Genomic DNA, 135,510 nt, shown 5'->3' with positions numbered 1-135,510 from the left:
AACAAAGTATCTGTGTAAGAGAAAGTTATCCTTTAATACAAAAAGAAATGCAGATATCGTTAACGATACGCAAATATTAATACACCAGTTAGTATTGATCTTCAACAAAACTAATAAAGACACACATATATCTGAAGCAATCACAAAAAATAACAAACTCTTGTATGTAACCTATGACGTATGACAAACAATTAATAAAGTAATTGCAAACGATCTAACTGAATGGAAAATAACTCATAATATTTATACCATTGATACCAAAACATTACAAAGGCAGGTACAGATAAAGAAAACTGTTATGAGCATTTTTTAATTTGTTGCTTAAAGGTATGTTTTCTTATCTGGGTGTTTTCGACATTGTATAGCTTTTATTAAACAACAACAAATGTGTCCAATTGAATCTTTATCCAATATATATATTGCTGAAAAATACTTATCTTCGATGTATATAATATGCTTTTTTGTATGAGTATTCGCAAACCTTAGTTCATGAATATACCAGTGAATATATAGAGAGTTATATTGCTTATATCAACATGATCAAAGATTTACTCCAGAAAATAAATCTACCATTTTAAAAAGTGTAAGATTATTTACAAAGGATATTGCTTGTACCGTGTTTGCAGTTGTGTTAATAATTTAAAAGTCAGATAAAAAATCTCCTTACTCTATTTTTTTAACTGCGAAAAATCTTGCACTGCTGTTGATCCCAATACTCTTTACTTTTGTTTTCAAATACACCTTCAACTCAAGAACAGACAAACTTATTCCAGTTACTTAAATCTTTGTTTTAAATATTGATATGTTACAATAGATGATGTTGAAATATTAGTAAAAATTTAAGTGTCAATACGATACCAGCAAACACATCGTGTGCAGTGAAGTGCGAATCATAAAATCGTAACGCAGTCGTTATAACAAAATGTTTTTTTTAAATGAATGAATATAAGTTTCATATGAGTTGAAGTAAAGGATCAAATTAATTTGTAAACAAAAGATACATCTCACGATAAGTCAATTAGAACATGTAGAAGGCATAACAACATTAGTACATGTAACATCATAACCAAAGCAAAATGGAAAGCGATACTTAAAAAGAGACTGCAATAAAAGTAATGATTTGTTCATTAGAAACCTATATAAACATCCTACAATTGTATGTAATTCTTTAATGTTTATTGTGCTTGACTAATCTGTTTGCTTCAGACACGGGCTAAACCCGCTGATGATAATTATAAACTGACGACAAATATATAAACATAAGAAAAGTATGATCATATTAATACATGTAATACAAATGAAGAAGAGATGATCCCATCTTTACATTCATTGAAAATATTTGGTTATGAAGCTACCCTTTTCTCGTCAACCGTTAATTAATATCGTTATTTACAGGAAAAAAATACTATGTATGTAGTGGATGCTAGTAGTTTGTTTTATAAAAGTACAAAGCTCACCAAATACAATTCAGATTTACATGATTTAGTGTATCTATCAAATTGATTGAATTAAATGAATAAAAGAAAAAAAAAATAAGAAAACCTTAGACAATGTTAGAGAACAAAAGAAGTCTTATAACTTACAATTTGACATTAACTGACAAAAACGAGAAATGCAGAATCTGATACACACTTCTTACTTTAAGATCATGAGCATCTATTTAAAAAAAAAACAATATTCATTCCCGCAACAAATATCCGATTATTAAATAAATGATATTACCAATGTTAACCTTTTTTTAACTTCTAGTATCTTTGAAGAGATTTTATTTTTGATATATTAATGTCTGTTTCATTAACTAATAGTGTAATTATACATGTTGTGTTAAAGTGTGAAATTTTATACGAATGTTCTGGAATCAAAAGTGTCGGATATATTTTATTTCATTGAATAAAAGTAAAAACTATCTTGACTATTGCAGATTCAGGAAAAAAATGACAATTAATAAAATTGAGAATGGAAATGGGCAATGTGTCAAAGAGACAACAACCCGACCATAGAACAGAAAACAGCCGAAGGCCACCAATGGGTCTTCAATGCAGCGATAGTACGTTTAAGATGTAAGATATTGATGTGTAACACAGCTGGTTGATTATTGAAGACGAAACGAGTTAGAATCACGAAGCCAACAGTTTTGCCCCTATAACTTTGTACTGAACAAATTTAGTCAATTCATGTACCAAATCCTCGTATAACGTATATATGTAACAATTCCAAGTTTACCACTCCTTCATTTATATTTGTCAGGGACGTTCGTGACTTGAGCTTTTCAAGCAAACACATGACGTTCAGATAATCTCATTGTTCATGATTCTTTCAAATTAAGTATTCTTATATCAGATTAATCAAAACATACTATTTCTCATATGAGCCTGATCATGCTGATGTTCAGTGGTTATCGTTTGCTGATGTGGTTCATACATGTAGATGTATCTTGTTATTCGTTTTTTATATAGATGAGATCGTTAGTTTTCCCGTTTGAATGGTTTTACACTAGTCATTTTGGGGGGTCTTTTATAGCTTGCTGTTCAGTGTGAGCCAATGGTCCGTGTTGAAGACCGTACTTTGATCTATAATGGTTCACTTTTACAAATTGTGACTCGAATGGAGAGTTGTCTCATTGTCATTCATACCACACCTTTTTATATCTATGTACACAAAAAAAAATACTTTCCATTTAACAGATTTAAAAATACTAGCAGCATGCCGAGATTCAATAACGTTGATGGATATAAACGGAACAAACGATGAAGTAATTGCCCAAGTAAATCTTCACGAAGTGAGAAATATTGCTGTTCATAAGATAAAGAACTACATATATTGGACAGATTGGCATGGTGCAGTTACAAGGTGGGTGATAATTTAAATGTTTTAGCAATGTGTTAAAATTAATGCTTATTTACTGAAATTACTAGTTACTATAGTATTAGCTTAGAAGTCGTCAATACTCTGATATTGGCATGATTAATAGCTCTACTGTTTATTACATCCTCTGTTAATAAATTTTAATAAATATTGATAAATAAAGGTATAACATTTCTCAAATTTGACTTGTCGCGGATATATGGCTGAACTTTTACGTTGACTTTGGTCATATACATCTCAAGTATTTTCATGTTTATTTACTTATTTATGCGTTGAAATACACAAATTTATTCAAAAACCAGTAATTGGCATATTACGGGTTATGTCATTCTTATATACTGTATGATGGTATGATACCAAACCCCGAACGAGAGGGATTGTACTTGATTTTCATATGATGAAGATATAATCTTTCACTCAGTTTAATTGAAGTCTGTCAGTAATTGCTAGTAGTCCTTTGTTCATTTATGTATCATTGTCATTTTGCTTAGTTTCTTTTGTGACCTTTTCTGACACCAGACTCGGACTTCTTTTAAAGTGAGCTTTACTGTGCGTATTGCTATGTGTTTGTTTATTCTACATTGACTAGAGATAAAAGGAGGGTTGAGATCTCACAAAATTTGTTGAACCCCGCCGCATTTTTGCGCCTTTCTCAAGTCTTGCCTTTGTGAGTCTTGTATGTTTTTTAATTTTAGTTCATTTATATGTTTGGAGTTTAGTGTGACGTCCAATGTTACTGAACTAGTACACAATTTTATTTAGGGACCAGCTGACGACCACGTCCGGGTGCGGGATTTTACTCGCTGCGTTGAAGACCCATTGGTGGCCTTCGATTATTTTCTGCTCTCTGGTCGGGTTGTTGTCTCTTCGACATTTTCATTCTCAATTTCATGTTGAAAACCCATTGATGGCTATCGGCTGTTCAGTGCTCTTGAGTCGGATTGTTGCCTCTTTTATCATGTTTACATATTCCACATTTCCATCCTCAATTTTATGTTTCACATTTGAAGGTTTGAGTGTTTCTGAAGTGGTGATTAAAAAAAAAAATATCGCACGCACAACTTATATTCAGTTTTAGTTTCCTGTATAATTATTGTCAGAAGCGCGTTTCGTCTACAAAAGGTAGTCAGTGTTGTTAAAACGAAATAAGTAAATGCTATATAAAGAACGAAATTATAAAGAATGGAGGAAAATAGTTCCGAAGCGTTTGTCAAAAAGGCTAAGTTAATCTATTCATATCATTTATATCATTTATATCAACAATATCTGTAATTATTGGGTATACAAGGAATGCAGAATACCTCTTAAATATATGTAACATATATAACATTTTCATTTATTATGAAATCGTAGTGATGCAAATATTAAATAAAAAATGATTTTATTATTTTATTAGGGTTTGTTTATATCTTTTACTTTCAGGTTAAATTATCCATCGAATATTACCAATGACACAGAAGTAACTGTTCAACAACCTACTAGAAGTGGAGCTTGTGGTATTGCTGTTGATTCTGTCAATGATTATTTATACTGGTCGAACCTAGACGATTGCAAAATAATTAGAACAACCCTTAACGGTTCCATAACAACTATTCTTGATTACAATGGTTATGGTTCTGTTGGATTCCTAGAACTAGATTCAGAAGAAGGGTAATGATAATCAGCTATTTTTTTTATATGTATCCAAATTAAAATAACAAAAACACGTTCTTATTTAACACTAAATAGCGATATCTAATTATGTATATGCGAATAAAAACGGTCTTACTGGTTAATAAAGTTGATCCTCGGCATACATGTCTAGCGTACATGCATGTGTCCTTTCCCTCATTAGTTTTTATGCCCAAACAATGCCAAGTTCGTATAGGACGCGTGAAGAATAATGTTCATAACTTCTAATGTTTCATATAAAAAAAAAACCCAAAGGGGTTGAACAGTTATGTAACATGTGTAAGGTGATTCTTTATCTGTCGTCACATGATCTGATTCGGCTACCGGTATCGTCAATTTAACTTTTATTTTATCGTCCTTCGCCAAAATATTTAGTAGTTATATACAATACATTAATTAAATGACGTTACAGGAAACGCAAACGATATGTATATCATAATCCTAAAATTAATAGCAAGTTACTTATGTTACTGTAGTTGAAAACAGATTATTTATGTTTAGAATTTATTTTTATATGAAACAAAAGTTTACTTTTCCGGAGTAGGGCAATTATGGTGAAGGTAAGTCACTATTGAATAGAAGTATTTTGCAGCCATGACAGATTTTTAAAACTGCTTGTTTAAAACTATTTTTAAAAGATCAAAAAAGACAAATTCCAAATTAAAAAGACAAAATATAGAAAGAAAATATTAGAAAACAAGTTATTGAACATGTTGAACTTACGTTCTAGTTTTCTAACATGAACCAGATACTTTAAATTCAAGCAATCAAATACTGTTCAGTATATTAATTTGCGCTTACCTTTATGTATATCTTGTTTATATGAATAATACCTGGAAATTCGGCAATTGATCAGTTTATTAAGAGTTGAATTTAAGAGGATTACATTTGAATTCAGTCTAAATTCAAACCAAATTGACTTATACAGTGCGACTGATATGTCACATATATGAGTTGCACAATACGATGTTACACCTTTCACGTTTACCTGAGGAACTATTTGAAATGTTCAATACTTAATTTTCTAAATACCTTTCAGAATTATCTTTTTTATGAATGACACGGATCAATATTAAGATGCATGGTTGATGGATCTGACCTACAATTAGTGTTTACAAGTTGGGAAATACATGATATTGCTATAGGTACGGAAATAAACACATTTAATCTAAACACGTTGTTGGCATATACGGGTTAGTTCCTTCTAATATATTTTATGATGATATGATACTAAACCATTACCGGGAGGGATTGTGCTTGATTTTCATATGATGAGGACATAATATTTTTATCAGTTTAATTTAGGTCTTGAACTGGCATGTCAGTAACTGATAAAAGTCCTTTGTTAATTTACGTACCATTGTTATTTTGCTTATTTATTTTGACTTATTCTGAGATCGCATTATGAGATCGCATTAAACATGATGAACCCCACCGCATTGTTGCATCAGTCCCTATTCAGGAGCAATTATTGTTTGTTTGTATGAGTTTTAGTTTCAGTTCATTAATATGTTTTAAAGTTTAGTTTGACGTCCATGTGCACTGATTTAGTATAGATTTTTGTTGAGAGGTAAAATGTAGATGGCCTCTGGAAGGGGGCTCTCTCGCTGTTTTGAAGACCCACTAGTTGCCTTTGGATGTTTTCTGCTGTTTGGTCGGGTTGGACTCTTTGATACATTCCAGTAGTGTGAAAAGGGGGATTCTACACCCCCCCCCCCAATTTCAAAGGCAAAACCTGCATACGACCCCCAACCCCGAGGCTAAGATGCAATCCGACAGCGTCCCTTCATAGCGTATAATAAATCATGACTTTTGTGCACAATGGTTTCGTCGACACAGATGACTTCACCAGCGAAGACACCTTTCAGGAAAAGGTGCAGGACCAGAATCAGGAAGCCATCAAATGGAAGGACTTACCCACCGGGGTGATCTATAAGATCTTGGAGGTGGTGGAAGTCGAAGGTAAGTTTGGCAAAAGCAGAATCCTCACCCTGAAGGACCGTCAAGAAGAGACCAGTAGAGTATGGGCTTGCCCCACGCTCAATAAAGAGAAAGATCCCTTGCAAGGAGCCTTCGTACGAAGCACTTGGTTCAAGCTCAGCAAAAAGTCCAAGCAGGAGTATCTCTCATACGTTCTGGTGAGGAATTAAAAAAAAAAAAATAACCGAGGGCTAGGAGTAAGGACGAAAAATTTCCCAATCCAAAGCGGATTGGGAATTTTTTTTGGTCACTTAACACTTTGATCTGGAGGGTTCGGGAATGAGTGGCGAGCGAGGCGTAGACGAGCGAGGCGCGATTGGAAGAACCCTCCCCACGGCGCATGCGCTTTTAATTCTTCACTAATTGGGGTAGAAGGTTGACGAAGCTGATCCTTCTCATCGTAGTAGTTCTTCAGGCAGACTGCAGGAGCACCGTCTTCACCTGCCAGCTGGGACTTGTAGGTTTTGGCTAATCGCACGGTGTCTCGATGCTTCTTTTTCTTCTTGGCGACTCGGCGTGAGATTAAGGATAGGATTATTATCCCCGTGGCACATACACAGGTGAGGGAACCTAGGGAAATGGATGACACAGCACCCACACCGGTCAGAGCAGACCCCATGGTACCACTGGTCAGCAATAGACTGCCTACGCAGCACCCAACCAGGGTAATGGAGATGACCTTATCCAATCGGTTGTAGATCTTCAACGCATGCTCATATTTCCGGATTTCTGCGGTGAGCTCCTCTTCCATGCATGCGATATGACTGGCATCTACTTGATCCATTTATTTATAGGAGCATACCGAGAAGGGGAATATTTTTGAAGGAGCTGTAAGCACCTAAGATCAGACCGGCTCCGTCGTGGAAATGCTGACCACGCTACAAGTAGAGTCCATCACCATAGGTGATCCGGGCGTTTGAGGGTTTGAGGTAGAGACCGTTGCCACTAGTTTTCACTGTGCAAACGCATCCACCACGTTTCAGGTACAATCCAGACCCTAAGGCCTTGTTGACGGCTACACCACCCAGACCACTCAAGGCTCCAACACCCAAGGCGGGTAGAATGGTTTTTGCAAACATGGGAAGTGCCCTATTTGCCAGCCCCGCCAGCATGGGTAGGAAGCCACCCACCTTCTGCATGTTTTTCTTCAATTGGGTCGCACTCAACTCTAGGACCATTCCACCAGTACCCTTCTGTAGGAGCTTGACGATCTTTTGAACCTGGCGGGTGGTGAGCCACATCTTGTGTTCGCCTTGCAGGTTTGCGTGGGACAAACGAATGGAGACCGGACAACCTTTCTTGGTAGCCCGTTATAGTTTATCAGCTGGACCTTTTGTCAAGTTCAAACCATATTTCGTGATAAGTCATTTATTTATACTTCACGAAGATGAAAGCGAATGGTGAGATGTTCACCCCTGAAATCGATGGGCCTACCGTCTTGATCGGTGAGATACGTTTGCATGCGATTGATGGTTCGCAAGGTCACTGGCAAGTATACTAGATTCTTAGGGGTTTGAATGATCTTCATACCAGGACCGTCTGCGGGAAAGAAGCTGTAGATGGTAGACTGCTGGGTACCATTCACATAACTTCCATGGATGATATCACTATTCACCAGAATGCTGTTGATGCTGATAATATTTACAATGTGTTCCCCTTCCGTATAGCCGTTTGTGATCATATCGAACGTGTAAATTTGCCGCTCGAATCCCAAGACTGTGTTGATGCTATTGACAACGTTGAAGTCTACTTGATAGTGTCTGGCGAGGGTGAGCGTTGCTCTTAGGGTCGCCCGATTGTCATCGATGATGATCTTCGTTTTGTGTTTGTTGAGCCGTAGACGCCGCTGGATCTCATTGTTGATGTCTTCGATGTCATAGGAACCTGTGCTCAGTGCGATGGGAAACCAGTTGGCACCATCGTTTGGGGAGTAGTGGAAGGAATTGTTACCTGTATGAATGTTGGGGATTGAGTTATAGGTTTCCAGGTTCACCAATGCCATCTCGTAGGTCTTGGATTCCTTGAGATGCAGTGGGGGGTTGAACCGGGTAAGGATTTGGCTATCGTTTCCAGAGACGATGAAGGAAAACCCATGCTTGGGGTCGGTGTTATTAGCAATTTGCTTCAACAATGTGTTCTCCATTTATTTATGGTAAACCATTGTCACATATTTTTGCTTCCACTTATCGATACCGTCATACTGCTCCTTGAGCTGTTTTACGGCCTTTACCACGATTGCATAGACTTCGGCGGGGCGACTGGCAAAGATGAGTTGTAGGTGAATTTTATCCATTTACTTTTAGTACACGATGTTCATCTTCTGACCATCGGATTCAAACTGTAGGATTCTGTCGGAAATGACAAGTGCAAAAGCTTTGGTGTTGGCTGGAACATTACGGGCGAATTCGGCTCGGATCTGAATAGCCACCGTGGATTCTTTGAGACGCTCAACTGATGACTCACATCAATCACAAACAAGGGGTACAAGTCGATGTAATCGGAGGGATTAATACCACCATTACTGAGGAGACTGTCCATGTTGTGGAATTTCTTTCTGAAGTCGGAGGCCTCTTTGAACACTCTGGCGATCCTATTTTCGTTGAAAGCTGCATTAAAGTCGACTGCCGGATAACGTTCAGCGTTGAGGGTGACAAGGATATTTCGCAATCGACAGTGATCGAACACGGAAGCATTATGGGTTTGGTCACCGCTTTTGTTGGTTTGGAAGGCAACAATGATATATCTAGGCTTTTCGCGACCACTCTTGGCAGCTAGGCGCCAGATAAACTGTGAGGCTTGGGGAACGGCTATGGAATCACACTGTCTCATGCGAAATCCACAGTGGATCTTGGATTTACTTTGGATGGTTTTGTACAGTTGCATCTTATTTTCGTCTGAGGGGGTGACGTGAGGGACGAACCACGATAGTTTACTTAGGACGATCTTTGCCGGATCGTTGACGGCAGCTGCTCTCAGAATGGCATTAGCATTTGAATCGCGAACGAGTGAGAGTTCGTGCCTGAACCCGTACACTATTTTGTTGTAATCATCTGCGAATCCAAAAATATGTTTTAGGGGGATTGCTAACGAAAACGATCCTTTGTTGGTGGGCTTGGTGATAATGTATCTATGACGGGCTGCAAATCCAGTGTCCTCAGCCTCAACATCGGTGGAAGAATCCTTATACCACAGTTGGTTGAGACCCTGCGATTTGGAGAAATCGTCGGGGTAGGTTAACATTCCAGTCATAGTGGTGGCAATGCCGGGGTCGTTAATATGTTCGATCTGCTGACCGGAAAGCCTGTAACTGATGCTCTTGAAGAGATACATGATACCATTATTGGTGAGCGACACAAGATCGCCATCTGCATATGCTGTGTCATCATTCTTGAGAAGTCGACCTTCCACCACGAGATAACTTTCGGCGGGGTGTAGGAACAAATCCTGGGTTTCGATGTTGATTTGGATTTCAGCACCGGCATTGTTCAGCTGGGCACTGGCTTGTGGTTCGTATTCTCGAACCTGATATTTCTGGAGACTTTCGTCGAAGGTCAACCCTTCGGTGATTGTTAGGATGTCAGACATAATGTATTTATTTATAGCGTTGGACGAAGTCGTGGATGGTTTTGATAGCAGAGCCGGAGATTAGATTGTTCAACCGAACTTGCTCTGGCTTCTTGCGTTGCACACTAGGCTGTTGAGGGGTTTTACTGCGTTTTCTGGGGCGGGTCACTTTATCAACCACATGGTCGACGGCTTTGGAGGCTCCTTTTTCAACACCTTTCAAGGTTGCATTGGTGGCAGCACTCATGGCCTTACTTCCTAAGTTTTTGACGGCAGAGGAAGTAAACATGCGTCCAGCAAAACTGGCGATTGTGTCAAACAGTCCTTTACCACCGTAGGCGTACTTTCGAGCGTAACCTTTCTTGATTTGCAACATTTATTTATAGGATGCTACGATGAAGCGTCTTATATTCATCGATGCTGATATGTCTACCCTTCTTCATAACATCGATAATCGACACAATTTCGTTGCGCACACCATTATTTCCTGCTCGGTATGCTGCGGCACACAGTTCCAAGCGATCAAGAAGCTGCTTGAAGTTGGAAGGAAGAAATATGGTTATCCTTCCACTTGTAACCCTTATTCGCCTTCGGGGTTCTCGAGAGGATGGAATTGCCTTGATACAAGGCACCGGAACTTTTCAGGATCTGTGCATAGTCCTCTCGGTCTTCAGACTCGAACGATTCTAAATTCTGTTTTACCATGAGTTCTCAGAGGCCAAGGGTTCCTTTGTACCTCACACCATCTACGAAAATATCATCACCGTCAAAGGTAACTGGTGAGCTTCCGATGAAGAGACCATCGTTTTCAGATCGCAATCCAAAGGTGTGGTCGGCGAAAGGAGTCATACTGAGCTTCAAATACTGCTGTGCTCGAGGTCCGAGGACGGTGTCTTTAGGTGGTGCGATGGGTAGTGGATCGGTTAACTCGGGCGGTGGAGGAGGGAGGGCTGGCACTGCTGCAGGAAGGTCTGCGATCGTTTTGGTGATTTTTGAAGCTGCGTCCCGCTGAGCCTCAACCACAGGCTTGAACACCTTGGAAAGGTCTCGGCTGAGTCCAATATTATCAAGGCGGTGTTGCATGTTGCTGGCTTGAATGCTCCGCTTAGTTTCATGCAACTCCTTTACAAGTGCCTCACGTTGCTAAGGGTCGGTAATCTTGATAAACGTCATTTATTTATAGGATCGAACGCTGTTGAACGCCCCTAAGCGTTGGTGTGAACGTCCCATAGCGTTGGTGTGAACGCTTCATAGCGTTGGTGTGAACGCCCCTAAGCGTTAGGTGAAACGCTCCCAAGCGCCTGGGGGAAGGTTCAAACGCCTTTCCCAATCGCTAGGGGTATCGTCCGTATCCGCTGCGGCCCCTTTTTTCTTTGCAATATTAAAGTGTCTGCGGCATAGGTCTTTACCAAATGGGTGTGTGCACTGGTGGCCTCGAATCGTCTTGGTAGGGCATTTGGGTTGAGGAAAGTGCTCCACCTGACCATACTGACGGTCAGAGTTCCATGCGTCGAAATCACCTCTACTGCTATCGATCGGCGGGTGATCGTGCGACCGCATTTCCAACACATACTTATCATATCTACTGGGTTCCACTCAAATTTACATTTGCAGGGCTTGGGTTCCTCTGTGTCCAAATCTTCCTCATTCTCCAAGAAGAAGAAATCTGCGTACTGATCCAAATCTTCCTCATTCTCCAAGAAGAAATCTGCGTACTGATCCATTCTTTATCTTATACCTCATAGAACTCATCTAATTTGTATCGGTATTTTCCTGCTGACTTGGGGCTCGTGAGATCGATGGTTACAAATCCATAGGGTTGGGACCAGCAATGCTTACACAGAGCGTCAGATTGTTCCTTGGTAAGATCGTTGCAGTGGTCACGCCGAATATGATCGAGATTCTTAGCATCTTGCTGAAAGAGACAGATAAAGTTTGCATTTTCTCGAATCGAAGTTTGAAGTAGTTCTGGCACAGGTAGAAACAATCGACGTTGTTGTGGCGACCGCGCACGTAGTAGTCTTCACATGTGTTCTGTTTGCTCAGCATCAAGTCGTCGAACACCATGAGGTTTTGGCGGCTGGGATCGAGTTCCCGGGGGTCTGGTACATCGCTCCCTTGCTCGAAGAAAAAAGTGTCGACACCACTCGGGTGTCGTGGTGGTGGTAAGGCGTCGACCACATCGATCAATGAGTAGGTTGACTTACCCTTGCACTGTAGGAGGTCTCGGATATCTTCCTTAGGGAAGCCTTTTCCCAGCGCTTGCTGCAACAACTGGTAAATGGGTTGGTGAAACGATTTTCCGAAGACGCACAATCGATCGTAGTCGAGCCATCCATCGCGCAGGAGTAGGTTGTTCAACAGCGTTGTCTTACCACAGTCCGACTGCCCAATGATCAACCCTCTGATCGACCGCTGCGGTAGGAGGTAGTGATTGCTCCTCTTGGGGGCGTTGGCACTGTAGGAAATGTCTTCGACGTTCATTTATTTAAATAAAATAACGATGATCTTCTGCGTGAAATGACGTAGGAAGACGGATACAGTTAACCCTGGGGAAACAATTACCAGCAACGGGCGACGGAGGAAGTTTGGCAACTGTTAGGTGTGCCTGCCAAGAAGTCTCAGTTTGTTGATACAACCGGTGCAGGGTTCATGAACAAGCTAATCAACCAATTACCCGTGGAAATGCACCTCCCCGGACACAACTTCATCGGGCCAGGGACTAAACTTAGCAAGCGACTACTTCCCTGGTCCAAACCCATTAATCGAGTGGACCAGGCTGCATATCACCACGATCTTTGTTATGCCCAGCACAAGAATACAACCGCACGCAACTCCATCTGTGACAAAGCTATGCTAGCCTCGCTTAACACCATTCCAAACCCTACCACACGCGAACGCATGGACCGCAGCATCGTCGGACCCATCATCGGTACAAAAGCTCGATTCGGTCTGGGTGTTAAAAAAAAGTTCGCTGGACCGATGATTTAGCTGAGAAGTTGCACAAACCAGTTCGACGTAAGTTTAAAAAACGCCGTGTGGTAGTGGGTGGTGTGGATAAAACCTGGGCGGCCGACCTTGTTGATATGAGTGCCTTTTCTAGGGATAACAAGGGAAATAAGTTTATCCTGAGCATCATCGATGTCTTCTCCAAATATGGCTGGTTGATACCGCTCAAAAACAAGAAGGGGGTGACGGTGCGGGATGCCTTTCAAGCGGTGTTCAAGGAGCGTATGCCCAAGAAGCTTTGGACAGACAAAGGCACTGAGTTTTACAACAAGGATGTAAAAAAGTTGCTCCAAAAGCATTATATTGAGCTCTACTCCACCGAGAACGAGGAGAAGTCGAGTGTGGTTGAACGCTGGAATCGCACCATGAAAGAGAAGATGATAAAATACTTTTCAGCCAACTCCAGGCACACCTATATCGATGTCCTGGACGATCTTGTTCGCCAGTACAATACCACCAAGCACCGCTCCATCAAGATGACCCCTGTCGCCGCAAGTCACAAGGAGCATGAAAACAAGGTGTATTGGAACCTTTACGGCAGCATACCTCCCATGAAACCACCGCGATTTCATGCTGGCGACAAAGTCCGAATCACCAAGAAGAAAGGTACATTCGAGAAGGGATACACACCCCGCTGGACCGAGGAAGTATTCATCATTTCCCTAGTGTTGAACACTCAGCCGCACACCTATCGCCTCAAGGATTTCAGCTGCCAGGAAATTCAGGGATCCTTCTATGAGCTCGAACTTCAAAAGACCGATCAAAACATCTACTGCATCGAGAAGGTCTTGCGCCGGAGAACCCGGGGAGGGGTGAAAGAGCTTTACGTTAAGTGGAGGGGGTATCCCACGGAATTCAACTCTTGGGTCAAAGCCACAGATGTGCAATAGACTAGTCAAGTTTTCTTGTCCTAATTCATAGGACAGGAAAACTCTGCTGTGTTATCTTATAATTTCATGAGTTCCGCCTTGATTCTGTCGATGCGCTGGTCCTCCTCAGATGTGGAATCCAATTCGCGCCGGCTCCTGTCCGTCGTGTGATAAGACTTCACCTTCTGTTCGATGGTGTTTATTTTCTTTTGAATCGCCATGCTTAGATCTACATAGTTCTTCGCATACCATCCTTTGGTCACCGGTTCATGTGCCGCCACCTCCTCTGGAACATTGACGATTGAGTGTCCCTGCATATCCAGGGCACAACTCATCTTACCGCCGGCCATAGGCAAACACTTCGCCACATCTTTCTCGAGACCGTTCAGGTGTTTTTTTATCGCCTCGAGCTCTTTTGAGATTGCTCAAAGCGCAGCCTCTAGGTCATTGATGTCTTTTATACCATCTTTCATTTGTTGGGTTACCCACCGTTTTGTCACAGCATCCGAGCTGTCCTGGGGATGTCCTAGACTAGAAATGCGATTGTCGTTCATATCCAAATCCTGTAGCATTCGCCGAAGGGATGCACGCTTTCTTGCATGAGATCCAAACTTATCCATTTATTTATAGAGTGAGAAGATTGTATCTCCCAGCGATTTTCCAGTCGCCAATACTTTCAACACGAATAGGCAAAAGTGACCACACACCACCGAGCCTCGCTGCTGTAATTCATCGGTGCTATGTCAAATTTCAGGCTGTAAGTAGTTTACCATCTCTTCAGGCGGTGGCAATCCATAGGAGTCAAAGTAATACCAGCAAGTCCAATGCGTTCCAGGACCTTCCCAGCTATCGTGATTCAAGATTCCACATTCAATGCGGCGCGGGCTGGGTGGTAGGGCATCGCGCATGAATACTCCTCTGAATCGAGGGATGCCTAGGGCCTTGGCAGCTTCGTCGAGCTCTACGTTGGAGAGGGGCTTGTGGGGGAGGAGGATGCCGTGCATGCGTATGCTGCTCATTTATCTAGGTATGGACATTCGCACCCGTCAGAGACTGCCAAGTGCAGAAGAGGAGAGATGTGCATCCGCACCCGTCAGAGCCTGCTATGTGCAGAAGAGGAGAGATGGGCATCCGCACCCGTCAGAGCCTGCTAATTGCAGAGGGGTGGTGAGAGGGAAGGTCCCACCTCAATCGCGGGCGTCAGCGATGCGACAGTGTCCGTGGGCGAGGGTGCTGATGCTGTCAGGTAGGATGTGGCGCTTGGTATCCTTGGCAGAGAGGGCGACCTTGTTGATCTCCTAAGTGTAGATCTGGTGGAGGTGGCTGCGGATAATATTCATGGACTTGTAGACCTCCTGCTGCGTGTCGAGGCATCTCTTGTAGTCGTCAAAGGTGATGTTGCGCTTGATGGTGGTCTTCACGACTCCTTTGGCTCTCTTGGTGGTGTCGCCGTCATCCATCTTGTAGGCCCACAGTTTCGGCCGGAGTCCCACAAAGTCGGTCATGCTCTTGCCGCCGCACTCGTCCTTGAACATGCCTATAATCTTCTTATTTGCGCCGACCGGAATTCCGGAGGGGTGGTCGGCCGGATAGTTCGACGTGTCGAATTTCTCCTGGACGTGGGGAGCGATATCCTTGTAAAAATCCTCGGTTCGGATCTCGTAGGCCAAGCTGTTGGTGTCGGTGAAGAGCAGCCGGGCGTCGTCGCCATACATCTTCCGCACGAATCCGTAGTGGAAGTCATACATCAGGATCTTCGAAATATCCAGGATGCATGCTCCCAGGTAGACGGGCTTATCGAACTTAAGCTTCGTCTTCTTTATATGGACGGCTGCCAGGTTCTCGGTGAAGACGACCCGACGATCGAAGTTGGGCTTGGCCACGAGCTTCAGCGCCTGCTTCTCGTTGGTGACCAGCCGGACATCGACCCTCTTGCGGATATTTTCCATGGTCTTGCCGAAAACCGAATTATTCATGAGCTTAAAGAAATCTTTCTCGGCGTCGGACTTGGCCACGGCTCTAAGCTCGGTGTTTTTGTCGATGTACGGCTTAAGCCATGGGGATTGCCTAAATCCACTGATGCGAAGGACCATGGCAAGCTTCATCCCCCTTCCAATATACATTTTGAGGTTTCGATAGTGGAGGATGTACTTTGTGCGCTTACCTAGGTGAGGCACCAGCTTACGCACCTCGTCAATCTCCACATTCTCCGGCGCGAGAGGATAGTCGTTATGATCGTCGTGGAGATCTTGGGGGTATTCCAGGTCGCATTCCACCATGGTGCCATATTCGTGGTCGTCCGGATAGCTCAAGATGTCCTCGATTTCTGACAGCTCCATCCATTCAAATCCCCCGTGGGAAGTGGTTGCGCCATGGCCCACCCGTAAAGATTGTTGGCGTCCAAGTAGGTCAGATACGACGCATCGTAGTCGGTCATGTAGGGATTGTTGGCCTTGCCATATCGATGGGAGATCATGGCCACACCAACCCCTAGTCCCACCCTCGAACATCATCAGCATGTTCGGATCTGAGAGAAGCTCCAGTCGGACCCCAGTGAATTTCAGCGCCGCGTCGTAGGATAGCCCCGGGGCTGTGAAGTAGTGTGCGGGATCGAGCTCGTAGTTCACCATTCACGTATCCCTGAAATCCTCGAAGACATCCTCCAGTATTGCTACGTCGCTCTCCAGGTAGAGATTGTGATAGTCCTGAATCGTCCGACAGCTGAATTTCTCGAAGACCTGCTGCGCGTGCTCGTACTCCTCATCGCTGATGTGCGTGCCATAGAGTCTGCTGAAAAATTCCTCCTTGGGCGGTAGCTGCGTTTCCTCCAGCTTTGCGGACCCATCCATATAATCGTAGGGATATACCTTCTTCCTAAGCATCAGTTCGGAGCGGTCGCCGAAGCACTTCTGCGTCGCGTTGAATTTGTCCTTTGTAAGATTCCCTGCCAAGGCTTCGAGAGAGCTGAGCAGGAATTGCATGGAGTCGATGAACCTCATCTCAAGGTCTCCCACCTTCTTATAGAAGCTGATGTACTTCTCGTCGGTGTTGGAGATGCATGTGATCTTCCTTTCCCCGACTCCTAATTCCTTCACGAAAAGGTGGGCGTCGTACCCACTCAGGTTGTGGAAGACAATGGGCACGTATTTGGGGAGCTGGAAGTCAAGATTGCACTGATTTTGTGCGGCGCCGCGATACCTACCCGTGAGGTGATCGTGATCCCGTACCTTATCCTCAACCAATGCACCACCGCAAATGCGGCAGAGTGTGCTCGCCGCGAAGCTCTCCCTATCTTTGTCCGTCATCGTCATGGGTTTGTTGTCCCGATAGATTTTGTCGATCTCCCCAACTTCCTTCTCCATGCACTCCATGAATTTCTTGGCCGCATCCTCCCCACAGTAGACGACCGATTTCTTGTAGTCGCCTTGGGCATACTTCACGCGGTAGCAGAACCCGATGGTCGATGTAGCTGGTATGCCCTCGTGTAGGCTCGCGATGGGTCGGGTTTGCAGGTATCCATCTTTCCCGTGAAGCACTCGAAATCCGCGTAGATGGTGAATGGAACCCTCATCTGACGCTTGTGATGTTGGAAGCTGATGAAGAATCCTTCTTCCGGCATCTCGATTCTGACCGCCTCCTTCTGACCGCAGTACTCCATATGCTCGTCGAGGATGTCCTGCCTGGAAAAGTGGCACAGGCACCTGCGGCAGAAGTATACCGACTCTTTGTGACTTGTCACTTGAGACGTCAAGAGTCGCGATAGGCTTTTGATCCAGCAGTAGTGCTGCTTGCTATCGCTGGTCAGGAAGAAAAGATCTACGTGCTGCGTGCCGGTGTTCTTGGATATCCTGAGGGAATATACCTGAAGGTCCTTTTCCCCATCCTCACCTTTCTTCAGACCGTCGTAGCCATAGACGTTGATGTTGAGGTCTGCATTCCGCCTTTCGAATTTATCGATCGCCTTTAGGGACACTGGGAAGTCGATATCGTCACATTTCAGCTCACCCTCCCATTTCTTGTACTGGTTAAGGCGATAATCATGAATCCCATCCACCTCATCATGATGCAGGGCCGCCAACACTGCCCACTGGAAGCAACGATCATCCTCATTTCTCACGTTGACGATTGCCTTCTTTTTGGCAAGTGCTGATGGGGTTGGTATGTACGAGCTGCCCCTAAGTGGCTTGAATTCGTTCAAGTGGATCTCTAGCTGCTCGATGTGGGCAAAGGTCCATCCACTACCCTCGCGCATATACCTTGACATGCTTTCCTTGATCTTCCCTACCATGACCGCAATCTCGAAGTCAAGGTCTGCTAATTCGGTGATGACTGTCTGGACTGATCTGAAGTAAGGGATAACGTAGGTGTTCCCCCCAGTCGCGGGATTCGTTTTTACCAGCTCCACTTTCAGCACTAGCTGTACCTTCAAGCCCTTCTTTCGGGTGAGGGCATCTTCAATCGTCCTGGAGATGGTGCTGCGACTTACCTGGAAAAACGTTTCCAAATCATGCTGCTGGAGCGGTTCGATTCTGACTGTGCCAAAGACTCCGTTCAATGCATTGCGCCGGTCGACTACCCTAATCTCCTCTTCCACGGGAGCATTTTCGATATCCTTCTTCACCAGGTCGGTTAGGGCGGCTAAAGTTTCCTATAGAACACTATTTATTTATAAGTTTACAATCATTATGCTTTCATTTGAGATTTTCCGATGGTGCTAGCCCTATTTGACATATTTCACATATACTTAGACAATATACGTATAGTGTCTTGAAATATGAAATTTATTTGTATGAGGCTAAGAAACTGGGGGAAATGCGAGGTTCTACCGAGCATTTCCCCCTGTTTCGTGCCGAATACAAATAAATTTCATATTTCAAGACACTATACGTTTATTGTCTTTATACTGAAATCGATAAAAATATCAAAAATAAAATACGTAACAAATTTATTGTTAAAAAGAAAAAAAAAGTGTTCAGAATTTCCCTCTTGGGGTACCATTGTTGGGTATTTCCCTTTATAGCGTAGTAATTCATAAAGTCCAGGCGATAAGACATTGATATTTTTAGGAAATAGAAAGAGAAAATGAACTAGATTAATAACAGAGTGACATTTAATAAATATGTGGTAAATCAACAACTTGAAGACATAAAAAGTTTGACAAATGTTACTACACGTTGTGATCTAACGGAATTTGGCGCGCGGCCATTACTGTTGAGGCGGTTTGTCCATGTAAACATTGAGGGAGTTGATGTGGAGAGTAGCGCCATAAAACATGGAATTGATACGGCTGGACATATTGGTTTGCGAGCTAATGAAAGGTGCCATCATATCAAGGTTGTTTTGTTGGTTGACAGGCTGAGACAAAGATGAGAGGACTGTTGAAGTTGTTGTGCACGGTAAGTTTGGCCCGGTGGAAGTGTGACAAGTTTCCTCGCTGCTTGTATTACTTAACAAATTTGAAATTTTTCTCTGTTTGTTTTCTGAAATTGAACTGTAACTGTTTATGGAATTAACATTTTTGTGACCCGAAATTTGCATAATGTCCGTGTAAGGAATTTCATTTGATCTTAGTTTCTGAACAAGATACTTTCGGGCACTATGGTTTGTTAAACGCTTGTTTTCATCTAACCCTCCTTCAATCTTCATGGTTTTAACTATTGAACCCATTTTTCTCTCTCCTATTTTCTGTCGAAGAAACCATATTTGGGAACGTGTGTCGGCCAATGAAATGGTGCGTGGCGCCAAGTAGAATGGGTCATCTGCATCATTGAAATTTTGTGGCCTCTTTGATTTATATACTTCATAGTACGTTATTGGATCATGATCCCCTTTTGTTTCATATATTTTAGGCGACACTTCTCTAACGTCTGCAACATTTGCCCCTGTTCGAGTTTTTGTCTGCCTTTCATTTAATTCTAGATATTTTGTGCCATCAGATGCCGTGTTTAAAGTTACATCTCCCCAACTGAAAAAAAAACAACATCGTTATCATATTTTTCACAATTTGAGAATAATAGTTTTATTTATTTATTTATGAACGAGTTACACCAGTGGACTTGGTCAATCGCAGTTAACAATGTCATGATATCAGACAATCCGTTCTTACTTTGCGGTAGATTGCCAATGAGACAACGATCAACCAGAGACCAAATTATGTGTATGAAAGCCTTCTACAATGTATAAAAATCTATAAAAGGCCAAAATGTCATATTTGGACGAGAAAACCAAATGTCTTATTTAAATGTAGACTTTATTTCATGTTTGTTGTGTATGTATTCTTACATGTATGCATTATACTCCCTTCACTTTAGTTAAGTGACTAGTCTCATTTTTGTATTTATTTTATTTTCAGAGATTCTGATTTGCTAGCTGCAAGAATTTGAACACCATACCATTCACTAACTAAGGAGTAGTTATATGTATACATGTCTGAATTTGATTCATATTTGTGAGTGATGAAGTATTGTGCTAGAATTATTTATAGAATTAAAAACTCCAAGCTGTGACAAAAACTTTTTCTACTATGATGCAAAATTTCAATCGCAGTAGTTTATTACAGATGAAAGATGTGTCACAAATATGGAGAATTGTACAGAATGAGACGCTATTAAGTTTATTCATCAAGTGGATTTATATGCATGTATTATTCAGTGAAACAAAAGCGACAACCAGATGCAGTTTGTACACTAAATATGGACTTCGTAACTGTTCGCCACAAAACATGTATAACTATGCGGTCTGAAAGTGGCGTTAACCACCATCAATCAATCAACATATAGATGCATTTTATGTACAATGTATGTACATTGTTTATTCACCTGAAGTTAGAAAATTCGATTACACTCGAGCAAATGTGCAGTAAAAATGATCCGTGTGTTTTCTAAATATTTTATAAAAATAAAATGTGATTTATTCCTGTGAATATTTCAGCTTTTTTATGCTTGTTTAAAAGAAACAATGTGATGTGAAATGATTGCCAATGAAACAACTGTATCGACGAGATCTAGGAGATAATAGTGTGTTATTTATGACGTACATGTATGTCATATCGCTTTAATATTGTTCTTTTTTTTTATGTTAGTTTTTTGAAATTCTCTGATATCAATTTTTTATTGCATTTAACAATACCTGTCTCGGAACTTAAATATTATTTCATATAAAAACATACCGAAGTGAGTAATGTTCTGAGACGCCTCTTAGTCCAAATTGAACACAATTGTTCAGCCATACTGTGTTGAGGAGGGCTTTTGGAGAATTGTCACCAAGAATGTTCTTGTCAAATAGCATGCTGATCTCCTCATCTGTTAGTGGCTGGGCCCTTTTAGGTTTGTTGCCCTTGCCTTTTTGTTTTAATGGTTTTTGCTTTGCCTTTAATGTTTCTCTAGTAAGGTGGAAACTCTCATCATTGTCATCTCCCTTGATAGAGTGACCATATTTGTGACGCCTGAGTTTTCTCTCGACACTACTTATGAAGCCACGGATAGTCGACGGTTCATACTCTTGGCCATCTTTTTTTCGTACAGTAAGAACAAAGATAGAAAGAAGAGAGTCAAGCTCAGCAACTGGTATTGTTTGTATTTCTCTAGTTTCATTTTTCTTTCTAAGAAACCTGGTAACCAATGCTAGGTCATAAAATGATTTCTTTGCAGTGTTTTTGTTTTGTTGCTTATCAAGAAAGTTTTGTACACCAGTTTCATCAAGATGTAAAAAATCTTCGTCAAACTGTTTATCTGTAAGTTCCATGTTTTCATGTGTTGTGTTTGGAACAGTTGGAACAGTTGCAATACATGTATTTGCAGTGTCAGTGGTGTGTGTATCACTATCAAGGGAGTATTCAAGACCTATTTCAGTACTTCCTTGATCAGCCAGCATATCTATTTGGATGAGGACATTTTCTAGATCTTCATCAATATTTGAAGTTACATCTTGTTCATCTTCTAACATATTTAATGGGGACCACAGGAGATTGAAGTTTGCAACTTCGTCCGACATTTTTCTGGAAATTTTAGCAGACGAAGTTTGGGGGGAGGGTTTATGGCATTGGAATATGTTGGCTTTTCAAGAATCAATTGAAAATGTCAAAAATTATAAAAAACAAATATATCATTGGTTCAAGAAAACAAAACTATCGAATCTATTATTATTTTTATTATTAAAACTGACAGTTGATCGACAGTTTAACGATTGTTGACACAATTGCCATGGAAGTGACGTGACATTGTTGAAATAAAGTAGTTCCGGTAAGTAGGCGTGGCTAATAGGTCAGTCAAGGTCATTGACGTATAAAGCTTACGTTTATACGTATAGCTTTATCTGTATAGTAAAATAGCTGATTGCAGTATAATTAATGATATCAGTTCGTGTAACATGAGATCACATAATACGTATTTACTATACAATATTTACAATTTGCAGATACCAAAGACCAGAGAATATATGACTATTCGATTGGATCTACAACTTATGATGGCAATGATTTACGGACAATGAGTATAGTGACTACTTCTTTTCTAATCAACAGAATAGGTATTTCTGATGACTACATTTTCTTTTCGGAACCAAATCAAATCAAACAATTCATTAAAAACAGCAGCAATTTGGAAACATTTTGGAGGTTCTTAGATGATGATATATTTGATATGACCATGATGACACTCTATATAAAAATATGTAGGTTACGTATGTCAATTTATATTATTTCTTTTTGATTAAGACAAAACTTCTTACACCTCACGAAACCACTTAATTCATCTAATTACCACCAGACGCTGATGCAGACATGTTTGAGTTGCTTCAAAAAGCTTGGTTAACAATGTTTAGTGTACTATTATCTTTACTGATGTTATCTACCTCAATAAGGAGATTTATGAATGTCGTGTTCAGTAGATAAAACAAAAATATGATAATTACTGTGACCAGACCAGAATGGAAAATATTGATACATTATTAAAAACGATATTAATAAAGAATTAAATTTGTCTTCAATTTAGAAAGGCTTGATATTCGTTGACAAGTGCATTCGCTTAACAGTAAAATAAATACATAACAGAGGTGCTTCCACATTGTAAACGTCTAATGCTATTAGAGCATCACCTGCTTGCCAAACCGCATCCAGTCAATATGGCACAATAAGGAATAGGAAAAAAAACGGTATAATCACAGATTAGAAGAATATTAAGGTGTCTTGTCTTAAATCAAGCAATGCGAAAAATGTTGTTAGCTAGTTGAGACGCAATCACCTCATGCCGGTCAACCAATTCGCGATTGTGCCAATCCAGATAGGTTTGTGTAGATTTCAGTCGTTCTAACTGCACTTGTGTATGAATTGTGTTTGTGTTCTAATTATGTCCGTGCCAATGCAGTCAATGTAGTATCAACATGCATTAGATTAATGCAAAGATTGAACTACACATCTAACATGTCTTTTATGATAATATGATAGTTTCTTTTTTTTAAGCATTTATGACTTATGAAAAAAAACCTGTTCGTTATTTTAATTTCCGTTTGTTAAAAGGATAAACAAACCATAGTTACTTCAAAAAATAATTATCAAATTATATTACGTCGATGTATTTAATAAAGATGAAAACCTGTGTCAACGTTTCCCTTTCGATTTGAAATAAAAAATATGTCTGTGTTTGAATTTGTTCAGATTATAATTCAAAGTTTATGTACTAAACCAAGCATAAAAGGGGAAAGTACGAGGAAATTCAACAAATAGAATAGAGATGGGCAGTGTATACAAATTTTATTATCATAATGACATTATCATAAAAATGATAATACGTATCCAAGTTATAATTATTATGACACAACATTTGAAATGGTACTCAGTTTTTTGCAGGAAAAATGAAAATTACTAGATTAACACAATGACCATATCTTTATAGGCAGTACAGAATGCACTGAATATACAGAAATAAAAAATGAAGAAAAACGATCAAAAGACTATATCTAGGACTTCTCAAGTGGTCAAGTCATCAACGACGACTATTTAAAAGAAGGATGGGACCGAATGATCAGTGCAAACGGCGATAAAATGCCATCATCTCCTCCTGGAACAATGCATTGTGGAACCATTTATCCCATTTGGCTTAATGGTATTTTTCATAGGAATATATAAATATATAAATACTTTAAAAAATATTTTTACTTGATATTTTATTTTGTACGTTGAAATCATTATACATCAGTTTATTTTCTCTTGTGTGCACTTATATTTAAGATTAACAAATCGCAGCGTTGAAATTAATGTTTTGAGTGTCTAATATCGTGTGCTAACAAATGCTGTTTTTTAAAGTTTTGGGGGTAATGTGATAGACATGTACAAGAAAGGTTAACCGACAAAGCTTCAACTCATTTATAAAGATATAGCAAGGAGTGAAACAGAATGCTACGTATAAATAGGTGTTTTATGATACCTATTTTAAACAATTTCCGAAAATGTTACATTACAAAATACCCTCAATGGTAGCCGCCAATGATCATATTAATATTGTTTTAATGAGTGCATAAACTGTGTTGGTTGAATAAAAAAAGTTCAGATGGGATGTGGATTAATTCAACACGTATTGTTTGAATGGTAAATAAGTATTTCGAAATACAAAATGTGAATTCGAAAAAAATACTATTCAACAAAGAAGGTTCACACTTTAAATGTGTATGTTGGAGGTTGGTGGCTGTCAATGATCAATTTACATAATGAATTATTTATATAATCCAGGAAATCTTCCTACAGAGAATGATGGTAACATTAGCAGAGAAGCATGTGTTCAAACAGAGTATGACATTTGTGAACAGTTCATTGACATAAAAATAAGAAACTGTGGAGAGTTTTTAATTTATTATCTCTAGAAGACACCGCAGAATTCATCGTTTTGCTTTGGTATGAACATATCTTTTTTTATAATTTGCTTGTTTTATCAATTATATCATTAAAACATATTAAACGAGTTTCTTGTCATATAAATGTAATCAGACATATTGAACCCATGAATGTATTTATCATGCATATATCCTGTTAGCACGTTTTTGGTTTAGGTTTATTACAATTCTAGTATGTATTATTGACAAATAAGGTTTAATTCAGTGATTGTTGGTTGCAAGAACATTAACTTTCGATTGTTTTGCTAAAGTTTACCGAATCCTAACATTAATAAACAATGATCACAGCGCACGTGGAGCACGTGACAAATATGTAAATTGGAAGAGCTACAATATTTTATTGTATATTGCTCATGCAGTCTCATTTGTTAATTCAAGTTATTTGACAGATTTTAAATTGTTTGTTTTACAATTTGTTCCTTACGAATCAGTTATTACTATTTATCTTTCATTACAAGTTTGTTTGCCTTCTTTCATCACGGTTTTCCCCTCGCACTTGCGATGTGTGGTAATCGAAGTTATAATGAGAAGTATAGTAGTAAAGGTGACTGTATACGGGAAAACATCTGCGAATTATTGTACGGGAAGATAATAATTAATGGCAGTATATTTTTCCAGGATTTTGATGATTGAAAGGATTTTCTCCGACAAGTACATTATGTCATTACATTAAATGAAAGATACCATAATGCATACATACCAATTGTGTAATAAAATAATGATTGTGAATAAATGTTATACAATTTATGTCCGGTGCTTTGGTTTTTTACAGGAAGTGGGCAAGTTGTCTGTCCAATTGGTACGTTATCAGAAACAGGATTTTATCCTGAGTGTAGCTGTAAGTACACTCGTCTCCATTGATTATTTCAATATTCAAGCGTATGGATCTGAAGTAAGTGTTTGTTGCACTTATGCATCAAAAATAAAACAGGAAAGATATTCGAATATCTGGTTGTAAGTTTTGATGCTAGTGAATGATTGAAGGTTCATAAAAATACATTTTTTAAACGTTAAAGTAAACGTTCAACTCCCTTTGCAGATATGTTGCAAAGACAACGACTGTTTTCAATGGACATTTTTTTTTAATGAATGCGTCTTTTCTTATACTTCGTTATATTCAGAAATGAACATAATATTAAGCAGCAATAAAGACTTATGCATACTAATTGTTCCTTGTAGACGTAAATTGATTAGAAAAATTGATAAAAGAGAAAATAAGTACAATGGGTCCAAAAGTGTAAATTTATTATAAGTTTGTTCAGTATGAACTTTATTCGCATTGTAGCATCATATCCGAAGATAACAGTGGACGTTGCTGTACTGGCAGAACTATTTGAAGGTTCCAGTTTCCAAAATCCAGGTTACGATCCCACACCAAGTTTATTACCAGTATTCAAATACAAGTTTGACGAAGGGTCAAATGAAATTTATACATGTTATATATACGAAATCTTCTGGTATATAAATGGATTTAAAATTACGTCGTATACTAACATTCCAATGCGATATATAAACACTACTTTACTGAAACATACAGACTGGATAGATAGCTTTACAATGAATATGGATGTATATATTACATAATAATTGGCGTATTTTAACATGTATTTTACAGGAAACTGCGAAAGTTAAAATTAAAATCCCTTGTTAAAATGCATGCGTCCACAGTGCGTTTTATAATTTACCTTTATCAGGAACACTTAAAGCAACACATTTGAAAGCAAATGATATACAATAACCGGAACTGTTGAAGAGCAATATGACAAAAAAAGACCTAAAAGTAGCCAACATCAATCTAAGTTCAACTTTTTCTGAGGAAATGGAAATCTAAGAGGGGTGAAAGATACTAGAGGGACAGTCAAACTCATAGATCGGAAATAAACTGACAACGCCATGGCTAAAAATGAAAAAGACAAACAAACAAACAATAGTAAACAACACACAACACACAAGCTTCTTTATAATTTCAAAATGTATTAATGGGCAGTTTTAGAAAGGTTTGTTATACATGTTATTTAACTTGTCAGTACGGAAGTACTGACTACGCAGCTGATGACACCCGCGGAGACTGATGATCTACTATCATAGGTATCGACCCAGATTTGTTAAAAATTAAAACAATACGTTTCCAATGTCATGTGTCAGAATCATTTGTCTAAATCTACTTAATCAGGATCGCTCAAAACCAAGTAATTAAAAATCAAGGATGTATAAGACCCGAAAAGGTTGAAGGGCTATATGACCAAAAAGGACGTTAAAAATGTTTAAACCGTTATAATTCAGGTCCGTACCGAAGTACTGACTACTGAGTTGATGATATCATAAGAGACTGATTGTCCACCAGCAAAGGTATCCACTCAGTGTTGTAAAAATGAAGTATAAGGCGTTAAATATTTCGTGCTTCCGAGGCGTTGTTATTATTCGATACATTCAGTTAAAGTTCACATCTATTCATACAGTTTAATCTTAATAAATTTTGTCAGTTATATTTTGACACATTTGATACAGCTGTTTATGATAATATAACAGTTGGCATAATCGTGCAAATCATATAAGATTATAATAAAAGAAAATTTGCAAAAGAAATTTTACAAACAATACCCAATATAATATTATCTACATTCAAGCACGAAATTATACATTTTAAAATTAATTGATTTCTGTCGAACACTTGCATTTGACAGTCAGGGGCGTTACTTAAACAAGTTATTTTTTTAAGTTACTTATATAAGTAATTTTTGTTTTTAAAAATAATAAAATTACTTAATAGAGTTATTTTAAATTTCAATAGAAGCATAGACTAAATGTAGTTTTCATGAATTTTTACATCATTTTATATCATAAAATAAAGAATTTATTAGATTTGAGAGGAGTACAGAGATAAAGGGTTACTTTAAAAATAATGACAAAAATATTACTTGAATAAGTTATTTTATACATTTTTGAAAAAAATAGTAATAACACTTATTGAAGGAACATATGTAATTGATTTTGGTTACAAGTTATAAATAACTTCAAGTCTTAATTAATTCACAAGTATCTATCTATTTATATCAGTCTACCTTCAAGATTTTGGAGGAAAATGATAATTTAATAGTCCCATGAGACCAATCTTTGACCCAGAAGCGTCAGTATGAAAGATAAGTGCGTCAGAAAGTTAATTAGTGTTTCAGAAGGATTAGATTTTATATTTCATGGGAAAAATAACCAGATGACTGTGAAAATTTGTTAAAACTACTAAAATCTGTATAATTGGACACCTATACAAATAATATTCAGAAAAGTTACTTATATAAGTAATATTTAAAATAGCCTCGTTTTCAACATTACTTGTATAGGTAATTTTAATTGTTACTTATTTAAGTAATGCCCCTGACTGTTTGAGACCTATTTCATCCAGACAATAACACAATGTTTAATTATATATATTTACATGTGTGACATTTGATCATCAAAAAGCTAATTGGTACGAATGATTGAACATTATGTAACAGATAGTGTTCAGAAAAAGAATACATCAATGGTATTTCCTACAACAACAATAGTGTTCAGTACCAGGATGTTGATAGACTTGGGACCAAAACGTCAATGAGTATTTTCATTAAAGATACCAAGCTTGTAATTTTATACGCCAGACGCGCGTTTCGTCTACATTAGATTCACCAAGGGCTTTCGAATCAAAACAGTTTTAAAATGTAATATATAAAAAACTAAAATGAAAGGAATAAAAATACAAACAGATTTTTTTTGTCGGAGTGCGATAATATACTAGTAATGAATACAAATATCAGCAGGCATGTTATTACGTGTATAGATACATTTGTATACTATTTTCAAATTGTAGGTTCAATGTGCTATTAGAATGCGTTATTCAGCTAATTTTGTTCCTGGTCCATTGCAGTACAGTGCAAAGTTCAAGGCAGGAATATTTGTAAGTTAATCGTTTAAACCCACTGCGTCAATAAAAAGAAGTGAAGGGAAAATACTTTGAAATATTTGCTTATAGTCAATCGTTAGTATTCAGGAACCATTTTAGACAGTTAAGTATGTTAATGTGATGTTTAGGAAAATAACAACTTCTCAAAGTCAAAACATAGACTGGATATATTTTAGAAAAATGTAATTTGTACTGCCACGACTGTATTGGCTGCAGTGGATAAAGCCTAAATTGACTGAACGACTGATTATGAATTATTGATCTATTCCAGTCCTTTGAAGGTACATGTAGCATACATCAAAATGACTGCTCCAATTCACAATTGCTTTACAGGTGCTATCTCAGTATTTTAATTATTCAAAATCTATCAATTTTATAAAGGTAACAAGGGACAAACAATAATTCAAAACTTAAAGAAAACCCTTCTTTAAAGATATACGTGATATCAATTTAAACAATACAAAGTATGAAATGAGGTGGCAATGCTGTCTTGTTGCTATTAACGAACCATTACGAAATATAGTAGATTTTCAGTGCTATATATTTAACTTAAAAACTATATGCATATGAATGCAGACATAAGAAATAATTGGGCTATCAGAAAATGTACAAATTATAGTTAGCGCATATGTATGAAACTTATATATCATGATAGTCAACATATTAAGTTGTATGACAATCCAAATGTTAGGTCTTTCAAAGCTGGTGATTTTATATTCTAAAGCGATGTCAGAATAAAAAAACAAAACTCGTACATTAGCTAAGAGTATATAATTCTTAGGTATGCTACATTTTATTAACTTAACATTCCAATTTGATTATCATTATATAATGTGTAGTTAAGTCTTCTGTTATTTTTATTTTTAGCCGGAGAAATATGAAAGCCTGTGAAAATTGTTCAAACAATGTTTACCATTTCTCAATTCTTGAATGATAAAATAACAATATAGATTCACTGCAATACATGTTACAATATCTTAATAACAATCACAAGAAATTGTTACACAGCTCTGCAATCTGTTTTATTAGAATAGTCAATTCATTTTAAATATATCACGAACGTAAGTTTAAAAGACGAGGGCCATTAGCAGTAATGCAATGTTAAATTTAGTAACCTAATGATGATCAATCAACCCAGGACAAAACAAAACTAGCAATCTCTATTCAACAGATTACATGAATCCTTGACATAGTAAGATTCTTGAGCTAGATTAAGAATCTCACTTATCCGTTAGTTGATACATATGATATGCGAATGGATGTTCAAACGGAAAACATTCACAACTAATAAGTCAAAGAAAAGTTGACCACGCAAAGACAAAAACAATCTAATTAAAATTAAATCTCCGCACTTGCTCCTCGTTGTTTATATGTCGCGCGTGGGAGATCTAACAACAGCCGCTTGAGGGTCATGTCTAGGGTCAAATTTGGTGAACTTTGACCGACCAATCAGCGTGCAGAAAATAAATTTCGATTAACCAATCAGCGACGGGCTTGTATACCATTATCGGATCGTTAAAAAACATGGATGCGCCCAGTTTGGACTACGTTTTGACAAAAGTTTTGCCAAAATTTGGTATAAATGATATAAAGAAGAAGCAAAAGGAAATTTTAGAGTGTTTAGTTAACAAGAAGAAGTGCGTGGCTGTACTCCCGACTGGTTTTGGCAAGTCACTGCCGTTTCAACTGTACCTTCCAGTTGTCCGGGCGGTTATTGAAAACAGTTCTGACTGAAAAGTTTTAGTCTGTTGTCCCTTAGTAGCTCTGATGCAGGACCAGTTGAAAAAACTCTCGCACATTGGAAATATTACTGCTGCATACAAAGGTTAGTATAACTTTAAGCATGCAGTGGTAGTAAGGCTTCAATAAATGGAATAGTCTATACTATAGTATTTAATGCCATTAAACACCTAATTTATATTATAATTATTATGTTGGCAGTGTTGTATAATAAAGATGTTTATAACACATGAGAAATCAGTTAGGGGTGACATGTTATCCCCCTGTACAGTGGCGGATCCAGAACTTTTTGTAAGGGGGGCCCACTGACTGACCTAAGAGGGGGCCCCTCCAGTCATGCTTCAGTGATTCCCTATATAATCAACTAAATTTTTCCCACAAAAGGGGAGCCCAGGCCCCCCTGGATCTGCCTATGCTGTTGGAGCTACTTATATAATTAATACAATGCCTCTATCTTACAAAAATGTCTTAAGACGTTGTTCCCACACCTTATGGTGTCTAGATGCAGGGCCCCCTTTTCCATAGTCCTGGATCCGCATCTGACCAGGCAAAGATGTACATGTATGCCTTATCAAATAAAATAAAATTTATTTGCAGGAACAAACATTTAAACTTCAGTATATCAACACATACACATGACTAACAGTAACAAAGCAGTAATATGAAACTTAGATATACATGAGCAAAGTTAAAAAAAACTGCAGAAGCAGTTCATCATACATGTAGCCATGGTAGCACATAAATTTGTCTCATTTCACCGAGAACAGATTGTATCGGTCATATTGCCAGTATTTTACAGTCGTTTTGGCCATAATGCTAGTTCTTCATACTTTGTATAAAGATATATACTACATGTTGTATTAATGAAGCACCAGAGTCCAAGGGAAGTGTTGTTAAATTACATGTACTAATAATCTATCTCAAAACAAATATACATGCATATAAGAATAAGAAGATGTCGTACATGTACAAGACTTGAAGTAAAATTGCCAACTCAACTCTCCACCAGACAACACATGACAAAGTTTACAACTATAGGTCACCATCTGACCTTCAACAATGAGCAAAATGATACAGCATAATTAGCTTTACATGGCTCAGAAACGTGCGGGAAACTTAATTTTTAAATTAGATTGTTATTTGTCATGTTTGTGTTCAGGTGTTAAACAATGAAAAAATAAAAAAAAAATATGAAAAAGTGCAGTCTAAAAGACCTTGTTGGATGGCCAAACAGATACATTGGCAGAAACATCTCAAAATCGAGAAAATATGCCATGCATTCATTGAAATCTCAGCTATATTCATTTCTGTATTGGACTTTACAACAATAAGAATTATTTCATTGGATTTCAATCTTTAATCAAACGCAGTGAAATGGAGAAAGGGTATTTGTACAGTGTACATTTAAATTATAGAAGTTATCATAGAAATATGTCTTTTTGGAGACTGCCCACCTACATTTTTTTTTGCATTTTAGGATCATCTTTCCCAGAGTGACGATCAAATCAAAGAGGGGTTGATAGATGTCATTTTTGCATCTCCAGAAACATTGGTTGGTGATCCCTATTGGAGAACTTGTTTAAAGAAGTTGAACATTAAGTTGGTTGTAATTGATGAGTTTCACACAATAGCAATTTGGTAAGTGGATACAATGTTTATTCCCCATGTTCATTTCTATTCGCACATTTACAGGACGTATTATGGTATACCGTTGTCTATATAAAAAAGAATAGTGGTAGGATTGCCAATGAGACAACTCTCCACAAGTGACCAAATGACACAGAAATAAACAACTATAGGTCACCGTACGGCCTTCAACAATGAGCAAAGCCCATACCGCATAGTCAGCTATCAAAGGCCCCGAAATGACAATGTAAAACACTTCAAACGAGAAAACAAACGGCCTAATTTATGCATAAAAAATGAACGAAAAACAAATACAAATGTATGTAACACATAAACAAATGACAACTACTGAATTACAGGCTCCTGACTTGGGACAGGCACTATACAGAATGTGGCAGGGTTAAACATGTAAGCGGGATCCCAACCCTCCCCTAACCTGTGACTGTCTGTCAATCGTCAACCTGTCAGACAGTAACTCAAAAACTATTCAACTAATTTGCATGAAATTTTGATGAATTGTTTCTATATATTGATGTGTACTCCCTTCCCATTTTTATGAATTTAGATTTTCAAAAATATAGAAGTAAAAAATTAAGACCACTGGTACAGAACTGTACAGCTTTCAGAACGAGCTAACCTAATACTAAAAAGTAAGCTCTTTTAAGACCACTACTTGCAAAATGATGAACCATTACAATGTAATTATAAGAATGTATGAAAAATAAATTAAAACCCTAAACAAATGTGATAGACAGCAACCAACAACAACCACTGAATGATAGGCTGTTACATAACAATATGGACAAGCACATACATGTATTTAATTTTGTTTTGCCATAAGAATTAACAATCTAGGCAAGAGATGCTGATATTTACCTTTTATAAAAGTTTTTATAGAAGTACTTATTTCTATTTTTCTTTCAGGGGCCAAGATGAAGGAGACAGAAAAAAAGGCTTTTCGAAAATGGTTTTCAAATGTAGGTGAACTAAGATCCCTCTTTTCCGATGCTACAGTATTGGCTTTAAGTGCAACTTGCACTGTAAGCTTTAGGAAAAAAGTCATGAAAATATTGCAGCTAGCGGAGGACACAACAGAAATTAATTTATCACCAAACAAGTCTAATATTAAACTAGTATCTTCCAAAATTAAAAATTAAATTGAAATGGGAATGACATGGTTAGTAGATGCATTAGAGGAAAAAAGTCAGGACTTCCCACGTACACTTTTGTATTGTTCATCGATAAATGACACTTCCAAACTTTATAAGTACATTGTAACAGAATTGCCACATTGTGCCAAGTATATTGAGATGTTCCATTCTGAAACTCCAGATGTTAACAAAAACATCATAATTAATGCATTGAAGGAGGAAAGTAGTGTTTTGAGACTTATTTTGTCAACCAGTGCCCTGGGAATGGGTTTAGATGTAAAAAAGTGTAGTGGAGTGGTATTATTTGGACCTCCAAATAATCTGGTAGATTTGCTGCAAGAAATAGGGCGAGTGGGGAGGGATGGAAATCCATCAGTTGCCATTATCCTATACAATGGATACCACTTGCAGAAGTTGAAACCGGAAGCTAAGGCAATTCTTAAAGCTAAAGATTGTAGGAGAAAGGATCTGATGCGTAATTTCCTCAGAAATTCAGACTTGGATGATTTGATGAAGAAAGAAAGCAGGAAACATTCATGCTGTGACTTGTGTACTAAGTCTTGTAATTGTGAATCCTGTGATATGTTACCTCTTGAGAAGTTATTTCTGTCAGAACAAGTTGTTGAGGAGCTCGAGGAGCAAGAAGATTCTGCTGTTTCAGATAGCGATACTGAAGACTACAATTTGTCGGCCTATGAATACTTCGAAGATCTTGATATGGCTTTATTAGAAATACAAGATGATTAAAACAGTTGATATTTATTTATTTAATTTTTCAGTATCTGGTTTCTGTAACTTATTCAACTTTAGACTCTTCAAATTTTTTTGACTTTTAACCCCCTTGCAATTGCTGTATTGCCACTCTAGATCTGGGTTCATGTCATGCCTGCAGCTGTCAATGTGACTAAAAAAAGATGTAGCGTATAAAAACAAATGAGACAGTAACTGATTGACACACATCATAAGATATTTACTTGTTTTCATCTTAAAAATAAAGAGATGCGGTATGATTGCCAATCAGACAACTACCCTCCAGACTTTTCAATAACTTGATATAAGCAATTGTAGAACAACGAGAAAAACCCATGCCTTTAGTCGGCTACAAAAGGCCCCGACCAGAAAAATATGAAAAAATTCAAAAGAGAAAACCATGTCTGTCAGATATGGTTGCAGATTCGCCTAATCTTGACCTCATTTCATGAAACAAGCATATAATTATATTCGGGGTCAATCTGCATCTCGATTACTATAAACATGATAAACAAACAGAAAAATATATTTGGTGTGGAATTATTGTAAGATGTAAAAAAGAAGATGTGGAATGATAGCCAATGAGCATGATTAGACAACTCTCCACAAGAGACCAAATGACACAGAAAGTAACAACATAGGTCACTGTACGGCCTTCAACAATGAGCAAAGCCGATACCGCATAGTCAGCTATAAAAGGCCCTGAAATGACAAATGTAAAACAATTCAAACAAGAAAACTAACGGCCTAATTTATGTACAAAAAATGAACGAAAAACAAATATGGAACACATAAACAAACGACAACCACTGAATTACCTAAGGCTCCTGATTTAGGACAGGCACATACATACAGAATGTGGCGGGGTTAAACATGTTAGCAGGATCCTAACCTGGGACAGTGGTGTAACAGTACAACACAGGAACGAACTATAAAAATCACTCTGGTTGGTTTCTGACCTTGACTTTTCATGGTTTATTGATCAACAAGTCAACTATCTTTGGTGTATAGAATTATTGCTATTGATGTACATGTCCTTTTGTGCTAAGTTTTGGCATGGTTCATATGACATGTATGACTTTGACCTTTTTGTTCATTGTTCTTGATGATGTTATATTTGTTCTATATAGCAAACTCATTGTATTTAACTTGGTGTAGCCAACAGTATACATAGAGGATGATTATTTTTGCTCAAAATAAACATTGACAGGTTGATTGATTATTGATTTCTTCACTTGGGTTTCAGTGGCAAATATTTCATGCATATTCAAGACAATAACATGAAGTGGGACTATATCTTACAACTTTGTTCAAGACCAATGTGTTCATCAAGAAAACAGTCAAATATAGACTTAATACCACATCTTCTTTTGTATACGACCACAAAATAATTTTGCGGTCGTATATTGGTATGACGTTGGCGTCATCGTCCGAAGACACATTGGTTTTTGCATTCTTACTTTAGTTTGAGTAAATGGATCTCAATGAAATTTTACCATAAGGTTCAATACCACAAAAGTAAGATGGGGATTGATTTTGGGGGTTATGGTACCAACAGTTCAGGAATTAGGGGCCAAAAATAAGCATTTTTGTAACTTCCAGACATTACTTGTGTGTTAGTGTATGGATCTCTCTGACATTGTACCACAAGGTTCCATATCACAAAGGGAAGGCTGGGATTGATTTTGGGGGAAATTGCCTCAAACTTTTAGTAATTAAGGGGCAAAAAACAAGTATTTTTCTAGTTTCATGACAATAACTTGTGTGTAAGTGTATGGATCTTTCTGAAATTGTACTACAAGGTTCCATATCACAAAGGGAAAGCTAGGTTTGAGTTTGGGGATAATTTCCCTAAATGTTAAGGAATTTTGAACCAAAAAGGGGCCAAAAAACAAGCATTTTTGTAGTTTCCAGTCAATAATTTGTGTTTGAATAGGTAAATTAAAAATTTATAAGTTCTTAGACCACATTTATTCTGTGTCAGAAACCTATGCTGTGTCAAATATTTAATCACAATCCAAATTCAGTGCTGTATCAAGCTTGACTGTTGTGTCCATACTTGCCCCAACTGTTCAGGGTTCGACCTCTGCAGTGGTATCAAGCTGGGCCCAGCAGAGCATTTTATTATATTAAGTTACTGTGTTTAATTTGACTAAGATAGAAATTGAACCAAATAATGTGCACTAATAACTTCATCACTCAGGAAAGCACATTTAACCAACACCACCTTGTATAAGTTTTATCAACAGCTCTTTACATGTACATATAGGGTAAATATCTGCATGCTGGTCGCCTTGTGAACAAATCTGTAAAAGTTTGGTTTTTATCTCATTGTTGTTTTGTACGAACGTGCTTGATGTTTTCATAAAGTCATTTCGGGTCTTTGTACAGCTTGCTATAGGTTTTACTCAAAGTCAGAGGTGGAACTGTGAACTTTAATACAGAAAAATAAGTTGGTCCCTTTTGAATAGTTGTCTCATTAGAAATCAGGCCACATTTTTATAAACATGTTTTTGTAGGTAGTTATGCTGCCTAATCAAAATGACCATGATATTCTGCAACTAAACTGAAAGTATTTCATTACTTTGTTTGTTGGGTTGATGTCTCATTGACTTATGACACTTTAATATCAGCAACAAACTACTAAAAAAGTACCAGCTAATTAAGGTTATGACTTAAGAGAAAATTAAACCTGCACACTTTATTCACAATAATTTAATTCCAAGCAATATTTTTCAAATATGTGGATTTGATGGCGATGGAAGGGGACTGTTGGTTGATGTCACGGCGATGAATCAATCTACGAAGTCCTATAAATGCACTGTCAAATGGGTTTTTGTCTTTTTTTAGCTCCTTGCACTTAATTGTTATTATTCTTGAAGTTTTATATGTTACATGTAGTACATTTTCTTGTAGTAGGTCTTTTGCAATTTTCTGAACATCAGCTTGGTATGACCGTATATGGTGGAACCCCTTCTTTCCTGTTAAATTGGTAATATTATCAAAATGGCTTGCAAAATTAACTAGGTGAGGATACTCTTTAGAGTGTTGAAGGATACTTTCCTTTGTCTGATGTCCTGAACATGTTACTTTTGTATCCTTGTTCAACATCTCTCAAGTATTCATCTAAGCTTATATTATTGTTTGTTCCACCTTGCAGATTAACAAATCTATTAGCAATTAATCTTTCTGATTGGACAGGTGGTAAGACACCCGAAGTTAGTCACTTAGTTCTTCTTGAATTTTTAATGCATCTTTCTTTAATTTGATTGACTGTTGGACTTTTCTAAAACATTTAATACAGACGCCATTGTCATTGTCTACTTCGGCGTTTACTTCAAAACCAGTAACAACACTAGAAATCATTGCGATTCTCTCTGAGTTCTGCTGAATTTTCAGTTTGAACAGTTTTTTTTTTCAACACGTTCTCCCGTTGAGGAGATTTCTATCTGGATGAAAGAAAAACCGCATAAAACACAAATGTTTGTTCATACTGATATTTTCCTTGGGGTGCATTCTTCACTTAATGCCATTTTAACCTCGGAAGGCAATAATACAAACTATTATTACAGTTGTATGTTACGAAACGTTTTTCGCATGGGGGCTGCCATTTTTGTTTATATACATTCGGAAGACCTCTAGATGCTACTAAGACTCCTATGCCAGTCCAATACCCTAACACTTTGTAGCACCTTCGCTGATTGGCTACAGCAAATTTGACCCTAGACATGACCCTCAAGCGGCTGTTGTTAGATCTCCCACGCGCGACATATAAACAACGAGGAGCAAGTGCGGAGATTTAATTTTAATTAGATTGAGACAAAAACAATAGAATATCAGGTTAAAGTGTTAGATAAAGATGCATCAATGACAAGCAAGCTTTGTCAATCAGTGAATGATCCTCATATTTCGACCTTTGATGGAAAGTATTATCACTTTATAGACATTGGCGGATTTGTATGTACACAAATGAAAAAGGACCTTATTGGGTAAGAATAAAAACTTACAAGTTATAAGATTAAAATATCAAATAAATAAATTTTATTAATAATGTGAAATTCTAAGAAAGGCATATACTACATACCTGTGTATTGAATGAATCGTTTGTATCAGTGTGTTATTGTTGTGTCTCATAAATTTAAAGTATTTTCAAGGTTAAGATAGGTGAATTTGAAAGTGTCAATCCAAAATCAAGATTACGGAAATAAATCGCTCCTTTGAAAATCGGAGGTTCAATTTTTCTAACCATTTATACTATAGATAACTATACATTAAACTGGGTTATCCCAATATCCACAAATATCAACAAAAATCATGTTGCATCAACACCTTCATCCTTTATTCTTTTTTATAGGTCCATGCGTTGTTGACCAACTGCGGATTTGGTTGGCAAGGTTCTGCTTGTCACTGTGCGATAGCTATACGAAGTCGCAGTTCCCTGTTTGTTATCAGGACTTGTAAATCTATTTCGAGGACGAAAAAAGAACTATTAACAACACCAGGTACCTAATTGATAAGTTGTGATGACAACGACCTACTTATTGAGTTTAATCAAGTACTTTTGTATACAAATAGTCGGTGTTTTGATATAAATAAAAAAAGTAATGCCATACCAAAGGAACAATGCATAATCATCTATCAACACAAACCACGAAATAAAGATTACCAATTATTGCATCGACAATAAGAAAGGAGCATAAGAATCCCTCAAAACACTGAAGGAATCTATCTGTTACGTTTGTGTACGCAGCTAAAAGTCCACTGGAAACGTCTATCGTGTTACTCTGCATGTATTAAATATTAAACTGAGTTGACATCGTTTTTTTAAGAACTTTTGTTCTGGTATACGACATTATAAGATATGAAATACGTATTATGTCATTTATTTGTAATTTAGGTGACCTTACCAATCGGAACAGAAATCAAGATCTCGATATCGAGGTGTTCGGGATTTATTTGTACTGTCACAGTCAAACCTTCAATTTATGACATAAATGAAGCAAAAGGGTTCCGAGCAGGCCTTGGGTGAAGGTAATTTGTAATTTTAATGCATTGTAATATAACATTTTTTTGATGTAATGCAAAATAATTTGTAATGCACATTTTCTGCATTACAATTACATGTAATGTAATGATTACTTTAGTTAAAAATCAATGTACATTATTTTTCATTACAAATGGGAAAAATACATAAAATTGAAGAATATAGTAAAATAAAAATAAAATATTAACAAAAACAAAAGAAAGTATTGAATAAAATTAAAAACCAATTGTTCAGAGAACAATTGAAGGTCTTCCCACCTCAGATTATAGCTATCTTTTCATTTTTACAAAACTTTTTGAAATAGCAAAAATATACTGAAATGCAAAAATCGGGAAATACAAGATAACATTGTTATATTGAAATAAAATGTATGACTTACCAGTTTTTAAAGCCTTGGAAGTTTAAAAGTCACATATTCCTTCTTTAATCTTCTTTGCTGATTAGTCATTATCAACTATTTCACCCCATGGCAGTTGCAATTTTATATATTAAACAATGCACATGAGCTAAAACAATTGAGGGTAATACTGCTGAGTGCTGATTTTCCTTTAGGAAAATACATATCTTGATGATCCATTATCACATTCAGAATTCATGGACAATGTATGTATGTTGATGCTGCTGCATATCAATATTTTTGGTAAACATATTTTTAAATGTTAGTCTTTGATTGTCACAGTAAGAATACAACTTAGAATTATGAAATAAACATTTAAATATGTGTTTACTTTATGAAATTATCTATTTTAATCGTTCATTTTGATTAATTGATTGGATTGTTTTTTTTGCTTCACATCCAGTGGCAAATTTTTCATGCACATTCAGGATGACCAAACCCCTGAGCAACTACAATGGTCATATATGGAATTTGTTGCCAGAGCCCTGTTTGTTATCAGCACTAAATCATGTTTTAGTGCTAATATCCGCCTCCTACGACGGGGACGAAGGGTTGGACTTTAGGAGGCATACTTTTTTCATTTATGATATGCTTAAAATCTAAATTAAAACTGACCTTAGTCTTTTACTGTTCATATTTATGGCTCTGTTGGTTCTACATGTTGTTTTTTTCTTACCCCTTTCAGTCATTTGAAATGACTATTTTCAGTGCCTCATGATAGCTGTAATATGTGGGAATAAAGGCAACCTCTAGATCAAGACATCCTTTTACATACACATGATCAATAAGAGTTCCACCTTCTGTTGTTGGACTATTTACAAGCTGTCTGAAGCCTTTTGATGACATGAAATTAAATACTGTACAACCACCTTTCAAAATATCTTGATTAAAATCACCAATAACAACAATTTTTTCTGATAAATCTTCTAATTTACAGATTAACATCTCCATGTTCTCCAAATATTTTCCTAGATTATACCTCTGAGTTCTGTATACAGTAGCAACAAAAATATTTTTACTTGTTATCTTGAAAACTATACATTCCAAGTTGGAGGTCAAGTTGCATATTTCAGTATCTGCAGAAAGCTTGAAAAAAACACCTACACCACCATGCTGCATTTCCTTTAAAGAAGAATAATAAGAATTGTCATCTTCGAAGGCTAGAGATCTCGGCAAATGAAAACCATCATATCCCATCATTTCAAAGCAATTGAATTCTTGATTTGCCCAGGTTTCAGTTAGACAAATATAATCAGCTCTTCTAAAGTCTGGATTTTGTTTCATATCTTCTGCATGAGTCTGTAAACCTTGAATATTGTGATACATTATCTGGAAAGATTTTGTATGTTCCTCTTCTTCATCCTCAGTTTCAGGCAAAACATCAGTCATTTCTGAAACACCCTTTACAATATCAGGATCACAGAAGATTTTCTTGTCAATTTTTTCAGCTTCTATGCTTTCAATGTGAAGACCAGATTTTGAGGTAACTCTGCTAAGGGCTACATATGCTTGACCATATGTGAAACATTTATTCAAATCAACAACACATTCTTCAACTGCTAATCCTTGAACTTTGTGTATTGTGCAAGCCCATGCTAACTTCAATGGAAACTGTTTTCGTAAACAATTGCATAAAGGAATGTCTTCACTTGAAGGTTTCAATCCAACACAGCGTTTTCCACTAATGATTGTTTGTACCTTTGCATTTCTTCCTACTCTTTCATTGTCAAAGTGAACATATATTGTACTATGGAGGGAATTAGGTGAGTAGTCTTTGATAGACATAACTGATCCCATTACACCATTTACTAAACCATCTGATGTGTCCTCATTCTTGATAAGCATTACTCTTGCTCCCTCGGCTAGAAGAATAGATATTGGAAGACTAGCATCAGACTTAGAACAATGGATTTTTTTCAGAGTCAATTTTCCTGAAGTTTTGTCTTTTTGAAAGTCTTGTGCTTCAATTAGTTTTGATTCTGTACATAGCTTCATTATCATCTCCTTGTTAAAGTTATCAACCTCTGCATTTGTAGAATATATGTGCAAGGCTTCATCGGGGCCATCACCAAAACACTGTTTTAATGTTTCTTTATCAGTAGACGACAAACTTTCATTTTTCTGCTTAACACGCAATCTATTCAGTAGTTCTGCAAATATTCCATCCTCACGTTGGCGCATTATTTCATCCAACTCAGCAATTTCAAACAAGCCATTCCATAGCTGATTTGAAGGATTTGCAGGATCGTCTACATAGAATTTGTCTACCCTTTTTGTTCTAACGGGTGGTAACTGATAAAAATCGCCAACAGCAATTACTGAAACACCTCCAAATAAACAATTGTCTGGTCTTTATTTAACTTGTCTACGTCGCTCATGAACGAAAAACAACAATTTCTTATTCACCATTGAAATTTCATCAATAATCAAGATTTGCAAATTTTCTAACTTTGCTCTGAGTGAATTAATTTTGTCTTCACTTAGAGTTGCATGATCAGGTGAAAGTGATTTGAAAATTCCAAGAGCACTATGAATTGTCAATCCATGGATATTAAATGCAGCCGTTCCAGTTGGAGCTGTTAACAGAACTGTGAGTTCATCTAGATTATTTGTAGTTTGTGCTAGATTTCGAGTGGCTTCATATTGAATACACTTGATCAAGTGACTTTTACCCGTTCCTGCTCCTCCAGTGATAAATAAATGTAACGGCTCTGGTGTTTTCCCATTTGATTTCTGAATGCACCAATCTCTAACTTTATAAAGAATTCTTCTCTGTTTCACGTTCAAACTTCTTAGCCTCGTAATTATTTCATTTTTTGTGAGAGAAACAGACAGCAAATTAGTTCCAACAGATGATGAGCTCTTTTCGTTATTCAAATCTGGTATTGATAAATCCTCCTCAATCACACTTGTTACTTTGCCTTCAGCTATACATTCTCTTCTGTTCACTTCTGATTCTGGGCATAACTCACACCAAGCATCTTCCTTTGGATCTTTTTCGTGAAATTGCTTTTCTGCTTCCTCTAAATCATGACCATTTTTCACAAAATCTGACATGTTTTTGATAACAATTTCTTTCACAGAACCTAACGTGTTATCCACTTGAAACTTAACACTACCACAGGTAAAGAAATTCTCATATGTTTGAAACAGTGGTGGTTTTAACTGTTAATCATTTCGGTATGGTAAATAAAGTTGCAAAATGCTTTGATAGTATTTTTCTGGGGAATTTTCCTGAGAGAAACGTGGATATTTTATAACTGCAGGTGAAGTTCTTGTGCGCTTTCTAATGTATCCAAGTGAGCCATCAAGTTTGAAGGTTGTTTCTTTATTAATTTTCTGTGGTAATTGTGATTCTAGTATAACATTGTATTCAGAACAGAATCTTGCAAGACACATTTTAATAAAGATATCAATGCGTGGTCTACCTTTATATCTATCAACAATGTTGTTCATCCAAGTACTATTTTCATCTTCATCTGCACTGTCACTATTATGCCTTTTTCTTTTTGATGACTTACAATTTTGTTGTTTCTCCAGGTCTTTCAAAGGAATGCTCATTCTACATGGATTTTCACCAACAGGTATAAATTCTACTTTCCTAGAACACTCTCTTAATCTCAATCCAGTTACTCTAAACACTGCTTCCTGTGCACTTATCTCTCTATGGTGTAAGTATGAAGTTCCAACTTCTTTCATAGTCTGTTGAGCATTTAAATTTCCTTCTTCAGCTTCATTTTTAGTCTGTTGGAGGAGTAATCCTAGCTCTCGCTCAGCTTTACTTATGTAACTTATAATATATACAACACATGAAAATGCATCCAAAATATATTGTATGTCCATGTTTGCATCCCAAGCCCTCAAAAGATGTGGGTTGTACTGATTGGTGTATATTTCCTTTGGCTGACGTTTGAGAACTACTGTATTTCGATTGGTGATAAAACGATAATATTTTTCGAAGCTTTCTTGAGTAAGTACTGCCTTCTTGAAAATTTCAGGTACATCTAAGTTTTCATCTTCATGCTTTTTTATAACTTCCCATAAGTCGGACAATATTTCCTTTGCTAATTCTTCCTCTTCCTCTGAATCTTTATCTGGATCACTTGGTTCTGAGATAAATGTTCTAGTTGAGGGAGGTCTTGGGAAATTAAAACGACATATTGTTCCCTTTTTCTTACAAGATTTTGAATGTTTTTTGCTGTGTTGGTGAACTGCCATAACAATGTCATGCAACTCTTTGTCTTCCTTTTCATTTGGTATCTCACATGTTATGTACTTGTCAATAAAGGTTATAACGTCATCAATATCATCTTCGCCAAATTTTGGAGCATTTTCTACCCAAAACAAACAATGGGTGTGGGGAGAACCTCTTTGTTGAAATTCAACTCGATAAAAATAGTCGATTATTTTCCCTATTGGTTCAGCTTCTGACATGATAACATTCTTCAGAAATAAATAAAATCTTTGATCAAACATTCTTGCTGCTGTAACAGGATTGCTACAAAGAACTTTACATTTTTCATCCCATGTCATATTTTCACTATTTCTCATGTCACCCTGCTGTTTTAAAATTGTGTTTACAATTTCTGACCATCTGAAGTCTGCAGAAGAAAAAGAACAGAAGAATGTGGGGACTCCTAACTGTCTAATCATTGCAGATATATCTTTTTGTGAACTTTGCCAATAGGGAGGAGTTCCACGAATAGGTTTTAAATATTTTATAGCTTCATCTTTCTTAAATAATTCTTTTAAGGTTTCCTTGTTGCAAAGCATTTCTCTTGTAACTTTCTTTCCTTCTTTCGAAAAAGGACATTGTTTTCTAAGAGATATCTGAACGTTTGAAATCACGCTATTGAGCTCTGTTAAATATTGACTGAAAAATATGTAGTTAGTATCTCTAGCAAATCTATTTTCAACACTCATTAATCGAAGATTAAAGTATCTTCCAATGGTCAGTTTTTCATCACGGTCTTCATCCGAAGTATTTTTACCTGATGGAAAATGCACAGGAAAGGTTTTAGCTTCAATACCTGGTTCTTTTAGAACACTAAGAGGATTGTTATTTTCTGCTGGAGCTAAATCAAATACTTGATCAAAGCATAAATCTAAAGCCTCTTGTCCTATGTCAGCAGGTTGTAAACAAGTATCTAACTGAACACCACGTAACCTGTCATCAATATAGCTATACTGTTCGTTTTCTTCTTCTCTTTCATTGCCTACTTTTGAAGACTTTGACATGTTTTCAGACGTATCATTCTGTATTTCTTTATTCCTCACAGACTCAGAAGAGTCAGAATCAGATTCATTATTCACTGCTACATCATCATTTACCTCAGGAATTGGGTTTATCCATTCCTCATTGATAGCGACATCTTTATACCATACGTTTGTATCCTTTAAATACACAAGTACTTGGTCCAAATGGTTTGGTCTAACAAATTGGTATTTTTCATAGCCTTTGTAGTTGAGCTTTCTTTTCAGTTTAACCTTAAGTAAAAGACTTTCATCTTCTGATCGTGGTAGTATGGTAGTAACTTTTTTCATATCTGACGGCACACAAACTACAGGTCCATGAACCCCTTTTTGTCCTCCTTTTGGTAAATGCCATTATCTTCATGAATGGAATGTTCAGGGCTATAAGTTGTTGCTCTATTGAATTAAGCTGTTTTAACTCTAAAGGAACATCTTCAAGCATTAAACCATTTGAAAACGAATCTGCAGGTATTTTACCTTTCATCATTTTACGATGACAAGTATAACAAATCCATAGACTTGTTATGCATGTTCCTTCAAAAGCACAATGTGTATTGCAGTCATCTGTACATTTGTGTTTATATTTCTCGGTTGTGCATGAATCATATATAGAATTATCATAGGACCCCTTTTTACAGATAAGAACCTGTTTTTCAAAGAACAGCCTCAAGCAACAGGAACAAACACATTCTGGACCTTTCTCAACTGCATCTTTAAATTTTCTGATAACTTCAGTTATTTGTTTGTTTTCCTGTTTTAAATTTTCACGACGTGTTTCTGTTTGTTGTTTAACCTTACTTCTATGTGAATCATCATCTGCATACTTCTGTATACTTGCTTGTTTCACATGTTCTTTGTGCTTTTCATCTTCCTTATACTTTTTTATACTTGCTTGTTTCACATGTTTCTTATGCATTTCATCTTCCTTATACTTTTGCACACTTACTTGTTTCACATGTTTCTTGTGTGGTTCATCTTCTTCATACTTATATATACTAGCTCGTTTCAATTTTTCTCTGTACTTGTCATTTTCTTGATATTTCTGAATACCAGATTGTATTAAGTTATCTCTGTAAACTTTGTTTTCTTGGTATTTCTGAATTCCAGATTGTATTAAGTTATCTCTGTTATCTTTGTCCTCCTGATATTTTTCTTTTCCAGATCGAATTAAGAAATCTCTGTAATCCTCATCTGTTTTATATTTTTGAGTTCCAGATTCTTTTAATGCATCTCTGTAATCCTTGTCCTCTCGATATTTCTTAATACCTGCTTGTATTAAATTATCTCTGTATGTCTGATCTTCTTCATACTTCTTAATTTTTTTCAAACGTGTTCCTTCATTTTCCCAATATTTTCTTTTCAGCGTGGAAGTCTTTCTTGCTTTAAATTCCTCATCTTTCCTGTACCTCAACCTTTCTTTTTCAGCTTTTGATAAGACTTTTGATTCATCCGGATAGTTATCAGAATCATTTATTTTCAGCGTTGGCACCTCATATTTCCTATCAAATTCATACTTTTTCCTTCCAACTGGACTAGATTGCATTCTGTTTTGATACCTTGACTTTTGACTTACAGCTGTGACAACTTCGTAGTGATTGATGCCAGTTAGATGCTGAAGATAGATTGCCTGAACATTAATTTCATTTTTGCTACATAATTGAGATGAAGAATATTTAATCCATGAATCATTGTAATAAGTGTAAATGTCAGTTTTAAGCAGGTCTGCACATGCTATAATCTCCAACTCAGTTCCCCATACATTATTTTCGTTCATCTGGAGAGTGTGTATGTGCTCTATGACAGTTTTAAATCTTGGCTGTAAAAAAGATTTAAACATTTCTGCATTTTTTATCAAATGATCAATTATAGCTTTTCTTATATTTCCAAAAAACTCTTGTCTATTTGAAAGTGCATATGAAATAGCTCGAAACAAACAATTTCCATCACCTGTGATTGATTTTGTAGCAGATGGGGGGCCCATATCAAAAACATTATTGGTATTTTGCTTGTGTACATGCTTGGTTGGTATCTTTACAATGAGACAAAGCTTTTTCTTTGCAACAGTGTTGATTGGTTTAAAATCATACGACGAGTCAGTTGCAGACACAATTTCAACATCAGATTCATTCTTTTTTATATCAATAAAAGGCACATCAACTTTACTTTCAGAGCCATAGCTGTCAAACGTTAGGTTTTTTTTTCTTGAAGGTCTGGACTTTTCTCGTTTTCTACTTCCACAATTTCAGGCAGCTCATAGTCACTGGTGTTTATTGGTGCATGGTTTTCAATATCGTTATAGTCAGTGTTGTTCATTTGTTCATGGTTTTCAGGAACTTTATGGTCATTGTTGTACATAACAGGTTCTCCAACTATAGAGATGCTTACTCCTGTAACCTCAAACCACTGATTTTGACTTGCTCCTGATACCGTGTTGCAACAGTATTGATATAGATGATCTAGACTGCTCAATTTCAAAAGTAAACTTTTGCCATTACTGTGCTTTAAACCAAACTCGTTTCTTGCATGTGAATCAAACAAAAATAAATCTTGACCATGTTTCAAGGCTAAAAACGAAGTATCATATGCACAAATAAAGCAAGCATCATAATCTACAAGTGATTCCTGTAAAGCTTGGTCTAATGGCAAAGAATTACCAAATTCACTAAAATCGATGGTTTCTGATGCATCTATTACAGCAGAAATCGACTCTTTTAGTGACAATTGCATCAATTTTCCTGAAATATCTAATATTGTTGGTAGGTCGGATATTAATAAGTGATGATTATTACCACTAACACGACTATATAAATCATTTCCATAAATCAGAACTTTATCTAAATATTTCTGATCCCAATAGGTTAAATCTTTAAATTTACTAAAAGCAAGAGCTGAACAACAATTTGCCACACATTGCTTACCACTGTTAATACCAAATCTTATATCTCCTTGGTGAAAACTACCTTGTACAGTTGTATTTCTAATTCCTGATCTACTAACCTTTGCACAATCCTTAACCACAGTTGTGTTGTTTTTTTTTTTTGTAACATTGTGATTTGGATTAAGTTTTGTTCTTTGTTTTGTTTTGATACTGTTCCAATTGAACTAATTCATTCTCTGTTTCTGCATACGGACAATTTAGTGAATTGTGGTTTAAAGCTAGTTGTTCAATCAGATGTTCATACTTCTTTTTAATAATCCTATTTTCATCCCTTTTTTCAATCTGATTTTGATCCAGTTTTTCTGTCTGTTTTCGATCAAGTTTTTTAATCTGATTTTTATCCAGTTTTTCAAACAGCTTTTTATCCAGTTTTCCAATCTGATTTTTATCCAGTTTTTCAATCCTATTTTGATCCAGTTTTTTAACATGATTCAGGTCTAGTTTTTCAGTCTGAATTTGTATTTCACTTATATTCTGATATAGGATATCATCATCTTTATTTCTCATGTATTGATAGTTTGTAGAGCTGACGCACTTATTTAGTTTTCATTTTCATTCTCATATAAATTCTATTCTCTAATATATTTTCTATTTCATTTTCTAATATATTTTCAATTACATTTTCTAATATAATTCCGTCTTTTTCTACAGTATATTGAAATTGTATAGAGATAATGCTCTCATCTACATCTAAATCATGACAGTTTTGAGAGATGACACTCTGATCTAAATTATAACAGTTTTGAGAGATGACACTCTGATCTAAATCATGACAGTTTTGAGAGATGACACTCTGATCTAAATCATGACAGTTTTGAGAGATGACGCTCTGATCTATATCATGACAGTTTTGAGAGATGATGCTCTGATCTATATCATGACAGTTTTGTGAGATGACGCTCTGATCTATATTTTGACAGTTTTGAGAGATGACGCTCTGATCTAAATCATGACAGTTTTGAGAGATGATGCTCTGATCTATAGCATGACAGTTTTGAGAGATGACGCTCTGATCTATATTTTGAAAGTTTAGAGAGGTATTGCTCTGAATTTTATTGTGACAGTTTAGAGAGATGTTGCTCTGATCTTTACTATTTGATTGGTTGTTGCACTGACCATCACTAAAATTATTGTTTTTTTCCTGGCTTCTTTTTCTCATTCTTTCTTTATTTTCTTTCAACTTCGTACTTCTTGCCTCTTTACTTTTCTTTGGCATTATCTGAAAAAGAAAAAAAATATATATACATGACATATATACATATGTATTATTTTTAATTTTAGTTTCTTGTGTACAATTTGGAGTTTAGTATGGCGTTCATTATCACTGAACTAGTATATATATTTGTTTAGGGGCCAGCTGAAGGACGCCTCCGGGTGCGGGAATTTCTCGCTGCATTGAAGACCTGTTGGTGACCTTCTGCTGTTGTCTGTTCTATGGTCGGGTTGTTGTCTCTTTGACACATTCCCCATTTCCATTCTCAATTTTATGTATTATTTAATTTAATATCTTACATTTTAGTTTCTCAAATAATACATGTATAAACAACTACATGATTGTACTGTGTTCCACATTCAGCCTACTGTATAGTATGCTAAGAATATACAAATTGCCCTGGGATAACAAATACCTTGCAATGATTCTATATATATGTAAAATAGAAACAACTTATTATCGATGCTGCCAGAAAAGATCACATCGTAAAAATCCTATACCAGTACTTTTTTACAGTCATAAAAAAGACATATGCCACACATAAATTTCATAAGGCATCTGTGTACAGGGTATTTATAGATTATTCAATTTTTTTATCTGTATAAAAATGGGGATTGTATTCATGGGACGCATATGATACCCCCCATTGCATATCATATAAAATTATAAATGAACATAACCAAATAACGGTTAAAGTGATGCTACTCAAATTTGTACTTGATCTTGAGTTTTGTGGTAATGAGCATTGTGCATAAGTTTAGTGACATTTGGTTGAGGCAAATTAAAGTTAGGGAACGAAAATGAAAATTTTAGCAATATGTCCATTTGTAAAGGGGCATAACTCTAAAATGGTTTAATTGACACCACCAAAATTCGAACTTAATCTGTTTTTTGTGGTAATACGCATTGTGTATAAGTTTCATAACATTTGGTTCAGACAAACTAAAGTAAGAAAGGAAATAAAATTCTACATTTTTTTCATTTGTAAAGGAGCATAACTCTAGCAGTTTCAGTGACACCACCAAAATTTGAGTTTGATCGGTATTTTGTGTTTATAAGCATTGTGTACAAGTTTCATAACATTTGGTTCATGCAAACTGAAGTTAGAGAACCGAAACCAACCATTGAGCAATTTTTCCATTTGTAAAGGGACATAACTCTAAAATGGTTTAATTGACACCACCAAAATTCGAAATTAATCTGTTTTTTGTGGTAATACGCATTGTGTATAAGTTTCATAACATTTGGTTCAGACAAACTAAAGTAAGAACGGAAATAAAATTCTACATTTTTTTCATTTGTAAAGGAGCATAACTCTAGAACAGTTTTAGTGACACCACCAATATTTGAGTTTGATTTGTATTTTGTGTTTATAAGCATTCTGTACAAGATTCATAACATTTGGTTCATGCAAACTGAAGTTAGAGAACCGAAACCAACCATTGAGCAATTTTTCCATTTGTAAAGGGACATAACTCTAAAATGGTTTAATTGACACCACCAAAATTCGAAATTAATCTGTTTTTTGTGGTAATACGCATTGTGTATAAGTTTCATAACATTTGGTTCAGACAAACTAAAGTAAGAACGGAAATAAAATTCTACATTTTTTTCATTTGTAAAGGAGCATAACTCTAGAACAGTTTCAGTGACACCACCAAAATTTGAGTTTGATTTGTATTTTGTGTTTATAAGCATTGTGTACAAGATTCATAACATTTGGTTCATGCAAACTGAAGTTAGAGAACCGAAACCAACCATTGAGCAATTTTTCCATTTGTAAAGGGACATAACTCTAAAATGGTTTAATTGACACCACCAAAATTCGAAATTAATCTGTTTTTTGTGGTAATACGCATTGTGTATAATTTTCATAACATTTGGTTCAGACAAACTAAAGTAAGAAAGGAAATAAAATTCTACATTTTTTTCATTTGTAAAGGAGCACAACTCTAGAACAGTTTCAGTGACACCACCGAAATTAGAGCTTGATCTGTATTTAGTGCTTAAGCATTGTGTACAAGTTTCATAACATTTGGTTCATGCAAACTGAAGTTAGAGAACGGAAACCAACCATTGAGCAATTTTTCCATTTGTAAAGGGATATAACTCTAGAATGGTTTAATTGACACCACCAAAATTCGAACTTGATCTGTATTTTGTGTTTATAAGCATTGTGTTTAAGTTTCATAACATTTGATTCAGGCAAACTGAAGTTAGAGAACAGAAACTGAAAATTCACCATTTTTTCCATTTGTAAAGGGCACAACTTTAGAATGATTAAAGTGACATCGTTTTTTTAATTTGATCCCTGTTTGGTAAAAAAGAGCATTGTGTATAAGTTTCATAACATTTGGTCGAGGCAAATTTGAGTTAGAGAAAGGAAACCAACTTTGGGACGTACGGACAGACAAGGGTAAAACTTAATGCCCTTCCACATAGGCAGGAGCATTAAAATAATGATTAAGTGATGAAGTAGTCAAAAGATAAAGAGCCCCTATGGATTGCACTCATTGTCTAATGGATGGACAAATTTTAACATTCAAATGTCACTAGAGAAGCGTGGAGCAGTAAGTCTGCTTAAATATAAAATGACAATAGCATTCATTAATCATGTTAACTACACTTTTCACAACAAGCCAGATAATATTGCAATATTAAATAGGTCAATCCTGACTTTTTGATTTTGGGCGAAGTTTATCTATCTCATCACAGAAGACCTTACAATAAACTCATCATAGAAATCATGACTGATTTTTTGTTGTGTTTCATTAGTGACACTCGATAAAAAAAATGTTAAAAAGGCCAAATAAAGTACGAAGTTGAAGAGCAATGTATTATTATTAAATTAAAGTTAGGGAACGAAAATGAAAATTTTAGCAATATGTCCATTTGTAAAGGGGCATAACTCTAAAATGGTTTAATTGACACCACCAAAATTCGAACTTAATCTGTTTTTTGTGGTAATACGCATTGTGTATAAGTTTCATAACATTTGGTTCAGACAAACTAAAGTAAGAAAGGAAATAAAATTCTACATTTTTTTCATTTGTAAAGGAGCATAACTCTAGCAGTTTCAGTGACACCACCAAAATTTGAGTTTGATCGGTATTTTGTGTTTATAAGCATTGTGTACAAGTTTCATAACATTTGGTTCATGCAAACTGAAGTTAGAGAACCGAAACCAACCATTGAGCAATTTTTCCATTTGTAAAGGGACATAACTCTAAAATGGTTTAATTGACACCACCAAAATTCGAAATTAATCTGTTTTTTGTGGTAATACGCATTGTGTATAAGTTTCATAACATTTGGTTCAGACAAACTAAAGTAAGAACGGAAATAAAATTCTACATTTTTTTCATTTGTAAAGGAGCATAACTCTAGAACAGTTTTAGTGACACCACCAATATTTGAGTTTGATTTGTATTTTGTGTTTATAAGCATTCTGTACAAGATTCATAACATTTGGTTCATGCAAACTGAAGTTAGAGAACCGAAACCAACCATTGAGCAATTTTTCCATTTGTAAAGGGACATAACTCTAAAATGGTTTAATTGACACCACCAAAATTCGAAATTAATCTGTTTTTTGTGGTAATACGCATTGTGTATAAGTTTCATAACATTTGGTTCAGACAAACTAAAGTAAGAACGGAAATAAAATTCTACATTTTTTTCATTTGTAAAGGAGCATAACTCTAGAACAGTTTCAGTGACACCACCAAAATTTGAGTTTGATTTGTATTTTGTGTTTATAAGCATTGTGTACAAGATTCATAACATTTGGTTCATGCAAACTGAAGTTAGAGAACCGAAACCAACCATTGAGCAATTTTTCCATTTGTAAAGGGACATAACTCTAAAATGGTTTAATTGACACCACCAAAATTCGAAATTAATCTGTTTTTTGTGGTAATACGCATTGTGTATAAGTTTCATAACATTTGGTTCAGACAAACTAAAGTAAGAAAGGAAATAAAATTCTACATTTTTTTCATTTGTAAAGGAGCACAACTCTAGAACAGTTTCAGTGACACCACCGAAATTAGAGCTTGATCTGTATTTAGTGCTTAAGCATTGTGTACAAGTTTCATAACATTTGGTTCATGCAAACTGAAGTTAGAGAACGGAAACCAACCATTGAGCAATTTTTCCATTTGTAAAGGGATATAACTCTAGAATGGTTTAATTGACACCACCAAAATTCGAACTTGATCTGTATTTTGTGTTTATAAGCATTGTGTTTAAGTTTCATAACATTTGATTCAGGCAAACTGAAGTTAGAGAACAGAAACTGAAAATTCACCATTTTTTCCATTTGTAAAGGGCACAACTTTAGAATGATTAAAGTGACATCGTTTTTTTAATTTGATCCCTGTTTGGTAAAAAAGAGCATTGTGTATAAGTTTCATAACATTTGGTCGAGGCAAATTTGAGTTAGAGAAAGGAAACCAACTTTGGGACGTACGGACAGACAAGGGTAAAACTTAATGCCCTTCCACATAGGCAGGAGCATTAAAATAATGATTAAGTGATGAAGTAGTCAAAAGATAAAGAGCCCCTATGGATTGCACTCATTGTCTAATGGATGGACAAATTTTAACATTCAAATGTCACTAGAGAAGCGTGGAGCAGTAAGTCTGCTTAAATATAAAATGACAATAGCATTCATTAATCATGTTAACTACACTTTTCACAACAAGCCAGATAATATTGCAATATTAAATAGGTCAATCCTGACTTTTTGATTTTGGGCGAAGTTTATCTATCTCATCACAGAAGACCTTACAATAAACTCATCATAGAAATCATGACTGATTTTTTGTTGTGTTTCATTAGTGACACTCGATAAAAAAAATGTTAAAAAGGCCAAATAAAGTACGAAGTTGAAGAGCAATGTATTATTATTAAATTAAAGTTAGGGAACGAAAATGAAAATTTTAGCAATATGTCCATTTGTAAAGGGGCATAACTCTAAAATGGTTTAATTGACACCACCAAAATTCGAACTTAATCTGTTTTTTGTGGTAATACGCATTGTGTATAAGTTTCATAACATTTGGTTCAGACAAACTAAAGTAAGAAAGGAAATAAAATTCTACATTTTTTTCATTTGTAAAGGAGCATAACTCTAGCAGTTTCAGTGACACCACCAAAATTTGAGTTTGATCGGTATTTTGTGTTTATAAGCATTGTGTACAAGTTTCATAACATTTGGTTCATGCAAACTGAAGTTAGAGAACCGAAACCAACCATTGAGCAATTTTTCCATTTGTAAAGGGACATAACTCTAAAATGGTTTAATTGACACCACCAAAATTCGAAATTAATCTGTTTTTTGTGGTAATACGCATTGTGTATAAGTTTCATAACATTTGGTTCAGACAAACTAAAGTAAGAACGGAAATAAAATTCTACATTTTTTTCATTTGTAAAGGAGCATAACTCTAGAACAGTTTCAGTGACACCACCAATATTTGAGTTTGATTTGTATTTTGTGTTTATAAGCATTCTGTACAAGATTCATAACATTTGGTTCATGCAAACTGAAGTTAGAGAACCGAAACCAACCATTGAGCAATTTTTCCATTTGTAAAGGGACATAACTCTAAAATGGTTTAATTGACACCACCAAAATTCGAAATTAATCTGTTTTTTGTGGTAATACGCATTGTGTATAAGTTTCATAACATTTGGTTCAGACAAACTAAAGTAAGAACGGAAATAAAATTCTACATTTTTTTCATTTGTAAAGGAGCATAACTCTAGAACAGTTTCAGTGACACCACCAAAATTTGAGTTTGATTTGTATTTTGTGTTTATAAGCATTGTGTACAAGATTCATAACATTTGGTTCATGCAAACTGAAGTTAGAGAACCGAAACCAACCATTGAGCAATTTTTCCATTTGTAAAGGGACATAACTCTAAAATGGTTTAATTGACACCACCAAAATTCGAAATTAATCTGTTTTTTGTGGTAATACGCATTGTGTATAAGTTTCATAACATTTGGTTCAGACAAACTAAAGTAAGAAAGGAAATAAAATTCTACATTTTTTTCATTTGTAAAGGAGCACAACTCTAGAACAGTTTCAGTGACACCACCGAAATTAGAGCTTGATCTGTATTTAGTGCTTAAGCATTGTGTACAAGTTTCATAACATTTGGTTCATGCAAACTGAAGTTAGAGAACGGAAACCAACCATTGAGCAATTTTTCCATTTGTAAAGGGATATAACTCTAGAATGGTTTAATTGACACCACCAAAATTCGAACTTGATCTGTATTTTGTGTTTATAAGCATTGTGTTTAAGTTTCATAACATTTGATTCAGGCAAACTGAAGTTAGAGAACAGAAACTGAAAATTCACCATTTTTTCCATTTGTAAAGGGCACAACTTTAGAATGATTAAAGTGACATCGTTTTTTTAATTTGATCCCTGTTTGGTAAAAAAGAGCATTGTGTATAAGTTTCATAACATTTGGTCGAGGCAAATTTGAGTTAGAGAAAGGAAACCAACTTTGGGACGTACGGACAGACAAGGGTAAAACTTAATGCCCTTCCACATAGGCAGGAGCATTAAAATAATGATTAAGTGATGAAGTAGTCAAAAGATAAAGAGCCCCTATGGATTGCACTCATTGTCTAATGGATGGACAAATTTTAACATTCAAATGTCACTAGAGAAGCGTGGAGCAGTAAGTCTGCTTAAATATAAAATGACAATAGCATTCATTAATCATGTTAACTACACTTTTCAAAACAAGCCAGATAATATTGCAATATTAAATAGGTCAATCCTGACTTTTTGATTTTGGGCGAAGTTTATCTATCTCATCACAGAAGACCTTACAATAAACTCATCATAGAAATCATGACTGATTTTTTGTTGTGTTTCATTAGTGACACTCGATAAAAAAAATGTTAAAAAGGCCAAATAAAGTACGAAGTTGAAGAGCAATGTATTATTATAATTTCATTTTTCAAGGTTACAATGTTGTGTCTCAATACTGAAATGGCTCTTTCTTGAATAGTGGCAATGAAGTAATCAAAACACACACATTTTTTCTCAAATAAAGATGTATCATTTCTAAAAAGTTCATTTGCTCTGGGGCAAGGGCATACATGTATGCCTTTGCTTCTTCCCGTGTTTATTTACATCCATAATTAAGATCAAACAAAATGATATTATTAAGAATAAAATATTTAATACATCTACAATATATTCTTCTTGATTTTCTAATGATTCCTACCAAGTCTAATCTGTATCCAGGAATAAAACCAAAATTAATTCAAGGACTTCACTGTGACCTATGAATGAAAAAGTATTAAAATATAGCAAATAAATTAGCAAAATCAATCATGACAATGTATTTTTCTGAGCCTAAAGTTTTAACTTCTGTGGGTTTGTTAATAAGGTAAACTCTGAACTGAATGTTTGTTTGCCTTGCTCTATGCAGTTAGCAAGACTGATTACTCTTAAACCCTGTATACCTATTCAATCTAGTTAAGTAAGTTGAAAACAATTAGTTAAATCAATACTGAATTTAAAGAAATGTTGGTTTATTAATATTATGTATGTGTCTATCCCAAGTCAGGAGGCTGTAAATCAGGGGTTGTCGTTTGTTGCTGTGTAACACATTTGTTTTTTGTTCATTATTTTGTACATAAAACAGAGTGTTTGTTTTTGTCGTTTGAGTTGTTTAACATTTGTCCTTTGGGGCCTTTTACAGCTGACTATGTGGTATAGGTTATGTTGATTTTTGAAGGCGGTATGGTGACCTATAGTTGTTAATTTCTGTGTCATATGGTCTCTTGTGGAGAGTTGTGTTACAGGCAATTATACCACATCTAATAATTTTTATATTAACCAATGTTTGCAAAATGAGCCTTTCATTTGTTTTCTAAATTTCTATTTTAACCATGTTTGAAGACTGGTGGGGTGGGGTTTTCAACCTCAATTTGAAGAGATGATCATAAATTTATATTCAAAACCAAGTTTGGTTGTATGGTTGTTACATGATTTTAGTGATTTTTTTTCCTATCTAAATTTCCCTTCTACTTTCTGCTGTAAAGCGAATATTTGTAACCATACAGGTTCATGAAATATATCCATTAAAAAAATCATTAAAACAAATAGTAGAAGTACCCTTTATCTGGCCTGAGAAGGCTGCTGCAAGTGTTCATGTATATATGCAATGTCAACTACCAAAAAGAAGTAAAATATACTCGATATATATATAAAAAAATAATACTTGAATGTGTTCTTTAGATGCTATATTATCATGGAAAAGCCTCTGTCAAAAAGTTTTGTAAGATTTGTTGAAAATTCCTCCATCAGTAAAATGCAAGGAAATGGAAAAAATATTTTGAAAACTTTGATTCAGATATAGTCTCTTATAAACCCAAACAAGTTTCTGTCAAAACTTCATAAAAAAGAATACCTTTAAAATGTGTTTGATGAAGACTTACAAGATAACTTTACATTTGTCTGATTTTTTAACTTTGGGTGTTAAATGCGTTATATGTAGATACTGTTTTCATTGTTTAACCTGTTGGTCTCAAATGAGTTTGATTAAGAAACCTGTCATGTGCATATTGCAAGCATTACAAGATTTTTTTTTCACAAATCTGTTTTATTCTGACTGAATTATCCTTACCCAGATATAAAGAATGCAGCCAACTGTGACCTTTAGCTGATTTCACTACTAATTCTCCAGTAATTATATTATGATCTGAAAATCAAAAAGGAAAGTTAATAGAACTGACAAATTCTTAACCCTAATATTTTCAGTATCAATATAAAATAGTAGTTAGGCCAAAAAAAAATATATGTCTGTTTACGGTTACCCGACCAACCCTACTTTTGAGCGCCGACCCCAAGTCATTTTATTTCTGTCGTAAAGTGAAAAATAAACTGAACTCGTGTCAAAAGTGAAGTTAGTGTTGCCAATAATATAAATCAATTGCCTGATACATCCCAATGTTCACAATCGTGAATATGACAGCTGTTTTAAGGAAATTCGCGACTCGTGTGATGAAATAAACACTTTGCCGCCATTTTTTCCAACCATTAACAAAGGGAAATAATCCAATCATTAAAAATATGGGTAAACTCGGCCCATGATTAACTCGGACCACGACAAGACGAAATCGCATCAAACTCAAAATCTTTGTGTTTGAGGAAGAATTCTTTAAATTTGTTCACTTTCTAAACTTTTGGTCTCAAATGTGTTTTATCAGCTCAATGAATATATTTTCCTGATTTAAAATTAAATGTTTTGTCTCAAATCATGCAAATGTGTTTGATGAAGCCAACTTATTTGTTTGCTTTCTGAAAATGTTCTCAAATGTGCTTGATCTTTACTTTTGTTACCCTCCTAAACTTTTGGTCTCAAACGTGTTTGATGAAATTAACTTTATATTTGCTTGCTTCTAAATTTTTAGTCTCAAATGTGTTTCATTAAGAAACCTGTCATGTGCACCTGATGGCATGAAAGGATTTGTTTTATGACTAATGATTTTTTTACATTTCTGCTGAATAATCCTTACTAAAATATACAGGATGCAACCAACTGTGACCATAAGAGGAGTCCAGTGCTAATTCTCCAATGCTAATTATCTGAAAAAAAAAGATAATGGATCTACATTGAAATATCAATAGTTTCATCATAGAACAAATATTGACTGGAATAAATATAGTCATGAAGCTACATAATTGTCATGAGATAAAAGGTACTTATGATCATGTGATAGGCAAACTTCTTAATGTTGCTAATGTTGACCTATGTTTTTGATGACGGTAACTTTACATTTGTTCACCTAGTCTCAAAGGTAGAAAATGTAAAACTTCTACCCTTGAGACTAAAAACATTATAATCAAAGAAATGTAAAGCTATATAGTAATCAACAACTGACAAGAAAAGTCAAGATCAGACAATTAACTGCATTTTTTATCTAATTTTCTGCAATTGCTAATGAAAATTTAGATTAAACAAGAGACCACATGCATAATGCTGAGATGTCTTGCCGGTTTTACTTATCATTGAAGTGATGTTGAAACTTGGTAACATGAAGTTACAATTCAACCATAATTTAAACATGATAACATGGATAATGAGGTCAGTTTATATGAACTAGGACATGTCATTTTATACACTTAATATAGTTGGCCTGTTCATTATACCGTTAGTATCTGAGAAACTGAAAAAAATCATGAAAACATATTACTAACCAATGAACCTGCCACACAGACATACATGTATACACCATACAATTATTCTTCACACAAAATATATTGCTATTACCCGTAGTATTTGAAAAAAAGACCAGAACACAAGATCTAACATTGACCAATAAATCATGAAGATGACATCAAGGTCAGATGATACCAGCTACACTGTACATTTATGGTACAATCACTCCATACACCAAATAAAGTTGACCTATTGCTTATAACATGTATAATACTTGAAATTCAGACCAAAAACACAAAAACTAATTAACATTGACCTATGGACAATGAAAATGAAATCAACGTCAGATGATACATGTACCTACATGACTGACATGTACCCCTTAAAAACATTCCATACACCTCATATAGTTGACCTACTGCTTATACAAATGTTGTATCTGAGAAACAGACATAATTGAATAACATAAACCTTGATTCATGATCCATTAAATGAAATTGAGGTACATGTAAGGGCATCTCTATCTGACAGACATGTACAAATGTACAAATGTAGGCATTGCAAGGAACCCATAGACCAAGTATAGTTATCCTAATCATGCTAATACTCAAATTAATATAAACTGCTCAAAGCACTTTACGGATGCTGTCTGAAAATTTGAAAATCCCCCCTTTTATCTGAATTAAATCCCATAAGTTGGAAAGCAAAATCTTAAATTTATAAAAAATTAAATGGGAGCTTACAACAATAGATAAAATCAATTAACCAAAGTTTCATTAAAACAGCTGATGGCATTTTTGAGTAATTGTCCTAAAACTGGAAAATCACCCATTTTGTAATGAATACAAACCAATAACTTTGAACAGCAAAATCTAAAATCAATAAAAAATTGAAACAGAGCTTACATTGTATGTTACAATAATAATACATTAATGTCGGACATGTTGACAGACTGATGGAGGGATAGACCAACTAACAGACAACAGTAAACCATAATACGTCCTGTCAACGGGCGTATATGTATAAAGGGCGAAAAATTGATTATTTTCCTGAACTTTCTAAATCAAAAGACTGAGTTCGAAAATTTAAGTCTTTTACAGAACTTTTTGAAGGACTGCTTATTCAAATTAACTTAATTTTCAATACAAAAATCAGGTAAACAAATACTTAAATTTACAAGATCTTGAATTAACTGTGGAATGAAAAATGTGTGCACTATATACATGATACATTATATATTTCATGTTTACAAAATGACATTTATCAAACAAGATGTGTCCATAGTACACGGATGCCCCAATCACACTATCATTTTCTATGTTCAGTGGACCGTGAAATTGAGGTCAAAAATCTAATTTGGCATTAAAATTAGAAAGATCATCATAAGGAACATGTATACTAAGTTTCAAGTTGATAGGACTACAACAATGTTCAACTTCATCAAAATCTACCTTGAACAAAAACCTTAACCTGAAGCAGGACAGACAGACAAACGAACTGGCACACAGACCAGAAACCATAATGCCCATAAATGGGGCATAAAACTAGAGGCTCTCAAGAGCCTGTGTCGCTCACCTGTATTTACTGATGCTTTGGAAATCATGTAAAATAAGGTTAAAATCATAATTAATAGTATTAGATATTAGATATTATAATGATATCTAAGATAATAACAAATAAAATGCACCGCAGGGCGCAGCTTGATACGACCGCAGAGGTCGAACCCTGAACAGTTGGGGCAAGTATGGACACAACATTCAAGCTTGATACAGCTCTGAATTTGGATTGTGATTAAATATTTGACACAGCATATGTTACTGACAAAGAATGAATGTGGTCTAAGAACTTAAAAATTTTAAATTGGACATTCACCTATTATGGTCCAATATCCAAAATCTAAATACATGGTTAGATTCAGCACATCAAAGAACCCCAAGAATTCAATTTTTGATGAAATCAAACAAAGTTTAATTTTGGACCCTTTTGACCTCAATGTGGACAAAGTTGATAACGGGGCCCAAAAATCAAAAATCTAAATACATGGTTAGATTCAGCATATCAAAGAACCCCATATATTCAATTTTTGTTGAAATCAAACAAAGTTTAGTTTTGGACCCCGATTTGGACCAACTTGAAAACTGGGCCCATAATCAAAAATCTAAATACATGTTTAGATTCAGCATATCAAAGAACCCTAAGAATTCATTTTTTGTTAAAATCAAACTAAGTTTAATTTTGGACCCTTTGGACCTTAATGTAGACCAATTTGAAAATGGAACCAAAAATTAAGAATCTAAATACACGGTTAGATTCGGCATATCAAAGAACCCCAATAATGCAATTTTTGATGAAATCTAACAAAGTTTAATTTTGGACCCTTTGGACCTCAATGTGGACCAATTTAAAAACGGGGCCCTTAATCCAAAAACTTAATACACGGTTAGATTCAGCATATTAAAGAACCCCAAGAATTCAAGAATAAAACCCCATTGAAATTGGTCAAGAAATAAGCAATTTATACGAAGTATCTTCTTTTGCACAATACTGTGCAATTGAATATTTCTTGCTATTGCGCAATACTGTTTAATTGACAATTTCTTGCTATTGCGCAATATTGTGCTATTGGATATTTCTTGCTATTGCGCAGTACTGTGCAATTGAAGATTTCTTGCTATTGCGCAATACTGTGCAATGGAAGATTTCTTGCTATTGTGCAATACTGTGCAATTGAAAATTTATTGCTATTACACAATACATATTATATAATAATTTACACATCCTGTTTGGTGTGTATCTCCTACCATATCATTATTATTTGCTTTTAAATATAAATCAGAAATAACCAACTTAAAATGGAAAATTTTAATAGAAAAAAAAATGAAAAAAAGAAAAAGAATGAAAAAAAAAAATCCCCCCCCCCCCCAAATTTTTTGAACCCCCTTATGATTCATCACCCTCAAACTCAATCCCTGCCTTCCCTTTGTGGTATGGTACCTTGCAGTACAATTTCAGAGAGATCCATACACTTGAACACAAGTTATTGTCTGGAAACTAGAAAAATGCTTGTTTTTAGGCCCCTTTTTGGCCCCAAATTCCTAAACGTTTAGGGCAATTACCCCCAAACTCAAACCCAGCATTCCCTTTGTGATATGAAACCTTGTGGTACAATGTCAGAGAGATCCATACACTAACACACAAGTTATGTCTGGAAGTTACAAAAATGCTTATTTTTGGCCCCTTTTTGGCCCCTAATTCCTTAACTGTTGGTACCATAACCCCCAAAATCAATCCCAACCTTCCTTTTATGGTATTGAACCTTATGGTAAAATTTCATGGAGATCCATTCACTTAAACTAAAGTTAGAGTTCGAAAACCAATGTGTCTTCGGATGACGACGACGACGACAACGACGACGACTACGCCAATGTCATACCAATATACGACCAAAAAATTTTTGCGGTCATATAAAAACTGCAAAATATCTGTAAAATTACTAACTCAGGGGCAGCAACTCAACAACGGGTTGTTGGATACGTCTAAAAATTTCAGGGCAGATAAACCTAAATCTGATGAACACTTTTGCCACCTGTCAGATTTGCCCTTACTGCTTTAGTTTCAGAGATATCAACCAAAAACTGCATTTTACCCCTATGTTATATTTTTAACCAAGTCGGCCATGATGGTTGAAAGGCGGGGTCATCGGACAAATTTTTTGAACTAGTGCCCTTATAATGATTATGGCCAATTGTGGCCAAGTATGGTTAACTTTGTCTCAGTAGTTTCAGAGAAGAAGATTTTTGTAAAAGATTACAAAAATTTACGAAAAATTGTTAAAAATTGACTATAAAGGGCAATAACTCCAAAAGGAGTCGACTGACAATTTTGATCATGACAACTTATTTGTAGATCTTACTTTGCTGAACATTATTGCTGTTTACAGTTTATCTCTATCTATAATAATATTCAAGATAACCAAAAACTGCAAAATTTCCTTAAAATTACCAATTCAGGGGCAGCAACCCAACAACAGGTTGTCAGATTTGTCTGAAAATTTCAGGGCAGATAGATCTTGACCTGATAATCAGTTTACCCTAGTCAGATTTACTCTAAATGCTTTGGTTTCAGAGATATAAGCCAACATCTACATTTTACCCCTATTAACTATTTTTAGCCATGGCGGCCATCTTGGTTGGTTGGCGGGGTCATCGGACACATTTTTTAAACTAGATACCCTAATGATGATTGTGGCCAAGTTTAGTTAAATTTGGCCCACAGGTTTCAGAGGAGAAGATTTTTGTAAAAAGCTAATAATGACGGACTCCAAGTGATGAGAAAAGCTCACTTGGTGAGCTAAAAAACGAAAGCTTTTAAAAATTTATGAATCTATAAAATGAAATATCTTTTTTCGCGATGGATAATAAATTTTTAAATGTTAATTATCATGATTATCAGTGATTACTGTTTATTGGTATTCTTAAAGCTTATTTTGTATTACAGTTATAAATAATAAACATGAATCAGTGGGAAAGCCAGTGACATTGAAGAGTTCTTTCCGGTGGTCACGCGGGAAAGGGGACATAATCTAAAAATTTCGAGGTGGCGCTGTAATCAGCGTGTAAACAAAAACGTAGCATATGATTCAGACAATAAATTTATCAAAACGACTTATCATCCAACAGTATTTGCGGTTTAATCTTCATCAGAATAGATTTTGTCACACGACTGCCTAAAATATATTAAAATAAGTGCTTCGTTATTGAAATATGATAAATCAAAAGACTACCTCCGTTGGTTTCCAAAAAAGCGCGGGTAATACCCCGTCTGAAAATAACTGACACAATTGCATCCTAAAGCTTTTCATTGGTTGAGATATAAATAAATGTGACCAAGAAACACATGGGCACATGACTATGTAAAGAATTCCCCGTCACTTCGAGTCTTGTTTACATAATAAATACCTCAACCGGAGGTCAAAATTCAACATTTTTCTAACGTTTTTGGTGTTATTTCATTGCAAAATGGAGCAAATGATGTCAATTTTACCAGTTTTTAACCACGAAATTGATTTAGACAATGAAGTGTGATGATGTTTCCTGGATTTTTAATATGTTTTACATAAAAATGTTGATAGGTTGAAGGCTTTACTCCGTCATTTGTTGATTTTTTTCATGTTGCTCAGACTCCTTGTTTCAATAATTTTCTGCATTTATTTAATTATTTGTTTAATTATGCTGCAGTGTATAACAGATTTATGTAGTACATTGAAACTGGTTTATTCTATAAATGAATTTGTCCATATAAATGACTTCAGTTGTCTCCATGGAAGCCCCCCCCCCCCCCCATCTGATGAGTTAATAATTTTCACTTGATTTTTAGTCTTTGTTCTTATTGTATAAATAAAACTACTATGCAAGTGGGAAGTTAACACACAAACATTTGTATTTTGCCTGTCCTTATCAAGGAACCTGTTCTACACTAACCATTCATGTTTAAGTGTGTCTGGGCCCTGGTAACAAATATTTGTCATTGTGTTTTCAAAGTGTGTGCATGTTCTTAAAGAATTGTTTTGAAAAAGTTTAGTGGCCATTCATCAAATTTGTTTTTCTTCCATATATATATAGTAGCTGTATTTATTTTATCATTAGTTCTGGATTTAGAATTTTTATCACGTGCTGTTTTATAAGGTCCTTTATACTGACAAATTGGTTTGCAAATTGTTGAAGGCTAAAACTGTTACCTATAATTATCATCCTCTATCAATTGTCAATCATGTCAATATGGGTTTCTTTTAAAAACAACTTTTCCCAAGGAAAAACTAAAGTTGAAAAAAATAGTTCAACCCAGATATGCTGCTGCTGAAGAAATTAACATTAACAATGGTATTTTTCAAATATAGCATTCATTAATTACACTATTCCTTCATTGAAAATGAAAAAAAATTATTTTAAATTGAATGCATCCAAGGGCTTTCCTGGATTAACCTTCAACAGGTATACTCAATGCCTAGTACATACAAGTCTTAATACAAGTGAGAGCTATATGACCATTAAGAGCATTAAAAAAAGCTATATAGCTTCTGAGGTCTGCTTTGAAGATGGCATATGAATGTCTCACTCTGATCCTGTTTTGTTGCACTTTTATTTCACACTAATCTTTTTCGAGGTCTATCATGATGGAAATTTTAGGTACTGTAAATTCAGAAAGGATAGCAAAGTTTTTATTACTGCAATAATGTGAGTGGGTGAGTATTTAAATAATAAATTGCATTCTGATACCTTTTAATCTGATTAAAATGCAAATCGTGTGTCCAAGCTTACAACAAGAAAACAAAGCTTGGACACAGGATCTATACTTAAATCAGATACATATATGCTATTCCTATATCTGTGTGCTCATTTTTCTGCAAAAGGAATACTTTTTACACATTTTATTCCATTCTTCAAATTTGTAATAATAAAAGCACACAATAATTTGCAAAATCATGTGATTACATATAGGAAAAGGGCACCTAGGCATCTCATTCTAAATACTACACATGGAGCAGGATCTGCTTACTCTTCCAGAGCACCTGAGATCATCTGTATTTTGTGGGTTCAAGTTGCTCAGTTTTCATTTTTCTAATTTGTATATTAGTTTAAACTTTTCACTAAATAGTCTGAAAACAGAGATATGTATCTGCTGAAAATGATTTATTTAGGTGCAGGGGTCACCACACTTCAAAATCTCCCTGGAAGCATATAACAGTGAAAAGTCATGTCATGAGAGGCCACTAGAGAGACATCAAGGATGACTCTGGTAGAAGTGAATGATTCTAAAACCACTCCGTTTAAGTCCTTCACACCTAATAAATCATTAAAGTAGACCTTTTACATCTTTGATATTTTTTTATGTCTCAAATACTACAGTACATACATGTATATGGCTAATGTGCTTGCTTTGCATCTATGAATGTTTTATTGTATTGCAGCAGCAGCATTGTCTCATGTACATCTACCCCATGTCATCAATATAAAATGATTATGGTGTTTCACTTTCTATATATAAAAATATAAAAATGTTAAGAAAAAAAAAGTTTATTAAAAGATAAATAAATACAAATGCATAAAAAAAATGTTAAAATGAAACATGTAAATAATATCTTAAATAATTATAAGTAAATAAGCTTCAATCAAATAACAAAATTTAATACAACTTAAATACTTTGAAAGTAAAAAAAAAAACAAACACATAACAATAAAGTTTAAAATGTAAGAAGCATAATTATTGTTAAAAAGTCCAAGTTAAAGTAAAAACAAGTCAAATAGTCCTCTGTTCCATAAATCCTCAAAATGGAAATGTTTCCTGCTCTTCTTTATTCCTTATTTCTATTGTTACATGTATCTGTGAATATATAATTTATGCATATGATATTAAATGAAAATAATTTCCCAACTTCTCTAGAGTTGTCATATGAAATTATAATTTACATTTTAATTGTCTACTGATTCTTAAGTTTTAATTTAAATTGAATGTTTCTAATTTCACTAATGTAAAACTAATCAGATGTGAAATAATTTCTAATGAGACAACTATCCCCAAAAAATCAAATGGAGTGGATATAAGCAATTTTATGCTACACTAAAGACTTCAATCATGAGAAAATCCCATAATGTATATACTTAAGTTTGTTTTTAGATATTTGTTATTTTTTTAAAATTGAAATTATTCTTATTTTAATCTTAAATAATCAAAAGTATGTATATATGCTTCAATAAAAATAAACAAAAAAATTTAGACTTTTGGTGTAAATAAATAATTTATTTTAATGACTTTATATGATATGTCTGATAAGAAAAGGTCATAATCATATACAGCAACATATGTTCAAAGAAATTTTTCTATTTATTTAAACATTTACTTCAGTATCTTAGCATGTTAAAGTTAAATTCATCACTATAATAACATATCAATCTTTTTAATAGATATTAATATATATTTTATGATATTAAATGTAAGTCAATGTCATAATTACAAACAAAATATCAGTATGAGAGCAAAAATATAAAGTAAATGCACAAGTAAGTCTGCATTCAGGTTGAGAATTCAAACTCTCCTTGTGCAAGTTATCTGAACTAGGATTGCTGTAATCAAAGGTCTGTGGTTATCAATGACGGACGGACAGACAGACGGATGGATGGACAACGGTATACCATAAAACCTCTCATAAACGGGCGTATAAAAAGGAGGGTTCTTTTTCCAAATTGTCTTTGCCTAATGAATATTCTATTAAGAATTTCTTTTAAATATTTAGGAAATTTCCTTTTATCATTAAATGACATTTTATCAAGATAAATGTGAAAATTACTAAGAATATTCATTTCTAATGAAAATTAATCTTCAAAATGACAACAGATTATGGGTCTATTCTAAATTTTAAAAAAATGGAAAATTAATAAAAAAAAAATCATAACTTCATATTATATTCCTTTAACTGTATCTAAACATGATTAATGAAAAAACAAACACTGACTAGATTGACAAAATCTTATGAAGAATATTTATATTTATATTTCAAGTAAAGACAGAAAATGTCGAAATGTTGACTTTCTTATCAGATAACCTATGTGTAACATCTGTGGTCAGTTTATTGGGAGAGTGATATATAAATTACAAGGACTTCAAACTGTGAAGCTAATCAGTTGTGAAATTTGAGATTCCCTCAAATATGAGGGCATTCTTCGGGCTGTACTATAAAGTATATGAGCAATCAGGCATCCACCACCAATAAAACCTGGCCACAACACCTTGCCAATACTGTGGCGTTAAAAATCAACAATCAATCACATATAATTTGTGTGTTTTTTTAGCATGAAAGGAGGGGCAGAACTGATACTTTCCTCCTGAATAATATTTCATATACCTGAAATCTGTTCAAAATATTTTTCATGACCATATATGCATTATTTAACAAAAAAATGGTACTGTTGTTCACATAAACAAGGGTCTGGATGGGGTGTCCTCCATTTCTATATTATTAAATCTTTAAGGTCATTTGTCTCTATTCTTTATACTTTTTGCCAATCATTCTCTTTTCTCAATAAATTAGCACAACATTATTCTCTATTCCTTATATTTTTTAGTCAATTTTTCTCTATTCTTATTACTTTTAGCCATAGTACTCTATTCTGTTGTTATTTTTGTTTGTCACACACTCATTGAACTAACCTTTTTACTATTCGAGAGAATCAAACAAATGATCACAAATGCTTTACACAACCGTAATAATTAAACTAAAATATAAATGCTATCATTGACAGGCCAAAATTAAAGTTTTATTTAAAATTGAAGTCTCACGATGGGAAAGGGGCGTTTATTTACATGTGGTCTGTGGAAATTTCAGCATCGAAAAAGGGGCAAATATATAGCCATAATTTGGCATAAATCGATCTGATCAATAAAATTTTGTTATGGATATTGTTCATATCTTTCTACTAACCATTAAAAGAATATTACAAGGATTTTGTGAGCACAGAAACCTACTATTCATGTGGATCTGTTGAAAAATGGCGTCGATTTATGTGCTTCCCTTTCGCAGCCTCAGTTGCAATTTGACACGGAGTGATGGGTAGTTATGCAAATATTTAGGGACTCCCATCATCATAGATGCTATTTTTGGTCATTTTATATTTAAATAGCCATTAGGATGCAAATGTGTCAGTTATTATCAGAAGGGGAAAACACCCGCCATATTTTTATCTTCCAAAACAACAACGTCACTTGCCATTTTCAGATGTTTGTTTCTTGTAAAATAAAATCTCCTAAGAAGAAAAAATAGCATGGTCACCTGTTAAACTTACCTATATAACTAATTGATGATGAAATGATGCAAGTTTAATTGTCTTTAATAATAAATTTCTTGATAAATCAAACGTACACGATGTAAACAAATTACCGAGATGGTGCGATACTGTCGCCGTCTATGTAAAAATCGCGATTGTCGCCCATGAATTCTTGTCCGTTACGTCATATGGAAGGAGGCGCAGAATTGACGTGTGGCTTTCCCACTGAATGAGTATCATGGCATTATCTAATATTACTTCTCCTGGTATAAACAACCCATCAATGTAGACATAAAACTAATACTTGTACCAAATATCCAAGTATAACCAATACTTGTACCAAATATCCAAGTATAACCAATACTTGTACCAAATATCCAAGTATATATAAACACTCTGAATATACACGCCATAAAAGGCTATAATAAATACCAAAGACTTTGTAAAGTGGATAGTCGCACGACAACGCGATGCTCTATATTTAATATGAAATAAACATTATTCAAAATCATATATATATATACACATATAATATATAATTCAAACATCAGTATCAATGAAAAAATTCTTCAAATATAAAGCTGAATAAACTTTTAACCAGAAGTAAAAGAAAATACGACTGTTCAGATTGACGGTGTTGTGCTGAATGATTACATGGGCAATAAAATACCGTGAAAATAATTTTGAAGCGGGAGAACCTAACGCCCTCTATGCTACATATGATGAAAACACCCAGGAGAAATAAATTTCACTCTAATGCACTGCCCGTTTAAACGAATGAATTTACAAATATATGGTGTAACATGTTTGAAAGGTTATTTTACCTATCCAAAGCCTTGTTTCTATTTTTGTCGAAAAAGCGAGACATAGCGATTCTACATTCCGTCGTCGGCGTCGTCGTCGTTGTTGTCCTCGTCGGTGGCGTCCACAAATATTCACTCTGTGGTGAAAGTTTTTGAAATTTTAATAACTTTCTTAAACTATCCTGGATTTCTACCAAACTTGGACAGAAGCTTGTTTATGATCATAAGATAATATTCAAAAGTAAATTTTGTAAAAAAAAAAAATCCATTTTTTCCGTATTTTACTTATAAATGGACTTAGTTTTTCTGCCAGGAAACATTACATTCACTCTGTGGTTAAAGTTTTTGAAATTTTAATAACTTTCTTAAACTATCCTGGATTTCTACCAAACTTGGAAAGAAGATTGTTTATGATCACAAGATAATATTCAAAAGTAAATTTTGTAAAAAAAAATTCCATTTTTTCCGTATTTTACTTATAAATGGACTTAGTTTTTCTGCCAGGAAACATTACATTCACTCTGTGGTTAAAGTTTTTGAAATTTTAATAACTTTCTTAAACTATCCTGGATTTGTACCAAACTTGGACAGAAGCTTGTTTATGATTAAAAGCTAGTATCTAGAAGGAAATTTTGTTAAAATTTTGTTCCATTTTTTCCGTATTTTAATTATAAATGAACTTAGTTTTTCTTCTAGTTAACATTACATACAGTCTGCAGTTTAAGTTTTTAAAACATTTATTAGATTCATAAAACTATCCTGGATTTTTACCAAACTTGGACAGAAGCTACTTACAATCAAAAGATAGTACAGAGAGGAATATTTTTATTAATTTTTTTCCTCATTTTTGTTGAGCCTGCGATAAACAGCAAAAGTAGGCGAGACACTGGGTTCCGCGGAACCCTTACGAATTTTTAGGTATATTGACGCTGTTTCTATTTATACATTGTATGTATATTGACGGTCGATATTAAAATCCATTGCATTAGATTTATGACTTCATGACGTCAAACATAACAACCATGGAGGAAATTGTTCAAAGTACATTGATATTTTCAATAACATGTTAACATTTTTACAAAATACAATTTAAGAATACACAGAAAGAACAACAAGGGCCATTTTTCCTAATACATTATCAATACACATGTTCCTGGTTGGACCTTATATCATGTATATTTAAAATATGGAGTATTTATACAGAATCCGTATGACTATGTCATATTGTAATGGACCGTAATATTCCATATCTTGTCGTGTTGAAACGTAGCAAACAGTAACAGACTGTCAGAACCCTGGCTGATCCCTAGCTATCCACATTGTAACTTAATGAAATCGTGATGTTCCATGACAAACTCATAATAAACTTTATTGTATCCTTAACAAATATGTGGTGTAACCGTACTAGTATGTAGTTCTCAGGAACTAATCATAGAAATTATTCGGGCCTACAAATAAGTACGGGTAACTACGGGTTTGATAGGGACTAAAACAGATTTGTACGATCTTATACGGTTTACTTAGGTTAACTACTGTTGTTTGATCCGTGGTCAAATTTTGCACAAGTTCAAAAATTGTCAAGGATATACAAGTACTACTACGTCATGTACGTATGACTACAATTTACGGCTACAATCATAAATCTACAGACTAAAACAGATTGCCACGAATGATGCCGGATCGTTTCCGTAGCTTATCCTGTGTCAAATCTGTGAATGTGTGACCTAGGCATAATAAAAAAATTAAGAAAGCTAGGGTTTAAAAAACCAAAATGGTTGCGCCACTTCGTTGCTTCAAAAAACAATTGGATCAATATAAATTGGTCCTCAATTTGTTCATTTTTAATTTATCTCTTCATTAAGATAAGTTTCATCTACCTTGTTACCCTTTATTTTCTCATATTTGGACAGTTTTCATCAGTGTGACCCACTGATTCAGGCATTAAAATGTTCACTTTGAAAGATTGTCAGGCGACCAAGGATTAAAAGTATGGCGCAATGTATTATGGGAGATGATTTATGAAATGACCCTGGGTCAATATGAATATACATTATCCGAGACCTTGTTTATTTACAACGCAATGGCCCAGGGTGTTCTGAACATGTTCTTTATTTAGCATAAAATTTTGCATACTTAAGTCTTGAGGCTGGGTATATAATGTAAATTTATTCTTTTATTCACAATATATATGTGGTTTTTGGCTCTGAATCTGACCAATGCTAATATACTAAATATATATTTACATGTGACTATTATTGTTGTTGTTACCAATTATGTAAATCAATTGTATCTGATTTGATGCCCTTTTATATGGGCCCTGTAATTTGGGAAATAAAAATATTCTGTTCTATTCTATTCTATCCATTTTTTTTAGTCAGGGGTACTACTTGTACAAGTAATTTTTATTTACTTGAAGAAGTAATATTAATATTCTAATATAAGTAAATTTGTAAGATACTTATACAAGTGTATTTTATTTACTTGTATAGGTAAAAAAAAAATTGGCTTAGTTATGTCCCTTAGACATTCAGATTTTTTTACTTATATAAGTGAAAAAGTCATCCTATCTTCTTTTCTTGAATTCTTAGGACTTCCTTGCTCTAATAGAATTTTAAATTGTCTGTCCTTTGCAGATGTCTTAACTTATCATTTAAGTGTAATTTCATGGACAATGAAAATCTCATTTGTCTGTCTTCAGAACACTGCTCATTTACAAGCCCCCAAGGAGCAATTTTTGAAGGCCTTGCGCAAATACTTAAGATCTTTGCTCAATCAGTTTCTTTGTTGAATTAATGAGATGAAACATTGAACTCTAATCAAAAATTACGAGCTCACCTGGGAAAAATCATTCAAGGCATGTTTTTACATCTCAAAACTTGAGAATTTGTGTGGGATTGTAAAAAAAAATTTTGAGAAAATTAAGGGGAGATTATTCAAACATTATAGTTAACTTATATAAGTATATTTTTTTTACTTCTTCAAGTAAATAAAGATTACTTGTACAAGTAGTACCCCTGACTGTATGGTAGTCCAAATAATTATGACGTCTTCAAGTTGAAAGGGACATTTATATTTTTGCTTTGACACCTAACAAGACGTCACAATTATTTAGACTAAGACATCCCATGCCAATGGCCATAGATTGTCTATCAAAACAACCAACAAACTGTTGCCGTTGGACGTCAGAATGATCTCTGACTACACAGAGAATAGAATTCTTTATGATATAAACCGGTAAGTCTGGCCAACATTATAAAGACAATATTTGTTAATACACCTTATTGCTATTTGTCCGCCATTACTGGACATCACAAAAGTTCCTGTAAAATTTTGACGTCATAATAGAAAATATCTGATGCTAGTCCAAATAATTATGACGTCTGGCAAGGCTATTTTAATTTTTTTTCTGGGACGCCTTGTCGTAGGACGTCCCAGAAAAAAAAGCCTTGCATGCCAGATGTTATAATTATTTGACTAATCTGACGCCACAAAATTATGGAAAAGTGATTGTTGTTAAATGTTAAACCTTGGCTTGAGAATACGAGGATGCAAACAAAAAGCATGCAAGGATGAAGGAAATCGGAGGAACTGTTCTAAAATTTAAACAACCCCTGTCTGGATACCAATTCCGGATTTGTCATACTTTACTATCTCAGATTGATAACAAATTCACCAATGTAAAATATCTATATACAATTAACCTGTTTATATGGATAATGATAAACGAAGACAACACATTTTTATATTTATTGTGTGAATTTTTAAAGCTCAACTTTGCAGAAAGAAAACAGCATAATAATGGGCACTAACTCCTATAAGATGCCATTAGATTGTATCAGACCAAATGTAATATATCTTCATTACCATAAAGCAATCATTTTGCACTTGTTCTTTTATACATATCTTTTAAAGTGTTGGAGAAAATGCAAAAACAAGGAAAAGTCACAATTGAGAACATGACCTTGACCTCATTTTCTAAGATAGGACCTAGGGGCCTCAAATAAAAACATTCCAGGGTTATACAGTTAACGGTTAATTACAAAATATATGGATTCTTAGTACTTTTATATGAAAAAAGTGAAAAAAGCTACTTCCGGTTTTCTCAAGGTCATTTCCGGTTGTCATTTTCAAGGTCATATATCACCTAACCTCTTGTACAAGGTCATATGGCTTTATAATGAACTTAGTTGAAGTTATAATCAAATAACCTTATATTAAGCCATTTGAGGGGCACTAACTCCTATGAGATGTATCAGACCAAATGTAACATATCTTCATTACAATAAAGCAAACATTTTGCACTTGTTTTTTATATGTATCTTTCAAATTGTCTGTGAAAATGCAAAAACAAACAAAAGTCACAATTGAGAAATTGACCTTGACCTTTGATCTTGACCTCATTTTCTAAGTTAGGACCTAGGGGTCTCAAATAAAAACATTCCAGGGTTATACAATTAACAGTTGATTAGTTGAAAACACATACCGACAAATTTATTGTGTAAAGGTAGATAACTCCTATAAAATTTCATTGAATCGCTTCGATCCAAATTAGCCAAAAATTCCTGAGAATGTAACGAGCAATGTGTAAAAAGAATTTTGTCGATATCTTTTTTTGTTACGAAGGAGATGCACACAGATGATAAACAGTGAAAAGGGAGATAACTCTTGCAAAGAAAATGGTTCGGCTTAGCAGGGTGAAATTTAAAAGCGCATAAACTATACGATACAATATGAGAAATATCTAAGCGACATATTGCGAAATAAACATTTATCGCAAGAACAAAATTTGGCGGAAAAAAAAAAAAATAATAATCAGAACAAATACAATAGGTCTTTCCACCGAAAAGTGGAAAGACCTAATAATCAGAACAAATACAATAGGTCTTTCCACAAAAAAGTGGAAAGACCTAATTATTGTCACAGTTAATTACTGTATTAAATCATTATAGATAGTTTGCCCTAAAACTTTTCTTCAAGGATCCATAACTAAATCCCTAGGTCAACTAAACTTTAATCCAGTAAATGAAAAAAGTGAGCTGTTGTTAGTAAGAACTTTATTCTTAATTTGCATTTTCTTGTCATTGTTGAATGAGATTTTGCAATAGTCCGGCAGATCGGTGAACAAATTGTGGGTTTGATGATAAAAGCACCAAATTTGGCAGGGTAGTAGTTCTGGGTGTTTCAAACAATATAAGCTATAAACCCACCTTGAAATTTCAACATGGCGGTTTTTTTTCAAGATGGCCGCCATAAAATATCAAAATCAACATTTATCACCTTTATAAGGTCAAAATCAATGCGACATTTAGCATGATAGTAGGACGGGGTGTTTCGAAAAATATAAACTATGGACACACCTTGAAATTTCAATATGACGGCTTTTTCCAAGATGGCCGTCCCAAAATATCAAAATCAACAATTATCACTTATACAAGTTCAAATTTAGAATGTTATACGTGCTAGATGCTTCGAACAATATTACTTATGGACCCCAGTTGAAATTTCAAAATGACGGTTTTTTTCCAAGATGGCCGCCATAAGATTACAAAATCAACAAATATCCATTATATAAGGTTGCAGAGATGTAGTCTACATCAAGGGATCACGTATAGATACTGGCGTTTTTCCAATATTTAAGCTAGACTTAACTAGAATGAAAACAGTTTTCTTTATGATCAGTCGGAACAGGACATAGTAATGATCTTAACAAAATTGCAGTAGTCTGAGGCTTGCCATATCATTAACAAGGCAGTTGCTTACTTCTTCTGTTAAATAATGTTTTTTATTTTTCAATTAAACAGGCAACCGCAACAATCTGCTTGTACGACAACGAGCATACGTGAACAAGCTGCACATACAGGTAGTTCAAAATGACAAGATGTAGACAAAACTCTTTTCCACAGTCATGAAAAACATTAGTTGATTATCGTTTAAGCAAATATTCAGATGCAGTCGTATCATTCCATTGAGGCAAATACGACGCTATCCATTTCGAATTTACTTCTGTTTTATTCTTCTTTAATACTACATTCAACTCAGCTAGAACCATCTATTAATGTATATGGCCCGTCTACTGGATGCTAGGACCAGTAAAGGAGGTACTAAATGACAAAATGTACAGTTTACATTGGTCGTTTATGTATGATCCAATTATTCATTTATCTACAGTAATAGAAGATTCCATCTATGAAATATTTAGTATTGAATATGTGGACCCTTCCGGGAATCCTGATGCTTTTACAACAGCAGCCGTGGACAATATTGACAACAACAGGAGTCCAACTATGGCTACAGTATCGTCATATTGTACGAACATTTCCATATTTCTGCATTGTTTTTAGTCTAGCTTTGCTTATCCTTCATAATCTTATGCTTTGAAATATATGCATTTCTCTTATTTTCTCTGATACTATTATAAATGTTACTCCAATTTATTACACGCCAGCACAACTGTTCGTACTATTGCTAAAACTTAGTAACTAATAATATTAGTATAGAATAAGATATATCAAATAGGTCGTTTCTATGTATGTTGGCGTTTGTTTTTGTTGCACTTCACTGTTTCTGTTGTTCCTTTGTTTTCCTCTTATAGTTGATGTGTTCCCTTGGTTTTAGTTTGTAACCCGGATTTGTTTCTCTCAATCGATTTATGACATTTGAACGCCGGTATACTACTTTTGCCTTTATCTAGCACTAACCAAATATAACCATGCGTTTTATAGTAACATCTAGTAATAGCCGTGTTATGGATATGCACTCTGTCGACAATTGTCTAACCAGAAATACATGTATGCCAACCTTGTATAATTAGTCAATTGTGCAACATTATCCTTACATAGTATACACAAATTAACAAAATGATAACACAGATGGCTTGAAGGAGATGATAATGAAAACATTAAGTACGTCTGGACATCATTCAACGCATGTAGAGCCAAGACAAATTGTCATCCGGCTTTATATCAATTCCGCATTGAAAAATGTTTCAGGCAGAGATCTTATCTGTCACTGCGATTCGTCATTCCATGAATACAGTTCAGCAATGTGTTAATTGTTTTCTGAGACATGTATCAATTTTCACCTGTGATCAATCGGATTTCTTTTTGCTGTTTCCAAATCGGAACAGTGAAACTGGGCAAACATATGTTAGCTCATCAGAGAGTAGTTTTGCTTTAGGTATTCATATAGGAATGGCATCGTTGAGAATCTTATCGTGATTGGCTAGAAAATAGTAATTGATCAAGTGTTCAATCAAGGAAACATAGTAATTCATGAACAGCAGATTCTTTTTAGAGGTTCTTATGCATCATGAACATCACATTTCCATGAGATTACAGTAGGTGTACTTCTCATTCTTATACAAAGATACTAACATATTGTTTACTGAGGAACTATGTAACATTCAAAGATTCAAAGAATGAAGTAATGAGGGGATATTGAGTTCACTTAACCACTACTGATCTGTAACATTAAAGATTGAACTGAACATTTTGATGTGAGATCATTAAGAGAATGTTCATTCTGGGTGTATATAGGTGTCATTATACTGCTTATTCAGTGGTTGTCAGCATTTTTCCATCCTAACTTTGCCTCCTAGTACCCGTGTGCGATATTATGCGATTAAACTATACAGTCAGTGCAAGTGTTGCAAGCGTAATTTGAAAATGGTAAATGTGGATCAAACCATGAGTAGAATTGCACACTTGCAAAAGGAAAAGTTTGGGCAATCGGATTGACCATTAATATGGCACAAATACAGCACATAAATATGGATTCTTGACCAGAAATGGCTATAGTAATTAACAAGCTTCAATCAACCTTTTAAACATATGAAAGCTTTAGGTTGGGGAATGTTTTGGCCTTCTATCCGGTGAATGCGGAAGGCATAAACCATACTGTACATTTAACAAAAAGGTACAAGTATTTTGGAATGAGCTTATAAAATGTGATTGAAAGATATTAAAACGGTAGATACAAATGCGAGGACAATAATGTTATGTACAGTGCTGTTAAAAAATGTGGTGAGGAGTTGTGCAAAAACTACATGGGCTGTTCTTAATAAACAATATGAAAACTGCTGTGAAAATATTTTGTTGTTAAGATGATAAAAAAGATGAACAAGACACTTAGGCACTAAAAAAACATAAGAAAAACAAAGCCAGACAATAACATGGATAAAAAAAAACGAAAAAGACTAACATCAGTCAAGACACATCTTCACGAAAATTTAAAAATTGAGCAACACCAACCCCTTATAAAATAGGAGAAGATCTCAGGTGCTCAAGAAGGGCAAGCTACCTATGTGCTATTGTTTAAATATACAGTATCACCAAATTTAAAACATGTTTGTATATGTTAAGTATCTAAAAGTTAACCAAATATGAAAGTTTGAAATGAAATAAGGTTTGCCATGCCTGTAAGATGGATAAAGACGACTTTCACTAGTTGACAACACAGACATTGGAAAATAAAGAACAAATAACACCAAATTGACAGTATAAAGAACACAAGTCCTTTCTCACGAAAACTAGGGGTCAACGCAGGTGTTCTAGAAGGTTGCGTAGTTTCTTGCCAACTGTGGTGCTACTCAATGCAAGTAAAAAATCGGTGATGAGTCGTATTTATTGATCATCTTGATCTGCATTCAAGGAAAAACAAAGGAGTGTGGCAAGGAGGAGTGGTACAAATGAATTAATTTTTATTTGTGACTCAAATGGTACACAGTCAAACAAATACTACAGGCGTCTTTAAAACGTTCGAATGTTTCCACTTATGTGATCTTTGATTAAATATTCTTGCAAGCAGTATCGAGGTATCATGGAAACACAATCCCTAGAATATTGTATGAACTGCAAAGTGCAATTCAATGAAAGAAATGAATATCAGCAGAGCCTTGTCTTAGTTAAGTACATTTTCACTCTTTGGCGGCCATTTTAAACTTTTCAGCCATTTAAAAAAATTCTAAAGTCTAATATACTGCCATGACTTACTCGAAACGTAAGTTTACATTTTATATGCTTTTAAAAGATTTGATTTGAATATTATTTGCTTTAATTTATATATGGTGGTAAAATTGTGACTGATTGACAGCTATCTTAAAAATGGCCGCCATATTGGATTTTTCAGAGTGGGTCCATAGCTTATATTGACGACCATACATATATCTACAATTGTGCAAAGTTTCATGTATTTATCATCAAACCCACAATTCTTTTTAAAATATGCACGAATCAGCTGGACTACAAGGACAACATGGAAAGTAATATATTAGACCAATTTGAATTACCACCTGACACTGATGGGACATTTAAGGCAAAATGCAGTTGTCAAGCCTTGATATCTGGAAGTTTGAAAATTGCATCAAATTTTTAAACACACATTAAGGTAAGAAATATAATAAGGGGGAAATAGTAAAAATTATCAAGTCTTGATCTTGGTTTCTGATATTTGTATAAAATGATATTGGGAATATTTTGATGTTTGGTGGTCCATGAAAAATCTTCTAAAAAAATTATTAAACAAAACTATATAGATGAATGTCAAAAATATGAAGATGAGCATTTCATAATTCTATACACACCTTACATGTATTTCAATGAAAGCTTGAATATGTCAATCAACATTTTTATACCAAACTGTGGTTTGGGTCCTGTCTGTGTTGTTATTTCACCTAATTAATATCAAAATGTTTTTATTACAATCAAATCTTCTCAACTTATGTTTGTCCTCATAGAGCCCTTAGGCATGTAACAAGATAATCCTTTAATGACACATTTATGATATCCCTTTGAAATCCCTTTATGATGTCTTTATGATTAAGTGATCAATGTTAGAAACAAAATTATATGATAATGTATTTATTTTTCAGAGAAAACACAGAAAAGAGCTTGAAATTAAAGAAACCCAACAGAAAACATTATCAGCTAAAGTAACAAAATTTTACCAACCCACATCCAAGAACAAATTACATAGGAATGATGTTTTTAGTAAAATCTGTTTTTGAAAGGTTTTCAGTTTTTATATTGAAAAAGTAAAGTGTAATGTAATGCATTACACAGACAAAGTAATTGTAATGTAATGCATTACATGTGAGAAAAAATGTAATTGTTATTCTAATTGTAATGGAAGAATCACAAAGTAATTGTAATGTAATCCAAAACATTTTAATTTAACTATAGCAGTTTGCATATATGCATATAAGGGAAAATGCATTTGGTGATATAGGTCAAACAATGATGTTAAATTTTAGTGTGATATACATTATTATAAACATTTGATATGAATAATGCATTGTATATAAAAAAAAACAAATGTATTACAGGAAGTCTGTGAATCAACAATAGAGAGTCAAGAAGACAATAAAGGTAACATACACATTTATTTTTGAAATTATAAAAAAAGGAATGCATCTCCCTCAGTTAAAGCTCTGATTCCTAGCCCGGCTTTATCTATACGTTTTGTCCTTTTTGGTTTATAGCTCTTCATCTCTTGAATAAGCTTTGTATTTTCAAATATTTTGGCCTCGAGCATCACTGAAGAGACATTGATTTGTCGAAATCCGCATCTGCTGCAGAAAATATGGTACCATGTATGTTATTAAAAAAGTAATGCATGTAATTTAGACTTAAAGTATGTTTGGGTCACATGTCAATGATATCGGAAGCAATCGATTTACAAACAGAACATGAAATCTAGCAGACGACATTTATAAGTAAGTAATAGATAGATGTTTATGCAATATGTCAAGCTGTTCGTTTCCCAAAATAATGCACTCAATTCATTTACCAGCCCTAGGGCTTATGAAAAGACTGTCATAAACTCAGAAAGGAATAAACACATTTTTAAAAGATGTAACGACAGTTTGTGGTTCTGTTGTGCTGTTTTGTGTGCTGTCCTATTTGTTTTACGTGTTCGTTTTTATTATGTGGTTTGCATGTCGAAATGTACTATTGTATTGTTTATTTTACTGTTATATTCCTGACTTGTAACAGGCTTTTCCTTATGTAGAAAAATGTGGAATAAACATGGTTTTATAGCTACATGTAGCTACACTTCCAACTTGTATGACATTCTGTAGATGACCGCGCTTGTTTTCGAGATAAATCTGTTCGATATTGCACTTGTTTTTAATCTGACTTTTTCTTATACTTACAATTTTATGAGAATTTTAACCACACTGGTTTTATACAAATTATATGATCAATGTCGATTAACAACAAAATAACTTTATGTCAGCAGAATTATTTCATTTAAAAATAAGAGTTAATTTTCGTACTTTGTTGCATGTCGTAATAAATTAAATTTCTTAAAGAAATATAGAACAGTTCTAAGGAATGTTTATTTATAGCAGCTCTCTGGTTGTAATGAATAAAAGGACAGTGCGCTTGATTCTATTTCCCTGTAAGCGATATGTTTTATCAAAATGATTAAATTGTAAAAATAATTACTGTCTTTGAAGCGTGTCATTAATTGTCTTCTCTATTTCTATTTATATATAATAATAGTCAGGCAACTTAAATACTTCCGCAATGATCACTCTGGGCGTTTATTATAGGACGTCTTTTATTGGTCTCGTCTGTACATCTCCAGGATGTCTTCTTGTGAAGAGTCCAAAAAATGAATCTTGACCTCTCCTGGAGATCTTCTGTAAAAGAAGCAATAACACACAAATTCAATTTGCCGTCGAATATAGTACATGGTTTCATGTTTGATTACTGTAAATTCAGAAATTATTGCGTGCATTTATTATTGCGATTTTTCAAAAATGGACAAGAATGCGAGTTTAATTATTGCGATTTCAGAAAAATCTACATACAGATCTATGTTTTAGTTATCAAAATGCGAGTTCTTATTATTGCGATACTCATCTAGTCGCATTATTCGCATTAATAAAAACCTCGCAATAATTTCTGAATTTACAGTACATTAATGAAGTTTACGATGATTTATAAGAAATTAATTTAAGTCAGTTCATATGTTAGACATGACTACAATAGTGTTCTCTGTTTTTGGAATTGATGTAATTGTGTAATAAGTATAAAACAAAGACAATTTGTTGGAACAATCGCTCTGTTCGAAACATTTTTCTTTATGCTTTCCAAACTTAATTTAGCTAAACAAATCCAGCTTAAAGCTTTGACCATTTTGTTTTTAGGAAAAATCTTAAACTGAACAAGAAATTGTTAACGTTTGTCTGGTACATGATCGAAAAGGACATCTTGTCTTATCAAATTGTTTTAAAGTAACCAAACTAGATTATTTTTGTATATAAAAGATATTGCAGAGTTCTAAAATCGTTTTTGCGGGTAGGTTCTTGAGGAATATATGCTGATTCTTACTATAATTTCTATTACAAAATACCAAAATTATGCCGGTTCTTTCAAAATTTTGATCGTCAAAACCTCCAGACCACCACTTTTTGAGAACCGTAATTGTAGAAGTATACAAGGTTTTCAAGGTCATGGCGTTTCTCAGACTGTTTATGACTAAATCGGTGAATGTGTACTGATTGATACTTTAGTCTGGAGTTTGGGAGAACATGAGTTATTCGATGGTTGTAATTAGCTTTGAACAAGCTTTTTATAACTGAAAATTCTCTTATTTCGGTGCTTTGTGTCTTTTGTCTTGAGTTATTAGTTTTTGTGTGTCGTACCGATCTTTTGAGTTAATCCAATTGCAAGTCTTTTACAGTTTGCTTTTATGTTGTACTGTTACACCACTGTCCCAGTTTAGGGGAAGGTTTAGCGCTCACAAACATGTTTAACCCTGCCATATTCTTTATGTGCCTGTCCCAAGTCAGTATCATGTTGTTCAATGGTTGTCGTTGGTTCATGGCTGTCGACTATTTGGTTTTTTTTTTAAATTGTTTTGTTACTAGTATATATAATTATGCCAATAGTTTTTTCTTTTGAATTGTTTCACGTTTTATTTTATGTCGGCGCCTGTTATAGCCGACTATACCGTATGGGTTTTTGCCATTGTTGAAGGTCGTATGGGTGCATATAAGTGCTTCAAACTCTTCATTTAACTCCAGTGGATAATTGCCTCATTAGCAATCATACCGCAACTCCTTATTTTTATATTGTATACCTGACTTTTCAACTCGTGTTTTCCTGAACATGCATGCAATATTTGTCACTGGGCGTTAGAATAAGCAACCAACCATCAATGAATTAAAACTCGAATTGAATAAGGGGAAACTCATTTGATATTTTTTTTTGGGGGGGATTGGATGGGGGTCAGGAGGATTTTGAATATAAATATGGTGGCCTGGTGAAAACATAGGTATGCTAAGAGACAGATTAAAATGAATAATAAATCCGTAAAAATCCTCCTCCCCCTCACCTCCCCAGAATATCAAAACAATGTCTCCTTACTATTATTGTCAGTTCTTATATGTATCTAGCTTGTTGTCCCTATAGAGATGACCTAATAAGGCTGCCATACCATTAAAACGTTTATCACACAGCTCATACTTTTTTATATCTGCATTCATAAATGTATTAATGTCATTTAGACTCAATGATGCCAAGCTTGTTTTGTGGCTCTGCTGTCTTATCTACATATTTAAAAGGAAGAGGAAGAAGAGAGACAGAAGATCATCCCAATTCCCTCCCCCCCCCGAAAAAAATATGGACCTCTAGCTCATTACGGAAGAACAAAAAAGTACGCCACAGGTAAATATTATAGCGACCATATCCTTTTATCCGATAATTAAGTGATACAAACATGTATGATGTTTAGTATTATTTTGTATATTTTTCATACGCTTATAACACGAGTTCATATAGATATATTTTAAATAACGAATTTTCAGAGAGTTTAGAACTGACCCTAATTGTACAGTTACCCCTTTTTATTTATTATTAAACACTCGGACATTTTTTAAATTATCAATGTGTTTGTTACAACGAACATATATCTGTTATATATTGCCAAAGTTACAACCTTCCATCAGAGACCACGCAACGTAAACGTTTTTTTTTTTTTTTTCTGTTTAAAAAACAGATCAATAAAAACGGCAACTTATCCAAACATATAGATCAATGTATCAAAATCGTGCTTTTGTGTCACTCTCGGTGTTTTTATTGGACTAACGAATTCCAAGACTGTAGACAATTCATTTAAAGTATGTTCTTCCCTTAACTTGTTTTGACTAAAATTGTGTTCCACTACTGTCCAATCTTTATCTGTTGATGAAATTAGATTTTCAATGTTTTGCTAGTTTCTGTAATAACGTTTTTTGAAGAGATAAGAGAGTCTGAATGACTAAAAACAAAACAGTTTTAATTAATAAAGGAAATCAAACAGTTAATCAAATTAATCTGAATTACAAAGTTTTCACGATTAGTAAATTGAATATGTCTGAATATTATCAATAACACATTAGAGGGGAGGGTAAATGTCAATTTGATAGTATGTAGGACAACCACAACAAATGACAAAAAGCATTATTTTTTATTATTTTTATATACATAAAACACACTAAATAAATTAATGAATTAATATATACGCCACTTGAATCGTAATGCAATTCTGTCTGAAGGGTAAACAACATGCAATTGTTCTGCAAGTTGTTCTTGTGATGGATTTTGTGCCAAGTACGAGGTTGACACTGCGATAAATCAAGTGAAATTAGACATATCTGTAAATGATAAAAGACCTATTGTTTACTTATAATTTATTCTATATGCAAATGCTTTTGTGAATAAGACCCCGTTTACACTAGCAAAAAAGATCGATCTTTGGTCTAATGTAAACGGGAAAGATAGATCTTCAATCGGACTTAAAAAGTCTACCTCTAGAGGTGGTTTTAAAAAGATCGATCTTTTTTGAATCGATCTTTTTTCCAGTGTAAATGGTTAGATCGATCGCAATCGATCCTTTTAAAAGTGAAAGTGTATATCAAGACTCGAAATAAGTCTGCGCATGTTCGGCGCCAAATATACACGTGTTTAAAACAATGAACGGCAAAAGAGGAGATGCATGGAGTCAAGAAGAGACTGTACTCTTGATAGAATTATGGGGTGATCAACATATCCAGGATCAATTGGAAAACACGCCGAAGAGAACTTTTGACATATTCAAGAGGATATGTACTGATATTAAAGACAGGATTCCCGAATTTGACAGAAATACACAGAAATGCCGTGCAAGAATCAAAAGACTGAAAACGTAGTATTTTCAAACAAAACATGAAAATAAAAAAAACAGGAGGTAAACGAAAAACGTTTCCATACTTTGAGAGACTGGATACTTTATTGGGAACCAGGCGCGGGAAATTCACACGTTATTGCTTTCTATTTTTACGATTGTTTGTTTACGAAATGTTAGATAATTAGGTCAGACCGGTTCGTTTATATTGTAGTGTAAACGCACCGGATTAAATAAGATCGATCGCAATCGATCTTGTGTGTGCAGTGTAAACGCAAACTGGTCTTTTTAAGATCGATTCAAATAAAGATCGATTCAATTTCGTACAAGTGTAATCGGGGTCTTATACGCTTTAATTCAACAGCATCGCCATCAATTGTTCTACTTTCAAATAGCTTGTTATACATGCATAGTATTTTATCTTCGCCGACATATTTTATATACATTCATTGCGTGTTCGTCGAGAAACATGTCTTTTTATTTGTTAATTCTTTACGTTAAAAAACATAATCGTTGTAAGTGATACTTGTAAACTATAACACCCTTTTCATAAATTTACAATATGGATTGTATTGTATTCATTTAAAATGACGTAGGTTGTATTATCTTTTTAATCTTCAAAACACATAAAGGGACACTTATTTGTCTATATAGATACATACACAAGGACTGTAATGGGAACATGTGTGTCCTCACATTAATTTTCAACATACATACAGTACTAGCTGAAGGTAAGACTTCGAAAGTATACGTCAGAATGCTGTACACATTATATAGTCTATTGAAGTAGTGTCAGACTTTGAAAAGAAAGTAAATACATTTTATTTTAAAAATCACATGGACACTGAACATTCATACCTTTCATATAAATACATGGAAATGTGTGTTTTACATCAATGCATTTAGAAGACATGTTTATGTTAAAATTACGACAAATAGGAAACACTTCCGGTGAATAAACAAACACTGAGGGAATGAGACAGGAAACTAAATGACATTGTAAGGTTTTAATTTACAGATATATAATGTTAAGAGCGTGATGTTTAAAGAGCTATATTTAAAACTGTAAAAAGATATCAGTGTCTCAAAGTGTTCATGAATTGACGAAGACTTACAAACATCCGTCATTCACATCAAAATCCAAAATGGACAAACAGTCAGATAAAAAAAGATGGTGGTATTCCCAATTTCTCCAAGCTAGTTTTGTTTAGCACTAAACCCTCACAGTTTTGTCACAATCAGTGGTTGTAACATGTGAATGTATTATTACAACAAATTTCCGAAAACATATGCAACTATTCCAGTCATAGTTACGTTCGATAACTCTGCATGTTATTGGTTTAATGAGAAAGTATGTCAAATTTACTGGTAACCCTTGTGATGATTAAAAACTTGAAAAATATGTATATTTAACCTCGGTTACCATCCATTGGAGGTTTTCTTTTATTGATATAAAATAATTGCATGAAATAATTTCATCAAGAATCGACCAATATTAATCTACATGTACATAGGTCTTGTTAAAACTTACATAGTGATTAGGTGCCATGTTTGTTTTCTTTGATCACGTTGGTGACTTAATATCTCCTCAATCTAGCTATGTTCTTTGGTAGTATTAAAGTGGCAATAACGGGTCATACTTAGTTGCAATATCAAAAGTAAAATCAAATTGAATTATTTGCATGGGTAAAATCAGTGTCGAACATCGTCGACGTTTGAGAATTATTAAAGTTGCCAATTTTTTTACGTAACTTCGAAATTTTTCAAAACAAACCGCATGTATCCACTTTGATAAAGAGAAACAGTGTTTGATTCTATACTGCTTTAAGGTAAGACAATTACTGAAACGTATGAATCCAACATTTATTCGATTTTCATCGTTAAAATCTTACAAAATATATCTTCACAAGTCGGCCCAAGCTGTCAATGAAAACTGCATGGTTAATGCATATAAATCTTTATTTTGAGTGCGAGAGACTGTTTCTAATAAATATATTAAAGAAAAGGTGAAATAAGAAATTTCTTAAATACAAAAAGACACACTTCAATAAATATTGAAAATATTACTTTTTGATATAACTAAATATATAAATGTCTTTTCGCTGTTTACTTCCAACAGCGGCCACCATTTTCAAAACATTGCTAACGAATGCCAAAATGTAACCTTTTCAATCAGATTTTGAAGCAAAAAGTTTGATACCTAACTTGATATGGTTTTCGATTTCATCAAATTATATGTTGTCGGTCTTTTTAGAGGTTGGGAGGATATTAGTCACAATAAATAGTCCAGATAGATTATATAAGAAGGTCCCATTGCAATTTTATCGCGTTTTAACGAAGACGTCAACGGAGGTTGTGTGGTTATGTCACCTCAATTTTCAAATTTATTTTGAAGCAAGAAATCATATATCTGAACTAAAACTTAAAATATTTTTAATTGTAAAAATAAAAATACTGTAAAATGCGCGGTTGGGAGGTAAAATACACAATGTAACAAAAAAGTTGTGACCGTTTAAATCTGTGTACCCCGTTCATTTTCATTGATAATCAATCGGCCATTAATGATATACAACTGAAGTGTAAAAGTCACGTGATGAACGCGAAGGTTGGATATGGCTCTCGATTTTATTAAACCATTGAATAATGGACAACAAAAGCGCAAATATTAACAGAAATACTTCATAGTGTTCTAATGAATTACTTTATTTGCTAATGCTTCCATGAGATACTGCTAGTCTGCCAGTTAAAGTATCATCACCCATAAATGAAATGTTAACAAGGATTTACCGAGAGTTTCGATTAATGTAGACACTGATCTTAGAACAAAAGAACGCCAAGCATATTGCAGAACGTTACACTAGCTTCCTTTCATTCTAATTGGAAGACTAAAACAAACTTCTGTGGTTGACAAAGTTCAACATGTGGGCTATTGTGCTGTCCGTAAACACTGCAAATCGATGTATTCCCTTAAGATATACGATGATAATAAAACACACAAACAAAGAGTATCACAAACTAGATCATGCATTGTAATAATGTTTTTTGACATCTTCCTTGATCATCTTCTTACTAGTATAAACTGATGAAATTGTTTGCCATTCAACTTGTTAACGGCGAACTGTATACTTTTGAAATTCATCTACGGCCCTCATTTCATACAATCATTTATACATTAAAATAAAGCTTTCAACCTCCATGACGTTAACATCCTACATTTGTAAGATCTCATGAATAGTTTTCATTAAGTTTATAAGTTACAGTGTATTTATGTAATTGTGATGTTGTCTAGTAATTTCTATTAGTAGCAGATATCGAAGTATCCTTTCGAAAAAAATGTATGAATAAAAATACCAAACTTCAAGGTAAATTTGAAAAGGAGAAGTCAATAAAACACGACAAAACTTAACGTAAATCGCGATACTTGTCTCGAATCACTTCCAAATTAAAGCCAATAAAAGTTTTCCGATCTTTATTCTCGTAAAAAACGTAAACAAAAAACACAAATTTAATTAATCAGAAAAAAAAACTTAAGAAACTCCAAATGCAATATGACTAAGGTACATGTCAGGGTATGCGTTTACTACATGCATGACTTTTTTTATCTCACGACATGCGAATGAAAACTCAGTCAAAGGTTTAAAAATAGGGATAAGGCAGCAATCAGTATATGAACAGGTCAGATGACTTTTCGTAAAACAATGTATATATAGAACCACAATAACATGTCTCTTCTAAGATGACATACATTGTGTGGTGATGACAGGAAATACGTTTACAGTGTTGATTTTAGAAGTTCTTCCCCATAACCAAAGCTTGAGAAATGTCTTGCACCAGGAGCATGTATTTGTTAATGAAAGCAGTATATTGTTGACATGCATGTGAGCCGTGATGAAACAAATGTAAACGCGTTTGAAAAAAAAAAAACTTTCAAAATCAGTTCTACGTTTATTTTCCCTTTTTTTAAAATCAAAATGTTGTATTGTTGTCCTCTTTATTTGGTGAATAATCAGTAACTATTCTCTGTGTACTGATGAAAGAACATTTTAAAAGATCAACAGTGTTTTATTGATGTTATTTTTAAATAGTTCATTATAAATAGTTTTATTCATTCGAACAACGATTTATCTTATACACAAGTTACACAAAAATAAACCAATCTACCCTAATAATTAGTCAATAAAAGAGATGACATATATAACTGTGAATCACCTTGTTTTAAATATCAAAGTAGATCACTATTGAATTGGCTAAAATGGGTATATAAGTATATGATTTCCTCACACCGCATTGTTTCTGTTGTCATAACCTTGAACTACTTGCAATCCTCATTGCAAATATAGTATACAATTATCCTTTGATATACCAAACATTTAAACATTTAACAGACATATGGCTTATGCCCTTATTATCTTTAAAATACATACAAATAGTCGAATTATTTGCTACTCTAACAAATTTAAATGTGTAATTAGACCAAAAATATTCAGTTCATGTCAATCCTATTTTTAAATTTTGCACGAATGTTTTTTTCTAACAATAAGCCGATATCACGTTATACTTGTAAATCGTTTTCAGTAGAAGTATTGAACAATAAAAAGCATACTGAAAATAACAATTTATAAATGTTGTACTCTTTTCGGGAGCTACCTTCTCTAGGAACGGTAAAAACTGAAGAATTTGAAATCCAGGAATGTGAAACGTTAACATTCGTTTTATCCAGGAGTTTTATGACCAAAAGAGAAATATGCTCTGTTGATCATTACAAATTCGGATTGAATTCGTTAACAAATTGGCTAACGTGTTTCTCGTTTCTCGATTTTTATATAGATTAGACCGTCGGTTTTCCTGTTTGAATTATTTTGCACTAGTTATGTTTTGGCCTTTTGGTGGTTGCTGTTCGGTGTGAGCCAAGGCTCCGTGCTGAAGCCCATTCTTTGACCTACATTTTTTTTTACTTTTTACACATTGTGACTTTGATGGATACATTTTTGTAGTTGTCTCATTTGCACTCATATCACACCTTCTTTTAAAATTCAAACAAACCTGTTACAATACGCAATACGTATATACGTGAAAAGAAGGTTAGAGATATGTTGGAAGAGTGCATTGGCAAAGAGAATCAGTTAATTGCTTGATTATCTTACATAGTATGCAGGATGATCAGAATATTCTAAAATTGATTTTGGTTTGATATCATGCATCTGGAAAAGTACTCAAATATTCTATGCAATGATATTTTCGCGGAGTATTCTAAGAATAAGAAAACAACAACCAAAGTTATTAGCTTTGCAAGGCACTATCAAATGTTGTTAAACTATTCGTTTTAAAAGATAACCTACCGACATTGATCCTTCTATTAAATAGAAGCATATGATACAGATTTGTTCCAACGGTGATTTACATTCATATTGTATATATGTAACACTCAGAAACGTGTCCTTCCCCCCAAACGTGTCCGATTCCCCCAAACGTGTCCACATGACATCACTGAACTGCAAAACATGTCTAAACGTAAAAGGGCGCCAAAGCGTGTCATTTGTCTAAACGCCCAAACGTGTCCATTTTTAATGAACACCCAAACGTGCCCAATCCCCCTAATGTGTCCATATCAAGCTTAATTTGTTTCTTTTACTGGAACTATTTTTCGTGTCCATATTATAAATACGTAGGTTATTTGGTTATTGTTTTTTTATTAACGTATAGGCCTACTCATTTTACTATTTCATTAAAAAATAGAAATAAATTACTGTAGGTCTTTTTTAAACCGGCAATATAACCTGAGTTAAAGTGGGGGCGTCCGTTGGATGTAAATGTAAGCAGCTATGCTCAGTTAAATTGTAGATATTAAATCAGATACCTCTTTGGGATAATGTCCCATTCTCTGCGCATTAAAACCTTTGTAGCAATTCACTCTTTCGTGGTGCCATCAGCTTTTGGAAGGCAACATTTTTTTAAATTTCCGCAACTTTTATTTAAAACGGCCTCTTTTACATAACGGAGATTGCAGTAGTTTCTTACTGAAGTCATAAAAAAATCCGTCTTCACACGCTCTTATTTTTTTTAGTCAAAATCCCAACTAGTGTTAATCCCGAATAACCGTCAAAACTTAGGCCCAATCCTAAGTTTCCGGCATGATAATAGAACCTATATAGGCCTACAGAATTTATTGTTAACATGATGTCGTTCAAATAATGCATCAGTGAAATATTTGGCACTGGACGTTATTTCTCTTGTTCGTGTGTCTTTAGTGATGCTCGAAACCTAAAATTCATTAAAAAACCTGAAAACCAGTTTATGATTTGAAGAGCTTTTAAAATATCAGAACTGTTGAAAAAAAGGGAAGTCAATTCTGCTGAAAGCCCGCCGTCGGACTCAATATAAAAGGAATCATCGGAGTTTATTAGTAAAACAAAATTTACATAGTAAACGATTAATTCAACTGCACTAGAATTATTTGTATACCCGCTCTAAATGAGCATGAAATACTTGCAACTGGACAATAAGCAAATTCAGTCAAAAGTTAATACCCATGTTACATATTAGATTTGCAATTATGATAATCATTAACAACCGGCATTGAACAAACAAATGCTAATAAATTACTACCTCATCAACTGTTTCCCCCATCTTAGAATTGCCGTAAACGTTATTGATTTCATTTAGGACATACATGTATTGGCGCCAAAAGACGTGAGACGTTCTGGCGTTAAATAGTGGACACGTTTTGGCGAATAACAATTATCGGACACGTTTGGGGGTTATGAAATCGGACACGTTTGGGGAATAATGAATATTACGGACACGTTTGGGGAGAATAGACACGTTTGGGGGAATCGGACACGTTTGGGGGGATGGACATGTTTGGGAGTGTTACATATATACGCCTAATGTTTTCATAATTCATTAAATCAATTCATACAATTGATTGTTCACGAGTTTAGAAAACGGCATCTGTTGTTGTATACTTTGTGTAATTGAAGCGCAAAAGGAATTCATTGCTGTTTCGACATAAAATCGTCGTTATAAATGATAATACATACAACGCCAAATGCCATTCTAGAAAAAAATGGGTCCATGTTTTCGTTTTCATGCCAAATAAATCAGTGGATAAATACGTATTTTGCCTATATCATGTATATGGCACATTTAGACGGTGCACAAAATAATAATTACAACACTATTTTCTCCACACCTCAGGCAGTTTAGATTAATAATGTTATTCCTTTATCCTTCTTTTCTACCTTTTATCCATAACAAAAGCATCTAAAATCTTAAGTCATATAGACTTGTTCTTATCATAGCACATAAAAGGTTTCAGAATATCTTAATTCAACACATATTGTAAACTAATATATAGATAAAGCTACATTGACCTTTAAATGATTGACATCTGAACCAAAATTAAAAGCTATCTTCCTCTTTATATATCAGCAAACATATGTAAGCGTTTATCAATTTGATATAATTTTCTTAGGTTTTCTGTAAAAATCTCAGTCTGGTTTAACATAAACCTCGTTAAACTTATCTCAAAATCAATATGGATGCGTTTAGCATCCATCCTTACCATGTACCAGAATGTGTCTCCAAAGAGTAATATTTGTTGGTTAAAGTTCAGAATGCCATCTTTTTAAAGATTTCAGTTTCATTTGCTGTGACTGTAATCTAGGACTTAAAGTGATGTTGCTAATTTCTCTAATTAGTCTTGGATTCCATACTGTGACATTGCTGTGATTTTGAAATATAAAAAAAAAAAAAAACAACAACAAAATGCGTCCCTTTGTTTTAGATTATATATAGGCCTTAGAGGATTTTTTTTGTCATGAATTAATAACCACATCCCTGGTATTCATTTAGTAGTTGGTAAAGATATTGTTTTATAAATCCATACCAATATAGAATATCAATGAGTTATGGATTAAAATAATCAGTTAACATAGCATAAACACTGAAAATATTTGTTTAGTATAATTTCAAACACATAAGATATTCATTATTGAATTTATTTCACAATATATAACATATAATAAATGAAACTTTTGAAATATAACCGGGATTAGTAATTACATATTCATGTGTTTTCACCCATAAATTGTCAATTTAAGAGTATGCATACGCATATGTTAAACATGCTAAAGGTGAAGATGATATATCTATTTATAATTTGGGCTATTGTTAGCTGGACTAGCACCTCCTAATTTGAATTGATATATGCAGATTTAAAACTTAATGTAGGGACAACCAACATTAATTTTGAAATATAACATGCATGTATGAAATTCATTAAAATATTATCTAATGCATAGTATAATACATGTTATGTGTCATAACTTACTCGTTAAAATTATCTTCTCAATCTAAAGACTCGTTAGCGTTTTTCATAGATATACACCTAAGTTCCAATAGCCAATCTCCAAATCGCCTCTTACAGAAACAGTTCTGACAAAATGTATTGATCTACCGATTGGAAAAGTAACTTTTTAACTCGCTCTTATCCAAACTTTGTGAACTTATTAAAACAGAATGTGGAAAAGGTTTCTTCTCAGTTCAACATGTATCGAGTTATCCTTTTTTTAGACTTACTAAGGGGTCACGGTAGTTAAGAAATAAACGACTTTTTGTTTTTGTTTAACAGAAACTGATGGCTACTGGTCAGTGGAGTAGCTACTTAAAATAGACTTATAAGCATGGGTTCTGGAGCCCCAATAGCTAATTAAACAAGGGGTAGCCATCAAAGGCTACACAGGGGTCTTCCCAGAAGCTAAACAGGGGTATTTGGGCAGAAGCTTATCAGTGGTGCTGTAAAAAAATAAGTACAAAAATACACAAACAAAAATTGTAAGTTGATGTTTGAGATGCAGTAATACACAGTTACATCCGGTAGCAAGGAGGTAAACATTGGTTCTCTAATAACGAAGCACAACAAATAGTAAGGTGGTGCTTGGGATACGCGGATGTAATGTCCGATAGCAAGGAGGTTTAATGTGAATGAGAGTGTCATACCATTTGTATATTAAAGAGTCTGAGGGAAAACGTCTGTAGTGCACTCTAAAAAAATATTACTTGGAATTACCAAAAATAAGTAATTCAATTACTCGATCCAAGTAATTGAATTTGTCAAAACTATTGATCATTGATAGTAATTATTGGTATTGTTTTAAGTAAATACAAGTAATTTACTCTTTCAGTTATTCTAAGTAATCCAATTAAGTAAACAAAATAATCAACATAAGTAATATTTTAAGTAATTTTAAGTAATAATTACAAGTAAATATTAGTAATATAACAAGTAATTGTAAGTTCAATATTAATCCAAGCAATTTCAAGTATCTTAAGTAATTAACAGTGAAAAAATAAGTAATTACAAGTAATCCATAGTAATAATTTTAAGTAATTACAAGTAATCCAAAGTAATTTCTTTAAGTGATCCTTTTACTTTTTGTTCAAATTCAAATCTAATGAGTTCCAGCCATTTTTCAAAAATAGCTTACCAAATTCAAATGAAAGCGTAGTTCTGATTGGTTGAATATTTTTATAGTCTCAAATCAAAAACAACTTCTTAAATACTGGAAATATGATACGATTTTGTACATTTATCGATAGTCAATAGGTATCAATTTTAGTAAGACCAAGTTTATATTATTAAAATTATATAAAAAATGACAAATAATAGCTTGAAGATATTTTAATATGAAAATAATTTAAGTAATGGCTAGTAATTTAAAGTTATCATTTATAGTAATTTGAAGTAAAATTCTAAGTAATACCAAGTTAACCAAAGCAAATTTTTAAGTATTTCAAAGTATTATCCAAATAAAATTGCTAGTTATTCAAACTTTTCCAATTTTCAGACTGTGAAACAAACATATGTTGAAAATGTATAATTGGGAAGCATTTATTATCAAAAATTATTGAACCTCATGCAAGTAAACGACATTATGTAGTGCCTAAGCCTACTTAGTAATACGAAGTTTTATTTAGGAAGAACAATTAATATGTGTAATTCTTTAAATATTTTACTAGATTCAAGTAATTTGTTTTCACTTAAAACAGGAAGTTATTACTTAATATTTATGTAAAAATAAAGGTAAAACTTTTATCTGTTTAATTCGCAGTGTTCATATAAAAGTTTCAAATTTAACTTTCGATCTAAACCTTTTTGAAATTTATCTGTATATATATCCTATTTAAGATAACACAATTTTATGATGCCTTTCTATATCAACAATTTTATCTAAAAAGTGATCAAGCCAATTATTTTTTATTCATATCAGCTTTTAATATTTATTTAAAGAATTGTGCAAAATGTCAGCATCCTCATTTATATTTCAAAATATATACTCATTATATATATTGACAATTGTATTTCCATATCAATCTGCTATTTATACCTAAACCCTCAATTGACAATAAACAATGACAACAAAGTATATGATCATATTTTAATAGCCAAATTGAACTTTTATTCCCATTGCTCCTCTCTGCATAAACATATTATTGTGAATGTTAAATTTGTGAATGCCAGTGTCATGTTTTTATTCACATCATCAAATACTGTAGACAAAATGTAAGTATAAATGGCTGTCAAAGCTATTATGATAAAATCAGTTTAGTTATGAACAAAATAATCAACTGAAATTACTTTACCAGCAAGCCCCCTTTAATACAAAACCAAACATGTATTATGTCGTGAGAGTTATGTTCCATAGACACTTGTTTTGAATGTTTGTAAATTGAGGTTAAAGTTTCCATGCAATTAGAATTATAACAGTATGATTCTAAAAAATAAATAAATCAATAAATATATGTAGAGTAAAATTATGTAGTAATAATTTTAAGTAATTTATCTAATCTTACCTTGTAATGAGAAGTAATTTTAGTAAATCATTTACTGCATTTAGGTGTAAAATGAATTACTAAGTAATTTTTGGAATAGTTTTACTAAATTCAAGTAATCAGTTTTTACTGAAACTATTTGGATTACTTAATCAAATAAATGAATAAATTAAGTAATTTCAAGTAATTTCTTCAGAATGTTTAGTACAACTAAGTAAAAGCAAGTAATTGTAAGTAATAGTAAGTAAATCTGTAAGTTATATAATTACTCAAAATGAGTAAAGAAAAATTACTCAGTAATTTTTTTTTTAGAGTGTGGACTTTTATATTTTCTTTTAAAACTAGTATTGCTTTTCATAGCAATTTTACATCAAACTACCTACTAGTAAGGGTATAGAAGTTTAATTTCCCTGTTTCCATCTGAAGCAAATGTGTTAATTATAAGGATTGGTCAAGACCAAGCTGAATTACCGGATTGACGTGCATCGATGACGAACCAATAGATCTTCTTTAAAAGAAAAACGTCTTGTCAATAAAATAAGTATTTTAGTTTAGGAACGAACATATTTCTAAATTACTTATTTTTTTCTATTTAGTTTTGCATTACGATTAAAACAGAATTGGCTGTTTCATTGATGACGAAAAATGGACTTTAAAAGGAAAAGTTTAGTTTGTGTCATTGCATTAATATTCAACACAAATCTAGTTTTAGCCGAAGGTAAGCTTTCTATATTTTATCAGACGACCATAAGAGTATATTACCAAAGCAGCATTTGGCACACCTTTCGGAATTTGTAGATCTTCAAACTCTTCAACTGCCTTCTTTGTTTGGCCCTTTAATTTTTTTGATTAACGTGTCACCAGTGAGTGTTTTGTAGACGAAACGCACGCCTGGCGTACAACGTAATAAGCATGGTATCTTTGATGAATGTATCATTGTTATTTTGATAGAACTGAATTCGATGAATGGATATTTTTTTAATGAGACAACTACCAATTCACTTAACAATCAAGAGATTGAAACAGTAAAATAAATCGACACAACGCCTTGAGCTAAAACGTCTCGCGTTAAGAAGCTTTCTGAATAGATTTAACAGAGATTATATGCCACCAACATCCAACTCCCCGATGGACAACAGAACAAATATAACAAGGGACAACAAATTACAAAGTTTTTGGCTAGGAAAGGCTAATTAGGTTGCAACGAGGCTTATGACATTTTCACAATAAACATACTTTTAACGCTCAATAATTTGTGAAATATTAAAACATCAGTTCTCTCGTAAAAAACTTCAAAAACGAGTGTGCAAATAATCAAATCTAAATCATATCCCGAAAAAAAATTCAGTATTTGACTATTGTATTACAACATTTGACTTTTCAATACTTTACACAAGTATTATCCATTCCAAACTAAATGACAAATTGAAATAGTTGGTCTTGCTTTGTTAAAAAAAGAATGGCCGACATATGTACATGTACAAGTATCTTGTCTTAGGGAGGGATAAATCGTACTTAATAAAACATTACTTCGATTCAAACAAAAAGTTACCAGACATTTATGTTATTACAATGTATTAAAAAGCACGATTTCTTGATTGACAACATATTTGTTACGTTATGAGGGCATGTTTTTGAACAAAAAATCGGTTTTTAAGTGAAACCATCTGTGCTCCGTTTCTAGCCAACTTGTTCCTTTATGTATGTGAGGCTACTGTCATTCAATAGACTTGTCAAGATTTTGGAAATACAGCAGCAATGCGGACGTTGTTCCCTCCATTTATATTTTGTAAAGGTCATGGTAGTTATGACATTTTATATTATAAAGCGAAGGTGGTGTTGATGTCTGATTTTCATGATAGATATTTAGTACCTTTTGTTAGCTATTATTTGTGTGTTTCTTTGTCCTAAATGTTCTCCCATTTATCTGTATTGTAGTCATGTCATGTAATGTTGTCATTTTAATGTTATATTTAACATTGCCATAAAAGCGGGAGGTTTGGCACGCTACAAAACCAGGTTCAACCCACCATTTTTTTTCTTAAAATGTCCTGTACCAAGTCAGGAAAATGGCCATTGTTATATTTTAGTTCGTTTCTGTGTGTGTTACATTTTAATGTTGTGTTTTTGTTGTGTCGTTGTTCTCCTCTTATATTTGTTTTTATATCTATCGATTTATGAGTTTCGAACAGCGGTATACTACTGTTGCCTGTTTTTAATCATCTTTTACATTTGTAAGATCTTGTTTATCTAAAAACACTGCATACACGTTACAATTTATATTTGACTTATTGTAAAGACACTTGTGTATTGTTAAAGACTGTTAGTTGGCGATTCTAGGCATATTTCTTGTTAAGTTGTTGTCACTACTGTGGATACCTCATATCTACATTATCAATTAGAGATTTCAATTTCCGAAATATGTATAAACTCATCATTAAAATCGTGTACACCAGACGCGCGTTTTGTGTACACAAATACTTATCAGTGGCGCTCGAATCAAGAAAGTGGAAAAGGACATATATAGTATGAAGACTTAATGATTTTATTACATGCATTCATATGTTATGTACGAAATGTAATTTGTGATGGTCATAATTTAAACTGAAAGTGTTTATCAATACTTTGGTAACTGCTTTTATATACTTCAGCGAAACAAAGACATTTTCTTTGATTAAGCGTAAAACTGGTAAATTTATTGACTTTATGATACATTGTTTTACATTAAACTAATACAAACTTTTATTAAGTACATTACAATATGCAGTGTATGTCTGAATACGTTTCAATAAAAACTCACAAAATAAGATTTTTTCAGTTGAACCTTCGTGCGAAGTATGTCAAATCCTATTTTGGGAATAAATTATAAAGAATAAATGTGTTAAACATCAAGATGGTTAATAGTTGAAGTTCAAATTTTATTGATACGTGAAAAAAAAACCGGATGTCTTCAAATAATTTAAAATCAATTCCTCATATTGTTATTTTCAAGTTATCCACAAGTAATTCTTTTCTTATGTGCAGATCGCAAACTGCTAGCAGCAAGTTCGAACACGCTGATGTTCATGGATATAAATGGAACAAACCTTGAAGTGATTGCCCAAAACGATATGTACAATATAAGAAATATTGCCTATCATGAGACGAAGAACTACATATATTTCACAGAATACTTATCTGGTAATATTACCCGGTTAGTTGAGAAATAAATTGATAGAATACATCGAAAATTAATATAGAATAATTCGATTTGATCAAAGTTAGAAAAAAAAAACCAGTATATTTTAATAAATCAATATATGTACATACTATTTCATAAAAAAGAATTATTTAAAACAAAACAAAAAACAATAAACTAACTAATCATTATCTCTATATGGTCAATTATTTCACGCACGGTTCAATGAAACAGTGGTATATAGGCGAAAGAACTTGTTAATGCTTTACAACTTGTTAATTATATCAGGGTTACATCCAATAAGACACTTCCGAGTTGCCTTTTATAATATCTTATTTAACGCTAATAAAGAATGCAATGTTATATTGGCCATACATAACTCTTATTGTCAACCTTTCCATATCAATTTGAACGATGAAATAGAAATTATCAACAAGATAGGTCTTTGAAACAAAGTTTAAGCATCGTCTAGTTGGATCCTTTAATCGTTATCTTTCCCAAAGTACTGTATATAGAACGTTTCGCAATTCACAATAAATGCACAGTACCGGAACATACAACACGATAAATTAACACAGGGATGATTTATCTGCCACAGAAAAGACACAAGCCGCAACCAAAACCCGAAACAGAGCATGTTACTGGATGCTGTAAGTTTATGTGTGTGTTCTTTGTACAATAAAAAGGCAGTCATTTATAACATCACTTAGGGGTAAGGGATATACAAATAAACTTTATCAACTGCATAATGCATCCAACTATGTATATAGATGTATTTTTAAACAGTAGCTACTATTTGATATGAAATTAAAGATTTGCAAGCTTCGAATAAAATTGGTTTTGAATAACTTATGTAAAAAAGCAGTATAACTTATTTTCTATTGCATTTAGGTTCCATTATCCATCGGATGATTTTACTATTGAAGTCATTGTTCAACAAAATTCTGGAAATTTGATTTCTGGTATCACCGTCGATTATATCAACGATTATTTATACTGGTCGAACGCAAGTGATTGCAAAATAATGAGATCAAATCTTGACGGATCAGACATATCGACCATACTTGATTTCAGTAGTAATGGTTCTCTAGGGATTTTAGAAGTAGATTTATTAAACGGGTAAATATTTTTGGTGTATAATATTTTCAAAATCCTGATACTGATCATTGAAGATAAATATACATGACATATACAAACTTTATCTAATTTGCATTTAATGTCCATCGCACGATATAATTATATTCAGGTATTCTGAAAAATCATTAATTTTTGTGATGTTTTTATTGTTTTGAAAATTTAGACTTATAATTTGCACAAACATAAAAATTGCCATTTTAATGTAAGATAGGATTATTTCTAAAAAACCTTTGTTGAAATCGAAATAATTAATCACTCATTTTTGTCAATTGATCAACAATCTCAAAAATAGATACACATATTTAATATATATCTTTACTGTATATATATAAACATTTCATGGTTTGAAAATAACATTATTCTTTAGAAAAGTGTTTCATTTTTTAAGTGCTATATTGAAGGTCACAAGCGTACTGAAAAGTACTATAAGGTTTTTGTATTGCCATTTTTTGAACGTAGTGTGATTACCTAAAAGTGCTCAATCGACATCAATTAGTCAATGATGGATAGTTGTATGTTAATATGTTATGTATTGCTGAAATTTTATGTTGTACTGTAACAACCTAGTTCCATGTTGCAGGGAGGGTTCGGCACCAGCAAACAAGCCTTAACTCGTTAATTGTTTTCATATAAATCATGCCGTTAGTTTTTAATATCGGAACCGTTTATAGCCTATGCTGTGGTATGGGTTTTGCTCATTGTTGAAGGTCGTACGGTAACCTATAGTTGGTAACCTCTACGTCATTTGGTCTGTGGAGGAAAACATACCACACCTTTTTATTTTTTATTATAATGTTCACCATAGTCCCCGGATTCTTTAATGCAGATTATTTTTTTTGTCAAAATTCATGTATTTACTGGAAAGTAAAAATGGGTAGTACTTTTTAATACTATACAGTCAATATATTGATTTTCCACGAAAAAAACTTTATGGAAAAATGTAAGAAAGTATTTATATCTTAAACATTTTAAAATTGACAAAAAAAATAATTGATTTGCTCTACTTTATGAAATCAAAAATTATGGAAAACAAAACAAACCAAAAACGTAAACCAAACAAACACCACGAAAGCAGGAGATATGTACTGTAATTCCCATATAAATATCGAGCAAATATAATCTTACTGACCCGAAATATTAATCAGCAGATATGTCTATTTCTATATATTTGCAATAATATTAAATAAATGCTACGTGATTATGATTTAAAATTATTTTGAACAAATACAATTGATCGATTTTATCAAGCAGATTTGCAGGTGAATTCAGTCTTGATGTTTATGAATTATAAAGGGCTAGTGCATCTCAAATGTCGTAAAATACTCTACCACAAACAGATATAAAAGGGATATTTGATACATGGAAAGAAACGCAATGAAGGTTACAACGATTCTGTTTTGAAGTTTGGCATTCCTGTTTACCTTTCAGATTGATCTATTTCATTAATGCCTTGGACGGATCAATTTTTAGATGCATGATCGATGGATCTGACCTACAAGTATTTTTTTCAAGTTGGTGGATATATGATATTGCTATTGGTAAGTCAAATGATAACACAAAAGTATTCAACCAATGAACACCAAGATTTATATTAAAAATATGCACATTTGATTCTTGCGTTCTCACAACATGTTAGTCTAACACGGTACCATACATAAATATAAAATCAAAACAACATGGACGCGTTGAAAAGCTAAAAGAACAGGCGATAAGAGTATAATGTTTCCTTTTTAAAGGCTTTAAGGAATTATCATTTAAGACATATACAAATAAAGGCAACAGTAGTATACCACTGTTCGAAATTCATAAATCGTTTGAGAAAAAAACAAATCCGGGTTACAAACTAAAACTGAGGGAAACACATCAAATATAAGAGAAGAACTACGACACAACAGAAACAAAACATTAAAATGTAACACACACAACACCGTTATCAATATCATTTTATCTTTTTCTACAAGTACAAAATTTCAAATACTCACCAAAACTGTTTGAATTTTTTCACGTTGTATAATCTTGGTGATGTTTTACATGTTGCTGAAATAATCAAAAGATTTGTTCAAAATTATCGATACTTTTTTAACTTAATTGTACTGTGCTTATTGGTGTGTGTTTGTTTATTTCACTTGGCTATAGGTATAGAAGGATGAATGAAATCTCCAAAACATGTTTAAAAGCTTGCTGTTCTCTGTGAGTCAAGGTTCCGTGTTGAAGGCCGTACCTTGACCTATAAATTATTAATTGTTTACTTTTTACACATTGTGACTTGGATGGATAGATGTCTCATTGGCACTCATACCTCATCTTCTTATTTATATTAACCCTGTCGCATTTTTTGCGCTTGTCCAAGGCAGGAACCTCTAGTCTTTGTTAGTTTTTATTAATAATTTTTTTTGATTTACATGTCACGGAATTAAGTTTGGCGTCAGTTTCGTTGAACTAGTCATTGATAGTATTGGGTTGTTTTCTGCTCTTTGTTCGGGTTGTTGTCTTTTTTACACATTACCCATTTCCATTCTCAAATCCATTTTTGCAGATAACCAAGACCAAAGAATATATTTCAGTACTTCCCATTCAGTCGGATCTACAACTTATGACGGCAATGATTTGAGGACGATACCAATACAATATAGGTTCTGGAGTGGACACAATAGAATAGAACTTTCCGGTGACTCTATTTTCTATTCGGACAATCATTTAATGTATCGAGCCACCAAAAACAATTCTCAAGCAATTTGGTGGTTCTTGGATGACACTATATATTCATTTAAAATCTTTGAAAAGACGGGTAAGTTATATATAACTGCTAAAGTGTTGTTAGAATTATAAAACGCCGGTTTACTACTAAAGAAATTTAATCATCGTTATATCAATAACACCATTTGAAGGGATTTTATATTTATTTTTATTTGGACTGAATGTAACTTCTAACAGAAGTGGTCCTACCCTAGAACAACTTTGGACAGTTTTAACCTAGAGCAGATTTTGACATTTCTACCCTAGAACAGTTTTGGACAGTTCTACAATAGAACAAGTTGGAACATTTCTACCCTAAAACTAATTGTGACTGTTTTTCTACAGAACACAACCTGCCCGTTCTATGTCGAAAACAATTTTGGACAGCTCTATTTATAAAAATGTCTTTTATTTATTTATTTTTTATTTATTTCTCAAAATGTGATTCATGTTATGAATGTTTTTTTCTTATTCTATACATTTATCTAGTATATAGTTGTTTATTTTATTATTTATTTTAAAAAAAATGTATGTAGTATTAATTAATTTATTTATCCATTTTCCAATTTCTTCTTTTCTTTTTTTCTTTTCTTTTTTTTTTTTCTATTTATTATTTCTACGCATAAATGTTCTACAATAGAATACTTTTTGAGACTTGGATACATATTTGTCTCGTTGGCACTTATACCACATCTTCTTATTTATAATTCAGAACAGTTCTGTGACAGATTGTTCAAAGGATAGAAGTTTAAAAATATGTTTTTGTTTTATTTGTAATGGATACAAATGCAAATTTTGTCGTTATTAATGTTTTGCCTGTGGCAGCATTTCTATTTAAGTAAGGGTAGTAGACATTCCGGCATTTATTTCAGGATTGCCTTGTTTTATGCTTCCAAATAGAGTGTTTCATTACAGTTTTTATGTTTATGTAAACCCATTACAAACAAAATATATTTTAAACGAAAGTCATTACTGAATATCAAATATCGTGTTCTCTGTAATTGTATGGAATATCTTGTATGTGCACTTCGGTGAAATATGTCACGCTAATCTGAAATTCAAGACAATACAAGGTTCACGGACAATATCAATCACTATAAAGGCAGAAACCCTCATTGAATCTATCTCACCATGTCAATTTTTATGATACCAAAAATAACACACATAATAAAATCCACAGAAGCGGTTACCTTTAAATCAAAGCAATTCTTTTAAAATATGATACAAACCAAATATGGTTTAAATGAAAATAATAAGTTATGATCTAATTGTCGAATGCTCGGATATTTTATTGAATAGCTTGTTAAAATCATTTTATTTGAACGATTAACGTTGTACAATTGGATAATAGGTTTACGGAAAATAAAATCAATGAATTTTTAAAGGAGACTGTACGAAATATACAGCAATCAAAAATGTAGAAAAAAGATCAAAGGACCATCTCACTGACTTGGCAAATGATCAACCTACCAGTGATGAATATTTAGACGACAGATGGTACAGAATTTTCAGTGCAAATGGGGATCAAATGCCATCATATCCTCCTGGTATAATGCATTGTGGGACCATCTATCCTATTTGGCTTAATGGTATTTATCAAACAAGTCATATAAATCAATAATGTTTTAGAGTACATTTATATAATACTTTATCGTGTACGTTATAACACAATATATTGTCTAACATTTTGTACCAACTAATACTGACCTTTTTAGCCATATACATGTGAAATGAATATTAAGTAGCTTATTATTCTAAATAAAGCACACAGCGAGAAAATAAAGCTGCATGCAAATATAATGCTATATGATACCGTTTCAATGCATGCTAAATTTTTAATAATTGATTGATTGATTAGGAACAGAATGTACAGGTTTTTTGAATGAAATAGGTTAAAACAAAAAGAGAGGTAATTCAAAATCATACTTTACATTTCTAACAACGTAATAAAATCATAGAATGACATTTAAGAAATGAGCGATTCACAATAAGTAACGAAGCCTTAGAAACTTTGATGCACATCTACAATTATAGTGTTCGACTCATTTTGATAAACAACACGGATTTTATTTTGGTAGATTGCCTGTGTAACATTAAGTACTGCTCATTAAAGGGCAGGTATCATATTCAAAGTATACTCAGTTCAAATTTCATAAAGTGGAATACAAAATAAAATAAAATAAAACCATAGCTAACAAAATAGTTATTTCTTCAAATATAAACATAATTGATGTTGTCAACGATCAACATGGTCAATGAATAATGTACATTTTCAAGTATTAGCCATGTGAAATAAAAACTAAGTATCTTATTTATATAAATATAACACACTGCGAGAATACAAAGCTGCATGCTTGGTTGGCTATTTAAGGGGCATTAGCTGTCAAATTCATCTTCACCGATTTGACTCAAATTCTCATATTTGATTTATAACATACTTAAGCATATATCCAAATTACAAAAAGTCTAAATAACATAATGAAATTGTTTTTTTGTTTTTTTTTATGTTAGGAACTCTACCTACAGAGTATGATGGAAACGTTAGCAGAGAAGCATGCGTTCAAACAGAGAATGACATTTGTGAAGAGTCCATCGACATAGAAATAAGGAACTGTGGAGGATATTATATTTATTTTCTTCAGAAAACAGCGCCGAATTCGTCGTTTTGCTTTGGTATGAAGGAATTTATCTTCAGAAATATTTAATAAAATCATTCTTTTCGAAAAATTTTATTTCCCGATGTTACCTTGATATAATGATTAAGCGGGATTGGGAAAACACGAACCCGTAAAAGGTCATAGGTTTTGTACGTCAAATTCAAATATGCGTACTTGCTTTTATGTGCAAGTGTTTTTGTTTTTTGTTTTGTGTTTGCTTTTGGCCTGTTAGTTCCTTTGTCAAATTCTGCTATTTTTGCATATTCACGTTTTTTTTGTATAATAGTTCAACCTGAATATATACTTAGTTTAAATATTTAAACATGTTACAATACAAACATCAGTCAGCCTCCATACCCTTATAGAGCACTTTGTTCCAAAAATATTAAACCATTCAAAAAAAGTTTGTTACAATGCATGGACTCGATAATATATTTTAACATTTCGTCATCTAATTAACCATCGAGATGACCTCTGAAGACTACCGACGGTCCTATAAACCGATACAAACAAAAATGTAACATAAATAAATAGCTTCCTCGTGCAATTGGATTTTTCTAGGTCTGTTAGATTTCATATTGTAGGTGAAAAAGTATGTTTATAATCGTTTTTAACTGTATAAAGAAGGATTTTTTTTGTGGATCGAATCAGTCAACAAAATGATCACTTTCGATGATGACATTCTTTTCCTTTTCATATACTAAATACATACTTAACCCATCTCCGCCTAAGAGGTTAACTTGGGGTCTCATGAATACGGATTCAATAAGGTCGAATTATTCACGTGCAAGTAAATAATTCACCAGCAATGTTTTTTTTTTAGCTTATTTTGACGACATTGAACCAAACAGGATGCTAAAAGCGAATTTTTTTTTCACTATTTCACTTTCGTTATTGGTTGAACAAAAACAAAATCATATTTTAATTTTTATGTATATCTCGTTGCTAATTCCCCTATAAGATTTCTAATTCTTTGGCAATAAAACCCTGTCTGAGCCAATTGCTCAAAAAAAGATAATTAACCTGTGTCTGACGATGATTGTCCAAGTTAGGGGTCACAACGTATATCAGCTATCTGCATGAATCGCAATAAGGATTATTTACTACCAATGTATGAATCTAAATAAAAATAAATTTTGTGCACCAAAGTTTAAAGATATCAAAAAGGAATTTGACCACTACTTAAATCCCTTTACTGATTTAAGTTTTAAAAGTTATATTTGGTTTGATAGTCTGTAAACATGAAAATCCTTGCGTTTCATAGATTGAGAAGTGAAGTACAAAATGAGACTCGTCCTCATCCGAGCCCGACTTGCATATCTTACATTAGTGTCGTTCTGCAGGCATTCTTCGATAGCGTCAAATTTCAGTTCCTAGTTGGAACTCTCCTCATCTCTGTTGAGCAATTGTCGATCTTTCTTGTAGAGAAATCTTTAGTTTTACACACGTTTACACAGTGTAGGAGGAATTCAAAAATGTTCTTAGATTGTGTTCGATATCAAAAACCCTTCACCTTCTGAGCCACGCCAGCATTACACGGAACTATGTTCCTTTTATTTCCAAACCACTGAAATCCATTTAGTTATATGTTATTCTCTCGAAGAACTCTGTTGTTTGCAGTTTTATCCGATGAGTTCCATAAGACCATACAAGTATTTGTCTACAAAATAAATGACATTCAATAGTCATATAAGAAGTTATTACATGATCCGTGCTGGGAGTCGTGTTTAGGAATACATTAAGGACAATGCAATATGATATACAATCGCGAGAATTTTAAATCAATCATAATAAGATATCTTTTTGTATTGTTACATACAATTGTTAAATAATAATGATGTTTGTTAACAAAACATGAATATTACATGCAAGTTTTACTTGTAGGAAGTGGTCTAGTTGTCTGTCCCGTTGGTACATCATCAGAAACAGGGTTTTACCCTGGGTGTAGCTGTAAGTACAATTGTTTGCATTGCATGCTGAAATCTTTAAGTATATTGATCTATACTACATGTACATGTAAGTGGTCTTCTCATTACCGCAGTAAAACAGAATACCAAAGTTATGTGTATGACATCGAATCTAATTTTTGATATTATTTAATAACTGCATGGTGGAAGATAGATAAAATTAAGTATTCATCATGTGTATTTAACGTTATATTGCTTTAAAGATGTCATGCACATAAATTAATTTAGAAATTCTGTAGTGGAAACAGACTGTTCACCTCATACAAATTTCAAATGTGTGCATATTTTTTTGCAGCAAAACACACAGTGCTTTAGCAAAACAACCAGTGACATTAATTACAGTAAAACTTTTAATATTGCTTTTTATTATTCTTGTTTACATTTACGTAAAATAAACATGTAAAAGTTAAAAAAATATTAGATTGCAACAAGAAAAAATAAATACTCATAGATTATAGGTTCTTGTCCAGTATTAACTTTATTCGTTTTGTAGCATCTTACCCAACGACATATGTGTCTGTTGTTGTACATGCAGAACTATTGGAAGGCAGGAGTTTCCAAATTCCAGGCTATGATCCCACACCAAGTTTACTACCAGTATTCAGATGCAAATTTGATGAAGAATCAAATGAAACCTATAAATACGACATCTTCTGGTATATAAATGGAATTGAAATTACGTCCTATACTAACATTCCAACGAAAGATATAAACACTACTTTACTGAAACATACAGACTGGATGGATAGTTATAAAATGAATATGGAGGTGTATATTACATTACAATTGGCGTATTCTAACATGATACAGAAAACTGCGAAATTTAAAATTAAAAACACCATGCTACAAAGCATGCGTCCGCAGCGCTTATCTGGATTTACCTTTATCAGGAACCCTTAAAGATAAAAATTTCAAAGCCAATGATGTATAAGAATTGAAACAGTTGAAGAGCTATATGACAAAAAAGGACATAAAAGTAGCCAAAACCAATCTTAGTCCAACTTTCCTGAGGGAATTGAAATCCTAGCTTCTTTGTAATTTCAAAATGTATTAACAGGCAGTTTCAGAACGGTTTGTTATAAATCTTGTCATTACGGAAGTACTGACAGCGGAGCTGATTATACACTAGGAGACTGATTATCTAACAGCAGAAGTATCGACTACGTTTTGTTAAAAATGAAAACAATACGTTTTTAATGTCATGCGTCCGAATCAATTGTCAAAATCTACCTTAATCAGGAACGCTCGAAACCGATGATATAAAACCAAGGATGTATAAGACCTTACAAGGCTGAAGAGCTTTATGACCAACAAGGACCTTAAAATTGTTTGAACTGTTATAAATCATGTCAGTACCGAAGTACTGACTACCGAGCTGATTATACCCTCAGGGACTGATTGACCACCAGCAGAGGTATCGATCCAGTGCTGTAAAAAATGAAGTACAAGGCGTTATAAATTTCATGTGTCCGAGGCGTTTTTTGTACTCTATACAATCTGTTAAAGTTCACATATATTTATACAGATTCATCTTAATCATCATGTCAATTTTATTTTGACATATTTGATACAGCTTTTTATGATAATATAACAATTGATAAAATCTTGCAATCCATATAAGGTAATAATAAAAGAAAGGTGGCAAAAAGATTTTGCAAACAATACCCAATATAAAATTATCTACAATCAAGCAAGAAATAATATATTTTAGAAACATTTGATTTACTTCGAAAATTATATTAGAGACCTATTTCATCTAGACAATAACAACAGTGTTTAATTATATTTGCCCGTGACATGTTTAAACCTCGGTTTCAAGTAACGCTAGGAAATGCATATCTTGTTGTCAAAAAGCTAAATGGTTTGAATGACTTAACATTTTGTAACAGAAAATGAAAGCATCAATGGTATTTCATATCAAAACAAACGTGTTCACTTCCAGAATGGTCGAAACGTCCCTGAGCATTTTCATTAAAGATACCAGGCTCGTAATATTATACGCCAGACGCATGTTTCGTCTACATAAGATTTATGAATGGCTCTCGAATTTGAAAGTTTGAAAAGGAAATGCAAACAGTCATGTATATGGCGGAATTAGTGAATAAACTGAAAACAATTATTAGCTGGCATGTTCATACGTGTATGGATCAATTTGTATAATATTTAAATTGTAGGTTCAATGTGCTATTAGAATAAGATATTTAGCTTATTCTGTTCCTGGTCCATTGCAGTACAGTGCAAATTTCAAGGCAGGAATAGTTGTAAGTTAATCGTATAAACATATTACTAAATTAAAAAAAAAAAAAGTGAAGGTAAAATAATTTAAAATATTTGCTAATAGTCAATATATTACTATTCAGAAACTATTTTAGACAATTAAATATGTTGATGCGATGTTTAGGTAAATAACAACTTCTCAAAAGTCAAAAGATAGACTGGATATATCTTAGATAGATGTAATTTGTAGAACTTTCATAACTGTACTGTATTTACTGCAGTGGATAAAACCTGAATTGACTGAAAGACTGATTATGACTTATTGATTTATTCCAGTCGTTTGAAGGTACATGAAGCATAAATCAAAATGGCCGTTCCACTTCAAAATTGCTTTACTAGTGTGCACTCTCAGCATTTGATTCAAAATCTATCAATCTTATATAGATAACAAAGGAACAAACAATTATTTAATACTTAAAGAAAACCCTTCTTGAAAGATATACACGATATCAATTTTTTAAGCAATACAAAGTATGAAATGAGGTGGCAATGCTGTAGTGTTGCTATCAACGAAACAATACGAAATATAGTAGATTTTCAGTGCAATCTGTTTAACCCACAAACTAAACACATTTATTGAGTGCCTTATCTTTTTTATAATAATTTTTTTATATGACCTTCAAGTGTAACCATTAAACCATTTATCATTATAAACGCTTTGTTTTTCTTTTTAAAGATGCTTTTTATATGCATATGAATATTAAACATGTTAAACAATTAGGCTATCAGAATATTTACAAATTATAGTTAGCGCATATGTATGAAAGTTATCATGATGGTCAACATATTAAGTTGTATGATACCCTCAGCTTGGTTTTACTTATTGTATTGGACAATTCAAATGTTAGGTCTTTCAAAGCTGATGATTTTATATTCCAAAGCGGTGTCAGAGTAAAACACACGTACATTGGCTAAGAATATATAATTGTTAAGTATACTGTATTTTATTGATTTAAAATTCCATTTGAAAATTCATTATACAATGTGTAGTATCAGTCTACTGTTATTTTATTTTTTTTAGCCGGAGAAATATGACTATACGGTCATTGAAGGCGAATCCATTACAATTTCATTCAAGTCGACAGTTCCGGTTGGTTGCATTGCCTCGCATAAAAACCTCATGGCTCGCTGTGATCAGAGTTTTTATGTGTTTCAACCTAAAAAGAATCCAAACGTCGGATCGTGTTCTAATAACATTGCCATAAAAGATATCATATTCAAAGCACAATTTTGCGGCATCAAATTTGGAGCCACTGACTGGCAAGAAGAGAAGAAACTGGAAGTGTATGGTTTTAGTGATGGTCTGTATAATAGTGGATATCGATCAACATACATACGGCTTTCCACTTCTGCTGTGTCAGCATTTAATGAAATGTGGCAAAATGTACAAATTCCGGACATTAAGGTTTGTTTCAAGAAGAAATATAGAATAAAAAAGTGACTTATTCTGTATTGGTTTTATCTTTTTAGGGCTTGTAAAAATTGTTAAAAGAATGTTTACCATTTCTCAATTCATGAATAATAAAACAACAATATAGATTCACTGCAATACATGTTACAATATGTAAATGAAAATCACAAGAAATTGAAACACAGCTCTGCAATCTGTTTAATTATTATATTCACTTAATTTTAATATATATCATAAATTTTAGCGTAAATTTAAAAGATGAGATCCATTAGTAGTTATGCAATGTGAAATTTCGTAACAATATGTTGATTAATCAACCCAAGGCAAAAAAACTAGCAACCTCTATGCGACAGATGACCTGAAGCTTGGACAGGATAAGATTCTTTTGCTAGATTAAGTATCTCACTTATCCGTTAGTTGGTGATACATGTGATATGCGAATGGATGTTCAAACGGAAGACATTCAAATCTAATAAGTCAAAGAAAAGCTGAAAGCGCAATGACAAAAACAATAGACTATCAAAGACTGAACAATCTGAACACCAAAAATCATGTTTATACTTCAGGTTAAAGTTTTAGATAAAGATGCGTCACTGAAAAACAGGCTTTGTCAATCTGTAAATGATCCTCATATCACGACCTTTGATGGAAAATATTATCACTTTATGGACATTGGTGAATTTGTTATGTATAGAAATGGCAAAGGACCTTATTGGGTGAGAATAGAAACTTACAAGTTATTAGGTTAAAACATCAACTAAATGAATAATTCAATAATGTTAAATACTAAGAGAGGCATATACATACCTGTGTGTTGAATGCATCATTTGTATCAGTGTGGTATTGCTGTGCCTTATAAGTTTGAAGACTTGTCAATGTTAATGGGTCAATCCCAAATCAAAATTATGAAAATCAATCGTTCCTTTTGGGAATCGGAGGTGCAAATATTCCCAAAATTTTTAGTATGTATAAATATAAATTAAACTGGGTTATTCTCAATATTCCCCTCAAATTTCAACAAAACTAACAATCAAGTTACTTGAATGCCTATCCATTAAAAGCAGGGAACACCCAACAAGTATATGAATACCTGGCATGTTATGTTAAAGTGTTTACGATGGATAAAATCCAGAAAATCGCATCAGCCTCATCAAATAATTAAGTGTGTTTCTTTTTCATTAATTAATGCCTTTCCGATATATAGTGTTAGAAAAAAAGAAAAAGCGATTTTACTATAAAGATAAAATGAAACAAATGTGAATGGACTGCAAAATCACAGACAGTTTACCAATATTTAAGACGTCCCACAATATTTTAACCAAAAGCAAACACCAAAAATTCCACAGGTAAACAATCAACTATTGACATAAACAAACAAATTAAAACGCAGAAATCGTTTTCGTATTGAATATCTTAAACTAAATTTACATTTCCTTGGAAAAACAAACAACTTTCATTGCTGCGCAACTAAGAATGAAAGTATGTTGAAAAAGAAATGCAATATATATCCAGAAAATAAAAATAAAACGCTGAAAAATGCTGTATTGACCAACATAGAAGATATTTATCAAAGAACAAGGTTCCATCATGCGATCTGTCATTCAAACAAGAAAAATTAGTATGCAAACTTTCTGAAAATATAACAATATGTTGCTTGCCAGGTACATAACTCTATCCATGGACCATTCATATTTAATGACAGTATTGCTTCAAATTGGTTCAGGAGGTAAAAACGGCAAGACATAAGTTTTCATACTACGGAAATAATAATATAATGTTGTATGGACTCTTCTTTTAAAAACGTTTCCGGACAGTTGCATCCAAAGTATCATCCTATATTCTTTTTTGTTAACAGCTCCATGCGTTGTTGACCAACTGCGGATATGGTTGGCAAGGTTCAGCTTGTCACTGTGCGATAGCAATACGAAGTCGCAGTTCCTTGTTTGTTATCAGGACTTGTAAATCTATTTCAAGGACGAAAAAGGAATTATTAACAACACCAATTACCAAATTAATAAGTTGCGATGACAACGACCTACTAATTGACTTTAATCAAGCACGAAACGAGTACAAGGTAGATTATCAGTACTTTTGTATAGAAATAGTCGTTTTTTTATATAATAAAAAAAAAGACATGAGATACCAAAGGGACTATACATAATCATCAGACAGCACCAAAGGCCTACAAGAAAAAACACGAAAAGACGAAAAACAAATATTGCACAGAAAATCAAAAATGGAGCATATGAATCCTTCACAAACACTGAAGGAATCCATCTGCTACGACTGTGTTCGCAGTTCCGGCCCAACGGGAAACGTCTGTCGTGGTATTCTGCATATATTCAGTATTCTATTGAGTTGTCAAACGGTTTTTTTCATCCTAAAGTATTATTTCTACCTTACATTTATGAAAAAAGGAGATGTTGGGTATAATCAAAGCAAAAGCAGCTGACAGTCAAATAAAGCCAAAGAGTGTCATGACAGTAATTAACAAGTAATATGTATCTTCGCAAAATATACAGATCTAAATCGTTATAACAGTAATTAATAAAAAAAAAATATCAGCCATTAAAACTCGTATATGCCATATGGTAAGTACTGACGAAGGTTCTGACTATGGACAGGCACATACAAATGATGAGAAGTTCAACTTTTAATTAGATCTTTATTGTTCCCCTTTTAATAAATTATTTTATTTCTGTAATATGACATTGTAAGATATGAAATACATGTCATTTATTTGTAATTTAGGTTACTTTACCAATCGGAACAGAAATCAAGATCTCAATATCGAGGTGGTCGAGATTTATCGGTACTGTCACAGTAAAACCTTCAATTTATGACATAAATGAAGCAAAGGGACTGTGTGGTGTTCCTAGTGTCACAAAAGATCCTTCAGATGATTATACTCATCGTCAAAACGGACCAGTTAGCAGTGATCAGGAATTCGCCAAATCATGGAGGTAACATACTTCAAAAATGAAAGGAAAACCGAAAAACCAAGATGGATCAATCTTTCATTTCAATTATCAAACAACTTCTGTGTAAATATACACACTAAATGCGTGAACATATGCTATTAGGAATAAGTAAGGGAATTAATAATATATGATGGTTAATTGGAGCTTTAAAGTATTGTGTTTATTGAAACATCATTGATGTTTATGCTTCCGTGTGCGAAAATGTAAAGATCGAAAGGAGTAAAGCAAATCATAAATAAACACGGAAGCTTCACATAACGGCTAAATGAAAACGAACGAACACGAAAACGCAAATCTCTATATTCTAGTACTTGGACAAATGAATAAAAAACATATACCTCAAATTAAGGCAGGTATATAGTAATAATCACATTAAACGATATAACTTTTACTGAATCTGATCCAAAGTCTTAAAAGTGACATATCGTTTACTTTTGATTTTTATTTAGAGAAATGCTTTTAAAAACTTTATAAAATTTTGATGGGTGTCACTCAATAACTATCGTTTTAGTAAGTTCTTGTATTTTCCTTGTGCACATGTTATGTAGAGATTCAACTGAAACTAGGAGGTTTGCTCTTAATATTGTTCCTTCTCTTGATGTTGACAAAAATTGATGACTTCAAAATGAAATCGATGACAAACGTGATGAATAAGTTACGAATTGTCAACTCCACATTTCCCAATAGTACAATTCCTCTGTCACATTGTAGGACGTTTGTATATCACAATAAATACGTTACACTCATTTATATTAACACTATACTGAGTTCATCATCACGGGTGTTCTCTTGACACAAAAAATCCTCTGACACACTCTGTCAGTGCACCATTTTTGAGTTCATGAAGCCCTTTCAGTTGCGGGTTTTACCTTGATTTCTATCTTTGTAATGGATTAATGAGATTAAAACATCGATAATTAAACCATTGTGTCTTATCAGTGCAGATTTTATCAATCAGTACCTTCTATTGTGTTCCAGTAAAGAAGAATTAGTCTAAAGATTTTTGGCTGTTTAGTCTTAAATCGTTTTAGTAATTTGATAAACTGAGATACTCGTGAAATCAATATTCCCATCGGTGATATTCTATTTTGAAGAAAAATCGGTCAACAAGTTGTCTTTTATTTTATTTAATCCAAACCGAGGACAGCATTTTTAACATAATGTAGTAACGGGAGCATGTTAAAATGTTAAATTTGGAGTTAATCTGCTTACATAGAAATGTATATAGACTTTATAAGTATCAATGTTTATTACTTATAGAATAACATCAGCAATGACGAATGAACAGTTGTTTGTTGAAGAACCGGATTTTATCAAAGATGATTTAACTCTTAACCTTCCGAACAATCCATCAAGCACAAATAACGCTACAACATTTTGTACATGTGAGGACCAGGCTACTAGTACGGAATCACTCGATGATTTCAACATTGTACAATGTAACTTGACAGAAAGCACGAAAGTTTGCTCCAGTTCGCAACAAACTGGGAATCAGATAAACTCCTATTCTACTTCCTGTACCGTCTCTAAACGTAAACGGCGTTCTCTAGATCACTCTAGTGTAGTTCGTCGAAGCACAGCTGATGCTGATGACAGTGATGATGTTACTGAGTCTAATCCTCTTGTTTATGATGAAGACATCAACAGTACAGATGTGGTAATGATCCTTAATGTTATAATGTTATTTTTTTGTATTTAAGTTGTAAATATCCCCAAAAAAATTATCCATTTTTAGCTTATATTCAAACGGACCAGAAATCTCATAGGAATTCATCAGAGCTACGATTCTAAAGCTGGCTCTACAATATTAATTTATTCTCGTAAATTATGATAAAAGAAGACGCGAAGAACACACTTAATTTGAAATAAATATATAAAGGAGAAGGGTTGTTACTACTTGTTGACCTCTGTATACAAAAATAATACATTTTAATTCGGAAATTAAAATAAAAATCTTTATAATTTTATCACATATAAGTTTGTCAGATATCTTTATTCATATGTTTACACGGGTCTTACATAATTGTTTAAATACAAATGCGGTACTGCAAAAACTGACAAATAATACAATATTTTGAAAGATTATGATAGATATTGACATCCGAACAACGGCCATTTGAGGTACAAAATGTAAGGCACAAAATGTTTTATGATATGACAGTGATATTTCAGTTAATATTTCTGAATAAAGGTGTTCAGACTATTTCATTTTATTCAATTTCTATAAAACTGACATTATTTCAAAAAACGAAAATGTGTAAATTGAATATTTTTGAAACTTAAGAACTATGGTAATATTTCAAACATTATGCAAATATTTGGACTTAATAATAAATGTTTCCAAACGGACATTTTGCTTAGATAATCAATTAGTATTTTATATACATAATAATGATACAGTGTATGTTTTATAAAACAAAATACATTTCAAACGAGTTCTTTTGTTCAATATAGTAGTACCTCACATTTGTAAGTGGCATGTTCCAATTTAAAATAGATCTTTAACAGTATTATTGGCATACACAATAACAGTTGGTCTAATCTCTAGAGTTGAATCCGTGTTTAATGAGAAAAACTTTATATCTTATTGTGTTTTCTTCCTTCATGTTTTGTTTACGCATTAATTTCTCCTTCAAAAACGTTCATTTTTTAATGGGTGTTATGGATATTGCACGGGTTCAACAGGTAAAGTTTAGGTCACCCTTCTACGTTAAACGAACGCCTTCACGTGTTGGTTGACCGTTATGCTCATAATGAAATGCCTGTGTCACAGATTATCATGAACATATCCCAGCCGTCGTTTAATCAATTCCGTTCTTTCTCCCTGAATTGTAACATTACCAGTAGCGGGTTACATGTAACCTCAAGGTTTTTGTACGGTTCATGATGCTCAATTTTTAGATTTTTATGTATGGATTTGTGGACTTGTTTATTCTTTGATGTCTGTTTTCTTTTTTTTTTTTTACAATGACGTTGACAGTACCTTGTCGACTAGATAATTTCTACTGTCCCCCTGGTATCTATCTTTTGAATTTGTTTTGCACTGAGAAATGTGGTAAGGTAAAACAGATAATGGTGTAAGATGTTATTCATGATAGTATTTAGGTTTAAAACACCTTTTTTAATTCAGATTATATACTTCATTTTTCTGTTATCTCTGTTTTAAATAAATTTCAGTATGGGCGCAACAGTTTGTATAAATAATTTAGGAATGTTTTATGGTGTAATTGGGTAGGGTGAAGTTTGAAATTTTAAACACGGAACAACGACTGTTAAATATTGTTGGTGAGGACTGTATACTTGAGCAGCAGCAGTAAATTACCTTTAAGGAATAAATTCTTTTCTGTAGATCACTCAAACCTTTAGAAACGGATGGACTGCGGATATAGCTTACCAAACATGCCAAGAAGCTTTGACTACAGCTATTCCGTCTGATGTTTACAGCAATTTTGTTGAGGTAGATGTGGAAAATTTTATACAGTCATGCGTATCAGATATTGAGGTAGGTCTTGTGAAATAATTACTATAAATCAACGTACTGGAAAGATCCCATAGACCACATACACTATAAAGCTGCATGCAGAAATCAGGTGAATCCGGATTTTAACCTCACATTAATATTTGTGGCAATTTAACCCAACAAACATGTTATATACATTTGACAGTCCATCTACCAAACAGCACAATTATCAGAAATACACAACAATCTGGCTCGAATAATGTGTTTTGGTGAAAATGAAAATAACGAAAATGTACTGTGGATTCATTTATTTTCGTGGGTACCAATTTTCGTGGATTAAGGAAAACTTACATGTTCGAAGATATTTAATTTCGTGGTTTTTCGACAATGCCTGCATACAAGCCTATAGTGAATTTGCCATTCGTTGAACATTTAATTTCGTGGTTAACCCATAACCACTAAATCCACGAAAATTGGTATCCAACGAATAATAATGAATCCACAGTATTTAATATTTTCATCGAATTATTATTGAACGTGTCTTGTTGGTTTAATACTCAGAATAAAGGAAAAAAAAGTATTAAGCTTTATTGCTGGAATATACATGAAAAATGTTTGTATACAGTAATTTCTTAGGTTTTCCCTTCGGATGTTTAACGAACGCCATCACGAGTTCTTCTATCATTTACGAATGTCTGTATAACATAAGCCACAGCTATATTTTAATTGTCGCCACAGCAGTCCACTTTTTCTAGATTGTGCCACTAGCGTGAGACAAAAATGTAACCTCGAATCTATACTGAGCATGAGCAACATGACGGGCGCAACATGTGGAACATGAACTTTTTGCCCTTTCGGATGTTGTTTAGTCTGGTATCTGTATCATTCCGGAATTTGAAAGGGTTATTCCGTATCCGGTTTGATAATTACTCTCTCTCTCTCTCTTGTTTCTTGTCAATGCGGGTAGCTTTACGTTTTGGATAATGAATGTTTCGCAACACTATTACAAAAAAAAACTATTTTATTCGTGTTATCTGTGTCCTTAATGTATACAGAACGCAGCACCTTTTATTACCTCCGACTGTTGGCAGGGTTCTTGTTGACCAGTTTTAACTTTTCTATGAAGTGTTTTTTTTTTAACTTATTTTCTTTTCATGGTTTTTCTTTTTTGTGATTTTTTCTTGGACTCTAATCTTACATTGTCCCTTGGTATCGTCCGCCTTTTTTATGGACACATGATTATGAGAAAATTTCAATATATTTAAACGAGATGCTTAATTATGTTTTTAGTTCTTAGTATTATTATTATTATGATTAATATTTTAAATCTTTTATGATGTAATTGTTATGTCAGAGTGACTATTGTTGAATATTTTGGATAATGAATGTTTCGCAACATTATATATTCTTAGCTGAAATGGTAACAAAACCTCAATAGAAAATTTTATTATATAGTTAGTCTATGATTCGCAATTACATAGATATAAGAAAATGTGGTATGAGTGCCAATGAGACAACTCTCCATCCAAGTCAAAATTTATAAAAGTAAACCATTATAGGTCCAAATACGGTCTTCAACACGAAGCCTTGGCTCACACCGAACAGCAAGCTATAAAGGGCCCCAAAAAAATTACTAGTGTAAAACCATTCAAACGGCAAAACCAACGGTCTAATCTATATAAAAAAACGAGAAACGAGAAACACTTATGAACCACATCAACAAACGACAACTACTGAACATCAGATTCCTGACTTAGGACAGGTGCAAACAATTGCAGCGGGTTTAAACGTTTTAATGGTACCAAACCTTCACTCGTATGACAAGTTATAACAATAAATTATAGGTAACTGGGGATAAGTCATTTTTAATGGATACTATCAATGCCATGGCAACGAATATCATGACGGAAATCTCCAGAAATGAATCACTTTTTATTCTGAACACAACTGATGGCTCACAGACAATTCTTGAACAAATAACAAGCAACTTGTGTAGAAACAACTGTAGCAATAACGGCATCTGTATTTCAGGTATGTTTGTAAAAAATCTCTGCAAGTCGTCTGCGAATCTTTAAATGTTGCACAACTAATGTGTCGTTCTCCTTCTAAAAATTATACAATGAAAAGGGATAAAATATCCCAAACATTTTCCAATGGATCATAGAAATTATAAGTCGCAGGGAAGAAAATACCATGATCAAAAGGGAAAATGAAGTAAAAGACAATCAACAGATCAAAGGAAGAACAAAACTGAGCACACAGGAAAATATTGGTTGGCAATAGCAGTGCATGAAGCCATTTTGTATAAGGATGTAAGGTGCATATATTACTTTGTTCCAATTTTCCAAAAGCGGTGTTGTATTAGTTATAATATCACTGACTAGAATTATTATTTAAGGCATGAATATAAAAAAAAAATGACATTATTGACAAAAATGGAGTTTTGTTAAATTTAACATGAACAGTAGCCTTTCGTACGATGATACTATGAAATAATCTGTTGTTCTATTGTTTTTCATCTTCAAATACACTAATACTAATGGCATTTGTCAAGATCTCAAAATCAGACATTTTAAACTGTTTAATCATATCCCCCTTTTGTATATCTTGTTGATAAAATTTATGTTAAGTTTATATTCATTGTAGGTCAGTGTGAGTGTTCAAATGGATATATTGATGATGACTGTTCCAAAGAAACTTCAACGCCACCTGTTAACATAAGTCTGCCAGCTGAAGGTTTATGTACTACAACAACACGTACATGCAGAAAAACTAATATCTATGGTGATTTTTTGTCAATGGAAATTTGGTATAAGATCCGATATTTTAAGGTACTTCGTGATTTATATTTATATAGAATCCTTTCTATAAATTCTTGAATTATTTATTCTATTTTAGACCCTTTCTGTTTTTTATATTCAAAAATTTTCAAATAGCTCTCAGTCCTTCAGTAGTGGAAAATCGATTAATAAGTTATGACGTCGCCAGATACTTTTTAATGCATTCTCTTTGGCTGAGCGATAATTCGAATGTAGAATTATTAATCATAATTGATAGGATATTCAATCAAATGTGCATGTCTCAAGTCATGAGCCTGTAATTCAGTTGTTGTTGTTTGTTGCTGTATATCGTAATTGTTTTTAGTTTATTGTTTTGTACATAAATCAGGCTGTTACTTTTCACGTGTGACATTTGTCATTACGGCGATTTTTATAGCTTGCTATGTTGTATGGGTTTTGCACATTGTTGAAGGAAGGCCGTACGGTGACTTATCTTTGCTTACTTCAACGTCAGTTGTTTCTGTTGAGCTGTTTCATTTGCAATCATACTATATCTTTCCAAAATAAGAATATGAACATGATGCAAATGAGTAATTGTTCATTTGCTAGAATTCGAAGTTCTCGTATTGAACGGATGTTTGTCATGTATGCTTGTAGGTCCACTTTATTTTACTTCTTTTTTCTTTTTTATTATTGCCGATGCTTTCCTTTCTTATGCAGTTTTGGTTAAGTAAAACTTTTCCATTTTGATGTCAATTCACTTTGTTGATTGCCATTAATAGATGGTATAATCATAAACAAATAACCTATTTAGCTATATTTATATAATGGCAAATATCATTTTCAGATAAAACAAAGTTGAGGCCATAATCATTAATGTCAATGTATATGATATAAATTATCAATTTGAAAAAGACAATCGAAAAACAAATTGCTCTGAATTGCATCACTTTAAACCTTTCCATGCAGTAAATACTGAGTTGACGAAAATCAATGAAAGCGTTGACCCTTTCATACTTTGGCAATTAAGTAGTATTCAAGGGAAATTTGATTCATTTTCATCCAAATTCATTCGTTCTTCTTAAGTCATACTGCATTTACTTGTTTTTTATTTAGGCTACCAACCGTTTTGCTTCGAGCGCTTCTTATGATTCTTATGAAGGCGAAATGCACATCTGGCTTATTAAACTATAAACTTTGTTTCTTTGATGTGTTTTATATAATTATGTGGTTATAATAAATGTTTTATAATCAATTGTAGGTAGTTGATAATTCTAAATTGTACTCATCAAATTGGGAAATTAACAAGGCTCAGTACAGAAATATGTTTATGGTTACCGTCGACCTTGACGTATCAAGAAAAACTCGTTCAGCCTCGGGACCTAAGATGGCAGAAGGGTATGAAATCACACTGTCAAACGACGGAACCAATTTTGGCAATAAAGTTACAATCCTTATTTATGACGACGGATGTTTTTCATGTAATAGATCGATGACTTGTGTTTCATTGGTAAATATTTGCTTCTCATATTTAAACAAAGAAAATGTCGCATTTTAAAGGAAAATATATAGACAGTCACATATAACTCAAAAATAAATATTAAACAAATAATGAAAACATTATACAAAAATTCTCAACTCAATCGGACTCATCGTTTTCTTTTTTAATAAACGTTAGTGTGTGCTTTTTTATGGTGTGTTAGATGTATTCCTGTTTTAAATGTCCTTTCACTTTTGACACTACTTCAGTAATTTTCTAAAACAAAATCATGTTTTAGTTCATAAATCTTGATTCTGATTTTGATATGACAATTAATTACCGTTACCAGATTATATAGTCTTAAGTATATACAAAAGGCATGCAATAAAACGAGTGTATCATTCGGGGCACATTCTGTCATGTTAATTAGTATTTTGATGTATACATATCGATGTAATTTTGATTTGACAAGAGCAGCTTATATATGCATATAAATGAAATTGCATTTGGTGAAATGGGTCCAACGAAGGATTTTAAAACTGAGTGTGATACATTATAAACATTTGATATGAATAATGCATTGTATATGAAAAATTGTATTGCAGGAAGTCTGTGAATCTTCAAATGAGAGTCAAGGAAAAAACGAAGGTAACAAACAAATTTTAAAAAGTAATGCATGTAAAATGTAATGAGACAGCAACCAAACGACGAGCATACAAAACATGAAATCAAGCGATCAGCATTAAGAATTTAGCAATATATAGATGTGTTTGCAACATATGAGCTGTTTATTCCCCAAAATAATGCACTAAATGAATTTACCAGGGTCTATGGAAAAACTTCCATAAATACCGAAAGGTATAAACACATTTTTAAAAGATATAACTAAACAACTGTACTGATTATTGATTCTAAATAATATCAATAAATTTTATTTTTACATTTTATCTTTTAAGATAGTAACAAGACCATTATAGCACTGGCTTCATCTTTTGGTGTCATTGGTGTGCTTGTTTGTTTGTTAGCTTTACTATTCTACTTGAAGCACAAAAACAGTGATGAAAAGTAAGTATGCTTTTAGATATTTTTCTGACTTACAATTTGACCTTTGCACTGACAGTTCGTACGTTTTTATGGTAGTTTTTAACTACGCTTTATTCAATTAACAAGTAAGGAGATGTGGTATGATTGCTATTGAGACCACATAGCGGAGATATAAGTAATGTTAGATCATCCTACCCCTTACAACAGTGAGCAAAACCCTTCATCGTATAGTCTGTTATTCTAACTTCTCACCAACCCCCATCTTTAATAAATGTGAAACAATAAAAAATAACCTGATTATGATTTATGTCAAAATATTAAACGACAAACAGATGTAACAGACGGCAACCAAATACAACCACTGACTAACAGGCTTCTGACTTGGGACAAGCAAATTAAGGATGTGGTGTGGTTTAACATGTTTGTGAGCGCTTAACCCTCTCGTGTGTCCAGGGACAAAGGTGTAACACTAGTACAAAATCAGAAAAAAAAGTGTAAGAAACTAGTTGGAAATGACTTGCATAATGAGAACGATCCGAAGCACAAAGAACCAACTAACCTTCATATAGCTAAAGACAAAATATACAAAGTACCGATACAAGAGTTCTTTAAAAGCTAGCTCAAAGCCTCTTCTGATTATTATTGTTGATGTCATAAAAAACTGTCGATTTATTTTTATTGTATGTTATTATTTTCCCTATTATTCATCATTATTTGGCATGATGTCCCCTTTTTTAGCTCACCTGACCAAAAGGGTCAAGTGAGCTTTTCTCATCACTTGGTGTCTGTCGTCCGTCGTCGTCCGTTAACTTTCACAAAAATCTTCTCCTCTGAAACTACTGGGCCAAATTGAACCAAACTTGGCCTAAATCATCCTTAGGAAATCTAGTTTAAAAAATATATCCGAAGATCCCGCCCATCAAACAAGATGGCCGCCATGGCTAAACATAGAACATAGGGGTAAAATGTAGATTTTGGCTTATATCTCTAAAACCAAAGCATTTAGAGCAAATCTGGGGTAAAATTGTTCATCAGGTCAAGATCTATCTGCCCTGAAATTGTCAGACAAATCAGACATCCCATTGTTGTGATTCGCCCCTAAATTGGTAATTTTAAGGAAATTTTGCAGTTTTTGGTTATTATCTTGAATATTATAATAGATAGAGATAAACTGTAAACTGCAAAAATGTTCAGCAAAGTAAGATCTACAAATAAGTCAAATGACCAAAATTGTCAATTGACCCCTTAAGAAGTTATTGGCCTTTAAAGTCATTGTTTCACAATTTTTCGTAAACTTTTGTAATCTTTTACAAAAATCTTCTCCTCTGAAACTACTGGACCAAGTTAAACCAAACTTACATAGGGGTAAAATGCAGTTTTTAGCTTATATCTCTGAAACAAAAGCATTTACAGCAAATCTAACACAAGTAAAAATGTTCATCAGGTCAAGATCTATCTGGCTTAAAATTTTCAGACGAATTAGACAACCCGTTGTTGGATTGGTAATTTTAAGGAAATTTTGCAGTTTCGTCGTCCATCGTCAACTTTTACAAAAATCTTCTTCTCTGTAACTACTGATCCAAATTTAACCAACCAAACTTGGCAACAATCATCATAAGGGTGGCTAGTTTAAAAAAATGTGTCCGATGACCCTGCCAGCCAACTAAGATGGCCGACATGGCTAAATATAGTACATTGGGGTAAAATGCAAATTTTATCTATTATCTTGAAAACCACTATAAATAGAGAAAATCTTACAGGGCAAAAATGTTTGGAATGATGAGATCTAACTATTGTCTACTTACTTCAAAGCTGTCACATGACTTTTTACAGGAGTTATTGCCCTTAAATGACGAATTTTACCAACTTTATAAAATTTTGCCTATTATCTTGAAAATGATAATAGATAGAGAGAAACTTTATATAGCAAAAATGATCAGCAAGATAAGTTCTACAAATAAGTCAATATGAAACTTGAAACTTTTGAAACTTGAAACTTTTTATTTCACTAATGGCCTCACATGAGGCATGATAGTACAAACAATAAAATATAACAAATATAATGCATGAACAAAATTAAACATATATACAAATGTACAGAATTATCCAGGAAGGTAAATACCACCTAAATATTGACATTACAATTTTACAGAATTTAGACAATCCAACAAGAGTGAATTTTATCATTACTATTCATTAGTTCATAGAAACTATCAACAATTATAACTTATCTCTGCAGGTAAAAAATTTTGGTTCTCAACATCAAAAAATTGCAGTCAAATATATAGTGAAAGTCATTACCCAATTCTTCTTTATTACATAAATCACAAACTCTTTCTGACCTATCTATACTAAAACATGTACCACATTCAATGTGTAATCTATGACTACCACATCTAAATTAACATAAGTTGTGTCTTAAATCAAAAAGTAATCCAGTTAAATAATTTTCCATGCCAAATTCAGCCTTATACATTCTGTAATTTAAACATTTAGATGAATTGAATATTTTAGTCTTCCAATCATTTACAAATAAATCATGATAATACTGTTTAACATTTTTAGATAAATTACAATACTTTCCAACAAATCGATAATTCCAAGCATCAGCATTACCATATTCAATTAAAATATCTTTTACATAATTTAACCATTTAGAATGATAAACATCACCACAGTCGAGTCTATACAACATTTCGTACAGTGTATATGAAATTTTTTTACCCGTAACAATACGTCCCCAAAAACCAATCATTCTTACTTTAATTCGACCAGACATAGGTACTCTACCAAGTTCACCATATACAATGCAATTAGGTGTACATTTTTTAACTTTCATAATATATTTACAAAATTCTAAATGCAGAGATTCAACAATATCATTGTTTTTATACCCCCAAACCTCAGCACCATATAACAAAATAGGTGCAACCATAGCATCAAAAAATTGTAGTAAAATGTCTATTGGTAAGCACATTTTTCTTGCTTTACGCAATACAATAAACATAGATTTTCTAGGTTGTTGTACCAGTCTAGACTTGTTACTATGAAAAGTACCCTTTCTAGAAAATATTATGCCAAGATATTGGAATTCATCGATAACAGATAAACGTTCATTATTGTACATAAAATGAGCATTTTCAGCCTGTCTACTCTTAGAAAATATAACAGTATTCGTTTTGGCTGTATTAACTTTAAGTTTCCATGTTTCACAGTATAAATACATTGCATTCAAGGCAGACTGCAATTCAGCAGCAGATTCAGCAAAAATTACAGTGTCATAAGCATATAATAACAAATACAATTTGAAATAAACTTCAATATCATCGTTATCAAAAAACAGATTTGACATGTTACAAACATCACTTAAACCACTATAAGCATGAGACATAAACTCAGTGAGATCATTGAGAAAATAGAAAATAAGAGATGCGACAGGTTTTCACCCTGCCTTACACCAATGTTTGATGCAAAAAAATCTGAACAATTAGAACCATCTCTCACACATGACTTTGCATTTTTATACAAATTTTGTACCACAATCAACAATTTGCCATCTATACCATTGCGCAATAGCTTCTACCATAACAAGACTCTGTTCACTGAATCAAAAGCTTTGCGATAATTTACAAAGGCACAGTACAATTTTTTTCTTCTAAATAAATACAGATCAATCAGACATTTTAAATTAAAAATATGGTCAACAGTGCCATATCGTTTTCTAAAACCTGCTTGTTCTTCAGATAGCAAGCCTAAACTTTCCAAATAACTAAACAACCTGTTATTTAAAATGCAGGTAAATAATTTGCCATTACAACTCAATATCGTTGTTCCTCGATAATTGTCAACATTTGCAGGATCACCTTTCTTTTTATAAAAAGGGCAGATGAAACCCTTTGTCCAAGAGTCTGGAATAATACCACTATCAAATACAATATTAAATATTTTAACAAAGACAGGCATTGGTTTACTAGCAACATGTTTCAAAAAATTCATTAAGTATCATATCATCACTACAAGCTTTGTTATTTTTCAATGATTTAATTGCATTAGCAATTTCCTGTTCACAAATTGTCTGATTAATAACAGTATTATACTCACTAACATTTTCGGGCAAAATAACCTCAACATCATTTTCAACAGTATTCAGATTTTTAAAATGGTTAAAAAATACATCAAGAGCAACCTTCTGTGTAGTATTTTTACCTTTATCACAACCTTTATTCAATAATGGTCAAAATAACTTGGGATTAGTGGTACGCAGACCACGTAGTTTGCTAACAAATGCCTTCTGATACTCATCAAATTGCATTTTCAAAGTCTTTTTATACTCTGCTTTTACATACCATATCTTTATAATTAATTGTTGAACGAACTCTTTAAAAATACTTCTTTGACTTGCGATATTCTTTACGTTTCACATAACAATCACTATTAAAATACCGTTTACAGCGTAAATTCTGACGTTTTACATTTTTCTGTGCATTGCTATTATTAATTTTCACAAGCATATCTGCATGCTCAGCAGCATTCTTAATAATATTATAACAATCATCTACAGCCTTATTAATAATTACAATATTTGTGTTTTGAGGATCAATATCCTCTAGTCCATTCCAGAGTTCATCTATGCTGTTATCGTCTAATTTTTCCGTGAAAACTGGAGCTCGATCGCTGGCCCATCTTGGTTTTACAATAGATTCACCTTCATAGGCGATTACAATATCAGAGTCATTTGTAATGTCTAATTCAACTGAAACATTTAAGTTATTAACACTTGCTATATTTGAACTCAATTGTAAACAAATAGGATTATGAACATCACTAAGTATTGGGTCAAATGGTAAAACATTAAAATCAGTTACTGCTCTAAATAAAGTTGGTGATACAATTGCATAATCAATGACTGAATTATTACATGTTGAATGACCAATACCTCTATCGTTTCCCACTCTACCATTTGCAAAGAAAAGTTCTAAACTTCTACACCATTCTAATAGTCTTTTGCCATATTTGTCAACTTTACATTTATCTTGTGAATCTCTTACAACTGAAATTCCACATTCTTCTAATATATGCAAATTATTGAGAAAAGCTTGATCAACATTAGGAACATTGCAAAGTTTATTATTATCAATAACAACATATTCATTAACATCACTAATATGTGCATTAAAATCACCAAGCAAGCAGATTTGTAGCTCTGTATCAGCAATAACATTTTCAATTTCACTAAACATATCAACATCACTGTATAAACCATTCTCAGGAGGAATATACACAACCCTAAACAGTGTTTTATTAAACAATAGTTTATCATCAACTGCAAACCTCAAAACACAATGACTAGAACAAGTATAAGGGTCACCAACATTAATAAATTCATACAAATTTTCCCTTACAAAGACACATATACCACCGGATTTAGCTTTGCAATTTTGTCGATTAACAGGGGGCAATAACAGAAAACCATCGACATTAACATCATCATACTGATCAGGCTTTGTTTCTGTTAGACAAATTATGTCGTAAATAGATATATATTCTATAAAATCAGGATTTCTCAATTTAGAGACTAGACCACACATTTAACGCTAAAACTTTAATTTTATAAAATTGCAAAACATTTTCAACATCTTTATTAATATTGACCAATGACTTTTCCTGAAAAACACACGGTATGCTATCACAGACACCACTACTGGCACTAGAACATTTCCTTCCCGATTTTGCCTATAGCTCTGCAAGGCATAACTGCTTGTAATCCACTTCATTATATCCCAATTTGAATAGGTCGTCTCGGGAATCTATGTAAATTTTGGTTTCATTTTTCAAATAACAATGAATTTTGCCGTCCCTCGTGTGTGCATTTTTCACATCTTCGGACTTGCGTACCGTCTGGAAAAGTTTATAACGTAACGGTTAAATCTTCGCTAATATAAACATCCTTGTAATGTTCAGATTTTTTCAGCTCTTTTCGTCCTGCCAAGAATCTATTTCTGATTGTACGATTTGTGAAACGTAAAATCATCTACCGGTTTCAACCAGGATTTTTCTTACCCAAACGATGGGCATCATTCACGCACCCCTCATCAACCTCAATCTTCATGGCATTTGCTAGGTTCTTCATAATGTCAACAAAATTTTCGTCGCCATCTTGCACTTCCGGTACACCAGTCACCCTTATATTCTCCCTTCTAGAGTATTGTTCTAATGCATTGTTTGCATATTCTATTTTACGTACACCTGCTTGTAACCGGTTGGTCTTAGTATCATGTACCATAATCGTTTCATCCCTTCGGGCTGTAACCAACATGACCAAGGCATCCAAAAATTGGCATCAATAATGTCATCACATTCAGCGCGATTTTCTCCGTATCTTGTAGTTAGTCACTTTCCTTATTAAAACGTTCATTTATTGCACTCATAGTATCGTTTACTGTCACGTTATCTTCTTTAATGTCATTGCATTTGTCCTTAATAAACACACATATTTCTGTAAACACCTTACCGCCATTGCCGGATTTTGACGTATTTTTTGGCTGGCATGTTGATATAAAATTAACTGGTTTACAGTCAGTAATATCGTTGAAATCGTCTGATGACTCCTTATTGGAGTGATTGCCCTTTAATGACCATTTTTACAATTTTTATTGCGTTTTTGCCTTTTATCTGAAAAAGTTTAATAGATAGATAGAAACTTAAATTAGCAAAATTGATCAGCAAGACAAGGTGTACAAAAAAGTCGAATAGTTGAAATCGTCTGACGACACTTATTGGAGTTATTGCCAATTAATGATGGTTCTGACCAATTTTTTTGCGTTTTTGCCTACTATCTGAAACACTATATTAGATAGATAGAAACTTAGATATAAAGATAAAATGATCAGCAAGACTAGGTCAACAAAGAAGAGATTTTTGTCATGAATTCTATTCTAGTCCACAAATATGGAGTGTATCCATTGTTGAAGATTCACATAGACCTAGGTGAGCGACACAGGCTATTTAAAGCCTCTAGTTAACTGACACAAATAGTATGGGTTTATAATATTGTGAAGCAACGATGATTTTATTTTTGAAATTTATAATTCTGTTATAATGTTAAAAAGCCAGTTATGTACGTTGATTTTTGATATTTACATAACTGACCGTTCGTATTTATTATTTGTACAGGATAAAAGTTGGTGTTTACTCTGGCTGCCAACATGAAAGTGGGGAAAAAAAGGACAATGATATGTTGTCCAATAGGACCAAAACATTTAGAGAAAATACAATAAGCGATCTTGATGTTTATTTTGAAGACGGCGGAGAAGCATCAATTAGCAATTTCGAGAAACAGCTACCACCACAAAACCATTTCAAGAACAATTCATAATTTTGTCAAAAAATAACAATTTGACTTAATGTTATTGACATGTAGATTTCTTTATGATTTCTTTTTTCTTTTAAAACATTGACACCAGTACTTAGAATCTTTTTCGAACAGCAAAGTTCTATAAGTATAACCATCTTTAAACCTATTTATTTTCATATTTCGTTTATTCGTATGGTATTGCATGTTAAATCCACATCTAAGTCATCAATACAAATAACTCTTTTTTTTTAACTTTTAATAAACGAAATCGGTATGTGCTATCAGTATGTAACGAGTTACCAAATGATATACGTATTACTATTTATTTTTTCTTCAGTTTTACACTGTAAACCTTATCTCTTAATGATGCCCTCGATTGAGGACTCGTAATTCCGTAATTGCAAATTAAGAGCTTATTAAATTCTTCTTCGCCTGCTCGTCCGAATTTTTCTAAATTTCTTCGTATAAATAAGACAAAATTCTAATATAGGTTTGGTTGCTCGCAGAAACGTTTTCTTTTCTCTTGCAAACAATGTTTAAAAACGTAATAATCTAATATAATTTGATAACAATTTGACATTTGCATACAACAATATGTTCAACACTCAATATGTGTAAATGAACTTAAACTCTATATGATCCATATTCATAAATATGACAATAAACTGTAAACTGTACTTTGTAGTAACTGTGAGCATCTTCGATGAAATGATAGTTCAACTATTTTTTTTTTTTAATAATATAACGAAACCCGATCCTTTAAATCGCAAAAGGATTCCACGTGCATATATAACCAATATATCTAAATATAACCAATATATCTAGATCCAAAACAACTATAACCCGTTTTACAACTGCTCTAGCCAGTTTTGAATATATATAACTATATTTAACGTAGGGAAAATCCCTTAAGTCAAACGAAAAAATATATATACTTTTCATTGCAATTAGTGCATTACCAGTGCAATGTATAAAAGTAAAACAGATATTATAATTATATTAAGTTTTACATAAAAATTACGAGACAACTATCCATCAAAGTGCAAATGAAGTGGATGTAAGCAATTATAGGCAACCGTACGGTCTTCAATAATGAGAAAAACCCATACCGTAAAGTCGGCTATAAAAGGTCCTAACATGAAAATTTTGAAACAATTGAATTGAGGGAACTAACGGCCTTGTTTTTAACAAAACAATTCGCGGAAAAAAATACTGACAGACAAGAACTGACGACAATATGTATGTGAACATCAAGTTTTCCGTTTCATTTGAAAAACTTGAAATCTGTCAGTTGCGTTTGAAAATGTAACATTTGTAATTCTAAAGGAATTAAGATAACCTTTAATGAACTATATTGTATAAAGGTTCTGAGGCATTTTTTTCTTTTTTTTTTTCTTAAATTATATAAAACTTCTGAATTACTGACCTACCACATCATGTTTCAGTCTTGTGAACAAACGAAGAAGTTGGGTCAGTGATGACATATATCAATGAGACAGCAACCCATCAACAAATCAACCCAAACACAAATAGACGAGCATCAACATGTACCGAACAAAACCTATTGACGAAATTCCTGACTTGGGACAATCACCTGAGCATGTGGCATGGTTGACTTGTTTTAAAATCTAATTTACCTTTTTCAATATCAATCAGTTGGCTTACAATTAAAATACATAAAAGAACCTGAAATAAAAATATAAGTAAAAGAAAAGCATGGTTTACGAGTTAAATTTAGGATGGCTAGGGGGACGGTTATGCCAGACCCCGATATTGGACATATGATGAAGACCTTCCATAACTTGACCCATCTGAACCTTTTGTTCTTGGAAACCGTTGGCCTCTGTCATTCATATACCCCACGTGCAGATATAAGTATTGCCGTAGAGAATTTTTTACCAGTTAAATGCAGGTCTCATGAAGGAGTTCTGTAATGTCAGACCTCGGTTTGAAATTAACACTGTAAATAACTATTGTAAATATTTCACTTTTGATATTTTAGAATATATCGGTTTAAGGTAGAATGTCATTTATAATTATAATTCTATCCTGTTCATTTTATGTATTTATTTATTCTTTCATTTAAGTTTTCAATTCATAGTATTAGCATTATTATCAGTGCCCCACATCGACATTCCGGGAGCCTTATACTTTCCACATTATTCGTCCGTATGTCTGTGTGTTTGTTAATAATTTCTGCAAACGCAAAAACTCAAATAAAAAAGGTAGGACCCTGATGAAATTTTGACAATTGTTGTGCATAATATGTAGATGGCAAATATTTTTTTGGCAAACATTGGCTTGTTCAATGTATCTTATTTTTTGTTAAAACATTACATACTTATAGTACCAGCTGGCGTGCTACATGTAGGATTCCAAAGGTATGTAGGTAAAATATTCTTCTCCAAATTGATTCTCCACTAAAATAGATTTTTTTATGAACATTTGGCAAATGTTGAAAATTTTGAAACAGCTCGGTCTGTACTGTTATTGTAAATATATAGAAAACTGATATTTAAGTAGTACTACATGTTTTGTATGCTCCATCAAACTCATTTTATTTTACTTAATTCACTTCTTTGAGAAATAAGTCTCTGTGCTAGGCTTTAAATTGAAATTGATGTAGAAATAGTAAGTTATGATATCATATTCCAAAATGACTTCTTTTTTTAAGGATTATCTGTATGTCATCATTTGTTTTAAGGCTACCAAATTACATATAAATCAATTATCAGTCCTGATTTCAAAGAATCTTGATATTTACTTAACACACCATGGATTATTTCCTTTTGTCAAAATTTACCAAAAATGCCGCCCAAATAAAGTATCGTTTTGTTTGCGTGCGAGTTCATTATTTGTATATATGCTTCAAACAAAAAAGGGCAAATGGGGCGTTTCCTGACATGTCCGTTTTTCTAGTTATTGTTTTATTTTATTGATACCCTCTGTAGTTTATTTTTTACTTACATTGTAAATTTTAACAGTTGTCCTGTTGCAGTCCTGTATATTCAATATTAATTTGTGCTCTCCGTACTGAATTATTAATATGTTTTATTTTATACAATACTGACAATATCATGTTTTAATAAATACAGGGAATTAGTGATTTTGTGTGTTCTCTCAATTAATTCGTATATCCGAAAACTTTGATAAATGTTTTACTAACATGAACTAGTACAGACACACATGTTCCAAGCCGTAACATCTATCAACAGAATACATCAGACTTTGGTAACATCAAAATAAAACAAAGCATTATACAAAGAAACGTCTTTTTTGTAAATTTCGCCAGGCGAATTTTGCGAGCTTTGCGACAATGCAAATGAATGCAAACATAAATCATTTTATTTATGGTGACTGCTTTTGACTGATGTTTTAGTCTTCTTGGAATATTAGTGTTTTATATTGGCTTTGTTTTGGTTTAGCTAAATCAAGCATGTTTTTAACGTCTAAGCAATTAATAGCATTCATTTCCTAAGTTCGGATGCATTTCAAACTGGTGTTCAGTCTTATCATTGAGGCATTATTTGCATTTAATACTGCTAAATTGATAGGAATTTGAGATCGTATTTCACAAAAGTGAACATATTCTTAAAAACATTGCTTAATGGAAGTCAAGATTGGGTCGTCAATTTTAAGATATTGAGATATGTGGTAATCAAGATAAGTTCATCGAAGAATGATAAAATAAAACATGGATAACCCAGCTTGATTTCAAGAAAAAATCTGTTCAATAATTGGAATGTTTTTAATCTTGGTTGATTTTTATTGAACCTTTGACATTTTCCTAAACTGGCGTTTTAATGAAAATATTAGCCACATTGGTTTTATACAAGAGCTATGACCAACTATATGTCAGCAGAATTATTTCATTTAAAATTGAATTTTCGTACTTTATTTCAAAAAAAAGTCATGTCTTAAAAAGTGAAATTGTAGATCTTCATTGAGCAGATTTGCTCGTGTAAGATGTAAGAGTCATTTTTCTAGAATTTTTATATTAGTCGACCTCTTGCTGAATTTTAGAATATAAACAATGAACCAAAAAACGTATGATTTACCGTACTTATTTATTTTTAAAAACCGCGTTAATACTGGTTCCTGAAAGTGTGCCGCCTCATATTTTTGCAGGAAAATCACATTCCAAAGTTCGGTGATGAAAAGTGCATCTCCTGCTAAATTCCAACCTCAGATCGAAAATATTCAGGCAAAAATGAATAATTCGTCCAGTTTCATAAAAAATCGAAAAACTTTCTTTTGAATTTGATTTGATTTGTAATCCTGCAGTTTTATAAAATTTCCGATTTGAAGTCTGGTTTCAAGATTCTGTCATTACGAAGTTATCATAACAAAACCAGTAAATCGTAAAGTTGAACGTTTATTATCGCATTATGTTTCTCCCTCACTGTTAATGACGTCTTTATACCAAATCTATCTTTTATATTTGATTTGATTTTTTTGTGTTTTAAAGCCACTTTTAAGCACCGCTTTTGGGCTATTTCGTGGCGGCCAGTTTTTATTGGTGGAGGAAGCCGGAGTGCCCGGAGAACAAATCTATTAGATGTTTGGTGTGTTCTGATTGCTATTTTAGTCTCAGATATTTTTTTTGTCCCTTTTGCTGTTGACTGTTAAACTCAGTTCTAGGTTAGAAGTGTCAGAATCAGTTTGAGCGTAAAATTGTCAAAAACTGCTTTATGGTAGACTTGTCAGGATCAGTTCTACGACAGAAAATTCCAAATCTGTTCCAGGGTAGAACTTTCAGAATATATTCTAGAGTAGAACGCTCCTAATTGACGTTATTTATAGTAGCTCTCTGGTCGTAATTTGGAAACGGGACAATGCGCTTGATTTTTCCTTGTAAGCAATTTTTTTTTTTTTTTTCAAAATGATCAAATTGTAATAATATTTACGATCTACAGGGGCGGATCGAGGATTTAATATTAGGGAGGCGCAAACTTAAATTTTCGCCGAGCGGAGCGAGGCTAAATTTTTTTTTGAGGTAAAATTATCGAAATATTCTTTATTAAGCTGAGGACAACCCATGCTTTGTAAATTTCAGGGGGGGGGCGCACGCCCGCCACGCCCCCTCCTGAATCCGCCCTGGTCTAGGAAGTATGTCAATACTGCATTTCTCATCAACACTATTTCTAATATTTCCGCAATAATTATAAGAAATACTAGGTTTATCATTAGAATAAACACGTTTATACAGGTCGTGGTCAATGTGGGGACGTTTATTACAGGTAAAATATTACAGCGACAATATCCATTTTATCGGATAATGATGGGATACAAACATTATGATGTTTTGCAATGTTTAGTATCATTATTATGTATATTTGTGCATGCGC

General features: G+C 33.5%; 2 protein-coding genes and 1 long non-coding RNA gene across 3 annotated transcripts; all 3 read left to right on the top strand.

Annotated features, from left to right (window-relative positions):
• Window positions 1-19,116: 19,116 nt before the first annotated feature.
• LOC127712590 (uncharacterized) lies at window positions 19,117-20,880 on the top strand. Its single transcript, XR_007987175.1, has 2 exons — window positions 19,117-19,354; window positions 20,311-20,880. It is a non-coding gene; the product is annotated as an uncharacterized LOC127712590 (long non-coding RNA).
• A 7,855-nt stretch (window positions 20,881-28,735) lies between these two features.
• LOC127712588 (von Willebrand factor D and EGF domain-containing protein-like) lies at window positions 28,736-133,269 on the top strand. Its single transcript, XM_052219103.1, has 13 exons — window positions 28,736-28,773; window positions 110,674-111,057; window positions 111,630-111,779; window positions 112,919-113,137; window positions 113,815-114,026; window positions 115,305-115,701; window positions 117,394-117,546; window positions 119,349-119,535; window positions 120,151-120,335; window positions 121,546-121,794; window positions 122,370-122,412; window positions 122,721-122,829; window positions 129,982-133,269. Exons 2-13 carry the CDS (start codon window positions 110,773-110,775, stop codon window positions 130,181-130,183), a joined length of 2,391 nt encoding a protein of 796 aa, XP_052075063.1. The 5' UTR covers window positions 28,736-28,773; window positions 110,674-110,772; the 3' UTR covers window positions 130,184-133,269.
• On the top strand, window positions 33,456-34,043 carry LOC127712055 (ATP-dependent helicase wrn-1-like). The gene has a single exon (XM_052218246.1). It carries the CDS (start codon window positions 33,456-33,458, stop codon window positions 34,041-34,043), a length of 588 nt encoding a protein of 195 aa, XP_052074206.1.
• Window positions 133,270-135,510: the final 2,241 nt, after the last annotated feature.

This window comes from Mytilus californianus, unplaced genomic scaffold (genome assembly GCF_021869535.1).
Source record: "Mytilus californianus isolate M0D057914Y unplaced genomic scaffold, xbMytCali1.0.p SCAF_8, whole genome shotgun sequence".
NCBI lineage: Eukaryota > Metazoa > Mollusca > Bivalvia > Mytilida > Mytilidae > Mytilus > Mytilus californianus.
Note: the sequence above shows the minus strand (reverse complement) of the source record. Positions and strands in the feature narration are given on the sequence as shown.

Excerpts from the sequence above, each read along its gene's own strand:
- LOC127712055 (XM_052218246.1), top strand. The coding sequence starts at position 33,456 with ATGTTCCATTCTGAAACTCCAGATGTTAACAAAAACATCATAATTAAT.
- LOC127712588 (XM_052219103.1), top strand. The coding sequence starts at position 110,773 with ATGGCTCGCTGTGATCAGAGTTTTTATGTGTTTCAACCTAAAAAGAAT. Across the intron at positions 119,536-120,150 it reads TAACGGCATCTGTATTTCAG|GTCAGTGTGAGTGTTCAAAT; the intron begins GTATGTTTGTAA and ends TATTCATTGTAG. Across the intron at positions 121,795-122,369 it reads CGATGACTTGTGTTTCATTG|GAAGTCTGTGAATCTTCAAA; the intron begins GTAAATATTTGC and ends ATTGTATTGCAG.